The sequence below is a fragment of the Lepisosteus platostomus genome, chromosome 3, assembly GCF_059453375.1.
Source record: "Lepisosteus platostomus isolate fLepPlt1 chromosome 3, fLepPlt1.hap1, whole genome shotgun sequence".
In the NCBI taxonomy this organism is placed as follows: Eukaryota; Metazoa; Chordata; class Actinopteri; order Semionotiformes; family Lepisosteidae; genus Lepisosteus; species Lepisosteus platostomus.
In genome coordinates this window covers 12,102,261-12,224,156 of record NC_142613.1, presented here as the reverse complement: position 1 = coordinate 12,224,156, position 121,896 = coordinate 12,102,261, and the positions used below count along the sequence as shown (strand labels likewise).

Sequence of the window (121,896 nt, the reverse complement as noted above, 5' to 3'; positions counted from 1 at the left end):
ACAGACGTTGTATTACATAGACACTGTTAAAGTACTGTATATTACATCTCCCCACAATATACTGTAGAAATAAGCAGGACAAAAACACCAAATAAAAAATTAACCAGAAAAAGCAGGATCAGATTTCAGCATGGAATAAACCTTTACTTATTCCATAACAGTTGTATACTATATCCAATCTGTTACTAAACCGCCTTAGTCCAAATCTGAAAACATTTCATATTTATAGTCCAGACAATATTTTCCTATCCTGCCAAGGAACAGGCACAAGGCAGGATATACCCTGGATGGGATGTCAGTCCATTTCGGGGCACACATACTGTAGACACCAGGTTCAGAAGCCAATCAACCTACCACAGTCTTTGGACTGTGAGGGAACCAGACCGACATGCAAACATGGGCGTACACACAAACTCCACACAAATAGCACCCCAGGAATTGAACCCCGGGCGCCAACTCCTCAAGGCTGCAATGATAACCACTGTCCCACCCTGCTACTTAACAATTAGAGTTACTGAATGAATTTAAAAAAATGTGGTCAACAGAATTATATGTTAAAATCGACTGAAGAGTATTTGCCGTACTCAAAAAAGCGTTGATTACGAGATAGTACATTCTCGTGTACTTTACTGTACAGTATGTGATAATCACGCGGTAGCACACATGCAATAATTATCTAGAATTATCATTAATTGACTTTCAGTTTCAGTTTTTTTCCAGTTTTACGGTGGAATCGACTTCGTTCCATACAGTATATATTTTTTTGTATTCACATTAGGTATTGTAACGCAACGGGGGCTCAGGCGGGCGCCCTTGCCGCATCTGGTCGGCCCCATCCCGACTGGAGGCTCGAACCCGGGACTCCCGCGTCTCTCTGCAGCGACCCAGCCCCGTGAGCCAAAGAGAGATCTCTCTACAGCCCAGTAGCTGTGGTCCTGCTATCACAGGGAAGGGCGGTGACGTCACCCGCTCTGGTACGCCGGCTCTTACACAGTGCCTGTCGGCCGTAAGCGTTACAGTATAAATGGCAACATTTCGTTATAACTAAACCCCGGGCGAAAATAAGTCCGTGCATACTCTGCGTGTCACGAACACGAACCCCACAGTTCCTGCTGAGCTACCTGTAGTACAGTATGTACTGTAGGTGCTGTGTTGTGCACAATGTCATAGGCTGTTTATACACTCAAACGATCATTGCTGTCATAACTACCGTATGTACTATCGAATAATGTACTCATAATAATGAATAATGTACTCATAATCTCATAATAGCGACATACTGTAAGTGTCGTTTAATTACACGAGATGCACATGAAAATATTTTCTTCCTTGATGGCAGCAACACGCTTCCTTAAACGATCGATGATTTCTGCTAAATTTAAAAATTAGAAACGTGATTGAAAAGTGATTTCCTTCACAGGCGATTACTAGTGACTTTTCAAGATAAATTTCAGAGAGGTTTAATTTGAATTTTGCAATAAATGGGAAACGTGTTTTCATGAATCCATGAATGAATCTGTTATTCTTGCAGATTATAAAATTCGAATGTATTGATTTATTGCATTTTATAGCATGTTTTTATAAAACCGGATAAACAATTACAATGAAAATAAACATTGTGTACTCCGCGTGTATGTTAATTACTAAAGGAACATGAGCGGGGCTTATGAATCAAATTTGATATTCAAACAGTAAATGATGCCCTAAATATCTAGACACTACTATCGATTGTAAATTGTTTTTGACCGCTAATATGGAGGCAAGGTATTTAGGCAAGGGGCAACAAAGGTTGAATTTTTAAAGGAAGTTAAGGAGTTTTAGTGTAGAAAGCACAAGGCTGACACTTCTTTTATAAGAGTTTTATTCAGAGCATTCTAACGTTTTGTAATCAGAGCTGTGGAGGTGCCTTGTCCTTGTTTATACCTAATAACATTCAATTGCTGAACCATGAAAACATTGTTTGCAGGTAGGGATCTTGTTATTGCTGTTGTGTTAAAACGCTTTACAAGCTAATTGTCTTTTTTTAATCTTATAGTGCCAGAAGATGTCTGATCTGAGTAACGTTGCTTGAATGTTGTTTTGTGTCGGCGTATTGTACTGTTGTTGTCTTGTATTATGTTATATGTTTATGAGGTCTTGATGTACAAGACGAATTACTTTAATGGCACTAAAGGTTCATTCATACAAAGAAGGAAACGTTTTGACTCACAATATCATCAGTGCGCAATGTGGTTCTGAGTGTCTCCACATTTACTGTGCATGGGTGGGGTATTTTGGCAATACTCCCTTTTGACAGAGATCCAACTAATTTTCTTAGGAAAATATGTTTTTTTAGAACTGTATTTGTATGTGACAGCTGCTTCAGTAAGTACACCTTTCAAACACACATGTTCTGCATAAATGCTTCCTAATTGTTGGGCATTAAGGTATAGATTAATGCAGCTGTCCAGACTGTAATGTATTCACCGCCCACTGACATGCGTAGAGGAGTGCTAACTGAACATTGTGATGCAGCCCTGTTGTGCACTCTGCATACACACCTGTTGCAAGTTAATGCATTCTTGATACATTCCTTCCATTATATGCAGTTCACATCTCAACTATATGTGTTCTTTCAGGTTCCATCCACCTATTTTCTAATCAACTTATTCAGTACAGGGTCGCTGGGGCAGTTGGAGCCTAACCCGGCACACAATGTGCACAAGGCAGGATACACCTTGGATGGGATGACAGTCCATTACAGGGCACACACAGACACAAACGCACTCACACCAGGGCCAGTTTTCCTAGAAGCAAGTTAACCTACAAATATGCCTTTGGGCTTTGGAGGGGAAACTGGAGCACTCAGACGACGCCCACATGAACATGGGGAGAACATGAAAACTCCACACAGACAGCACCCCGTGAATTGAACCCAGGGCCCCAGGATTGCAAGACAGTAATGCCCAACACTGCAACACTGTGCCACCCTTTTTCTTCTTTTAGATTTAGTTTCTTAGGGAAGGATAGGCAACTACTCTAAAGTAGTGGCAGGAAGGGATTCTGCAAGGGAAACATAGTAACTTCAAACTTTGCTTTTTAGCTCGTAGCCCAAACATAATTCACTTATGACTGTGCAACCCTAATAAACATTTTTACCATATTTCCTGTTTATTAGCTCCATTCTGAAAATCTGCACTCATCACATAATGTAAAGTATTCTGCGTGCCTTTATGAGAAACCATTTGTAGGTTCAGTTTACATGGAATAGGTAATAGGCAATGATTGTAGCAGAATCAGCACTAGAGGAAGGTGCACTTATACTATGACTAGTAGCAAAAACTTTGTCTGAGACAAAAGTTTTTCTCAAACTTATTGCTACACCACAGCTAGTTTACCTAATCACAGTAATCAAATGCAAATCACAGTGCAATATGTACTGTATACACAATATTGTAGGACAAAATATAAGTTATTTCTATAATATCCTACAGAGGGAAAAAAACACACCTGAGAAAGCTTGCCTGACCACAAATATTGAGTTTTTCTTGTTTTCAGTTTGGAATTAACATCTACTTTCTCCTTTGCAGCTACAGTACCATTCAAATGACACTATTTTTGTCTTCCAGCCTCTTTGACTTGGCAGCATGAATTCTTCAAAGTTTGAGATGCCAGTCCTCGGACGTCCGTTCCAACTGGGAATGCTGTACGACTCCTACAAGGACGCTCCTATTCAAGGTAACACAAAGATGGCAAAAGCAATCCAGAAATATTTCTGAGGTTACTGAGAAGACCAGGGCATTAAAACCAATGTTTCAGCAAAGAATACCTTCATCACAGTACAGAAAAACTTCTGAGCATGTACATACCTGTATTTGAATTATCTATAATCTATGTATAATTGCTTGGTTGAAATATTTCTGAAATAATCGCTCACTGTTAGGATTCTAACAGTGTCTGCAATAATTAACTGAAATAAAAACGGACTAGCAAACATTATGAAAAAGGTGTTTTTTCATTAAACTTTTTATTGAGCTAATGTAAAAGAGATACAAATGGTATGTTCTCTACTGTAGATTCCTTAGGATTTATTCCAGATTACGCTCTTCTTGTGGCGTCAAATATGTCAAATATTATACAGATGCAGCCATTCAAAGTGCGCGGTACACACACGTACCGGAGGTAATTGGCTACGGCGTAGCACATTGTGACGCACGATGACGCGCGGTACCGCAGTACGTGATTGGTTGACCGACAGGGGCACTCGTGGTCCATTGGTCTGTGGTAGAAAGATTTACAGTAAATGTCTTTACTGTGCCCGTTGTAGTACACGAATATAATTATATCTTATTAATTTCTTTAGATACACGATTCTTTTAATACAGTCTTTGCTGTGCTCTAGAGGATCCTTGTGATATTTTGAGCTCTGGTTGAATGATAAGTGTCGCAGTTTAAATAAATTTCGTAGTTGGCAATTATGAAACGCTCTGTTAAAAGCAAGGGAGTTTTTATGTCCGTTCCAGTTTTTTTGTAACTGAACTTGTTTGAATTGACTGAGCTCCGTGCTGTACCACACAATGTCTGTTTTTTTTTTGTGCTGTCCTTTGACAAAACAAGGCTCACCAGATAATGTGAATCGAAACCTGTTTTTCTAGCTTTTAAAGTCGTGCGATGTGTAAGCGGGAACACATCATTATATCTTACATATGAAAAATACATAATATAGCTCCCAAACAAACGCAAATGTGTTTTTAATAAGATGCTTTTATTCATTCATAATCCGACGATCTCAGGAAGACTAATGGGGGTCTGGCTTTTTTTCTGGAAAACCATAACTCTGGTCTTGTCCAGATTGATTGTCAGGTCTGACGGTGCTGCTCCAGCAGCGTCAGGTTCTGCGGCAGCCTCTGTTCTGTGGGCGACAGCAGGACCAGGTCGTCTGCAAAGAGCAGGAACTCGATTTCTGTAATTAATGCAGATCAGTAAATCAAGAGACAAAACAGTTATTGCGCCCGGTTCCTCAATGGGCTTTGACGTGCTAATGCGTTGGTTTAACAGTCCGGTTGTGGCAATGTTTTTTATTATTGTTATAGAGAAACATGATCAGATTTTCCCCGGTTCAGAAAAAAAGATCTAAAGTACTGTACTGTATACTAGTTTGTCACTCTTCTCATCCCCTCTTTGCTAAATGGCTTTTGAATAGAGTCACATGAAGAGAGAGGTGAAACAGCCCTACACAGCCCTGTTGCAGTACACGAATATATTTATATCTTATTAATTTCTTTAGATACGCGATTCTTTTAATACAGTCTTTGCTGTGCTCTAGAGGATCCTTGTGATATTTCGAGCTCTGGTTGAATGATAAGTGTCGCAGTTTAACTAATTTTCGTAGTTAGAAATTACTCTGTTAAAAGCAAGGGAGTTTTTATGTCCGTTGCAGTTTTTTTGCAACATGAATATAATTATATCGTTATTAATTTCTTTAGATACGTGATTCCATATTATATTCCCTTTTAATCAAATTCTAAAAGTATGCTTGTTGACTCCGGTATCACGTTAGTTAAAGACTTCAATGCTTAAAATGTTTAGGGAGAAATGGAATACTGGTGTGTATGTTTTCTTTAAAGTACCGAGACCAGCCATATACTGTATGTTTAAGTTCCAAAATTAATATCGTTTATGGCCTTCACATGCGTTGCAGTATGCTCCTATTCTTTTTATGCTCAGGCACTAAGATTTCCCTTCAGTGGTAAAATTCTATATAAATATTCAATACTTAAACGGGCACAGTTAAGACATTAAATATACATACAGTATACATACTGTATACAGTACAGTTTGCATACGGTAATATGTTTATATTCCTAAATCAATCTCTTTTATGAGCATGTGAAAGGCATGGTGAATCGATTCTCAAAAATTACTGTACTTTGCATGATTGGAAACAAATGCGTGATTGCGAAATGCTGTGGTGTTACTTTTACAAAGACGGTCAATGAAAAAAAGAATGTGGACCAGGGCAATACCAAGCAATAGCTTACACTTACAGCTTGTCCAAGGTCATTCATTATTAATAATAATAGTAATATCTTCGTTAAAGACTTTATTTAGTTAGAATTTATTTATTTAATGGTATTTTTTTGGCCATTACAGGTACCTATTTTTGGGATAAAGATTCATTAGAGAAAAATTCACAGATGCAGCCCCTGAACACCACAGAGTACAATGTCATTGAGTCTGATTCCATTCAAGGGAAGGTCTCTGCACTGACATTAGGGTCTCAGCTTAAGGCGAGCCTTCTGAGTGGTTTGACTGAGACTCGAGGGGCTGCCAATTATTTTCACGACCGACGGAAATCTCAAAAACAAACTCGGTTTACTCTACAGTACCGTGCCACAAGTAGATTACTGCAGCTGCCTCTCCATGAACTGGGAGCCGACGCTGTGTCTCACCGCAGTGACATTGAGAAACACACAGCTACCCATGTGGTCACTGCCTTGCAGTACGGTGCCGATGCCTATTTCGTGTTTGATCTGGATACTTCGGAGAATGAGAACGAGCGGGATACCATGCACTCCCTGCTCACGAAGATACCCTATCTTTCAATGGAACAGGATGCCTTGACCAAACTGACACCAGATGAAGAAGCCATAGCTTCGAAGTGCAGCTGCACCCTTTTTGGCGATTTCTGCTGTCCAAGCAAACTGCTTGGTTTCCAAGATGTGATCGACACCTTCAGGAATCTTCCGAAAGCTCTGGGCCCAAGTGGAGAGCATGCCTTGCCAGTGAAGGCCTGGTTGTGTCCTTTATCAGAGCTTGAGCCTAAGGCTGCCCGACTGGTGCAGAACATCCCTGTTGACTTTATTGAACAGTATCAAGATGTTTTAGAAGAGTTTAACACCATTGAAATGAGATCCGATGACCTGATAAAAGACCCGGTTGCCAGACGGTTCCCCGAGATGCAGAAGAAGGCAGAGCAGCTGAAATGTGTCTGCCATCGGTACAAGTCTGCCTTCCAGGAAAAAACAGCCAAACTATTGCCAGCCTTTCGAGGAGGAAAGCAAGACGATGCTGCATTGATGGACCTTCTGAAAATGAATGAAAACTCCCCTTTCTATGTCAAGATGATATCAAAATGGCTGGACCACAAAGAACGAGAAACCTCCTTGGTGAGGTCTTTCCTTTCGAAATTTAAGGGCATCAAAGTGTTATCCTCCATGAAACAGCTGGATGATGCTGTACTAGATCCCGATGTAGACAGCGTCGTTTGCTTTACATTTACCCACTTACATCAGCCTGAACCCTACCTGTCAGATCTGCATGAATATCTGAGCTCTGATGCACACAAAAATGGTCCATAGACGACTGAAGACCTTTATAGGTACAAGCCAAGAGAGCCCAAGCAATGGATATGTTCAAATTCCATGCAACAGATGAGAGTCCTGGCCAAATATTTCTTGGAGTTAGCAAGCATCAACGCAAACAACAAAACAACAAGATTCTTTGTAGCTTCTAAGTACATCAAGGACATGCCTGCAGCAGCTATCCTTCTCTATGAAGATGGACTATTGGAAAGCACATATCTGGATCCACTACCAACACCAGATGCTCCAGAAATTTGTGAGATCACCCACAGCACTGTAATGTTAAAAGCAAGAACTCCAGAAAATAGCCAAATAGTTAATATTGGGATTGAGTTCAGGGCTAACAGTAGTGTCTGCTGGACACAGCTTCAATTTCCTGAAGGAGATGGAGAGGTGATTATATCAGACTTACTTCCCTACTATGAATATCAGTTTAGAAGCATCATAGAAGGCAAACTAGGATATGTTGTAAGGAGCCAAACTATTATCGATGCCATGACTCTTCCCACAAGCCCACCTTCAAGTCTTAAGGTATTGCAGGTAACAACAACTACCATAACCCTATCTTGGGAAAACCCATTGGCTATAGGAGAAGGTGTAAGCCTTAGAGGATATAAAATTGAATACAAAGAGGAACAAAAAGGCAATAACAGAGATAATCCAGAGGAGTGGACTGAAAAGCTCACAGGGAAAGAAGAATACCAGTACACGTTGAAGGGACTGAATCCAAACACAACCTACCTTCTTCGTGTTTCCTGTGATTGTGGAGATTATGCTAAGAGTGCTGCAAGTGATACTGTCTCCGTCACCACCTTAATTAAGAAAATAGCACAGGACATCATTGAGAAAAATCCTCAAAACATAATCCACAATGGGACACCTTGCATTTATAAACTTACCTTAAAGAAGGAAGTAATTGATCAGTATGGGTTTTGTCGACGATTTACATTTGGACGTCGGAGTGCACATCCTAAAAATAAAACCATCATGGTCCTTGGGGCCACAGGTTCAGGAAAGACCACCCTCATAAATGGGATGATCAACTACATACTGGGTGTAGACTGGGAAGATAATTTCAGATTCAAGCCGATTCTTGAGGAGAGCCAAAGAACGCAAGCCGAAAGCCAAACCTCAGAAATAACTGCATATGAAATCCATTACCAGAGGGGCTTCAGTGTTCCCTACTCTCTCACCATTGTGGACACCCCAGGATTTGGCGACACCAGGGGTATTGAGCAAGACAGGCAGCTCATCGAGAGGATCCGGGATTTCTTCTGTAACCCAAACGGCGCTACCCACATCGACGTTGTGTGCTTTGTAGTGCAGGCAGCTCTGGCGCGCCTCACCGCTGTCCAGAAATACATCTTTGACTCCATCCTTTCCATTTTTGGAAAAGACATCCAAGAGAACATTCAGCTGTTGGTCACCTTTGCTGATGCTCAGACCCCTCCGGTTTTAGAAGCCATCAATGCCTCTGAAGTGCCTTGTGCCAAAAGTAGCAGTGGGATGCCTGTGCATTTTAAATTCAATAACTCTGCCTTATTTGCATGCAACAAGGGAATGAATGAGACTGATGACCAGTCTGCTGAGAACTTTGATAAGATGTTTTGGAAAATGGGCATCAACAGCATGAAGATGTTCTTTGAGGACCTGGAAAGAATGGAACCAAGGAGTTTGCAGTTGACGAAGGAGGTACTTGAAGAAAGAAAACAGCTAGAGGTAACTGTAGAAGGCCTTCAGCCAATGATTAAAGCTGGATTGCATAAGCTGGAAGAAATCCGGCAAACACAACAGGCTCTTCAGCAGCACCAAAATTGCATTGATGCAAACAAGGACTTTGAGTACGAAGTGGAGATGACGGTCCCATTTAAACAAGATATTTCTGGCAGCTTCATCACCAATTGCAATCGTTGTCACTTCACTTGCCATTTCCCTTGTATGATTGCAGATGATGCAAAAAAGTCTTCATGCTATGCCATGGACAAAACTACAGGAACTTGTAAAGTTTGCCCTGGGAAATGTGAGTGGCAAGTCCACTTTAACCAGAAATATAAGTGGGAATACAAAACAAACAGAGAAAAAAGAACGTACAATACCCTTAAGAAAGAATATGAGAAAGCTGTAGGAGAAAAAATGAACGCTGAAAAGATACATGAAAAACTGGAAGAGGAACTTCAAGCTGTGGACTTACAAATCCTGGACCTTATTAAAACATTGAACCAAGGATTGGCACGACTCAGTGAAATTGCTCTTCGTCCAAATCCACTTGCCACTCCAGACTACATCGACCTCTTGATAGCTGCTGAAAGAGAAGAAGCTAAAGCAGGGTTCAAGGAACGTATCAAGTCACTGATGACAGTGAGGGAGAGCGCAGTCCTTCTCCACAAAGTCTCCACTGGCCAGGATGTGCGTCCAGAAGAAATGAGGGCCTATGAGAAAGGCAAAGCCGTAAAAAATGTTAAGGGGATTTTCACCAATGTAAAATCATGGTTGAAGTTTATAAAGTGAGACAATGTCATCGTTCTTTATTTTTTATATTATAAATTTTATATTCTAGCCGAACACTTCATTTTGTTTTAATAATATTAAATATTATTATAATATTATAATAATATTAATATTATAATAATATTATAATATAATAATATTGGACAGTTCTAAATATAGCAAACAGCTGTGTAACTCTTCTGGTTCTTTAAGAGTAGAATGTACGAAGACTGGACATGAGGAATACTGTTTTATTGAGGTGGTAGAATTACTTCTTATTTTGGTGGCTCCAGTTAATGGGATCTTGTCTGAAACGTTTCTTATTCTTTTTTATGTTCCTTATTCATTTATTTTTTAAGACAGTTTGATAACTCAAACCCAGTCATACTGTACACTTAATTTCTTTAAGTTTACAAAGCACAGTGGCAATACATTTTAATAAAATAATTTTAACATTGGTTTTCTGATTTTTAAGTTGAGTAATTATACTAGTAAAATTGACAGCATATAACAGTTTTACAAAAATCCAGCTGCTATCCTGTATTTTTTTAATGTTTTTTGTAGAGGGTGCTGTAGAAATTTCTCACACACTTCTGTTTCTGTATATCTATATTTTACATTTGCTATGAATCCGGTAAGAGTTGCATTTTTTGTTTATATTCCTATTCTTTTGAACTCTCACTTTATTCTTTTCATGATGCTGGGTATTGTAGGTATTAAAAGTCCCAAAAATCTCTGAGTTTCTTCATCTTTTTAAAAATTCAGCAGGACGTGTTTTTTTTCCTCTTATAAAAATCTTGATTGTACAATGATAAAGCACCTTTTTTCAATAAAGTTTTCATTTAAGAAACAACTGTTTCTGCACATGTTAAATGTATTCTAAGGGTTAAGTACACCAATACAGACCTGGTTTTAATCTGAGTTACATTGCACCATAAAAACGTTATTCAGAATTATTCACTCCTGGATTAGTGGACACCTCCTTGGACTTTCCTCGTTGCTGCCAAATTCAAATACTCTAACTTTCCCGATACAAGTATTCAAAATTTTCAAAGGCATTCCCAGTTCATCCCCGTGTACTTCTTCAGAAGCAACAGTGAAAAACAATGCAAGGGGAAACTCTGTGGGAGGGATTTTAAAGCTGGGACCTGGGGGCACTTTCTTTACCCAAAGATTTGTAGGAAAATATGAAACAAGCTACTCAGACTTGCTGGTAAAATCTGTTCATGTTGTGACACTGTGTAGTGGGAGGCGCCACGGTGAGCACCTGTAAAAAGTCAACCCCCCCCTGAGAACTTGTGGCAACCCCCCGGAGGTACCGGTGTGAGGTCAACAGGGAGCACAAATAACACAAAAAGAGTGAAAAATGACACAAAAAGGCCAAAAGAAAGGACTACCGCCGTGCCTTGTGATGTCCAGACTGGGCTTACCCCATTTAGCGGGGCACAGTCTGGTGAACAGGTAGTAAGGAAAGGAAAACAAAAAAAGAACTTGGTGCGTAAAAAACGTGTGTATATGCTCAGGTGAAAGTGCGTGATGATGGGACAGGCAAAAAAAAACCTTACGCGGGTGCAAACCTCTCCGGGACTGTCGGTGTAAACTCCCCCCCCCCCTTCTGGGAGTGGCCCTTCTCGTCCCGTTGGGGGGTGTCCAGTGTGTCTTTATACAACTGCAGAAGCCAGGACAGCTGGAACTACAAAGACTACACACTGAACCAAGCATAACAGGTATTTCAATCCTGCACGTTGAATAACTATAAGCTAGTGACAATCTAGCTATGAATTTGCTTCATTACTCTGCTCTCCTCCCCACTGATAGCTGATGTGTGGTGAGCATTCTGGCGCACTATGGCTGCCGTCGCATCATCCAGGTGGGGCTGCACGCTGGTGGTGGTGGAGGGGAGTCCCCATTACCTGTAAAGCGCTTTGAGTGGAGTGTCGAGAAAAGCGCTATATAAGTGTAAACAATTATTCATTATTCTTCTTCTTCAAGCAGTCCACATACTGTACACCAAATGAGTCACAGTCCCCTTTAAATATGGTTTATTAATAACATATACAATCTTTCAATGCACAGCAGAAAAAGCTTCCAGTTAAAAATGTACTCAAGAGTCATTTCTCAGGTCCCAAGTTAGATTGTTTCAGTGCATACTGTCTTAAGACACTCCCACATGATTCATACAAAACTAGGTATTTCATTAAATATAGATATTTCACAAACACAGCTAAACAATCGCTCCCTAGCAATTTCATTTATTTTTTTGGCCTCCTTGCTTTTACCTGGTGCAAATAATTGGAAATTTCTTGGTGCACAGGAACGTTAAAAAAGACATGTTTCTTTATAGTCTGTAAAATGTTTATGTTCTCTCACAGGTGTTCACATTGCCCCCTATTTCTTCATTTTAGTCAAATATTATTGGAACTCTAACTATTGCACCAATGGAATACCTTCTCTTCCACTAACCAAGTAACCAAGTCAAAATTTTCACACGATATCAAAAAATGTCCAACATACTCTAGATTTTATATAGAAATAGAATTTACCTTTCAACTGCACCCGCACTTTTAATTCAAAATACTGTATGTGATTACTGATGTATGGCCTATTGTATGAGCTACCAAAACTTGTGTCTGCCTCATGTATTATTTTCACCCTAAAGTGACTAATCTTGAATGTTAAGTTTCCAGTGTGAAAACAGTGATTTGGATTAAAAATACTCTGTAATTTCCAAACAGGACATGTATGTGGAATAGCATACTTGTGGATCTGAACCTAAAAAGGAAAATTTAACAAATTGCATTTCAAGTGCAAATCTGAGGTGAATAATAATATAGGAAAGCTCATGAGCTAATGTTTGCATAATGCAAGTTTGCAATTTATACTCAAAAAGATACTAGTGAAATTGTTTATTCTTCTTAAATCTAGAATTCTATTCTACAGTATGAACTAAACTTTTACCATCAGGTATTACTTGAATCATACTCATAACACAGCTACAGTTTTACCTAACAGAAAACACCTAATTTATTCAAGAAAATCTGTCAATTTTCAGCTATTGGTAGAGGTGAAGTAATGCAATCTGAAGACAAACTCTCATAACTCATAAATTTAACACATTGTCCCACACATTATGTCTATTTTGATTCTGTACTAACTGCAGTATCTACAGTACTTTCAGTATATTAGGAAATGCCTTTAAGCGTCACTAATTGGAAGTGTAATACAGCTGAATACAGTCCTTCCTATTTAAACACATCATGCTGTCCGGTATTTAGTTGGAGACAAATTTGGGATCTTTTGCCACCCTAAACAATTGCTTCAGTAATTTATCTATATACAGTATGTGCAAAGAAGGTGTGAAGGTTCATCACACTTGACCACGTTTTGACACATAATTCCTCTATGGGGTTTCAGGCATTGCACAGCAAATTCCTTTATTCACTGACACAAAGAATCAATAACTAGTAATTAAGAATAACCTGGAAATGAACTAAACTAATGATATTAATTACTCATTTAATTTTTAAAATAAAATCTTAGACTTTATACATCCAGCAATCTTGAGTGTTACTAAAATTTATTTGCCATCTTTCAGATGTTTAGTTATTAAATCATCAGAGGATTATTAACTCTACATATATTATGGTAGCAGTCAAATGTTATACTCCTCAGTCAAGTCTCAAAACCATCTTTAAAAACAAAAACTCAAATATCTGAATCTCAATCTCACTTAAGCATCAGAAAGGGAATATAGGACAATGATTTGCCTTAAATCAACAAAAAGCAGCTTTGCCCTACATGTTATTTTAATCTCAGTGCAAAATATTCCAGTTCCTTCATGGATCATTTTAAGAGCAAAATGGATAATCTGATACTATTATTGTCATGATTTAACATGTAAAATTAAGGAAATTTGTTAACTGGAATAAACAGAAACTTCTGCAACTAACGGGTTTAAGATAAGGTCTAAAAAGAGTGGTCTTTCCATATAGGTTTTAAGCAGACTCAGTTTAGACAAGAAGTGGTAGGAATAATGGAGTAATTTAAAAAACAAAAGCTACAGTATGTATCTGGAAACTGCTAGAGAGTGATTGTTTTTATATAGAGGCACCTAGAGATTTAGCACATTTTTAACAGATTTGTATTTACAAAACAATCATTTGTAGTGCAAAACAAGACAAAAACTACAATAAACTGCAATGAGCAAAGAAAAAAACCAAAAGCAGTAAAGTCACAGGTATGTCCAGAATCTTCTCCATCTCCTGACATAAAGCAGAAGTTCTCTTGCACTGGTAGTCTATGAAAAGTCAGGAGGTTTTATCATAATTACTGGTTCACAGTTAAAGACTAAATGACACCTGATATTCCAGACTTGAAAGTTATGAATTTGGGTAGACAAAGGCGACTGTGTTGCACTCCCATTGGCTGATCTGATCTAAGATACCAGAGAGAGATGGACGGTACATCAGAATGGATTTTGAAAGCAGACATCAGCCTCACTACAAGAAATGCAAACCTAGAAGCCAAATAACTGAACTGATACAAACTGCAGATTTGAACAACACGTAAATGAAAAATGGTAAACACCAGCGCTCAGCAGCAGGGACTTCTGGATGTTATTTTATCCATTTGGGATGACATTAAACCCCTTAAATCGATTAACTGGAAAACAGATAATTGGTTCAAGTCTTAAGTAGCTGATACTGGGAACACCTAGAATAGTGGTATTCCTCAAGAGCTATAGATGCAGAAGAGTCACAACATTATCACGTAAATATTCAGAATACCTTACAATTTCAAATTTGAGTATTCCAAAAATATTCTGAATAATGACTTTACAAGTACGTGGAATCAAAATAACTCAACATTATATGCAGACCACATTTACCCTTAATACTGTACCAACCTCAATACTGTACAGTAGAAATTAGCTACTGTATCCCCACATAAAAGTAAAAGCAACATTTAAAGACAAGATTATTTTATAATACTGTGGGAGATATTTATATACTAAATATACTGATGCTAATCAAGAAATAGCTAAATATATAGTGTCTTAGATTACAAGTAAGCCTTTTAAATTAACTCCTTGCTTGCTGATTAAAGCAAGTTTTTACTTGTAGCCCATTGTAGCTTTTTAGCAGTCAGATTGTGTTCAGTTTTTCAATGTATATGTCCAATTTAATATCTGCATATAAAGTATAGACGTAGAGTTATTTTTGTTACATAGACTAGTAATTTTTGTTGTTATTCTTATATTCAATATTTTGTATTCAGAATACTCATATTTGAAATAGTATTGATTATACTCCAAATAAGCTTTACAAATGTTCTTTGCAAGCTCTCTTGGAGTACACCAAAAGGACCAAAAATGTCAATCTACATTTAATTGTACTGCATATTTTTGTAGCTGCTAAAAAATACTACATTTCCCCAGTTAAATAATGCACTCAATTTAGCAAAGAGTACAAGTGGAATTAAACTTCAAACATCATGGCAAACACAAAACCTATTTGATATGTTGTAATACTGCACAGATTGTCCGAAGGATTTCATAATATTTGATTGTTCAATTAAGAAAGTATTGTCACCATAGCTCACACTTCATTGAATATACTTACAAACAGTCACAGACAAAAGTATCGACCCTTCATTTAAAACTATTTTCTCCAATTGACTATATTAAACATTACATTATATTTGTGTTTCACCTTGGTAAGCAGCAGTAAATATTCTAGGTAAATATTGGCCCAGAGATATGTCACTGACCATATATTCAACTCCGTAAATATCTATATCTTTACTAATACTTTACAGAAATTAATCAGTGTTTCATAAACTCTGAAGTATCTGAATAAACTATTAAATGGCTGAGGGAATACAATTGTTTCAAATTAATGGTGCCAATACTTCAGTCCACAAATATGCATACTGTACACACATAATCCATTTTGTAAGAAAAACAGACCACCACATTTGATAGAAACACCACAATGTAAGGGATGATCTCTAACCTCTTCACAGCTTACTTCAAGAATGTCGTACGCAATCATTTGTTTAAGTAACATGTACACAAAAGCTGGCGCTTCTGAAATGTCTTGTAAGGAAAATCTCATCAATATATTCTGCAGGAGATTACAAATACATACAAAATGAACAAAAAAGGCACAGAAACAAGTACAAGGAGGGGTAGGGCTTGTACAGCGTTTTGATTTTAATTCAGCAATTGACAGATCACTGCGAATGATCTGCCTTTTTCCACCAGCAATGATATGGAGGTTGTACAACAGCGGCTGAACTGGTGGGACACAGCCACAATTCAACAGTAGCTAGGTCCTGTCCCATTATGTAACCTGAGCTGTTACATTCCTGACTCCGCCCTCTCGCGAGTTTACTCCCACAGCCTGGCTCACAGTTTCTCCCCTTTCTGGTAAAGCCACACCCACATAATCCTTACTTTGCTTGACTCCGCCTTTATTTGCATATCTGCCTGCCTCTTTATTTCCGAATGCTCCATTTTTAGATACTGATCTGTCCTTTTCAAGTACTGTCCCACCTTCTTGCAAGTTTTCCACTTTGTGGAGGTCCATGGATTTGAACACCAGAGAGGGAGCAGTCACATTGTGGGTACCTTTTGAACTTGTGTCAAGGGGCTTCTTCTGTGGTTTTCGAGGGTCCTCCCCAATGTTGACTGACAAGTTAGTGTACAGTGGTTCCAGCTTCTTGGACAAGAGTTCATAGGTCAGGGAGTTCACACCATCTGAATTCCAGTTCCTTCTAGTGCGCATCAGCAAGTCAAACCTTAGACCACAAGACAGACAATTTGAAGAAATGTGACTGTGGATTACAAAATGGTGAAATTCATATGATTTAAACTGGTTTCAGGAACAAAGAATAGAACTGGAAGGATGGGAAGGAGTGGAATTTAGCAATTTGTAAGATTAGAAGATATCAAAACGTCTATCTTCAGTTACCTGACCTGACACCACAGAATTGTTACTGTAAACTTAAACCATTAAGGTGTTGGATTTAAAAAGAAGTCAATCTGCCATGAACACAGAATCACTCATTTACAATACAAATATTTGATCAAAAAGGCAAAGCTGGCATTACTGAGGTTTAGGAAAAACAATTTCCAAGCTTCAGTTCAACACATCAGCATATATACTATGAGGTATGAAAAATGCAAAATGTTATTGTTTCCATTACTCATTTGTTAAATTTCTTATGTCTCCCTGTGTATGTTTCAATCCATAGAAATGGGATACATGCAGGTCTGTCTGTAAAGTTATCTTTAATATGTAAAAAAAAGAAAAAATGTACTCTTTTAACAGAAATAGGAAATAACAGACACTCTGCATTAGATTTGTTGGATTGGGATTAGTTTTAAGGTCAGACTGGTTTCAATAACAGTTTAAAAATGACATTCGTACTGTACCTGCGGGGGTTTTCCTCATTCCCTTTGTCACTTCTGTGCTTTATCATCTTATAATGTCCCACTGATACTGAGGGCCTTATGATCTTCATTCCAGACAATCGCACTCTACAGAGTACAGATGGACAGCATCTTAAATAACAGAACTCTTTAGCAAGAAATATAGAAGATCATAAGATCAACACATTAGCCCCTTTATTTTAACCTGCAGTTCATAGCTAACAGAAAGGAGTCATGTGCATACTATATTACCTTATATAATATGACAAAAGGAGAAATTGGAGCATTTTGGTTGGAAATCAATGTGTCTTTCTGGACAGAAACATTAAATTGCTCATTAACCAAATATTTGGTGCTTGTATTTTATCTTAGGGGACCATGAGGAACTATTAATATACAGTACCTACTGTAGGTGCTTAAGAACTGTGAAAAGGGAAAAAGAAATGGATCTTAAAAAGTATTCTGGAATTTGATAATTCCAAAGATTTATATGTCAAATCTTTGGATGGTTTTTACATTTAAATGAGCAGAAAATTGTACGCCGATTACAACAGTTTATCAGAAAGAACAGATTCTCTTGAATACCCCTGTGCTAGAAGAAAAAGTCAAGTCTAGACTGTCTACAGGTATTGGTTGACACAGAACATGGCAAGAACCCTGTACCTCATTAAGGCTTCTAACACCAACAAAAGGAAGTAAAAAACTGTCTAATAGTCCAGTTAGATGACCTACCTGCTCTTCACAAACTGACTTCCCGGAAGCTAGGAATATGTTTTAAGAGAAGGGGGAGGAAATGATAACAAAATGGGAAAAGAAATGAGAAAAGAAGGTGGAATTCCAATGGAAAGATAGCAAAGACATATGTAATGGAAAGACCAAAATACAACTTGGAGAGTATCCTGTTCTTTTGAGGTTCTTGTTCTTTTACTATTTGCACTGATACAGGTATACTGTATGTCATTTATTCAGAAATCAATTCTTCTGAATGTAGATAAGGGTTTTCTTTACTTCTTAGTAGGCAATATGGGTAGTAATTTTAGAATGTTGAGAATTAACAGACACTATGACCCATATCTTTGGAAGTATAGTTCATTTGTGATTTTTTATTTACAGACGTAAGCCTAAAAAAGTTTGAAGTAATATGGAAATTACAGATGGCAACTGTAATCAGATTTGATGTTTACTTTAAAAACAAAGAAATTATGGTCTGAAAAAAAAAAACTATTCACCTACACTTTGAATAACCCTGATACTGACTGGGGACAGAAGCGTGCAAAATACCACTCTGCACAAATGCACCTTATGGAAACCTGAAGGAAAAAAAAAAAACTCCCCTTAGCACACTGAGAAGTTGTAGAAGTTAATTAAAATACAGACCCCGAGACTTGATTGTTCATTAATTTACACTTGAACCAGCTCATCCAGGACGCATTAGCTGATAAGGCATGAGCCAGATATAACAATCACAAGGAAAATGGATAAAACAACTTCCCAAAAGATTTTAAAAAACTAAGCAAATGCTCCTACTAACGTCATATTAAACAATTGATGTTTCAGTAGCTCTAAAAGAATATGAGACAATGAGAATGCTACATTTGCTTTTCCTGCTGCAATAAATTAATACATGGTCTCCAATCCTGGTCCATGTGAGGTAGTGTGCCTGTAGGGTTTCCGGGTCTTTTATAGCACCAGCACCTGAAAAGCTGCGAGAAGCTGTTAAACGTAAGCTTAAATTGAGCCAACAGTGAGCTGATTCAGATTAATAAGCCAGCAAGACCAAAAACCTGCAAACATAATAACTTTGCAGGACCGGGATTGGAGAACAAAGACTTAAAGATGAACATGAAAGCAAGTGAAAATGGATGGAAAAAGTAAAAAAACAGTTGCTTAATAAATATTACCAGGGGTGAGATCTGCAAATGAAGGGCTACAGGCAGTCGTATGATGCAGTGTTTTGGGGGACTTGTACTGTAAATCTTCATTCTCTCTCCATCTCACCTGGCAGCAATATCGTCATCCTCCCCACCCCAGCCCCAGTACTGGTTGGGAAACCCATTCATCTTCAAGTACTGGTCCGGTGTTACAGCTGACACCCCCCCAAAATACTGAGGATAGGGCAACCTTGTGGGAACAGAATGCCCAAAAATGAAAAATGAAAAATTAACTATTCAGACATTCGCTGACAAAAAAAGACCCAAATATCAAGCCACCCTCAGATCTCTGTAACTGCACAAACGGGTACCTGTATCTGAACTTATCCATGGCCACTGACACATGCTTGGGTGACTTGCGGTCACAAACATAGAGGTTGTGGTCATTTTCAGGGAGTAGGTCCACATCGTGAAGAAACAGACATTGCCACTCCTCATCCCTCAGTGCCTCCTTCACACCCACATTCAACAGCTTTGCCCGGTTGAAGGTGGCATTTCCTGCCTGTGAGAGATCTTTATTAAGTACAAGAATTGGCACAGTACATTTGAAAGATTAAAGCAGAGACACTGGCCTTCTGTGAACAGGGTTTTTCTCTTATACTCAGGTTTAGCCATTTCATAGGTTTTGCTCGTCACACAGTGATTAAATTTACAGTCCACGCCTGAAGCTGGTGTTTGGTTTAAAGTGCTAAAGATCAGCCCTAGAACAACTCAATCCTGGTATTCAAGGGATGATTTTATATAATACATCCCTCCAGGCACTAACTCAACCAGTAATAAGATTACTGATTACAAATACTGATTATGTTTCCATGCTTTATATAGTAGACACCTGAAAGAAAATAATATATTTGAAATCCCACACAAAGCAGAAGACTGTGTACTCCTCATAGAGTTAAAAGTAGAGAAATCTATGCACGTTATTAAAAAATTAGTGTAACAAAGTCATGTGGAGCACAGGCTTTCTAACTCTTCTGGCTCCGAGACTTCTTTTTAACAAGCTACTTTTAGTAGTAACCCCCGGTATGAAGTGAAGAAACAAAAGGTAGGAAAATAATCAGAGTAGTGCAATACAAATGGCAGCACTGCAGAACAATAGATTTAGTGCACAGCTGGTGATAAGAGAATATAGGGAGCAATTTACAGGGTTTTCTGAGACCCCCACCTTTCCAGTGGTAATAGATGAACTATGATGTCCTGCAACAGGGTGAGCGCCAAGGTGGACTGACCTGGTGTACGATGTAGATGCCGTAGTGCAGCTGTTGTCTCTGCAGGAAGGGGTGGATGTGGTACAGCAGAGCCCGCAGGTGGGCTTGTCTGTTGCGGTAGGGGATGATGACAGCGGTGTGGTGCCGAGGTTCGCAATCTGGAGGAAGGTAGCGGCCGCCTGGCAAAACCAGGGGGTTGCGCTCCTTTATCTGGGCAAGAGACAGCGATGACGACAGGACGACAGCAACTGGACCCACTGGTGCACACATACAAAGACATGGATAAGGAACAAGGTCAAGTGTGCATTACTAGTAAAGGGGAAAGCATTAAAACCTTTACGATTTTGTCTGTAGTATGAAGTATTATTAAATAAAACACAGAAATCCTTAAGATCAAGCTTCAAGCGATGAGACCATTGCTATGTACAATTACAGTGAAGTTATTATGAGCATCGCTACCAATAAGTCTTCAAGATATCTGACAGACAGACTGACCCAGTAGAGGAGAGGTTTCTGGGCAGTCCTTCAGGTGACCCCTGCCTGTTGCCACTGCGATTCCAGCGGTCTCTGCAGGATTTGGTGGAGGCACCAGCTGACTAAGATTGGTGTAGACGTCATGGGGTTTGGAGTAGTCAAACTCAGGGTCCGAAGAGCGAACCAGCACTGACACCAGGCCCTTGAACCCCCCCAGAGAGAAATAGACCACGAAGGCAAACTGAAAACCTACAAGTATGGCCAGAGTACAAGGAGAGTCCAGAGAGCGTCCCATGCAAAGCATCTTACTGAGAATGGGACAGAGAGACTGGGTAAATGAGAGAAGTTAAGGGGCGACAATTAGGTAGAGAATGAGAGAGCAGGGAAGGGAGAAAGATAAAAAGAGGATGGAGAATTTTATTTAGGCAAAGAATAAGGACGAAAGGGAGAAGGCCTGACACATGGGTAGCAGGAACACAATAAATTATTGTTTGTATAACACAAGAAATTGTAAGAGAAGTGAGAGGGCTTCAAGGTTTAGAAGGGTAGCAGTTTTTGAAAGCGAGAGTCGCAAGGAAACTGGGAGGGTGAAAAAAAGTGTATGGATGGGGTATGAAGAGAGAGATGAGGCTTGTAAAAAAAAACAAGAAAAAAAGGAAACAAAACAGGAAAGCTGTGACTAGCTGAAGTGAAAGGACTAGGGTTCAGCAAAAGAGAGAGAAAGGAGAAAGGTAATACATTTAGTTTGAAGGTACAGTGTGAGAGGTGAAGTAAAATTGGGAAACCAAAAAGCAGAGAAAGGGTGAAGATCACTAAAGGTTGGAAAAGAGAGTTTATAATGAACAAGGGGGATCAGGGAAAAATGTGAGGCAGAGGGATGGTGAAAGTAGAGGAGAAGCAGGGTGTAGCAACAGGAAAGCAGACTGATGTCTTCAATCCAATGGCAGAGGCATTTCCAGACGATAAAGCCAGGTAATTGGAGAAATGTAGTCTGTTCCTTGCAGATGTGCCTCACTAATAAGAGGTTTCAGATCTGAAGCTGGGGAAAGACAGAAAATATAAATGAAGTTAATTATTACATCAATTTAAGTTTTACTTTTGAAATTTTTGATATTGAGAGAATGAAAAACTAACGTGACTATCTTTTGAATAGAATATCTGAAAACGTTTCCTGTCTTTGGGAATTTTACATACTTAGAAAATGTTCATTAGTTAAATTATAAGATGTGGGATAATTCTAGAGCTCCCAAATATTAAGATTGTGTGAAGCTTTAAAGAAATGTACGACTGTTACTAAAGTGCATTGCTGAGTGCATATTTACCTGTTTTCTTGCTGTAAAGGCCATTTTTGTTTTCTGTTGAGCAATTACCGACTGTATCTCTATTTAAAATTATTTTCAAATATTTCTTTTGGAGAAGTTTTTTACGATAATGTGACTCTACCATATGTATGACAGTTGCCATAAGTGTCAGACATGCTTTACGTTCAGTTTTATTTTAGATTGACAAACGGCAGCAACAAAAGTGTTGAGAGGGTCTCTGTGAACTTTGTACGCACATTTCCTGCAGAAGATGCAATATTTATGGCCAGCAGCCATATCACCCTGCAACTCACAACTGGCAACCCACTGCAGCTAAGCAGGTGTGAGCCTGGTCAGTACCTGGATGGGAGACCTCCTGGGAAAAACTAAGGTTGCTGCTGGAAGAGGTGTAAGTGGGGCCAGCAGGGGGCGCTCACCCTGTGATCCATGTGGGTCCTCATGCCCCAGTATAGTGATGGGGACACTATACTGTAAACAGGCGCCGTCCTTCGGATGAGACGTAAAACCGAGGTCCTGACTCTCTGTGGTCATTAAAAATCCCAGGGCGCTTCTCGAAAAGAGTAGGGATGTTACCCCAGTGTCCTGGCCAGATTTCCCCTTGACCCTTACCAATCATGGCCTCCTAATAATATCCATCTATGAATTGGCTTCATTGCTCTGCTCTCCTCCCCACTGATAGCTGATGTGTGGTGAGCGTTCTGGTGCACTATGGCTGCCATCGCATCATCCAGGTGGGGCTGCGCATTGGTGGTGGTGTAGGGGAGTCCCCATTACCTGTAAAGTGCTTTGAGTGGAGTGTTCAGAAAAGCGCTATATAAGTGTTATTATTATTGTTATTAATTGAATAAGGTGGACATTCAGAACTGGTGTGAAATGGATTGGAGGAATGCTGGACACAAGGGCTACTATGTAATTCTATACCGTTACATAGGAATGCGTGCTACGAACCTAAGTAACCAATTGCATTAAAAGACGTTATCTTTTGCAAATAGGGAGGTAGAAAGATGTGTGTGATTTTGCAAAACTGTCAGTCTTGTAAGCACAGGGAAGCACAGGGAAGCATGACAAATAAAAGAAAAATATTTAAGGACTGTTCTAGTTAAATTACCTTGAGAAAAATACACAGAGCATCTTTGTGTGTTTCGCTCCCATCTGCATTAAATAAAAACCTCTTTTAACTTCTGAGACAGACTCCTGACTGTCTTTTAAGGGGAAGCAGGGAAACATTTCTCCAACAAAAGCATCATGTAATAAATTTGAAAAATATAATCTGAATTACAGAACATTCCACTGTATAAGACGGGGTTTAGTTCAATGCTCAGCAACATTTCCAAAATCCTTTATCCAAAAATAAGCATTTTTACACAGCACACATATACGCAAGTGTTTGAACATTTAAAAATGTTATTAATGTTATTAACTGATGTAATTCTCTCTTTACCCTTGACACCACATATAGGAGCTCACTGGTATTTTTACCTGTGAGAAGCAGACATCCCTTGCAGTCAGGGCATATTAATGTCAAAGACTCTTGTTCAACAGGCCCTCGTTCATCTTGGACTCTCGCACTGGGCCCATCTTTATTTCTAAGAATAAATGACGTAAGGAGATGTAAAGAAGCAATTTCTACTTCTTCCGATGTTGTATGTGAGCAAAACAAAATTTATAAATACTGGATTTGATCTTATAACAGTAATGACAAGATCTAAAATACACATTTTATTCACTCAGCTTTCCCATCGTTCTCTTCCTGCTTCAGTCGCAAAATGTACACTGAAAAAAAGGCGTTACTGGCTTTTTATGCAACTACAAAATAAGATACAGCAGAATTTGTTTTTAAGCAAATTAAAAGAGGCTTTCTCACTCCTCCACCTAGCACAGAATGGGGCCACACGTCACCCAGGTGGATGCTGCACTTCAGTGGTGATTTAAAGTTAGTCTCTTCTTATTTGTAAAGTGCTCTAGTATCCTTAAGGGTGATATTGCTATATACTATATACATTCGGCTACATACATTGCCTTGCAAAACTATTAAGGGTCCTTTCAAATTCTGAAAATAGTTTTCAAATTCTACTACAGTACTTTAAAGCTTCCAGTCTTTACTCTTAGAATTGCCTATTAAAGCTAGACAGTATATACACCTCTCTCACACCTGAAGAAGGCTCCACGGCCGAAACGTGTTTTCTCTCTTCTTTTTTTCAGCATGGAATAAACCTATTACTAGTTCCTTTGCAGCCTACACATGCTGACGCAGCTACCCACCTGAACTACTACAACCTACTATACTCATTCAAAGCAAAATACTATAATAAGTAAATAGATCATATGAAAGAAAAAAGGAAAAGTCATGATTGCATAATTATTCCAATCCTGTGCTGTTGCAAACCTAATTTAGATGCACAAAATGACCTTTGGAGATGCAAAGTCGGGATAGACAGCCACAAAAAGCACATGTCCTTCCACCAAATACTGATTTCATGGGTCTGAATACTTACTGTATGGAATAAACATATTTCAATTTAATTGTTGCTTACATTTAGTGTAACTTTTCTTACCCTTAGAAGTCTTTAATCTAGGCATTCAGATAAAAAAAAAACATTAAGTTTAAAAAAGTATATGCAGAATTTTGTCATTTCACAAAATGCGACACCATAGGAAGGTTTTGAATACTTTTGCAAGGCATGGTAAATGGAAGGAATTATTCATCATCAATACTAAATGATGCCACACAAACAATGCCAGTCAGTAATGGAAACATAAAGAGATAAAAGTGGAGAAACAATGTGGGAGAAAAATAAAGAATAATGTTTTGGGGGTGATTAGCAGCAATAGGAATGGAAACTGTTTCAGTTAATAGGTTTCTGCTACTTTACATGGTAACTTTCACTTTGTTGCACTGTTATTCAGTTATAAGCAGAATAAAACTGCATCTAGGAACGACTGAACTGCCCGCCTTAATCGTTTTGTGTTTCCAGTTTTGACAGTTTAATTGTGCGATTATAAAAATAAAAATCGATTAATATACGGAGGTCTTAAGCGATTCTTTGTATATGGAAGGCTGCATTTTAGTGCCTTAAGAAACATAAGACAAGGCTAAAGGTTTAAAAACTTTGTGAGAAGCAGTGAGCCTCAAAGGACCTTACAGAATGTCTGGACCATTTTTGGTCATCTAAAAGAGAATTGGTATATGTAACACATTGAAGGGGATAACTGAAAACTTGGATTTAAAAGTCTTTGCACCTGTTTGCTTAATAACCACCAGGCTAGAAGGCATACATACTGTACAATGACGTGAATTAAATGAAAATGCAGGTCACCTGCAAATACAGTAATTCTGAGTACTGCACCAAACTCAACATAGCTATATTGCCAAACTATCCCGGTGATGTACCTCTAAAATAAAACCACATACTGTATAGTAACGGACAGGCGTTTAAAGTGAACAATATACAGTACTAATTGCTACCTAAAATACAAGTGTCTGAACATAACTGTAACGTAAGTGTGTTATGGTTTAAAAATTGAACAAAACTTTGTTCATACACAAAGTGTGGGCAATTCTGATACAAATGATTAAATTAGACTACCTTCTGTAATAGCGTTACATTACATTTTGAGATGATGGTACCCATTTGGATATTTATTTTTTATTTGTTTTGCAAGGACATAAGAACTCTATACTTGGCAAACATGAAATCTCATATCATTGCCTATGTAATGCATCACATTTTTCAAAGTATTACAATACTGTTACGATACTGCGGTCTCAAATTTGAAACGTCCACTCTCCCCCCCGAAATATAAAACGAAAACATGTCGTTAAAGTGAAAGTGAAACACCCCCCAGGTATTGCAGCAACTCACCCACGGTTTCCACGGAGCGATTTCCAACTCGAGACCCAGGCTTCGCAAACAAGATGCTAGGCCGTCAGGTTTAAATCACTTAGGGGAAAAACAGGATGAAGTCTGTATGCTTCCTCTCATTCGCGGTTTAAAATTCACATTGTCTGAACGGTTTGAAAACGCCAGTAATTCCTGAAAAAACCACCTCTGATTAAACCATTCCGACAGCCCGCTTCACCGAGACCCCGCTCCATAGGAGCGCCATTGTGAGGGGCACACCGTGAAAGTGACGTTGTGAGGGGCAAAACAAAAACCAACAACAACCTGGATGTTCTTCTAAATAACTTCACATGCACACTGAAATGATGCGTACACTTACATGACTGAGTCGTATTGCTGGGACAAAAAAAAACAAAATAAACGTGGAAGCGCAGTGGTTAATGGTCAAAAGACAAAAATAACGTTTAAATTTCTATTGGAACGAACCATTTCAGCGTCAGTTTGAATTATAAACTGGTAAACATGACATTGACAGATGGATGTGAAATTTAAAAACAATAAGCCATTATTTGTTTGTATGTGTGAATAGCGCATTGCTCTTAATTTTTAATCTTCACATTTATGTTGCCTTTTCCCAAAATGAAACACAAGACAACATAAAGTAAGAATGGATGTCATTCAGGTTCAGAAACATGACAGTAAAATAAATACTTTGAGCATTTTCTTTTCAAAGCTCAGTTTTAAATGTTTTAAATGGCATTAGAGGTAATCCTTGTTCCATAGTCTAGCTGGAAGCCAAGCAAGGCTGGGCCTGGTCAGAACTGGGAAGAGTGATCTACAGAGAAAACACGGCTGTTGCTGCAAATGGTGCTTGTGGATCTTTTGGTGGCATTTTTCCCTCTGGACAGACGTTACAAGCCAACAGCAAGCTTGCTGTGCTGGAGAGACATTCTTTTCGATGAAACATTAAACCAAGGTTATTGATTACTGCAGCACTAAAGATGTCATGGCACTTTTCCAAAGACTAACCCTGTGAGCTTCTGTGATCTAGTGAATTTCCACTTTGGGCCTATACAATCCGGGCTTTTTAAAATTCCCCCTTAGTTGAATCGGTTAAATAATTTCTCACTCCTCACCCTGCTCTGCTGTGTAGTGGAACGGTCGTCACATAATGACTGCAGTGGATGCAGTGGGTTCCCTCCCATATCTAAATCATTTTGGGATCGAAACTGCTATATAAGTGAAAAGAATTGTTATTCTTACTATTATTAGACTTAGGATAGCCTGTTGTGTTGTAGCCTTAAAGAACAAGGATTTGGGACCGCTGACTTAAGAAACATAAAATGGTTTACATTTATCAAAGGTTTTTAGAATACATTGTTAAAGATTTCATCTACTCTTTACATTTTTATGGTATTGGATCTCCACCACACCCTGCATTCTATGTGTGAATTCTTAGTCCCCCCAGTTCACCACACTGAACTATATTAAGTAACAAGTAATAGGTTTATTCCATGCTGAAAAAAAGAAGAAAGAGAACACAACGTTTCGGCTGTGGAGCCTTCTTCAGGTGTGAGAGCAACTGTATTAAGCTCAATAGCAGATGGCCCTTTGAAACACCTGAAGCACTCTCTGCGTACTGTAAATCAGTGAAAGACGAGGACTAAAAGATCTCACAAACATGTTCCCGGCTTTTAAGATCCTGTACAATATCGGAGAAGTTGTTGGAATAGATGGTGCCTGGATCATTGCAGTACAGGAAAGTACTCTTCTCAGCTGTAGCAGTGCTGGTGTTGCTGTAGAGTTTATCAATGTCCTTGGCCGGTCTGGATACGTACGCTTGGAGAACAGCTAGAGAAAGGGACATAGAGAGGCTCATGTTATGATCCAACAGGCTATTTACCATGAACAATGTGTAAATCTCTTTTTAAATATCTGGTAGGATAAGCTGTACATAATGTAGTTTGTAGGGGATGTGTTCATTCATTTAAATATGAATACCAAAGAAGCAACCAGCTGTCACGATCGCTACTCCTTCTCTTAAGGGCGCTCCAACCCTTTCTAGTTCTGCCCCATTACCTGCACCTGCACAGTTGAACAGTTGATGTTAAAGCCACGTCCCCTTGTTGGTTCCCCAGACTGGACACCGAGGGAGATGGTGGGTCCATGTAGAACCACTACAGAAAGAACAGCCACAAACAACTTTTAGAAGTTTGAAGTTTGAGAAGAAGAATCCATTAAATGCTTGTGTCTCTAGTGATAAAAAAAAACAATTGTTAATCAGTGCAAAAGCTATGATAATGAATCCAAAAGATGGCCTAAGCAAAAAGGTTGTTGCTGCTCTGGAAAGACCCTTTGGTTACTGCTCAATTAGGAAATATAATGGGGGGGGGGGGGGGGGAATGACAGATAAATAGAAATAGTGCTTTGTCTTTTCAAATTGAGTACAGTGCATCAATCATAGCTTCCATAAGTATTTTTATGAAGATACCCAGACCTTTGTAGATCTAGTGTTCAGTCTTGCATGTCAGATTTCACTAGGCTGCTTTAGAACATAGCAGAATCTTGGTTGTGTAATGTGAGCTTCCTAAGAAACCACTGAGCAACACCTGATCTCTTTAATTAGAACTTCTCCCCCACTTACATTTCACAGTAACAGGGACTGGTTCGGAGTCAGGTGAGCAAAAAGCATGGCCAGATACTTGGACCTGATATCGGCAGCGGTAGGACCCCTCGTGAGCAAAGTCTACATTCTTTATGAAGAAGAAGGCCACATGGTAGGTGGCTGGCATTGACTGCATCTCTGATCCAGACAGGAGGAGGTGAAAGGAGCCGCCTGGATACTGGGGCGCAGTGGAGCAGGTGATGGAGAAGTTGTGGCTTCTGGTCACCTCTCCAGTAGGGACAGTAGAGGAGATCTTTGGTGTCTGTAGATCCACTGGAAAGAGAAAGGAGTTTCAGGGACTGAGATTCTAACCACTGTTTTATGCCCGCTGCCTATTAGTCATTGCAGAGCAGAGTGACTTCGACTCACCCACCTACATAAACTGAGTTACTCGGAGGGGAACTGAAGGTCTGTCTGCAGCCCTGGACTGTATACTGACAGCTGTAGCTTCAGTGCTGTGATGTGTCCATGTGAGACAGTCAGCTCCACCATGGTTTGTGGGGAACTGGCCCTCTCGGTTACAGTGGGGTTTTCATCACTGCCCTTGTACAGCTCAAAGCCACCGCTGGTGAGGAGGCTGGAGGGGGCCGTGCAGCTGAACTTGATAGACTCTCTGGGCAGAACTTGAAGGATAGTTGGACATCAGAAAAGTGTGGGCCTTGCAACAGTATTTGAAAAGGAGCAAACAAGTCAGCAGATGAAGTGCAATTCTTCCAATAAACTGATAGGCAGAGTCCAGGTTATTTTCTTAACCCACATTACTAGGTGTGTTACAAGTGGACAGTAAGGAAAAACAACAAATCTGTTTATAGCATCACATTCTTAAAACCAAAAATGATAAAATAAGTTATACAATTTTATGGTAGTTGGTTTATTTCCTTGTTTCATATCCCACTATCCTTAAGGAAAACATGCACGATAGATAATTAATTTAAAATGCGCTGTACATTACATGGAATCCATAATGTTATGTCTAGTGTCTTTGGCAGTTACAGAAAGATGTAATGCAGTGCTGACCTACCAGAACCATCACAGATAACGGATGCATCATCCTCATGGCTGCAGTTGTGATTCCTTCACCCTCTAGAAGGACACTGAGAGAGCACAGTCTCTCCCCCAGTGCACCCCACATCATCCAGTAAGATGGGTCTGCTGCCCTGCCCATAGACAGCCCCAGGAGGTGCAGACACAGCAGCCCCACACCCCAGCTGTCTGCACACCACATCTGCATCAGACAGGTCCCAGGAGTCATCACAGACAGTGTCCCACTCTCCTCTGTGATACACTTCCTCTTGCCCTGCACAGGAGCTGTGTCCTCTGATCCTCGCATCTGTAATTACGGAGACGAGAGTCTTGCAGTAAAGTTGCATTTATGTTGTGTTTTCAGTATCTGGATGCCCCCGGTTCCTGGCTAGGTTTGTGGGATTCAGAGCCTGTCTCATAAGCATAGGGTGCAAGCAACACTAGATCCTGGATAGCACACACCCACCGCCTTTCAGACCCCCCAGTGAATTCATGAGTCCAAAACATCTTGGGAGAAGTTGTGTGACTTGCAGATTAGAGTATGATAGAAATATCAGGTGTTTACTTTTATATCTTTGTAAAATATTGAAGGACAACAAGCAGATTAATTTCTGCTTCTTACCTGTAACAATGATCACAGCTGCATCACTGAGAGGAGACTCAAAGAGTTGTCCCTCAATCTCGGTCTGGTACTGACAAGTGTAGTTGTCCTCATGGGAATATTCCACTGCTGAAAAGGAGAAGGTGGCAGACTGATGGATAGCTGGTACTGATTGGTTCCTGGTTCCATTGATCCCATTGAGCTGGAGAAGGTGAAAGGTGCCACTCAGGTACTGTGGTACAGTGGAACACGTGATGGAGAAGTCATGCCCCTTGGGCACCTTCCCAGTAAGATCACTGAAGGAGATGTTGGGCTTTTGGAAGTCCACTGGCAAAAAAAAAGATGCCTGTGATTAGATCCAGTATAAGGTCTCTTGTAGATTATGTCCCAGTCATAGTGATTAACCCCTGAAGCAGCTACACTATACAGTGTCAAGTTGCAATGCAACCTTAGGTCATTCCACAAAAAAAAAAGGTTTATACGGAATGCATGTATAATGAAATGGCACCTAAAAGAAATCAACATAAAGTCAGAGCTTCTTAAGGCTGCTTGAAATACCTGGTGAAAGAAGCATAGCTCTGACCACAGAGTCACTCACCCACAGTAATGCAAATGGAATTAGATGGGTCCTCATCAAAACTGTAAAAAACTGAAATGATGACGTCTGTGAATTGTATTCCAACGCATGTATTGTGTTCATTAGTTGAAGACACTCAGCAGGATGGAGTCAGTATTGTAGAACTGAAAAATGAGTCTTGTTTCAGATAAGTAGATCTTGTGTTTTTCTGTAGACGGTAAGCAGCAAAACTAGTGGCAGTTTAAGGCACCAGAGTCATAGCACATTACAGATGCAATCTCAATGTGGTTGCCGTTGTGAATCCTCCATCCATTGGAATGACACTGAAAGACTGAGAGAGCACAGTCTGGGTACTGAGTACATACCTGGGTACTGTGGCACAGTGGAGCATGTGATACAGACTTTATACCCCCTGGGAACCTCTTTGGTAGATTTACTGAAATAAATATTAGGCGTATTGAAGTCTGTTGGGAAAGAAAACAGAAGTGTTTCATAAGATCTCATTTTATTTTTACAATATTTTTTACAATATTTACAATATTTTTACAGAAGAGAATGTGGTCATCCCTCCCTAACTTTCACTGACAACTCAGTTTATACTGTATATATTGTTATGCCATTAAGATACAACTCAGACAATTTAAGGCAGAACTCATGTTATAAAGATACCCATAGGCCTTAACACATCCTGAAACACATCAAGACACACCCAGTATAAGAACTGCACCATGCCTCCTAAGAAGATAATCTACAACAGCAAATAAAAAAGAAATGATAAGAATGTATGACAGATTAATTGTGTTTACCACTTTGAGCAGTACGTATCAACATCTATTCTGTTCTATAACTTCCTTTTGTACTTGTTGGTCATGAAACTTGGCTTGTATCTTTGGCTCCTGGGCTGTGCTGTTATTTAATTAAAGATTAAAGATTGAGAAATCTAAATCTTATTAAAGTCCGTGTCAGCCATTTCTTCATCAATGAATGCAGCCTTCTGATATCAGCCCATTGTTTGAGATCGTAGCCTGACCTCTGAGATATTGATCAGTTTCTCTTTCTTCCTTTGTTATGAGCCCAAATCGTACTCTATTGTAGTTTTGGGGGGTTAGTATGCAGTATACTAATTTAAGCCTGTGGTGATCTCAGCTTTACATTAATAACTATTTCATAAAACCACTTTTATACATAATTTAAGAGATCATTCACGCTCATTCAGCTCTTAATGAGTTAAACCACCTGGTAACTGGCTTAACTGGACTCCAGTTTCCAGTTTTAGGTGCTGCTGCCAAACATTTAAAGAGAAACTAAAAACAACACACAGGTTTCTCAGGAAGATTGGACACCTTGGTCTAAAGAGCTACCAAGCTATACAATGTATTAAAAGGGTTAGCTGGGTACATTGTGAAATGTCTTTATCCCAGTCAAAGCTAAGTCTTGGAGTTAGTGCTCAGTCTTTCTTATGGAAGTATCTCATTATAACTCTCAACCTTTCCTCACATTTGTAATGCACCATCTTGCTTTTCATTGCTTATAAAATAGATATTTTCCAGGAACATTTTATAACCATTTCGTTAAATATTTTGCAGTATACAGTCATTTGAACTGAGCCTGCAACTCTTCAATAGCTTCTGTTATTAAAGCAAAGCAAATAAACAAAAAAAATGAGTATGTGGTCAAAGGCAGTCTGCAACAGAAGACGTAAATTACATTAAATTAAATCAGATGAATGCATCTGAAAGGGAACTTCTTCCCTGTCCTTGAAAAACTCACACAGCAGAAGAAACATGGCGAATAGAGGCATGGTGATCAAATCAGTCTCTCTCTCCCCGAGGCAGCAAGGTCAGAGCCTTCTTCTATGTAACCAGAGACACAGATCCTCTTCTCTTCTATGAGAATTAATGTGATGGGAATGAAAAATATACTTCCTATGGCAAATTGGGTAGGAGGGGTGTGTAAGTTTTATTTAGTGTAGGACGTGAACTTTCTTTACCACAAGGGGTGGTTGCAGTTTTTATAAGATGTGATTTCACAACCCAATGTCCCAAAAAAGTTTTATTCCAGTTTATATTTGTCTTTTCCAACACACCCCTTTAATGCTTCTGAATATTCTTTTTTATAATTATTTTCAGCTGAGGCCTCTTGCCCCGTTGGCCTTCCCATGTCCTGATGAGCTTGTTCACCAAGCAACTGGAGGGCACAGACACGGCCCTTTCTCCTTTTCCAGAGTTTGCTGTTGTGTCAGCATCACTTCTCTGAAACAGTTGCTGATAGAAAAGGCTTGTTCCACAAGACTCAGGCACGGCTCTTTGTATTTGTGGTCAGCTGAAAATGACACTGAAGTTATAATAGATATTTACTTCTGGTTAGCCCACTCAACTTTGTCAAAGGCCCTTTTCTGCATCAGCTGAAATAGTAGATGTTGGATAACTAGCGGTCCCCGACACCTACATGTAGATCATATCTTACGTTTCTGATAAATGTTGACCTTTGATAAACCCAGACTAGTCAGGGTGAATCAGTTTAGACAATTTATATTTATGAGCAATATTTTATTTACAACTTCACATCATTATTGATTGTGCTGTGATGGACTGACGTTGCATCGAGAGCATACCCCAACTTGTGCCTGTTACTTCCCCTGAAACCCTGAATTAGATATTGCAGTTGATTATTATTGATTAAAGTAATGGCACAGAGGATGGGAAATTGCATCTTGTCCTTAGACAGTATATAGACACAGGGTGTCATAATTATGAAATTAATTAGATATCAGAGAAAGGTGTTTGTACACATTCATACATGGGTTTGTTTGAAATGCATATATACAGTAGTGTACATGTGCAACCCGTGAGTAAGGGTTGTTTTTATTTTTGGAAGATATTTATATTGTAAAAAAAAAGTTAAAAGAAAAAAAGTAAAGCCTCCTGGAAAAGTAAAGCCTACATGAGATGTTATTTTGTGTTTTCATATGTGAAGATCAAATTTAAAAGCACTAAATTGCATTAAGTTAAGGAATTTGCAAGAAGACTAATGACTTAATTGAAGGCTTCCTGTAACCTACAGTCTTACAGTATACTGTATACAGTATTTGTTGGGTTCTAAGGTGTAGACTGCTAGGATCTGTTTACTTTTTGCTACTGTTTTTTGAAAATGTTGAAATCATTCAACATTACTATTACTATTCAACATTATACTATTACTAAAAAAAATGAGTAGGATCTATTTCAACTCAGCACATTGAGCTGTTATACTAAATGTAATCTCATATCTCAAAATTAATCTGAAATGGTCTGGCTGTCATCAAACAGAATAGTGTTTACTGCAGATTTGCATTCTAAAAGCCATAAAAACACGGTGAAGAATCACATCTCTTGTGACTCCTGTTTCTTACAAGTGCCTAATGGCATGATTGTTTACACCAAAACAAGAATTGTTTCATGGTACGGTGGGTTTCTTGTTAACACTTCCAGAACAAAATAGGAGATTTGTGTAAACAGTACACAAAAAAGCAAATAATTTCTAAAAATAGACACTACCGAGTCTGATAAAGGCTTTGTGCATTAGGGGTGTCATAAAGTACAGCTTCCTGTAAAAAGTGAATAAAAGGAAGAATTTAAAACGAAATAGATTTTAGAACAGTTAAATAACATTTTTGTTTTTGTCTCAGCATAAAAGAAGAATTTTGTTTTAAAAAGTGATAGCAGTCAAAGGATGTTTTCTGTTTACTTTTGATCAGGTTCACCATTCACCACTACGTGAAGATAGTGTGGTAGCCTGCTGTTATTTTTCTTTATTTTTTTATGAGAAGTAATTTTGAAGAAAGTGAAGTGGATTTGCTGTGCATTTCTGAAAATATTTATATTTAACTAAAATTAATTACAAAAAGCTGCTTGCTTTCTGATTCTACTACTTACAGTATATATACTTTATATATATATATATTAAAAGTATAAACGGTTTCAAGCTGTTTATTTTTAGAATGAAATAAAGTACACATGTTTTAATGCATGGTGTTAAATGCATATAACTTGTATGTACAAAATCTAAATACCTGCAGCAGAGAAGTATTCATTTTCACTATGATCTCTGCTTTTCAAATTGTTTAAATAGCAGATTGCTGAAATGAGCAGTAAAATAGTGACCTCTAGTGAAAATCCCAGAAAAGGGTGGAATGACATACAGTATCAACTCAATCTATTCATGTCCGTATGAGATAGGTGTACATAAATTAAAGGTTTAATTAATTTAATTAAGATTGATTAGCTTAAGCCAATGAAGTCTGTCATGAATTCTATTTTCTATTAAATTAAAAAATGTTTTAAAAAAATAAAAAATGTATTTAAAATGTTAAACTTGGCATGCTTAGAAAAGCCACCAAATCCTTTTTTAAGATATTTTTTAAGAATATAAAGCCCTGTATTACCATAGACAATAGTGGAAAATGATAGTTCTCATTAAACAATGTCTGTGAAAATACTATACTAATTCAGAACTTTAACTTCTTTCTCTAGACCTTTAGTAACAGAGAACCTGTGCAGGCAACTGTCACGGCCTTCATGGGCGGCTCCTGACGCCCATACAAATAAATAAGCTGCACAGCACTGGGGGGAGGAAAAACCTCATTTAACTGAAAGGAAACCTCCGGGAGTCCACGGCTGAGAGCTACCCCCTCCTCCGGGGTATAAACCTTTATTGGGTGGAGGAAGGGGGGGTAGAGTAGAGCTCCGGAGACTTAAAACAAAAAAGTACACAAGCACAAACACAACAGACAAAAACCTGGGAAAGGCCAGGGAGACAAACCACAAAAAACATAGGAACCAAAAACAAGAAAAAAAATCAAAACAAAAGGCAAAAAACCACAAAAACCCCGGGGAAAAATACTGCAGACTGGGCAAATGGCACATTCACATTCTAACGCTGATATCGGAGTGGACAACATGAGGAAAGCCAGACCGAAGTCCGCTCACAGACACAGATGCCCGGAGTGATATCCAGCGAAAAGAATGGAGGAACGGCAAATGGGCACGTTCACATTCTAACGCTGATATCGGAGTGGACAACCTGAGGAAAGCCAGACCGAAGTCCGCTCACAGACACAGATGCCCGGAGTGATATCCAGCGAAAAGAATGGAGGAATGGCAGAAAGCTTACCATTCTATCACTGATATCGGAGAGAGCAAGACCAGGAAGAGCCAGGCACGAGAACCCGCTCCAGACACAGAAGATCAGAGTGATATCCAGTAATAAGAATAGGCAAGCCAGCTCAACATTCAATCACTGATATCGGAGTGATCTACCCGAGGAAAGCCAGGTACAGGACCCGCTCACAGGCACGGAAGATCGGAGTGATATCCAGTGATTAGAATAGAGGAACTGAAAAAAAAAACAGCCCAGAGAACAAGAAAAAAAAAAACTGCGGCAAGACAAAAAAAAGCGCCGCTCGCGGGGTCAGTAGGTGGCTCAGCATTCTGTCACGGACGTCCAAAGGGAGTAACCGTGGGGAGCAGGAGAGCGGAAAAAGACCCATATGCGTAGCGAGTGGAAAAAGGCCCGGGCTCATTAGTGCAAAGAGTTCAGGAATGCCGTATAGAAACCTACAGTATGCCCTCAGGGAGCGGACGTGGGGCGCCCTGGTGCTAGGCGGGTCTCAGGACATCCGAACGTCAATGCAAAGCGAGGACAGAGTGCAAGACCCGGAAATATATAGCCCAAGGGAAAGAGAGGGACCGGAAGGACAGCAGACTGGAAACTAGGGACAGGACAGAGAAGGAGCGCCCTCTGGCTGCAGAGGGCGTGACAGTAACAATGTAGCTAACTTTGTAGAAGGGCTGGAAGAGATTAGTCAGCTGCATGTTTTGTATATTTGGTGGATAATTTCATTGTGAACTGAAACTATTTTATAATTTATACCCATTCTCACTTGCTGCATATAAAAAGCTTCTAAAAATAGTTCTAAGTGGATTTCTTTACACCACAGTTTAGGTTTAAACCCAGCATTGCTTAAACACTGTGGCTAAGTAACCTTTCCTCCCTCTTTTCTGCAGGAACATAATATGTATGAATAAAAAAAATAAAGTTTTAGAAAACGCATCACTGTTACAATCATTAAGAAACTATTTAAGTATCATTTATATTGTGGGGGGAGAGAGTGGAAAACCCTAGCAAATGAAATTAATTTGAAATATCAATAATGAAATAACAGACTGGATGAAAATGCAAGGCTGAGATGTCAGTCTTCACATTGACATGATGCATTTAGCCATCTGTTTAGGCAGCTTTCACGCTGAGTGCTGCTGTGTATTAAATATATTTTGGTGATTCATGGCAACTCATTATGATTGAAGTACCGTCTATACACAAGGCCATATTCAATGTGTCAGCTAGGAGAAGGAACAGGGAATTACTTTTCGGTTCCTTTACCTTCTGGCCCAGTATGTGCTAAATAATGTGGCCTGTACCAGTGTTGTCAGCAATGATGGAGTGTTAAATCATTGGTCTTGAGGTCCACCGGCAAGGTGAAAGGTTAAAGGCCTTCAATGGAATGTCCTCTAGTAAATTCTACTCCCATTTCGTATCCTCTGATACTGCGCTTTTCAGATGCCCATCACACTTCATTAGTTTTCACTTGTCAAATTATACATACTGTACATTACAACAGAAGATAATTGAAACCTCTGTAGCTAGTATTCAAGGTTTCCGGGCACCTTTTTCAAATACTGACTCATAAGACAGCTTTATCTGCGTCTTTATGGTCAGCGTGTGTTTCAAGAGGTTGGGAATAGAATTGTAGCCACAATACAACGCACACCTATGTACTGTGTATACAGGGCACACAAGAAAAATGTGGTGGCGGACATGCTTCACTGTGACCTTTACACAAGAAAACATAGCCTTTAGGAATTCTAGTTGTTTATGACTGTATTCTTCTGTCCATTCAGAACCATATCCTAAGCCTTGTTTATCTTTCATTTTTTAAGTTCATTTTTTTCCTCTCTGCTGTCATGCTCAGGACATGACATTTCAGTGAAGCTGAGATTTCTCTTTCATTTTGATCAACCCCTTACTCAAAAGATACCTTACTTAGGGCACTGCCTGATAATAAAGACTGCAATGATGGCATTACTTCACATACTGTACAGTATGTACAGTACCTTACATTTTCACTGTAACTGAGCTGACCATGTTTTTACTATAAGGAATTCACAGGATCTCATTATATTTTTTCTCACATGCTGTTATGTTAAGGTATGATACATTTAAACTCTTTTCCTTTACTCTGTTGTCCAATTTTTCTGGATCAGGGCCCATTCAGGTCAGTTCCAATTCTCATATGAGAAAAGGTTTTGGAGTCCTGAGTTTTCACCATTATGCCACTTTTTAATATTTCTTTTCCTATGGAGACTTATGATGTGGAAATTGAAATGAGAAGCACATTAGGAGGGGATCAGCTTTAGACTTCAGTCAATCGTCTCCTTTGTAAATTTTTTGTACCTCTGAACAGTGATTTTGCAAAGCAGTTTTTCTGTATCTCCCAACTGCTATCTGATTTCTGCACTTGAAACAATAGACCTTGTAATAACTTTGCTGTTTCCCTCCCATAATACATTTTGAAGGGTAAATATGGATACATAATCATGTTTCATTTTCTTCCTTTGAACCACTTCAATTACCCAAAGTTCAAGATCAGCTGCTGGCTTGAGCCACACTTGTCCATGTCTCTCTTGTCTCAGTTAATTTAGACAGCTGTCTTCATACCCTTTGGCCGAGAAGGACGAAGACTGTATTTCATGTTTGATGAGGTCAATGGAGTTACAATGCCAGTAACACCTATCCACTTTTTTGAAGTGAACATTAAACATCTGTACAAAGCAATGGAGTAAATACATTTCCTCCTATTTCTCTAAAATAGATTTTAAATACTCATAAAGTATGTTTTTTACATGCTATGTGACGCAATGATCAAGAAATATCATTGACGTTATTGATTAGCAGTTTGAAGCTTTAGAAATGCATGTCATTCCCCAATCAGTATTAAAACGTCTTGCTAAGCCTAATCTTTTCATTTCTTCACTAGTCTGTGTCATTACCTTCAGGAAAATGACATACTGTATACCTTCTATTTACGAGACGATAAACCAAGATCCTGAAGACTTGCTCATTAAAGATCTCACAGTACACATTATAAGAGTAGGAGTCCAAAAGCATGAGAGTAGACTCCATGGATTGGCTAAATTTTATTCCCTGCGTCTTCAATCTGGCCTGCAAAAATGTTCCCTCCTGATATACAATTGGCAATATACAATTTCTTGTATTAGGAATTTGTCTTTTCGCATACCTCAGCTTGCTCTCCATGAGACACACAGGCACACAGACGGGGAGAGAGAATCTTGGGGTCAGAGCGCAGGGTCAGCCATTTATACACCGCCCCTGGAGCAGTTGGGGTTAAGGGCCTTGATCAGGGGCCCAACGGAGTAGGATTCCTCTGCTGGCCGCAGGATATAAACCAGCAACCTTCCAGTCAGAGGCGCAGATCCTTAGCCACAGAGGCACCGCCCCACCTGATAATCTATCAGTTCTCCACCTGATCTGCTGTACAGGGAGATTGATGGTACTGAGTAGTTGCTGTGTGTCACCCAGGTGGGGCTGCTGTTCAGTGGTAAGTTAAGTAGGCGATCTCCTACTCCAAATGAATGAAAATCTTTTTAGAAAAGCAAATTCTTATTATTTAGAGTTGCCACCTTTGTTTTTAGAATTGTGGAAATACAGTTACTTTACCAACTCTCTCATCCTTTGAAGATTAGTATATTCTTTTAAACTGACTACAATGCTTGTCAATTAATTGCTCTGACTGGCTTGCAAGGATTTGTCTTTCTAATGTAATAAATTGCAATCAGTTTGCTTTTTGTGTCTTTTGAATTAAGTGGTGCCTCTGTACTCTGAGAATAAAGATGGTTTAATGCAAATGCCAAAGTCAGAACTACTCTTGTTCGGATAATTAAAATGGCATATAGACATTTGAAAGTTTCTGTGGATCAATGTACTGTATGATTAAAACTTTTTGTTTTAAATTAAACTGAGTGGGTGTGCCACAGAAAAATGGCAGCTTGTTTATAAACAGATGGTAAAAAAAATATCTAAAGTGCATTAAAAACAGCCAGTTAATTCATTCTTTAGATGAAGAGACAGTAATGAGGTGAGACTGAACTCAAAGCTTTTACAAACAAAAATAGAAGCCAAGCTGAATTTTGACAGCTGTTTTTAACTGTGGGTAGCTATTCTGACAGGAAAGGCCATCGACTTTTTGGTTTTTTTTGTAATGATTTTAGTGTGAGTTTTACTCATTCATCACCATCGTTTCTGTTTTTCTGGAGCCTGAAAGAGTAATTTTTTTGTTTTTCTTTCCCTTAGTGGAATGAGGTTTCCTCCCTTGTGGTTTAAATGAAATTGGAATTACTTTGACTCCTCCACATCCTCGGTTCATGTCTTAAACCACTCCCGTGCCTTCGCATGCGTCTGGAATTTGTTGTGAAAGTGCAATAAAAAAGATTAAAAATATCAGAGCTTCCAAACAACACAAGCCTCACCTTGTCTCATAATTCACTATCCTTCTCCCCTCCCCAGTCATCTGTTTGAGCCACAATGACTTGACATTTGGCCTGCCCCCTGAAGCTTATAGTCTAAAAGACAAAGACAGGTGCTCAGCATGACAGTCAAGAGGTGAGAATAGCTATCCCCAGCCCCCTGCCTCAGTGCAAGCTAACAGCTGAAGGGATTGTGCAGGGAGCTCCATTTCCAGTCAAGGACACAGCGGATAAGAATAGCAGCAGTGTTCGTTTTCACACTGACATTCCCTTTAGAGAGCCACAATCGCTCCTACTTAGACTTGGAGAAACTAAGTAGCCACACACCCTACTGTACAGCCCCTGTTCAATTCTATTACATTTGAGCAGGTTCACCTTTCAGCTGAAGGTGACCTCATGGTTGTTTTTCTTTTTCTTTTTTTCTGATGTCTTTTAGAACAAATACTTCAAATGTTTGTTCCAAACAAGATACGACAGAAAAATCAAATGAGAAACAGACAAATTTAGGTCAAGATGATGCAGTTATCTGTGTTATGCACCTACAGGTTAGTGGATGGGGGGTGGGGGGGGAGTCGTACCACAGTGTTTGTTCAGACAATAGAAATGGAATGTCATTCTGCATCTGTTTTCATTTTACTCCTGGAGGACCACTGCCCTGATTCTGAAGGGCCACTGTATTTTCAGCTTTTCAATCCACTTTCTTCTCCTTACTACCTCCTTCACCCTGTAACTGGTTTAATTAGTCCAACTGAAAACACCTTCCAGTCTGTTCACTGGTTACATTTTAAAGTAAGACCCCCCCTTCCCCCCCAAAAAAAAACCAGAATCTGCTCTTTTACAGACTGTGTTTTAAAATAAACTTTTAAACTATAAACTTTTTACCTGTATTTTAATAATACCATTTTGACAAAGTTGGCCTTTTGCTTATAATTTATTAGATGTTCTGTCATCATATCAAGTACTTATTTCCATTTACAGTAGATACAAAGCTAGTGTTAGGGACAGACTGCTTCATCCACAAATCTAGCCTTTGTTGTTTTTATGTTTTGTCTGATAAAAATGATACCATTCAGATTGTGTTATCCTAGGATATTATACTGCTATAAGCGATTGAACAGTATCAACACATTTGTGTTTTCTCGAATTAACTACTGTAATGCTTTACTCGCTGGGGTATCTACATCTACTCTGAACAAACTGCAGTATGTCCAAAGTTCAGCAGCCAGAATCCTGACCAGTTCTAGTGCAAGTGTTCACATTACTCCTATCCTGGAGTCCTTGCACTGGCTTCCGGTCAAATTCTGTGTAGACTTTAAAATCCTCATGCTCACCTATAAGGCTCTGCACGGCTTGGCACCTCAGTACCTGTCTGAACTATTTTCGCCCTACTCCCCACCTCGCAACCCTAGCTCTTCTAATTCTGCTCTCCTTACTGTCCCCCAAGCCCGTCTACATTCTATGGGTGACAGGGCCTTCTCCTGTTATGCCCCCAAGCTCTGGAACTCTCTCCCCAAGGATATCAGAGAGTCACCTTCTCTGAACTCCTTCAAATCCAGACTCAAAACCCTCTTCTTCAGAAAAGCCTTTACTTAACTGGTTCCATTCTTCATCCCTCTGCTTTTCTTAGTACCACCATCCACGGTCTCCTCTATATATAGTAATTGTGTTTTCTCTTGTGTATTCTTCTTATTTATTGTTCTTGTCATCCTGTAAAGCACTTTGAGAAGCCACCTTTAAAGGCTCTATATAAAATAAAGCTTATTATTATTATTATTATTATTATTATTATTATATAACTTAGTCATCTTACTCAGCATCTCAAAACATAGCCGAAGTGTAGCAGTCCCTCATGTAATAAATGTGATTGAAACACAGTAGCTACTGTATATAAGGCATATCAAAACAAAAGAATTTGTGATGAGACTGAAAATTTATAGCCTGTATAACCAATAATTGTACACCCCCCACCCCTCAGAGAAACAATAACCATAAAGCTTAAACAAGAGAGTTTTCAGTATCCTTTTTGATGTAAGAGAAGGTACTGGTATTTATTTTTATTCAAAGTTTATTTAGAAATTTCTGGAAAAATTACAAAAGGTATTCATCCAAGGATTTATAGAGCTGATATAAGCATTTTCCTGCTTATCTGCCTCATTAGCATAAAAAGAAAGGCTGCTTGGATTTTGCCAACACACTGTTTTTTCCCCAATAGCTATTTACACATTTGTTTTAAGCGAAAGAGATCAATGTAATCAATATTTTTGTCCTTGCCATCATTTAACCTATAATATTATTTTAATAAGAAATTTCATAATAAATTACTATCATGATAATGTTAGAATTTCCAAACCACGTTCACTGACTTAGTAATGAAAACTCTGATACTCTGTTTTTTTTTCACGGCCATATTTTCTGTATGTTGTCCCCAGTGCTGAAAGAACCTATAATGGGTTCTTTGGCTATGCCAGACTTAGACGGCACTGTCTTAGACTGTAGATTGAACCATCAGCTGTTTCCAAAGGCACAAGAACTCCAAGATCAGCCTTTACCTATACCCCCTAACTATCATTCTGAGGAGCCCTTGTCTCCAGCTGGAGACCTCACACATGGCCATGACTGTTCCATCTTTAAATGCACACAGGGCTGCCAGAGCTTAGTCTCAGAATAGCCACCTAGTCACGACAATCTTCAGTGCTGTGCAGGGCAGGAGTGGCCACATTCCTCTCCAGAACAGGCAAGGGATTTTAAAAGCATACTAATGAGGTTTCACTTTTACGTCAAAACTTTTATTTCAAACTAAGGAAGTTAACATGTATCAGGAAAACAGGGGAATTTCACCTCTGATGCTCCATTTATCCTACTTCAGTGCTCCTATTGCAGCAAGCCTTTGAGGTCATATAGTTCCACAATGCCTTGAGTCAAATTGTCAATCACAGCAAAAAAGCCAATGACAGCAAGGAAGGCATTGTAGTGTTACATACTATGCCTTCAATAGGCAGCTGTGCCTTCAGAATTTAATATTAAGATTGAATGTAGAATGTTTTAGAGAGTTAGCTTAAGCTAGTTCAATGTAGAATGTAGGTAACCAGGGTTGTGAAACAGGCAAAACTGTCTCCATTTATAACATCCTGACATTCCCACTGGATTATGTAGTCAACCCCCACCCTTAGCCCTTTGTCTGGCTAGTTGTATTCTCTCCCTATTTATAGAGCTGCTGTCTCTAATGAGAACATAGTGACGCAGGGCCAGAATTTATACACCCTGTGCCTCAAAAGCCCTCACCAGGTGCTGCCCCTCGCCTTTGTTCTCTGCCTTTGCTGAGGGTGACTCTGTCTGTGTGAGGCTGCAGCCATGGATGATGTATACAAGGCAGCGGTAAGTCTACGGCTCTGCATTGAGGGGGTTCATTTCACATCAGTCAAGGTTTGAACGGGTTGTATTAGTGTCGGGCTGCACTGGAGGGCCTGGCGCATCTGTACAAAGAAACTGTATTTCCACCATAACAGCGCTCAGAAGCTGTAGGAGGATTAGGCATTGCAAAAATAGGCGAGGTGAAAGTTTAGGTGAAAGTTGATGGTTTTTGTGTGATTCTACAAAAGATGAGATGCTACAAAATGTTGTGTGTAGTGGTTCAGCTTGTTGGTTTGAGCCCCAGTTCTTTTCACCCACCCATTGTACTTTACCAGGCACAGTCTTTTCATGTGATTGCAAAAGCTGTTGTAAGTGAGTCCACAGATCATCAGCTCATCAGATCACACTGCGCTGGAAACAAGTCACTGTTGAATGAGATTATTTTTGTTCAAGTCAGACAACATGTCAGAAAGTAGGCAGGGACACACAAATTGAAGTATCTTTTATGATTTTAAATAATACAGTGTATACATGTAGTGCAATTGTAGAACTATCAATATCCACACAACACTTGAAAAGCAGTGAGAAAAACCACATTTGTTTATTCATCTACAAAGAAGCAACTTTTGATTCTGCACTTTTGAGAAAAACAAAATATTTGCAATGTTTGCATGCTCCATAAAATGTGTTATTGATTCTGGATTTGGCTAGCTAGACTGATTTATATTAAAATACCTTTGCAATTCTCCTGTACTGTAATATCAGGGATCTAAAATGCAATGTCTAGCATCACTGGATTTGATTTAGTTTATATGTGTTATTTGTATAATTTGTTTTGCCTTTGCTACGTTATGAATGAGAAAAGGAGGGTCCTTTCAAAAAAGGGAGTTTGTTGTCAGAACCAGTCCTCTATTCCACCCTGTTCCTGATTGGACAATTCCATGTTGCCTACTATGAATGGAACAGTGCCCCACTCAGTGGTTCACACTAAACTTGGTAACATAGAGGACTGGATAACCCCCTGATCCCTGCTTTAGGTGTCCATTCAGATATGCCTCTAGGCTGACGTAGCTGTTTATGATGGACCATCAAAATTGTTCCTTCAAACAAACCCTGCCCTCCCGGCGGAGTACAGGTAGATGTGTGGCTTTCAGACTGTTACTGACCCTACATTATTACAGACGGCAACATTTCTTTATAGTCTGTACATTTTTCCTTTGCAAGGACTACCACTAGGTGGAATAAAGTTAATTTTGCCCTGGAATGTTTGATGAAAAAAAACAAAAATCCTGGTTTACGCCGATCGTGCCACTGTTTCTTGTATCCATTCGCTTCCTCCATTCGCTTGGGTCATAACCCAAATAATTTACAACCTTCAATTAAGGCAGCCTGCAGGATAATAAAAATCGGTGCCCACTCTGTGGGTTAGCCCAGAAAGCAACATGGTTGGCATGTAACAATGGGCCAGTGCCAATGTGATGCAACCAGTGAAAATGTGCCCGTTCAGCAGATGTCCAGAGATTGTTGGTTCGGGTGACGGCTGTGTGAATAGCTGACTATTACTCAAGAAAGTGATGCAAGACTGTAGGATCCTTGTAAGGGAATCTACATTCTCAACTGGAGGGTTCGGCTGAGGTGTCTCTGGGAGGCTTTCTTCAGGGAGAATCCATTCCAGTGCTTGAAAAGGATCAGGTGCATGCACACAGGGAAATGGAAATCCACAGGCCTCAACTTCGTCTACTGGCAGGAATCTACAAAGGCTTGGCACTGCCATACAAGGAAGATAATGGGGTAGATTCTAAATTTAAAAAGCAAGCAGCCCATGAAAAGGACAGGACCTTATTCTTTAATGTGGGAATAAGGTAGGAACCTCGAAAAAATGTAAAATGGTGATCTTAAACTAGGACATGATAGCTTCCTGGATTATATAGCTATTACCACTTAAGAATCAAACTGCAAAGGAGAGCTTTGACAAAGCCAAAGCGATATAACTTCACAATGGTGGACAAAAATGTAACCTCTCTTCATGACCTGTTACCCTAATCTGAACAGGGGTTTCTAGAATGAAGGTTATCTTAATAAGCACAAGCCATCAATCAAATGCATAATAATGAAATATGTGCAGATTTTCTAAAATGGGGGGTTTTGCGATCTGAAAAAAGTGATGCTATAGAATAGAGCAAAAATATTAAAACTTTCCAATCACAGTTCTTGTCTGTGGAAGCGTACAGCCATTTTGTATTTGTGTAAGTAGACTGAAAGTTTTCATTGCTATTCTTATCAGGTAGATGTTTGTAACCTGATTAAGACATAAAGTCTGTAACATGAAGCGTTGCTGAAATAATGAGGGGGTAAGGTAATGACCTGACAATAGCCTGCCTGGGTAAGGGCTGGTGGAGACAGCTGTGGCAGCTGACAGTGGTGACAAATGGCTTTGAGCTCCCAGCCCACTTCCAAGAACAGCAGGACAAGTACACGCTGGTATGATAGCTATATGCAGCTTTGTCATACTTGCATTCACTTTAAGTTGCATACATCATGTGGTGTCACATTTTTCATGCTGGTTGGATTTGAACTTTGAAGTGCTAAAGACTGTCTCCCTGGACAATTGATGGATTTTGAAGGACTTCTGAGAAAGCATACTGTAGGTTTCCCTTTACATGTCAAAGAATAACCCTATAGCAGGTGACGTTGCTTTGCTTTGTACCTGCAGTATACTGTATGCTGGGTTCATGTGCCAGTGCTCAATGCCATCCTCTACGTCCAGCATGACTTCATATCTGTCTGATATGGTGTTGTAATTTGAGTGGGGAGCTGCATCAGCTTCTGTCAGCTGCAAATTACTCCAGAAAAATATTAGAAGCTAAGAATATCCTTAAGGCATTAAGATGCGTGGTTAGAACCTTGGCAAGAAAAAATCCCCTCAAAGGTTGGAGATTAAATGACTTGAAAACGCAATAGTGTAAAGACAACCTCCTAGATGAGAACAAAGGGCTAAAATCTAACCTATTATAAATCTATGACAGGTTCCGTTATTCCTACAAGAATCCAAAATATACTGAAGCTGAAGCTGAAGCTGAGCTTCACAATTATCAGAACTTGGTTTTAATGTCATTGTAAACTAGGGAACATATTTTTGTTTGCAATGTCTGCAGACTTTTTATATTAGTGTAGATATAGATAGAGAAATATAAAAGGCTGGAGTTGGACTTAAATAATGCATAACAGTATTTTATCTTACCTGCCAGAGTCAGCAAAACATAATAATTAAAAATACAAGTTTTTCTAATCACAAAGTTATTGATGAACCGCTATGACGAGTCATTCATTCACAAGACAGGTAAAGCCCTCCCAAGTACAAACCTGTCTTGTGTGTGTATTAATAACGAAGGATATTATCATAAAAGTAACCTTCCATTACTCTTGCACCATGTACATTCTGTAAGAATGTAATACTCTATAAACTGCTTCTGCTACAACAAGTCACTTAGATTAAAATGAATGAAAAAAAATAGTTAATCACATTGAAAATAAATGATTATTTTAATTTCAAATTAGAAACATCTCACTCATTGGTCTTCTATTAAACCCCTGCTGTCTTGGCTCATTTCTGTCCACTAAAATGCTTAACACATTAAAGCAAACGATTCTAATTAACATAAATGTATATATTTGTTATTTATATGATTTTCCATTTGCCATACTGTAGTTTAAATGATTTTCACAAACCATAAATCTACATTTTAATGCATTTGCATTTTTAGAGTATGCAAATGCATTACATATGATGTGCTAATAGAGCAGGTACAGTACCAATGTTTTTGAGTAAACAATTTTTAATTATTCTAAAATCTGATGTTCATCATACAACTGGGAATCAGGACAATTTTCAACTTTACACATCAATTTGCAGATTATCTCTCACTGTCCTGGAAAGTTATTGGATAGCTTGAGATTCTCTCAGATTTCCCATGACACATTCTCAATTGCTGCTTTGCTATTTGTCACCCTAGGTTGAAAACCTAACTGAAGAGCAGAAAAATGGTGAGTACACAATTGTGTTGAGAAAATAATTTCCTGAATTATCACTACCTGCTTTGTTATTTGAAGCAGAGAAAACAAGCAAATGAAACACTCATATTACATGAAGTTATCTTCAAAATGTTAAAAATAGTCTCGGCATTAATGATAAACCAAATCAAAAATCACTGACGTGATATTAACATATATTTATCAGACATATACTGTACAGTGTAGATCAGATCAGATATAACAAATATATCAGACAGATTATTTCCTCAATAGAGTGCTGTAAATACAACCCCCTTCACTTTTCATGACTTTGTTCTACTTAGAGCTCTTTGGTCCCATCAAAAGATGCATAAATGTACTTTATTTCATTATAACAATTTTCTAAAATGAATGTCTTGGAAAAGCACATAACCACACTTTCCTTCTCCAGTATCTCCACATCGATAGGCTGTACTGACATCGTTTATGGGTGGCAGTGCTGAATGTGGTAATACCACAACAAACACATTTTCCAGCCTTGTAAAATGATGACCACAGATGGTGTGGTGGTTAGTGTAGGTGCCTCCCAGTTCTAAGGTTCCTGGTCCAGCTCCAACCCATTCAACTTCTTTGCTTTCACCATGTGTGTATGGGGTTTCAGCAGAGGCTTTGATTTCTGCCCAAATCCCAAAGATAAGCAGGTTAGGTTGGTTGACTGGTTTAAACTGCCCCTCAATGACTCCATGGAAAAGGTGACTAGTCTGTCCACCTCATTATCAACCATGAGTGGAAAGACTATGGTCCATCACTCCCCTCTGCCTTAGAGGGCATGGGATGACACAGACAGACAGAAATGGATGCTTTACTTCTGCTTTGCATCCGGACCAAGTTCATAATTTCATATTTTGATCCTGATGCTTGTAGTGTTCGTGAATACTGAGGAAGAACATGACGATGTTTTCCCTTTTGTCACTCTCCCCTTGGTGCTGTAGAGTTCAGGGCTGCCTTTGACATCTTCGTCCAGGACGCTGAGGATGGCTGTATCAGCACCAAGGAGCTGGGGAAGGTCATGAGAATGCTGGGCCAGAACCCCACCCCAGAGGAGCTGCAAGAGATGATTGATGAGGTAGATGAGGATGGTAGGTCAGCTTCTGTATGGCGGATGCAGAAATATGCCACAGAATCTCTGTTAAATTCAGCTAACATCCTTGTACAACCCTTTTCAATGCATGTTACTAAAGAGAGACCTTCAACATTTATTGACAAATGTTTTAAAGCCATAACATAACATTTGTATGCTTTGAGTCGTGTAATACTCTTTTCTATTCCACCTTGAGCTTCAGATCATGCGATGTATCTAATTTTTCATTGATATTTGGTCAGTCTCCTTCGACAACTTTCTCAGGGCTAGAAGAAGAAAAGAAAACTTCAGGACCCACCTTGCAAAAACACAACAGGCATTTATATTCTTTAAACAATAAGAAGTAGCATTTGGAACTGAAGAACCACAGGAACTGTGAACGTCACTGTATTATTCGGAAGAGCACCTGGTGCTGATCTCCGCCCATGCTCTGCTGTGTTCTTCCATGCCTTGGTAAATGAGTGTATGCCCTGACAGGGAGCGGGACAGTGGACTTTGATGAGTTCTTGGTCATGATGGTGAGGTGCATGAAAGAAGAGAGCAAAGGAAAATCAGAAGAGGAGCTCGGAGAGATTTTCCGAATGTTTGACAAGTAAGGCACTCAGATAAATAGATTGGCACATGCTGTACATCTTCATGGTGTTCTAGTTTCGCATCTCTGAAAACACTACCTAAACGTTATGCTGAATTTTAAGTGCCAACTCTATTTCTCTGGTTCTCTTCTCATGTGCAGTCAAGAGCTGCTACTGAAATCATGTCAGTACTAGACTCAAAATCAGTAATAAAAATCACTTCTCCTTCAGATTCCTATTTGCTAGATTATGTTTGCGCATTAACCTTTGACATTGTACATTTCTGTTTTTACTGTATATGGAAGATATGGAAGTAAGCATAATGGCCAGACACCTTTGTTAAGGTATTGCCTTAGAGGATCCAACATAATATCCTGTACTGTGCTGTTATTTTCACTTTGGATAGTCAGTCTTTGTGATATTACCTAATAATTCCAAATGGTTCTGAAATGTTTATTTTGTTATTATTTAAGAACCTACAGTATTACTGAGAAACAATATCAGAAATGTTCTTTTTTTTTGCTTCTATTCTATTAAATCTTTAATTTTGAACATTTCTGCAGGATGGTTAGAATTATCCCCCATTACACAGGTCAGTAGATGATGCCATTCAGACTCACTTATCTGTAAGATTAACAGTGTTCAAAAGCCATTAAGAATTCCTCCATGGCTTCTTCCTTGGCAGGACACACAGCTGGGACCCCATGACACTTTGTTTGCCTTCTGTAGAAATGGAGACGGGTACATCGACTTGGACGAGCTGAAGCTCATGCTGGAGTCCACTGGGGAGGCCATCACAGAGGATGACATTGAGGAGCTGATGAGGGACGGAGACAAAAACAACGATGGGAAGATTGACTATGATGGTGAGCCTGACCGTCTCAGTTCACACGCACAGGGTTTAAAGAGTTTAAAGACAACAGGAAACAAGGAACCTGAAGTATGTTACAGTTCCAGACTGCCATGTGTAGTTTCAAAGGTAGAGTCCATACCATCTTGGTTTTATTGTTATTAATGGACTCCAGAGCACAGTACTTTCCTCTGGACTGGAGTCTATCACAGGAGAGATTCCCATAGTTTGTGGAGCAAACACAGCTGGGTACACTGGAGTAACATTACCTCCCTCATGGTCTACAGCAGGAACTTAAACCCACCACCTGTATGTACAGTATTAAGACAAAACTGTTATGTCTTAATTTGACATGACAGGAATTACACAGGATTTATTGTTTATGAAGACATAATTTCTCCAAAGAGAACAGTTGCTCTTCCCCAAAGTAAAGTACAAAGCACAATTTGATTTTTTTCTTGCGCATACAGTACGCATACAGTATATGTAACATTTTTATTTGGTTATCCCCAGAATTCCTGGAGTTCATGAAGGGAGTAGAATAAATATTCTGTCTCTTCAGTCTCAAGATCATCCTCAACATTTTGCCAGTACAAGAAAAAACAGCCCCTGCCCTTTCCTATCCCGAAGCTGAATTTCCTTGGTGACACCATCCACTGAGCAGCAATGCAACCATTAGCATATGGTCGCACACCACTGTTCTCTGTCCACTTAACATTCTGTGAACTTAAGCCTTTCATTAAGACCATTGCTTAAAATGTCAGGTATATGTCTATGACATTTTTTTATCTCTTGGTAATCTGTGTCAAACTACAGTTTAAATGCAAACCCACCCATTGATTTACCTATTGAATTTATGTAATGTTAGTTGTTTTAATCCCAGCTCACTGCTATAAACAGTGGTATCCTGTCTAAGTAATACCATACTAACAGTGGTACTCATAACATGTTTAGATCTATTTGATTTTTTAAAGTATATGGTATCGGATATTGCCCAAATTCTAGATTATTGGATATAACTCAACGGATAACAAGGCCTGAAATGTAATAACCTGTAAACTACACATTTGTAACATATATATGAAGTACAATCACATCACTGTATATTTTCAATAAAAAAATCATGAGTCCAATTACCTGTCTCAATCATTGACACGTTTATGCAATGGGCTACATTGTTTCCAATTCATCTGAATTTCTGTGTTGGTGAATGGACAGCTATCCTGTTACCCCACTGCTTGTGTGAAGGCGAGCACAGAAGTACACGAATTGAAAGCCCTCAGCAAACCTGGCATTACACCATCCCAATCAATACCAATTTTTTAATGTCCCATTGTTCCATAGATCCAGTCCTTGAGTAAAACAGGGCCTCCTGTTCTGAGAGGTTAAGACTTAAACCTGAGGTAGAAATATATTGGGTAGATTGAGTTAACTTTTACTAGTCAAGGAAACCATTAAAGAGTCCTAGGATGGGCTCTTAACTATGAAGATGGTTGAAGAGATAATGAAGAGAAATGGACACTTATGACTCAACGGTCACTGGTTTGAGCATGGGCACATCACTAGCTGTCATAACTGGAATTCCCCTGTGGCACCACACAACTGGCACAGAGTGTAAGGTCAAGTGAGCACTAGTCAGCCTGAGTTTGTTTTTGGTGAAACAGCAACATGCCTGCAGTAATTTTAGGAAGACCCACTTGTCTGGTTGGTGCTAACTCTCCTATAAACCACTTATATACACAAGACAGTATGTCAAAAGATGAACGTCTCTGTATGGGAGGAGCATGTCTGCCAATCCCTTTCCTTCTCATGTAGTTTATACTGTAATTTGGAGATGCACTGTATTTGGAGTCTTAAAACTATTGGCATTTCCAGAGTGGAAAGGTAAATACTAAAAGTGTTCCAGTCCCCATGTGAAAAAGAAAATAGAAAATAGAAATTGTTTGTGAAAAGAAAATCAGAGGCAAACAAAAGCTTGCAATCTGTTTACGTCTGTTATTTGAACTGTTATATGAACTGCTTGCATTTAATACTCTGTAGTTGTGTAGTTGTAGTAACTTTTCAGATTTAACATTTAAAGAAAAATATTAGAAAAAAATATATATGTATACGATAATTCAATACTTCTTTAGAATTTTCACTTTTATTAAACATTGTTTTCATAATATTGAAGAATGTTATATAGAAAAGTTATTCTTGTTTTTCTTATTAATAATAATAATAATAATAATAATAATAATAATAATAATAATAATAATTGCTGACACTTTCTGGACACTCCACTCAAAGCGCTTTACAGGTAATGGGGACTCCCCTCCACCACCACCAATGTGCAGCATCCACCTGCATTATTCTCTTTAGCATTTATTTACTTTCGGACTCCACATAAACAAATGAGGGTGACTGTGATGGTCTTAACCACTTTCTTAGTCTTCAAATGACAAATAATAAAAATGAAATTAACATTTTACTACAGCCTAGTGTACATTTGTAATAAACCTTCTATTTGCCCTTGTTCAAAAACTGGTCCTAAATTCAGAATATTCAGTTCCACAACTAGAGGGCGATGTTTTTAGGTTTCAATTTAAAAGCAGAAAAGGGCAAAGACAAATAAAAATTCTCCACAGACAACTTCTCTGTGAGTAAGATAAACATAATCATTTCCTGATCATCATTAACTTACCTTATTAAGATACTAGGTAAGAAGATACTAAAAAGATCCTTTTTACTAAGAGTAAAAGAAGGAAAAATGAGTTTATTAGAAATGTAATTTACAGTCAAACTGGGTTAAAACATAATATTCATGCATATGCTTAAATGAGCATGTTGCTGTTCATGCCCTTATGGTCTGTCTGCAGAGCTTAGGGTCAGCCTCATTTGTTCATTCTTAATTTGACAGAAACGGTATCGCACGGTCACATAAATAGACCAGGCTACACAGGGAAACCTGGAATAGGTGATAGGAGCAATATGAAGGAGTCGAGGCTAACAGTGACTGAAATTCCTTAGTGAGAAAAGGAGCAATATGAAGGAGTCGAGGCTAACAGTGACTGAAATATCTTAGAGAGAAAAGGAGCAATATGAAGGAGTCGAGGCTAACAGTGACTGAAATTCCTTAGAGAGAAATGGACGGTGAGAAGCCACCTATAATGTGAAGGGACTAGGCTCTCATGTGGCCTGTCAGGCATTGATTGGGTAGATTGGAATTTTTTGTAACGATTAAAAATGCATTTTCATTGCAACCAGTCATAAAATATTGTATTATATGCATTATATTTTATGTTTAGAATGATAATTTGTGTATACTAGAATGATTCGCCGTGTAACGTCAACAAGGGCCTTGCCAGTCTTTAGCTGTGCTTCCTTGCTTTAAAATTGAAGCTTGATGTAATATTATTAATTACTGCAGCCCTGTCCACTCTGGTATGTACTGTAATCATAGTCATCCGAGATCTTCTCTGGCTCCAGAGATACAGTACTCTGCACCTCTCCTCAGACAGCAGAGACCTCTATGCCCTCCAGAGTTCAAGGGGTTGACTTTGCTCAAATGCCAAATGAACCCTTTTACACTGAATAAGCCCTAAACACTTCTCAAAAATCCTAAAAAATAGCATGTTGTCGGAATCTGTACATTTTTACTCTACTGTGTTGTCTTTCAATGTTTTATCTCTCGCATAGAATGTGATTTTTCTATTTATTTATTCCTTTATTCAAGTATAATGCTTGTTATCCTTATATCAAATTCAGTATCTGTAATATATCCTTACCATGTTAGAATGTTGAAAGTAATTATTAAATACATGTATTTACAAAGTAAACAGACTACTTATTAAATTTTTAATAAGCAGTTTTTTACATTATCTTTTGAGACATTACCTGTGAGACAAATGCAGTATATAAGGAATAAGGGGACATTTTTTGAAAATCAACTGAATGACATCCTTATGCAGAGCCGATGTTACTGTATGTATATTTATTTCTGTTAGGATGTTTATTTTGCAACAGCATCATTTCCATGGTCAAGTGAAGCACCAGCAGGAATGCACACTCACGACTTCCTGTGGCCAGGTCTGACAATCAGTACAGTGCACTCTCCTCCACTTTCCTGGTCATGTGTTCAGTAGGCCACATGGAGGGCGTTCAGTTTTCATTTCCTGTTTAGCTGCCATTGCCTCACAAGATCAACAAACAGTCAAGTCAGACATGACACAGTTGAGCTGCCCTCCCCACGTTTATTTATGTGACCGTGCAATACCACTTCCGACAAAACAAGAAGGAACAAATAAGGCCGACCCTAGGTTCTGCAAACAGAACATAAGGGCATAAATGGCAACAAGTTCAAATTAAATTCCGCCCTTAAACTGAACTGAACACCATTTTTATTCCGAGATTTTTTTTTCTGTGCTTAGAATAAACTGTTAACCACATTGTTGAGGCTGCTATGTTGGGGTCACTGAAAATTCAGCTTGACACACCGAAGGCATCACTCAGAATATAGTCAAGTTTTAGCTTTACTTAGCCTGTTCTTCTTACTGTTTGTGATTATTTTGCATTCTTACTTATGGTTTTGTATCCCAAATTGTGATTTTGTTCAAAAGGTGCAAGCCTCAAAGAACCTCTAAACACAGAATGAAAAAAAAAAACAATCACAATTATCAATATCAATATCACAATATTGAATTAATGATAGAATTGAGTAAAAAAGGTGTAAAAAACAGTCATTGTTCATGGCTTTGTTGTTCACCAGATAGTATTGTATCTTTTATCTACAGTGATCAATAGCCTAGAACAGGAAATCAATCATTTTTACCTGTTCAGCAGCTACCAGTTTGTTTTTTTATTAACTGTTTACAGAAAAAGAAAATGAGAGATGCGTTTTGGCGTCATCTAGTGGCAAACTAGCTGTCATTCCATTCCTACAAGGTCCGGCCTGGTAAAACTAAGTTCTATCTGCGGAATAACACACAGCACCCGGTTGAATGATGTCCTAAAGTCCACCTAGCCTTTCTCATTTGATAGACCAATTTAAGATGACAAATTTTGTTAGTATTGTCCTAGTCCTGGTACTTCATTTTGTTGTCCCTGCAACTAGATAAGGCCAGTTTTCTTCATCAACCAGTTTCAGTTGGTAAGAGAACTTGTAGTTTTACGATATAGTCTTATTGATCAATGTTGTGTGGACAACATATTATGATTACTTCTAGTAATATCTTATCAGAAAACGTATTCTATGGGAATACGTAAAGTTTTAGTCGACACTGAAAGAAAAAGAAAATAGACACAATGTAACTTCTTCATAGGCGAAACATGTCACTTTCTTTTCCTTTCAGCATGGAATAAATAATTAATTCCAAACCTGTTCTTTTGTAGCCTATGCATGCTGACGCAACTTATTCAACATTTTGTTACGTATCCATACTACTGTATATGAACATTCATAATATCGTAAAAGGATTGTATGGTGAGAATTGTGTGTCTCTCATTTGTTTAGGTTCACGTTTAGGTTTCTAGTCACTTCTGAGTGGAGAGAACAATTACTGTACATAAAAAAGCAAATCATTATGTTTTGCTAGTTTTTAAAATAGTTATTGCTGTTTGATCTCTTTAAATGACTCAGAGGTTACTGTAGTGCTGGGAGCGTAGTGTTTCACACAAAGTTTAAGTTTTTCACACAGTCTTAAAAACAGATCCACCAGGTGAAGAGAGGTATTGAGATGAGGGTATTGTTTATTTCTTTATTGTCTTGTTTCAGACTGTTTCCATTTTGGAGATACCTTTTTGTGCTCTGTCTTCTACTGCCATTCATACAGTACAAAGAAATGAACCTCAGAGCTCAGTTATAACACAGGTTCTCTGACTCCCCTTTTCTCTCAAACACTGTTGAAGACGTGAATGTAAGGGCTTAAAGCCAGCTTTTTGTAACCGATTAATCCCTTCACTCACACCAGAAAAAAGAAAAATACCAAAAATGGACTTTTTACAAAGTTAAATTAGTCCTAACTATAATGTACCCATTCATGCACCAAATGCACTGCTTTTTGTTATTATGTCAAATACATACAAAAAACCAAATTATTTGAGAAAGAAAAAAATATTAGATAGGTCGATTAATCAAAAACCTGTTAAATTACTGCAAAAAACAAAACAAACTTCTATGGCGTTTTGAATTGCACTGAGAATGTGAATCTTATTTTATTATATCTTATTTTCTGCCTTTGTGCTTTCTAGGGATTCTGAAATGGGCACCAAACATGCCTACAGTGTTGTGAAAAAATAGGCATTTTTATGCTTTTATTTGGGAGGGCTCTGTATGGTACATGTCTTTGTACTTCTCGGTAGTGTGTTATTTCAAAATACTGTAAATTGTGGCTCAAAAGGTCTTTCAAAGCAGAACTTTAGTAAATGACATCAGAGAACATGTGTCAGTGTGTCTTTACAAAAGGCTAAAAAGGATTGAACTGTTTTTTTATATTTATGTATTTCAGAGATGGCTTTATTAAGCACGATAATATTTATAACAATTTTATTATGTATTATGGAACATTACAATCACATTTGCAGTTGAAGAACCTGCAGAGAGCAGTACTAAGTAATGCAGATTAACAGCCGGAAGGACACCACAGGCAACCACAGCACACATGATGTACAGTAGTATCATGACAGAATACACTAGAATCTGAACCCTTGCTTTGTCACTGGTTTAAACACCAGATCAGTAACCACAAGAAAATCAGAAAGGTATTTTCTTATAAACAATTAAAAAGTAATTGTGTTATGAGTAATGAGAAACAATATTGTCTTTTGGTATGCTTTTCTCAGGTGGCTGCAATCCTTTTTTGCAAGTCGCTCACTATACCAGTTCGCAATGAGACCCACAGCATGACAAGCAGAATTATATTGATTTGTACACACAGCTCATCCAAATAGAGTGAATCACTGTGTCTTACTTTGACTGCACAAAGCACAGGACAAAAAATTAAAAACCCACTTTTTGGAAGGTAAAAATGTGAAACTGTTGAAACAGGACTTACATTTCAAAGAAAACTTTGAGTGCTTTCAGATATGCTTGGCTGCTTATTTTATAGTTTGAGCTGCGCTGACCAGACCATACAGCAATGGCTAGGCCTTTGGTGTCAGGGGCACAAAGCACCTTTTCATTCCCCTAGGCCTCAAAAACTGCCCTCTCCTGCTTTTCAAAATATACATTTCCAGTGGCGTGTGGCCAGGCTGGGATGTCTCCAAATGTCTGTTTGGTTTCTTTTATCAGAAAAGATTGACTTCCACCAATCTTATTAAAAGATGTGACACACATTTTTAGGTGGGATGTTGAGGGTAAATTTGTCCACTTTCTGGGCTAATCATTTTTTACATGATTATTTTTATGACATCATCCTCCACTGAAACCTAACTTTCCTGCTTGTTTATTTAAAAGGGTGGGAAGAGGTAGGTACTTTTTTAAAGGAATGAAAGAGGGGCTTTGTTTAAAGTGTTTTTCTTTTTTTCCCTCCTCCATATTCTTCGTTCCTCCCTCTCACTCCCCCTCATACCTTCTCTCTTTATCTCCTGTGTGGAAAAAAACTTCTAGAGAGCATTTAAGAACCATTCCAGTCCTTAGTCTGCTTGTTTAGGACACAGAGAAGAGACACGCATACAGAGTAAAAGATGGGGACAGTTCTGTTTGGCATTTGGGTTTGCGTTGTCATGTTTCTTGACAAGAGCTGGGCTGAGGGAAAACAGCAGGCCCAGAACTCACAAAGGATCTCGGCCAATCCAGCAAGGGTTGCCATGGCTACAGCACCATCAACCATCATGCCTGGGCAACACCTGAACATCTTTTCTGGTGAGTGTATATCATTTGTAGGAAGACAATTTATGACGTTTGAGAAGAGATAAAATTGTTTTTTTGTTGTGTGGTGTATTTAATCTTTGCATTATTTATTTGGGGCATAATTGGCACTTAGTTTAATGCAGAGAGAGGCTGTTCACTGTGAAATACTGTATATTTCATGGATTCTACCTTGTAGCTTAAATGGATCCCATTTTTGTTGGTAATGCATTTACCTCAGATGACTGTTTTACTTGCTTTTAGATTCCAAAATAGGTAACGCAATTGTGATATTTTATTCTTATGCAGTTATGAATTTTCCTAATAATATGAAACTTACATTAGGTTAAATTATAAAATACTAGCCCCAATGCATACTGTATATTATTGACTTATCTCATAGACAAAAGTATATCAACATTTACCTAAAAACCGTTAATTAAATAACCATTAATTCATTCAAGTAAAAGTGTTATAATTAGTGGACATTAAGAATAAATACAACAGGTGAGAAACGTCTGTACACAAACAATTCTGTCAATTGTATGCAGTCAAGAATAACCATATTGTTAAAACAATATTTCTGGAATCTGTCCCTAAACAATGAGACCCATTAAAATTGCTCAAATTCTATAAACCCAAATGGCAGTGCCAGGCACCTGAGCATCATTCTTATTTTTAATATTGCTCAGGTGTTCAAAGCATAACAACTTACTGTATCTTCAAAAGTTCCTGTTTACATTAAATACCTTTAACTACCTACTGTACAGTAACTGCTGTGCCAGTGGTGGGATCTGCAAAGACTTGTTATATCTTTCTTGGTCTTATAGGCACCAGCCACTGCCTGGTCAATGGAATGGCCATGTTTGAGGGGGCAGTGTGGAGTCCCGTCCCCTGCTCCATCTGCTTCTGTGAAAGAGGGAGAGTCACCTGTAACAGCATCCCCTGCAGAACTACAGGTAGGCCTGCCTACGACATCTGCTGATCGACACAACTCTGTAGAAAGCCTCACTGATCAAGCATTATGTCATGGTGGGAAAGATCAAAATGAAAACATTCTCTGTGTTGTTTGTGTTTTCAGTGGCCTTTTACTATACATAACTGTCTTCTCTTTTATAATCTGGCAGTCCAGTATGTCCTTATTTTACTAGGAAATATATACAGCTGCAAGGCTGGGCTTGTTACATGAGCTGACTTTTAACCATTTGGTGTTAGTGTTCAATAATGTAAATATATTAATGATCTATTACATATATAATGATCTATATTATATATAGAAATATTTAATCTAGGAACTAATGTTTATAGTGAATAATAGAGAAAAGAGTGAATAATATTGTTCTCTCCCCCACCCTTTCTGCACAGGAAAAATAGAAAATACTTTAAGGCAGTCAATGATAAAGGTGCATTCCATGCAAAAAGATAAAGAAAAGAAACACAACTTTGGCTGCTTCAGATGCTTCAGATGTGAAGAAGCAACAGAGTTTTAGAAATGGTTCAGAGAAAGTAATGCCTCATTCTTGTATAGAACATAATATTGATCATCTTCACAGTCTACTCTAAACTGATAATACTAAAAATGCTGATAGTAGGCCAGAAATTGGACTTTAAAAAATTAGAAGTTTCTCAGACGTACAAGAATTTAACCTCTTTTGTCACAGCAATTCTGAAAGCTTGAAAATCTGAAATGGTAGTCATCTTAAATCTCATATAGGATATACTGCAGACATGTGGCAGAAGGTATGATGGTCAGACTAAACATAAACCTTTGTCTCTGGTGCAAGACTGTTGTAGCACACCGCCCACTATCCTGTCAAGCATGGTGGAGCATGTTATTAGGATCCTTCTGATCAGCAGGGAGTGATGAGAAGCATCTGGAACTGAGTGATGATTGAGCAGAGCACAACTGAATCCTAGAGAAAAACCTGCATGATTCACTCAGGAATCTAAAACTGGATGGAACATTTCCATTTAAGTTAAACAATGACATGAAGCACAAGGTCAAAGCCACACTGGGATGGTTTGACAAAAAGAAAGAGAATGTCCTTGAATGGCTCAGTCAATGTCCTGAATTCATTGAATCCAAAAGAAAAGCTACAGTAATATTTAAAGACTATAGTCCATCAACAATCATCAACACACTTGTCAGAACTGGAACAGCTGTGAAAAGTTGATAGAGACCTATACAAAAAGACTGACAGCAATAATAGCTTCCACCAAGTGTTATCTTAGGAAGCTGAATAATTATGCATTCACTTAGTGTATGTCCTTCACAGTTTTTTATTTACTGTACAACAGTGTTCTATTTGATCTTTACAGTTTTAAATAAAAAAGTTTATACTGACATTAAATGTGATGTCATTGAGTAGAATATTCTTGTAAGGTACAGTACTGTAAATTCACTGTGGCATAATCTTAGAGCTCTCAAAATACTTTAACATATAGAAGAGCTTGAACTGTATTGTTAATTTCTGCTATGTCAAGTCATTTCACTCACACTTACACCAAAGTGCTACCAAAAGAAGTATTTGTACGTCCATGCTGACCATGTATTAATGATCACTACAATCCAACTTTAAGATGTTGGATTGTAATTTTTCTTTTTGCTTACACATCTGAAAATTAACAAGTCACTTCTTGGTATGACTGAAAGAAGAAATTTGGTGCAGACGCTTAATTCAACCCTTTTACAGACCCTCAGGACCCTCTGGTTCCTGCACAGAAAGTAAAAATCCCCGGAGAAGTAGCAAAGCAAACATCCAAGCCGGAGGAGGCCAAGGCGAAGACCAGGAGAAAAATGTACAAGAATGGCAAACTGCTGCAAGTCATCAGTTCACCCAAACCAGACACCACCAAGAAAAGCCAAGATGCCAAGACAAAGAGGCAAGAAGCCACTTCCACTCAAGGGAAAGAGGTCAGTCAGGGTCAATCTAACCAGAATATGTTATTTGCATTTGAAAATTAGGAGTAGAGTTCCTAAGTGGCCAACTTCACCTTCACAATTATTGCATTTGTATTAAGTTCCAGATCAAGAGTGACACGAGTAAAACACTCTTCTATATGTAAGCATGTAGTCTGCTTTATATGAGTTTCTGTGAATTGCATGTCATAATTCAATGCTTTTAATTGGTCACAGACATTCTGTAATGGTTGCCAGGTCAGGCTCCCGCGGAAAGAGTATTTTAAGACCTTATGCGAGGCAGCAAAAAAAGAATAGGAAACAGAGTTGAGGGAAGACACACACAAGGTTTATTGGTGCTCACAGTGATGATAGGGAAGTCCGTGCAGAAGTGAAGGGTAGGTATCCATAGCAACAAATCCAGGGAGGTCCACAGGAGAATCTGGAAACAGTCCATATGTCCATTATCTGGAAACCCATCCGGAGACAAAACAGGAACAGACACATGAAAAACAAAAACCAGGATTATGGGGCTTCGTCCCAGGCCCCAGGCTCAGAAGGTTAGGTTGACTATTACTGGACTGTGCCCTCAAACGTCCCTGTGAAGTCTGGTGGTATGCGGGCCATGAGACAACCATTTTCCAAAGCTGAGCCCCGAAGGCTGGAGGGGAAGAAAACTTAAATAAGAGACTTAACTAGACACACCAGGAAGTAATAATTAAAAGGACTATCTAGAGAGGATTAGAGCGCCTCCTGGAAGAGGGGATGTCGACCGTGACACATTCGTTTTGGCCAATTTGTTCGAAAGGTACATACTGTAGATATATAAAGCCACTCATGAGATACTACACCTTTGCTTTTCATAGAACAGGAAGTGTTTAAAAACAAATGCTATTCCAGAAGTGAAGCCCGAAGTACTGTAATTGCACCATCCCTTAAAGTTTTTAAAAAAAGAGATTGGAATGCAGCGGTACTAAGTATCTCAGGATTTGGAATGTCATTTTTCAAATATGCTTCCTGTTCTAAAAGATCAGAAAAGATTGACTAAATAGCTTGCAAGAATTTATAAAATGATGAATTGATGGATGGATGGAAGTAAGGGCAAGGGCAATTTAACAGAGACAGTGAAACAAGAGGATTTCAGTGAACAAGACTTTAATTTAACTTAAATGGTACTGTTAATTTAAATAAAATGATCTCTGTAGTTCAAGAGAAGAGCTGGAAAATGCTAACTGCAGTTTCAGAGCTTCCAGGATGTCCACATTACCATTTTCACATTCCTGCTCGTGACAGGTGGGGAAACAGGAGATGGGAAAGAAACCGGAAACAGGGAAGATTCAAGAGGGGAAGGGGGTGAGACCCGCCCCAGAGAAGAGAAAAGGAAGTAGCAGGGGGATGACAGATGCCAAAAGGGCTCTTGACAGGTCGACTGTTACCCAGGAGGTCCGTCTCGGAAGCCGGCGCCGGCTAGTTGACTTAGATGACATTGATGATAACTTCGATGAGGTCTACGATAAGCTGGATGACTGGTTCCTTGGGCGCCCACTCCCCGGTGACCCTTGGCACCCCAGTACCAGGACCAGCATCATGGAGTCACTGCCCATAGGCTGCCTGCTGTCAGATACTACCATTGCCTGCAGCAACTCAAGGATGACCCATGTGCCCATTCTGAAAGACCCTGGCATCAAGATTCTCTACCTGGCAGGTGAGGGGACGTGCCTGAATTCTGGAACTTCATTTATGTTACACCACAGAGGTGCCTAGTACTCAGGATCTTATGTAAGTTAATACACAAGATGGAAACATCAGACTGCTTATAGCCCATGATTAATCTTTAATACTGTGTGTATTATTTAATAATGTCATATTTCAAAAAGTATTCAATAATGAGCATGGGACAATCAAAAACAAATTTTTGTTTAACCTACATCTGCAGATTACTATACATACTGTGTCTCACTGCTTTAAATAAAATAAGCAAGAAAACATCAAATAATACCACAGGAGTTAAGAATCAGTGTGTGCACTGATCTAAACCTGTACATTCTTGTTTGTTGTCAGAGAACGCAATATCCAAGATTCCGGCGCGGGCGTTTGCAGGACTGCCAAACTTGGAGTGGCTGGATCTCAGCAAGAACAAGCTGAATGACTCCTCTCTGCATCCTGACCTGTTTCGGGTAAGCCTGTACTCAGATATGACACCATTTCTCTTATACTGTACATGCTGCACTAGGCCACTGAGAACCCCCCACAGAAAATGTTATAGGTTGTAGCCAAACCATTTGTTGAAACTTTGTTAATTGTAATTACAATTCATGCATTTTGTAAACTGCAATCTTGTAGATTTACAAAAAACCTACTGCTGTCTTAGCTCTCTTGTTTCATCGCTTACTTAGTGTTGGTTTTCCATTGTTCCACATGCTGAAGTGCAGCTTTTTAATGGCATAACCTTAATTTTACCTTGGTGATGTATGCTCTTAATTTTTAAAAGGGTCTTTTTGTGAATGAACTGCTGTCAAGCAAATGAGAGCTAAACTGTACCCGTGTCACTTGCTTGTTCTCACCATGACAAATCTACAGGAAATTAAAAAAAAAATCATTGATCCTTCTATTTATAAACTTTTTAACTTTGTCTTGCATAATTTATTTTCAATTGAGCTTACCTGCACATTACTTGCTGTATTTTACTTTACTGATATGATCAAATCCAAATATTGTAATTATAGTTCCACAGTGAAGACTGTGCAGTATGTGCAAAGATGAACTTTACAATGTATTACTGTATGTGTGTTAATGTACAGTATGTGCAACGAATGGACTGGTGGTTGTGGTTTTATATTTCTAACTAAGAAGGCTGTGGATTCAAATTCCAGATGGGGTACTGTTGAGCATGTTACTTTGCTCCTGTCCTGGACAAAGGCCTTGCTGTATTAATGTTTTTATTCTAAGCCATTATTGTCAGTTGAAAATTTGCTTTCAATGACTAATCTAGTTAGATAACATTACATACAGTAGGTACTTATTGTGTAACTAACCATTGTCTTTCATATTACTTAATGTGGTACGGTAAGTGACAATAAGTAACTCACACTCCATACCAGTAAGAATATTTATAATTTGTTGGCTATAGAATCTAACTAAGCTGAAGAGGTTGAACCTGGATGGGAATCGAATAACAAAAATCCCTCAGCTGCCGGCATCGTTGGAGGAGCTGAAGATGAATGACAACAAGATAAATGACTTGACTCCACAGAGCTTCAAAGGTATCTTTTGTGAAACAGAGGAAGCCTCTGTATAATAAAGTAGAATAGTAATAATGCATAGCGTATGTAGTACAACAGGGCAATTGTGTGAACAAAATGTTATTGTATTTATCTAATTATTCTTTATTTGTATTTAAATGTACTGTATTTTAACCCCTTCCCCATTGCAAGCACAGAAGCAATTACAGAACAAAACTGATCCCATACACTTCTTTTAGAGATACACAATGTATACTTTTTTAGTAATATGAATGAAAAAAAGAAAAACAGGGAGATACACATTTTGACAAGGAAAATTCATCCCTTTCCTATGTGAAGCGTAGTTCAGGACCCTATGCAGACGGTATAATCCGGAAGTAAGTGGAGAAGGACTACAGGGAAAAGACAAAGAGGATCAGGACAGGTTGACAGACAGAAGGACGTGACAGCGGTGATCCGGTGCTCGGGGGGCATGGCACAAGCAAACAAATGCCAAGGGGGAAAGGTCAGAGCGCCCTTAAGAGGAGGGACGACGATCCTAACCGCATTATCCAATACAGGGTAGCGGGGCAGCAGGAGCCTATGGACAAGAAATACAACACATTTAGTCATTTGAGTTACTTTATCAATAGCAGTGTCACTGATAGTTGAGAAAATATCGTGTTAATCTCCCCACCAAACACAAAGCAATAAGCGTTCTTCTCCTTCTGCAGAGGGCCAGTTGCTTAACTTTCAGACAGTGCACCCCAGTAGTTCTGAAACTCTGAAATTGGTAATGGGTTGAAACCAAAGACAAGTCCAGGCAAATTTACAAATATGTCCCAAACAGAAAACTGAAATCAAATCAATAGTCTGTGATTTGATTCCCCGAACTTGAATTCCCCAAACTGGACCCAGTGTTCATCTAGGACCAGTGCTGGGAACCACTGCTCTGGATAGAGACCCCCTTGAGTACAGTATGTGGGAGAAAGAATAGCTGATTGCTCTGTCATACCCTTTGTTAATGAAGTGGGTGTGTTTTGCAGGTGTCTCAAGGCTGTTGACATTGGAGCTTGAGGGGAATGACTTACATGATGGTAACGTGTCTCCTCTGGCCTTCCGACCACTGAAGAAGCTCATCTACCTGAGATTAGATGAGAACAGGTTCAGGACTATCCCTCCTGGTCTTCCTGCCTCCCTGCAGGTTTGTCTGCCACCTTTATTGAGGAAATAATAAAAGCATAACCCCTTATGAAGGTGGGGAAAGTAGTAATGTTTCAAGTAGACTATGAAGAGACTGTACAGTTTAATCCAAGGATAAAATTAAGCTCTAACGATTAAGATATACAGTATATGTATGTCCATATTAGGGATTATAGTTCTGTTTTATTGTGGTTTTGTCCTCAATTAATTTAAATCTAATCGTTAGATTACATTTATTTTAATATAGAGCTCTTCCCATCAGAGCATCACAGAATACTGTGCAGTTAAAACCAAGAAAACATGCACACAGAAGAAAGTTCAGCCTTGATTAAAAACACATTTGTATAAAACAAATTTAAACTTAGAATGTTTCATCTTGCTGAAAGTGTATGGGATTGCATTCATTTAGACAGTGATTGTAACACCAGAGTAACTGTTTTCAGCTGGTTTTGTGTACAATCAGAGAGTTAGAACTTGAAGAGAGACTGGGACATATGGAATAGGTAGATCATGAAGAAATGAAAGACTTTGATTATGAAGAGCTTAGTATGTTAGAAAAGCCCTTTTAAAGTTAATTGATGATTGTAATGATTTTAAAACCGGTTGTAATATAACGCCTAGTGTGAAATAATAGCCGCAGTTTGAACAAGCTGGAGCCTTCTTATTTTAGCAGAGGACCTTGTAATTGCAGTAGTAATTGCCAAACTCAAGCTGCAAAAATCCATGAAGAGATCATATATCAAGCACAGGTTTCAATCTAACTATATTTCTGAGATGGTAAAATTATTTTTTTCTTTTAGCAGATGGCACAAGAAGCCATCAAATAATGTGACCGTCCCAAAAAAAAAAGATGAATGAGTAGTCCGTTATGATAAAGAAATGAGCTGTGGATTCTGAATTGTTTACCATGTGAGGTCAGATTTGAAACCTTCATCTGGTACTGCAGGAGCTGCACATGGATGAAAACCACATTGAGGAGATCCAGGAGGGAGTTCTGAACAAAACTCTCAACCTGAAGGTTCTCGTGCTGAGCAACAATTACATCCAAGAGAACCGCATTGCTCCTAGAGCATGGATTCACCTGCCGTGAGTACCAGCTTCATTTAGAGCTCATAACTGGGTGTGCTCTCAGCTCTCTGTCTGGAATCCTCAACTCAAGTTAGTTTGGTCTTATTATTATTCCACTGGTCTGCTCTGTGTATGAGTTATGACTCTCCTTTAAAAACACAGACACAGTGTGTAGAGAGTCTGAAGCACAGTTAAAAGTAAAAATCTATGCTGATCTAAGGTGCAGTAGACACTGATTTTGAAGCTGTGTGTGTGGAGCTGATGTCTTGGTTGGAGGAAATTCATTGGTAAAACACAAAATCCACAAGTGCCCAGACAACAACATGGAAAAAACAGGATTCCTATTGTATGGCAGAACAAGAAGAACAGACACAACACAAATGTTATGGGCACAATGGCCCTCTCTCATCTGTAATTTTAATGGTCTTGTAGCTGGTATAATGAAAGATAATAGACAAAAGGAGGTCATGAAAGTCAAAGCTTTTAGTAGTTTTTTGGACTATAGACTTATATCCAAAGATTATATCCAAGGGCAGAACAATTTTACAGGGGTTAGCATTGGTGGTTTGCAGCACTGGAGTCCTGGGTTCAGTTCCTGGGTGTTATGTTCACAAAGTTTGTATGTTTTCCTGTTGTTTGCGTGGGTTTCCTCTGGGTGCTCCAGTTTCCTCTCAGAGCCCAGAGACATGCTGGTAGGTAAATTGGAATATTGGACCTCGTGTGAGTGTGTGTGGTTGTGTCTGTGTCTCTGCCCTGCAATGACCTGGCGTCCTGTCCAGGTTTATCCTGCCTTGTGCCTGTTGCTTACCAGTACAGGCTCCAGCTCCCCCATGACCCTAAATGGGAAAAAGAAGTTAGAATATGGATGGATGACTGGACCTTTAGGTTGCCTTTGTTAACGTGTTTCATTATTTTAATTACTTGGCCATGCAATATTGTCTGATGAAGATTGAACTGAATCACCTCTTTCATCTGGATTTTGTATGTGACATTTGTAGTGTGCTCTCTGAAGGCACCAGTTCTGTAGGGTTTGGGCATTTACTGGGACAATTATTAATTGTAGCAGTAAATCACAAAATTGATTCTTTTGAAGGCTTTAGAATCCAACCATGCGATATAACTCAAACAACGCACACACACAGGTACTAATACACGAGGATACATTTATTAATACATAGAATATGCATGTAAACCTAACAGATCTTATCGAGAGGGTTATCAGAATACAAAAGATATACTGTATATTCAATCAGTTACAAAGTGTTACACATATCAAGAGGACATACGTTCAGTATATCATTCATTTAGACCGTTTCGTAAATGAACTTGGTTACAACTTCTACATTGGATACTCAAAACAAGTACATAACTCTTAGGAATTAAATTGATATCAACTGGTTGGGATAACAATTGAATTCTCGAGCTGTAATGCATTGAAGTTGAATACTCATCCAATCTCTGGTGATTCAGAAACAGTTGCAGGCTGTTGCTGTCCAATCCGCGCTCTCTGGCTCAGTGCCAGGCTGTGCTGTGCGGCTTGCGACGGTGCGCTGCTGATGCTCACTGACCAGCTAGTTAGTGTTGACTTTAACTAGCAAAGTTTGCGCACAGGAGAAAAGATGACTGTGGGTCCCAGCAAGTCAGGAAGAGGACTGGTTCGTTCCTGATGAAGAGCTAGTTCTGAATAGTGATTCAGCTGTCCACAGTTCTGACCTGTTCACGAGCCTTGCTGCTGATGCTAACCTCGGGTGGATCCTCTGGTTACTCTCTGGCAACCTCCGCTCTCGACTCTTAGAACAAAGGAAAGTTCTGGCACTTGGACACACTGGCCATTCCGTGGTTGTCCGGGCTGAGTCTCAGGATGGTCAGGAGGCGCGCTGCGAGAATGTCCTGCCCTTGGGAGCCTTCTGCTCCTGGGCCGTCCTGCCCTGGAATTCTCCTTTGAATTCCCTTTAGAAAAGTCCACAATAGTCTCTCAGGCCCTCTGTGTTGCCTGTTTTTACCTGGAGGAACTTCAGCTCGTTCATTGGCTGAAAGTTTCATGGGCATCAGAGTCCCACGTGGGTTACTCGGCCCTACCAGTCCCTGATTGGTTGATCAAGGTGAGATATGAGTCACTTACTCCTGACACTTAGGAATGCAGTCCAGATGTCCATCTGGCACTCCCTAGACAGATAGGCGCCAATGGATGACCATTGATCATGATAGCCAGGCTTAGCTTAGTGCATACCCATTTGGGAGCTGTCCCTTATCAAAAGAAAACATCTTTAAATCAGCCTGGATGAATAGTTTCTCTGTGGCTGCACCACAGAGATGAACAGAGAGATGAGGCCTCATTTGGGAAAGCACAGCAACACTTAATTCTGTCTTATTAATAAGCATTGCCGCTACACATTCATTTTATAAACAAATCCCTTTGGTTAACAACAGATGCTATCAAGTCATTTATTGTCCTGTTCCTTGAGACTTTCCTGTACAGTCCAGATTCAAATCAGCAGTCTCCAAGCTGTGAGATCTATTCCAAATTTCCTGATGACAAACTTCACGCAGGGGCCTTGTTTAATACTTCTGAAAGTTTATTTGTGTCTTGTAATTGTACAATATACTGTAAATATCGAAATAAGTCTCATGTCAAAATATTCATCACAGATTCAAGAATTAGTTGTTGCGCACATTGCTGGCAGTGCAAATTGTGATTAAAGCAAATTATCAGCTTTAGTTTTCACTACTCAAATGTCAGACAAATATTTTAAATAGAATTAGTTATGAAAACAGAAACCTGTACATTTATCCAGTTTCATGTTTGTCAGGCTTCAGAGCTGTAAAAGAGATGCACCAACTTTTTGATCAGATGTGAACTGAAGTATTGTAGGGAAGAATTATTAGGAAATTATTGAAGGGCGGAGAAATAACAAGATAAAAAGAAGCCGTTTAACCCTAAGGTACTGTACTTAGCCAACCAGGAGGGGGAGACATTCACTGGAACAAATCTGCATCCTTTCATAGCCACAGTGGTCCACGCACTGTAAAAGAAATAGAGACTGATTGCAATTTATGACTGAGATCTGTCTTGTCAAGCACTTCATATTAGTGTAGGAATCACTGAGATTACTTTAGTGTCGAATTTTAAAATGAGGTCTGACACCCTCAAGATCACAGAAAAGAATCAAATACTAGAACATGAAGAGATGTTTTCAATTCAGCCTGTGGTCAGAGAATGTCCGCTGGAGGGGAATGTTTCTGAGTTGTTTATGCGAGTGTGAGGGCTGGCTGTAGAGCCAAAAATATACAACAACCAAGAGAATGAATCCTCATGTGGCAAGAAAACTTGTGTAGCTTACTATGGTGTTTTTGCAGTTTTACCTTTGAAGTACAGCATATACTACAAAAATACACTGCCTGTAATTCCATCATCCAGCAAGCTACAGTGAATGCATGTGTATCAGCATCATTTGCTTATAGCATTGTTTTAGAACAGCTGGATCTGCACTTGACTGGTAATAGCATCCAGCGAAGTATTTGCAGTAGCTTCCTTCTGTCATTGCAGTGTTGGTACCTGCTACTGCTCTACCAGCCCTGTAGATGTTCTGCAGTATTCTCTAACATTTTCACCAGCAATACAAGATCTGTAGGTAATCTCTACGCTTAAGGTATTCTACATTTCAGAAAGTAATGTGAGTGCTAGAATGTGAATATGCCATCTGTTAAATTACAGAAATATTTAATTTGGACTGGAGAGAAAGATTCATTTTTATTCTCCCCCCACCCCCTCCCCTACTTAAGTGGAGAAGTGGTGCTTGATGCAAGCTACCACTGCAGTTTTTTAAAGTAATAAGCACGCCTTGAATTAAAAGGCATTTCGGCTGTGGCTAAGATGACAGTTAACTCTTTTTAACATTCTGGACTGTGGCTTTCTCAACACTGCCTGCAAAATCTACCAAAGCATGAAAAACAAAACTGTTTCTCCACAGTAGACTGCTACTGACACCAAATGGCATTTTGAACAGTCTCATGAATGGAATCTTAACCTTAAGTGTACTATTACAGTGATGTTCTACCATGGTCGATGAGGCACTGTCAGGATCTTCTCATGGCAACATTAGCCAAAGGAGTATTCACAGTGACCTACTCCATGACTGGTGAGGGAGTACAGTAGTATAGTAAGTCTCCTGACTGCTCAGATGTCTGGCTAACTCCACAGAGAGCCTATCCTAACAGCTCTTCTCCCTTCAAGACCTCTAGCTGTGTCTCATTCTGCAGCAATGTCCAATCACCAGGTGACTATCTTGGCTGATGACCCCCAGTAATGAGCCTGGATCAAGATGGTGGCTTCCTTTAAATGAAAGGCCATAGAGGCATTCTGGCAAACTATTTTATACCTTAGGATGAAGTGTCTTTGTTTTCAGATATGGCATTAAAATATTGACCTGAGACTAATGAAATGTGGATTTCCTTAACCAAGTAGACTGGATGTGGAATCAGATGTGGACTGAACCTATAAATGTTGTGGTGGTATAGTGCCTTTGCAGTGGTTAGGCAGGAGGGATGGAAAAGATTTGCCCAAAGATGTTGAAACAGCTGGACAAATCTGGGGTGTCATGCTTACCATGTCTCTTCACTGTTACATGGAAGATGGGTATAGTACCTCTGGAATGTCAAACCATTTTTATGAAAGGGGAACTGAAGGTGTGTTCCAACTATGGGGCCTCCCTGGAAAAGCCTAGCCATAGTCCTGGAGAGGAGACTTCATCCACGAGTTGATCCTCAGATTCAGGAGGAACAATGAGAATTCAGTCCTGGCCTGTCCTGAAACAATGGACCAGCTCTCTGCTCTTCTGCAGATATTTGAGGGCTCATGGGAGTTTGGCAGTCCAGTCTACCAGGACACAGTGTTGGAAACACATGCTGTGGAAAATTCACCCTGGCAGGAGACCATGATGTAGAGTTACTATGGCTAGGCTGTTTTATTTTCATTTCATTTGGCTGCTAGAAACCAGTGTTTATGACTGCCTTGGCTGCTCTGAATTCAGGAACAGTACAATTAGACCGCTCTAGTTACACACTGTCTTTGTCCAGCTCTGTCATATTCTGCCAATATAAATTCTGTCTTTTGACAAAGGTCTCCAGGGAAGGCGGGGCTCACCGCAGACATGGCTTGGTGTCTTTTAACTAAAAAGTGACAATTTAGAAGTGTGCTGCACTTCATTTCAAAAGGCTTGGCCCTTTGTTCAGAGTTCTAATATGCTCTGTGAGTAGAATCAAACTACTGTTAATGGATGTAACACAATAGGCAAAAAATTAATTATCTTGTTTTATGGAGTTTCTACATACAACACATTTCTGTTTTTACATTTATTGCTTTTACTTAATTACATTTCATAATGTAGGCAACAAGACCACTGTACTGATATTAGACACACCTGTAAGAGGTTTTGTTTTCATTCTAAATGCCTGTATTACGGGATCATTGATTTTAAAGGAGAAACAACTTTGTATATAAGACTTAACATTTTTCTACTTTACTAAGTACCATTTTGAAGGCATTCCAGTTTTTATTAGCTGTGTGATATACATCAGGAAGACATTCTATCCTTCCTAATTTTGTAATGGTTCATCAGCCTAACATTGTGTTGACAGTTTCAGCAATGCACCTGGCATGCCTTGAAAGTTTATTATCCCATCATTATTTTCAATTCAGCAAAACAGTTAGCATACACTGCAAGATTTTTCTTATTTTCTTTTGAAGAGTTCCTGCTTTAATTGAGCCCTTATAGCCTCAAGTGCTCAGTCATGCGTGCAGTGCAAGATAAAAGGAAGCAGATGTCAAAAAGCTTTTTGACTTGCCTTTTTCTGACCTAAACAATCTGTAATGGCAGGAACATCTCCATCTTGTAGACCAGTCTTTTCAAATGTCTGACGCTACTCAAGGCTTGGCTTTGTCAGTACTGGAGGTTAATGGTTCAAGTACCTGTGGCAGACCAGTAGGTGGCGCTCTTCCATTTGGATTCGAGTTCCTGAACCCAGTTGCCTGGTGACTGTGTGCTGTAGCTCCTAATAAAACTTTAAAGCAAAGTTTTAACTAATTAAAGATTCCATGTCACTTTTCAAAAGCATGAGGATGTTATTCCCGGTGTCCCGACTAACATTCAGTAATTGTGGGCTTAATTGTGGGCCTTTTCTCTCTTCTCCTCCAGATACACTGTGTAGAGGGGTTATTGGCACTTCATGGCATGATGACCATGCATGATCCTGGTGGATGAAATGGGTTTTCATCCTACATGTAAAAGATCAGACAGTACGATGGCACAGTGCCTCACAGCACTGGGGACCCGAGTTCAGTTGTTCCTGGGGTGCTGGCTGCTTGGAATTTGTATGTTTGTGTGGGTTTCCTCTAGGTTTCCTCCCACAGTCCAGATACATACTGGAGGGATAATTGGCTTCTTGGAAGTTTGATGCTGGTGTGAGTGTTTACATTGTCTGTGTTTGTGTCCAGCTCCCCTGCAACCTTGGAAGAAATGGTTAGAAAATGGATGGATGGATACAGTATGTAAAGATCTTTGTGATCCTGTGGGATGGAAGGGACTATATAATAACACCATTTATATGCTAACTGTTTGGTTGCAGTACATTTCTTTTTAGATTATGGTATCTGTGAAAAAAATGAGGATAAAAGTAGGATTATGGAACTAGAGAGTGCTACTGAGTGATGTGGTCTTTTCTGGTTCCAGACATCTACAGTAACGTATGCCAGCATCCTGTGCTTAGCTGTTAGATGGGATTAGCTCAGCTACTAGTAATACTTCAGCTTCTTTCCTCTTACTATAAAACTACTACTCACTATAAAATGTACCATCAAATGAATGATTCAGCAGTCCTGGTTCTGGGCTTATGGAGGCAGGCTGTGATCTGGAAGCTACTACAGACTATTAAATAGCCCTGTTTTGCCAGAATATGTTTTCTAAATTCCCTGCGATCTACTTCTGATACGGCATGAATCACAAATGTGCTGCCTTTACGGGTCCTGGTGGGATAAAAACTAGACTTTGATTTAGGGCTTCTCCTTTCAATCTGGTGCAGGATCTGAGAAACATAACATATACTGTATCACCCAGGGAATCTGAGCACTGAATAGCACTTTTGTAAGAGATTCTGGATTGTTGTGTTTTCCTAAGGAATGCTGCTGTTCTCAGACTGTATTGATTAATACAAATTTAAATCAAAAGTTCATCCATTCCCTATAGTGTTACCTTTAGTTTTGTGCATCTAATGTCATAATAATTGATTGACTTATGGATGGATAAATGTGCACCTTTTTTAGCTGGATTCTGACCTAATGATACCCTATTTCCATATAAGTATGTACCTAGGGGTTATATTTGAATGTCTAGCAGGCAATATTTCAAACTAACTGACAGTATGATTTTCAAAGCTCTTAAAGAATGGAGGTTTTGAGCAGGGGAATGAGAAAAGTTACATTTTCTTCACACAATCATACAGTAGTTTGAGAAAATCAGCTTCATTATATCGGTATAAAAAATGTAATACTCTTAATTAGAAATTGGATCAGATTTTGAACAGAATCAAAAGAAACTTCTAAAGTCATCCTGTAAAGTTGGATGCTCATATTTACTGTTATTATTTCCAAGAGGTGTAATTAAATGTAAATAGACAGGGATGATTGCAATCAGATAAAATATATCTCTCTACAAGTTTTGTTCTGAATATGTAGAACATTTTTGCAAGCCTTTCAGTAATTCTGACCAAAACACTTTTAATATCTAACAACATGTAGCGAAAATAAATTTGAACAAAAATGTCCTGTTTTCTCGAAAAACACCCATCCCATTATTCCCAGCGCTGCTGTTTTATTAAAGGAAATGCCAGTGGATTAGGCTGGTCCTGTGGTGTGAGAAAGTCCCAGAGCGTTTTGCCTGCATTTGATTTTAATTAGAAATCATCTTGTTGGGGATGAAGAGCCAGTGGGATAGAATATGTGTTTCTGGGTGTGGGGAGGGAGATCCTTGCTGAACTTCAAACCACAGCCATCTTCTGCCTGACCCATGTCTCAGACTGGTCCAGGCTAATCCCTTCATGTAGGGGGGAATTTAAGTGCAAATACTTTTCAAGGTGAAATCCATCCTTCATAGAAGTTCAAGTTCTTGGAAGCGTTAAACAATGCTCGGAACATTCACAGGAGTGAAAATAAAATATGTAGGATGATTCCTAGCAAACGCGATTAATTACAGAATCGTCAGCAGCATTTTTCACACATTATTCAAGGGACTGTTTGTGTCTTTTTGTTGACTTCTGGTAGGTTCCATAATTGTTAGTGATTGTCTGCTGCATTTAAATCTTTTCCTGTAATACTTCCATAAAGCTGCACAGGAAGTAGTGTTTCAGTGTTCTGAAAAGCTGCAGTATTCAACGGCTGTGTCCTAGACAGAAGTCTTGCAATTTTGTTCCCATCTCCCCTCACACTTCGCTCCTTACCGTCTCACTTACTGTAAATAAAATAGGCTAACTGCCTGAAGGGTGAAAGCTTCCAGATCAGATACAGTTCAGTGTCAAAATATTTCTATTCCACTGGAAAGTAAAGGGTTGCATTACCTTTTTAAACTTTTCACATACCAGCTAATTCATAAGTGTAATTGTTTTCAATTGTTTTCATGGCTACAGCAGGAGAGTCACAAAGAAGAAGTAGCCAGCATATCAGCAGAGAGGATATCAGCAGAGTGACTGTAGCTAACCTTCTGCTTAAAATGATCTGCTTGGAGTCTGTTCAGGGTTAAAGTTGAAAGTTTAAAGGTGAAATCATTGTCTACTGTGGATAAGAGAACATCTGAGGTGACAGTAAGGAGAGTGGGGGAGAGGTTTGCTCCCTGACCCTGCTGTTTTGTCTTTCAAAGACCTAAAGGAAGACATGTGTGTGCAGACATCATGGTGAGTGTAAGAGGAGGGCAGCTGAAATGTGGTGATGTGGTGAGACATCTGTTTCAAGAGAAGAACGACTTTGTTGCAAATTGAGGACAAGCTCCCCACTCAGCAGTACATTGACAAAAATTGAAGCATTTCCACTCCTGTGAGCCAAGGAAAGTGTTGATTTTCCAACAGGACAACAACAAGACCGCTACAATTACAATTGGCCTAACATGCTCACTAGCTTGCTCACCAGTGCCAAAATACCATAGGAAGAACAAGTTCAGAAATGTCTTAAGGGTCCAAAGGACTCAGTTTTAGCTGAAGGCTTTATGCCAGACACACAGCACATAAAAAAAAAGACAGAACCACTTTTGTTGTGGATGAAAGAAGCTACATTTTTACTGGATTTGGGCAGTGAAAAGTTTAGATGATACTGACACAGTCAATATGCGTGTCAATACTAATACTTCAAGAGGAGCAATACAATGGGGCACAGAGAACCAAACAGTGAAATCCTGATTTCCTCGTTGTCATGAACTGCACACGAGCACTAAGACGTCACCTCATACTCATGAGCACTTCTCACTGTAAACCTCCACGCACTAATTAATCAATTTTCAATTTTCATTTCACATGCTTTTCCCTATTTATACCCTCTCACTCGACTCAGTCTCTGCTCACTATTGAGGTACCCTCTCCCAAGCTCTTTCCTAGCTTTTCCCTTCGGATTAATACTCTAAACCTGATCGTCTTTCTTGGCTCTTGAAATCCTTGCTCTATCCCTGGACTACGGCATCGCTTTACGTTTTTTGGATTTGGTAACTAATTTGGAACTTTACGTAACCTTTCCCATAATTACTCTGCTACAGCCTCGCATAGGGTCCAAACCAGCTGCCCTGCGGTTACCCCTTGACACCTGTGGCCCTTCAAAAAACATGTTATTTTCAGATTAGTATGATACGAGTAAACAAACAAATAGGATCAGTTGAATGACCTCCTCTCAGCTGTAACTTTTTACTGCATGTGATCTTTTGTTCCAGCTGTGTTATGTCATACTGAGTTGTATGACAGCTTAAAGTTCATATCTCTTTAAAGCAATAAATGACAAAGGTCATTTACAGACAGGACAGAATCCTACTGCGGGACCTCTGGCTAATCTTTCTTAAATTTAGGCCTGGTCATAGTTCAGTTTTAGAATAGGTTACATAAAACCTCGCTCTCACCCTCAAGGGACAACGGCTGACCATCTGCAGCGTTAAACAGATGTGTACTGTAGCTCTCATGCTCTTCAAAAACAAGCCTCCCAACTGATTTTTAATAGTTGGAGAATTAATGCTATAATGGAAGAGCACAGCCCAATTCATATTTAGCCAGAACAGAAAACCCTGATGAGATTGGATTCCGACTGGCCTATTTTTTCCCCATCTACAGCATTTAAAATATAGTGGGCTTTACAATGAAAGTTCAGGAGGGATAACAGCACGTTTTCTTTCACCTCCGCTGCCCAAAATCATTATCATTTCTCACATCATTTCCTAAAAAAAACTATAAATACCGTACAGAAGCCTCTTCTCCTTCACATTCATCTTTTGCATCCCTCCCCCACCTTTGCAGGTTACCTCCTCTCTGTGTGTTAAGGTCCCATTCCCATTCCCAAACTGGTCGTGGTAGGCTAATAACCTAGTCTGAACCAGTGATCTTTAGAAAGGATTTAACTTGAGTTTGGAGAAATTTCAAAGCCATTAATATTTTGAGCATCTTTATACCTCTTCTTTTTCTTCTTAAAACTGAAAATTTTCTCCATCTTTTAACCTGTATATTCTACACTTCAGAAGGCATCTAGCTGTAGCTCTGCTAATTAGCAGTCATTGGCACTGCTTCACCTGTGTTTACCACTGATATGGCTGGGTGTGTATGTCCTGTTGAAGTCTTATGCTGCTGATGTCTGTGTTGAGGTCTTCTTTGGCCACTTTGTAAAACATAGGATTGTAAAATGTTTGATTCTTGCAGATCCTGGCTTATTTCATTTGACCGTGTTGCCCACTACTTTGAGATGTCTCACCGCGATAAGGCACTACACTAATCTGAGATTTATTCTGTTGTAGAAGAGCTTCACAAATCTTGAAGCTGCCATTGTTTTTGCCCACTGCTGTTTTGCATTAATGATCAATGCCCTACAGGCCCTTGTTAATCATAGCTGGATCCTGACTGAGAATGTGGTGCCAATATCATCTGACCATGACAGAGCATGATAGCGTTTTGGATGTCCTTGCAAATCTAGGATCAGAAATGATTTTGCGTTGTACCATTATATTGCATTGATTGTCACGGCTTGATTGAGTTTAAAACTCCCCGGGCTTTTTGAGTCCTGTTCGAGTGGCGTGACAGATTGTGTTTATTTTACGCTGTTACAAACAAGAAAGAAAAAATCTAGTATATTTTGTATTGGCTACAGTCCAGTTTATTTTCTCCTATAATCAAAACATGATTTTAAACCTAGTGTTTGAGAAATGTAAAGTAATCTTATGGCAAAGGATGTTTCACAGGGAGTATTGTATTCCTTGCTCAAAACCAAAGGAACCATTGTATGAGGTACATCCGTATGCTGTTTGTACTGCTGTTTGTTACTTGGGATCTTTGGTGTCATTGTCTTCAAAGTAAAGAGTACTGTATTTCAAGTTATAACCATAAAGGATTGACATTAAGATTAGAAATAAGTCTTTAGACTTTTAGTCATTCCTTATTTCCAACTTTGTCTATATAGAGTCTCAAAAGTACCAAAAACATTAAATTAGTCAAAAAAGGTTTTCTGTTTCTTCCATGCATACATCAGCCAAAATGAAAATAAAGTTTCTGTTATGGTTTCTGAAAGAAACACTCCAGTTAATTACTGTAATGCAAAATCCTCAGTATGTTGTCTATATTACAACATTTCAATCAATGGCAAATACTTCAGTAAGCTGAAAGTGTACCTGGAGTAACTGTATAGATGAAGCAATGACACAACTTTGCTGTCCATAACTTTTAAAACATTTTTTTTTAAAGCAGTTGCTGCTGCTTTCTGTTGTACTTCTCTATGCTCTTTTTAAATAGACTTAGGAATACCCAGTTATTGTTCCTTACGTTATCATTTTATATTAACAGAAGTTTAGAAAAAATATATTTATATATAATACAGCAATTTCGTGGGCAGCAATGGTGATAGTTGCCTCACAGCGCTTGAACTCTTGGTTCAATTCTCAACCTCGTATGCTATCTGTGTGGAGTTTGTATGTTCTCCCCGTGAGGTTTCTCTGGGGTTTCCTCCCATCATCCAAAAACATACTGACAGGTTAATTGGCTTTTGGGAAAATTGGCCTTGGTGTGAGTGTGTGCATGTTTGCCCTGCAACTGACTGGCATCTCATCCGGCCTTGAGCCTGTTACCTGTCTCTTGTTGTTAGTCTTTCAACACCCTTAATTGGACGAAGCAGTTAGAAAATGGATGGATGATAATTTCTCATTGAGAACAGGAGAGACTTCTTTACCTAACGGTTTATCGGAGTATTTAACAGGCTGACCAGCTTTTTTCAACTGGCTGGATCAGATTCTTGGATCCAGATTGGTACAGTACTAACTACCAAACAGGCTAAGTGGGACAAAAAATAATTCATTTTCTTTTCATTTGTAACCTTTCTTATGTTCTTAGTTTATAGACAGAGTTGAGTCTTTGGGATCATAGCTGCATTCCAGAGATGCCACACAACATTCTTAATCTATTTCTGAGATCCAATGGAACAATATTTACTGATTCAAAGTGTTGTCCTGTATTCAGGAGAGAGGTGACAGATTGATTCATCAAGAAAAGGAAAATGTCCAGGTGTAGTCCCCTGCCCTCATTGTCTGCAGGCACATTAAACAAACTACAAAATGCAATATGACACATGTACTTTAAACGAAATGTGCTTTAAACAAAATTCACTCTGGTGTAAGCTATAAATCATGAGTTTGAAATCTATTGGAAAGCTTCCTAGTAGCCAGTGTGTTGCATGCCAATTGGTATATTTGGATTATGCCACCAGAGAGGTTTGTGCCTGAAACAAAACCCGTAATGTGCTCTCCTACATGCAGATTCTTTCCATTGTGGATGCTTGTGATGGAAACGAAATCATCACACACACAACATGCAAAGGTTTGGATCATGTTTCAGCAGAAAAGTGACAAATTACCATTCAGGTTGTGCAGTTGCTTGCTTGGTAAAGATAGGATGAACTCCATCCCAGGTAAACTTCATAAAGAAAAGTGAAGTGTTACAGAAAAAAGCCTCTACTGCAACTAAAATCCACAAATCCACTTGTTACGACTCTGCCAGATGGAAGTTTTAAGCTGCCTAGGCCTCCAGGAAGCAAGACACCACTGAAAAATACTGTAGATCTTTCAGATTGGAACAGAGCGAGGCTCAAAAAGGAAGCCCTGAGGAATGGTACTGAGGGGACTAAATATGGTGCAGATCATGGTTAACAGGCGGCAGTTGGCTAGCAGAGCCTGCCAAACCTTCCCAGTGAAGCACCGGGTGGGGTCGAATGCGACTGGTCTCCAAGGAGACCAAGGGTTGAAAGCTCAGACCCGCCCAGGCATAACACCAATAACATAAAATTAGAGGTGCAGTGTGTGCAAGCACCACTCATACAACACAAACACAAAAACACACACCTCAGCACAGCCAAGAGACTCTTAAAGGCTTCAATATTCATCCATCCACCTGCTGTCAGAAAGCTGTTTATTCCCAGTAGGGGTCATACCTAGATGGATCCTATCCCAGCAGTTGAAGACACATGACAGGACCATTCCCTGCACGGATGTCTATCCATCAGAGCTACATTATTAAATTGGCCTTATTATTTCAACAATGTATTTTCACAATGTCAGTTTTCTTTCTCCAAGTCAAACTGAGTTCCACCTGTCTTCCATCCTCACTTTCCATTGTCTCCTCTGTCCTTATCCCAGAATGGCCATGTCTTACACACAATCTCAGAAAGGACACATGTTCTCAGGTCTACTTCAAATGTACATATTTCCATAATTCAAATCTTTATCCAAGTCAGATAAAAGCCTAGGCTTTCAATAACCACTTGACAGGAACTGAACAGAGCAGCTATTTATAAAATCAAGTTACAAAATAAGACACAGAACAAAAGTAGTAAAAATAAACATACTGTGCTTCACCCTGTAATACGTACAAATTTATCTGAATGCCTCCAATATGTTATGAATTACATTTATTAACAGCCATTTTTCAAAAATCAATAGCATTCAAACTGAGTATTTAATGATGTTAAATTCTTATGATGTTAAAAAGAATGTATAGGCTACAGAACTACTGTACAAAACATTATTTCATCTTATACTGTAGCTCTGGGATACATGCTACACCACACTAGATTTGATGTAGTATTTTACTACAGTGTACTGAAATCCACACATGGATTTACACAATTCCAGCTAAGTTTATATATTTGAATGGAAAGTTGTTTTTCGGGGTTGGGGGGAATCAGATGGATGCCAAACATAAGGACTGTCTTTCCAGTGATGGAGAGCATAAACAGTCTCTCAGACGCGGACAGATTGGCCAGTCTGTGGAACACCCAGCTCTGCAGTGGTCTCAGCAGTATTTCCAGGCCAAACTGGAAAAGGCTGGGGGTTTTGAGTATGGCATTTCAGTTTGAACTCTCCCTTCTTAAATAAAGCATATACAGTATTGGGACTGCTCTTCCAGGAATACGTACTGTATTTGCCAGATTGGCTTCACAAGAGCACCAGACATTTTACAGGTTTTCAGTCTCTCCATTGAGCTCAGGTTATTTCTACCTGATTTGAATACTTCTTGCTTCCATACACATAAACTGTGCAAGCTGGCAACATTTCTGGTTAGACTATAATGGCATACCTGTATCACACATTTATCTGTTAGCATTGCTGGAAAAAATATATTGAAACATAGATGTGAAATGTATTTTAAATATATATTTCAGTCTCTGATTATATTTTACATATATCTAGTTATGAGTATTATATGATGTATCCCAATACATATAGTATTTGAAATATATCTTCAAACAGGGCTCTCTATCTATTTTTTATAAGTGGGTTAGTGCAAGGGAAGAAATCTTTTCTTTTCAATCCTGTTTTGGGATTCTGTTAAGCTTCCTGTGGTGTTGATGATAGCAGTATTCAAAGTGGGAATACTGCCTACAAGCTAATAAGGCTCTGGTTTCTTTTATAAGAGGTCATGCTGTGCTGTGTATGAAGGAAAAGAAACATTTCTTCAACATTATAGCCATTTCAGCACCTTCTCTTCTTAATTTTTGCACCCTGCTACTGAGCTTTGATGAGCTGGAAATCAAAGTTAAGAGCAGTCTCTTACAGGAGAGGAAGGAAATAACTTGGAACATCTGTTTCTGAAGTAAAACTGACCAAGCTACACCGTATTTCTGACAGCTGAATCGGGGGCAATATTATGTACCCATACAGCACTGTCAGAAGCTTGTTGTAGGGATCATTTTGCATTTGTTTTGACTATGTTTGCTAAGAAAGACTCATTTGAAACCCAGGGAACAAAAAAATCACTTTGGTTTGGAAATGCTGGGCTGCATTGACATTTGAAGATGAGAGCAGAGGCCATAGAGTAGTGATACTACTCACTACTCACTGGCCTCTGCCTCTGAGCTGTAGAGTTTGACTGTAATGGGAAATGGGTTCCACAGTGAAATCACCCATTCTGTCCTACTGTATGTCAGAAGAGGCTATGGGGTATGTGAATGAGAAGAGTAACCATGATTTAAGATTGAGATTTAAAAAAAATATGGTTTCAGATTTCCTGAACTTTTACTGGAAAGGCGTTTTACAGACCACAAGCACACAAGTTGAAGGCTTCAGCTGATTTAAGACCATGTTTAGCAATACTCAACAAATTTGTGTTTTATAACTTTATGAGTAAGTATCTCTCTGAAAGTAGGAAAACCTCAATCCATAAAGGTTATGGATTTACAGTAGTGAGTTTCAAATCTATTTGAAAGCTTCCTAGTAGCCAGTGTGTTACATGCCAATTGGCATATTTGGTTTTACAAAAGTAATAAAGAAAATGGTCATGTCGATATCTGTAGCAAAACTGCAACTCAATGTGGTTTGGAAACAGCCTGTGCTTTAACTCAGCAGTTCAGCGTCACTGTTAATTAAATCAATCTGCTCAGCAATATTTCAATATTGCAGAAAGTTGAACTCATTTTGATTCAAAGTTGTACACAGCGATTTGTCATTTGTCAATTTGTCTTTTTTTCTGTAAGGCTAAAATGGTCACCTTCAAAGGTATCTCATAATGGTCGCTGCCATGTTTATATCTGTTTGTCTCTAAGATGTGCAGAGGATGAGACATTGCAGCGATCACATCTTTACCACAGACGCATTATTCAGTTCTGCAACAGTTTCTTACTTTTGAACTCCATCATGCTGCAATGCCTCCATGTACTTTCAATAAAGCTCATTCAACAACAAATGCAACATTTGCTTTAAGAGAGACAGAGATAAGGGGGGTATACAGGTGAGTAGTTCCCAAGCCCCATTCACCATTGTGAAGCCTTGGTGGGCTCTAAGCTTTGGTCCTGTGAAAATACAGATCATTATCCTGGTTGCCACATTAAAATAATTATTTCCCAAAGCTACTATTACGTTCAGGTCAGTGTTAACCCCCGTGCTGGTATGGTCTTGCTTGCCTTGCTCTGTTCCAGGTGTTTGCTGGAATCAAGTCCTAATTGCCATCAGCTGTGGACCTCCAGCATACCAGTATAAACAGAGGGGATAGAGATCTAGAGAAAGAGCAGAAAAACCTAGGAAAGACCTCGGAAACTGGAGACTTGCACAAGCTCTTGAACGAGACTTTTTGTTGCACTTTTTGTTTATTGTGTCTCTCCTTATCTTTTGTACTTTACATTTAGACAGGCACTTTGTTTTGTTGTTGTTGTTGTTAGCTAAGCTAAGATGGGGAGATAGCTAGTTCCCGGAAGACGTTTTTTTTTGTATTTGTTGTTTTTACAGGTCTGTTGCTAGCTCACTGTTTTTTTAGGTACAGGCCCCTGCATTTATGTAGGAATGGCTATTTTTAGGTGCATTGCAAACACTGTACTTGTGTGGCTTATTGTTAGCCACAATGGACACACCATCCTGTGTTTGACTAATATGGGAGGGCTAGTAGGTGGTGTAACACTGCTTGGCTCCACAACCAGGTTAAGACTTTTCTGATTACTATTATTTTATGTAATGTGTTACAATTAACAGGTCAGTCTTATCCATAATATCCACCTATTTTCCTTGTCACTTTGGACAAAGTCACCAGAGGTAGCAGTACAAGCAGTGTACAGTGAAGTCTGTAAGGTGAGTGGGGTAACAGCTTAAAACCAAGCTCTTCAGTGCACTGAGCTGTATCCCCTATATAGTCGCCTCTCAGCCTTTTAGCTAAGATCAAGTGTAGTATCCCCTTACGCAGCACACATCATCACATTGTAGAATGAAGAGCCTTATTCATGAGGGTACAAACCATATGGGCAGGGCAGTTGTCGAAAGCTGTAACTTCAGTGATGACCACAAAGTGGGTGAAGGGTTGTCTCATCACTGACCAACCAACATCACTCTATAATAAGGATATTTTTACATTTGCAAAACAGTTGTAGGAGTGTTTGGAGCACGCAAATAATACTAGACTTCTGATTTTGATTAGCCTATTTAATTTATCTTATTTTTCTCCTTTTTTTCTGCTTTTTCCCACAGGTTACTGGAAACCATTGACCTTTCCTGCAACAAACTGGTCCATGTGCCTTCCTTCCTGCCCATCGGACTCAGACAACTCATTCTGCACCACAACCAGATAGAGAGGATCCCTGGTTATGTCTTTGCCCATATGCGTCCAGGCCTGGAGTTCCTGCACCTCTCCCACAATCATCTGCAGGATGATGGGATCCATGGAGTTTCCTTCCTGGGGTTGTACCGCTCCCTCACTGAACTGTTGCTGGACAACAACCACCTGAGGGCTATACCACGTGGGCTGCTCAACCTCAAATCCCTGCAGGTCCTGCGTCTCAATGACAACTACATCAGGTACCTCCTTTAGATGGCATTGCTGGAAATGAGATGCTGCTGCACTGGTGATATCTGTCTTTCAAAGGGAAAGCCAATCAGAACTTAGTGTCGCTCATTCTGAAGTATTGGGAGAATATGAGTGATTTACAAATGTATCATTTTCAGATACAAAACAAAGTATAAAATCCTAGGTGAATAAACATAATTGGGACACATGGTGTCTTTTATATTACTGGAAGACTTAGAGTGCAGCTCTGTGTGCACACCAGGCGTGGGTTTAGACATTAACATATAAGGTAAGGATTGTCAGCTGGACTGTGCATGTATATGTACAAAGCAGTATGTTTGCAAAGGCTTGTGTTTCTCCTCAAACACGTTCTGGGGAGAAACCATGTAAGAAAGTGTATCCATGTCATAGCACAGTATATTACCAATATCAAACAAAAACATTGGCTTGGTGCAAATTAATCGTGTGCAATTTTTGACCATCAGATTCAAGAAATATTTTCAGAAGCCCCTTTTCTGAGGATGATCCAATGAGAAATGCAAGCAGAGCATTTAAGAATTTGTACCCATCTACCTATACAGTACATACACATGCACAGACTATTTTCTCTGCTTTACTTTCCTCCTGATGTGCCATTCCTCCATACACATGCACAGACTATTTTCTCTGCTTTACTTTCCTCCTGATGTGCCAGCTGCTAGGCACCAGGAGATCAAATGGCTTGGAAGTAATCAGGAATTCATGTTCACTGTCACGAAGAGGCTTGGCCAGGCTTGCTTCTTGTCAGGTGGGGCACACCAAGACCAAATTAAAACAAGAGTTTTAATACAAAAAGATCTATACCTCCTCCTTCTAGCACCAAATGTTCCTTTAAAATATATTGCATTCTGCAGTATCATCTTTAAATTTAATTAATCTTGCAGTTCATACTGTACATGCGGACAGATAGCTATTTGTCTAATGCAGTTCTTTCTTCTGTTTTATCCCTAATCTGTTGCTTGTACCTTTATCCCTGATCAGTCTTTTTCTTGCTAACTGTTTTGTCTTTGCTCAGAGCCAGTAATCCATCCAGAAAAAAAAGTTAACAGGGTTCTCAAAGGGTGGAAACGCACTGCACAAGGAAAGGCACTGCTCCCTAGTGTAATGCATAATTTAAAACTGAGTTATGTGCAACACTGATATTTTTCCTCCCAGAAAAGAACACTTCCTCTTGATTTGGAGGGGCCGCATAAGAGATAATGTGAATAAAGCAGACAGATTTAGGTGACTTTAATTATACATATTGCTAGCTGCTGGTTTGCTTGTGTTGTAAAGCATAATGATTAATGAGCTTGGTTGACAAGTCATGTGTATTTTAGAAACCTAGCTCTGCTTTCCACAATAAGTGCAACAAAGGCAAGCTTGAATGCACCATGATAAGAATCTGAAAACATAACGGTTCCAAAATGTGTTTTTTTGTTTTAATCTTTTCTAAAAAAAGTAATGTTACACACCATTGACTCATAATAAAGAAGAAGCAATAACTGAGCCTTAGAACAAAACTACAGTGCAACTTTCAAAGGTTGGTACTGTAGTTGTTTTCCTTTTGTCTGTTCTGCAAACAACCATTTAAGTTTAGAGTTTAGAATGAAAGTTTGGTAGGGGTGTCCTGTAATTCTGTGTAATTTTTCCAAAAGCTATAAATACTGTACATACATTCAATTCATGGCTCACTTGTCCACCCCATCCCACCTCTGCAGCTTCCCATGATTATATCTTTAAACTGCAGTGGTATCCCAAACTCCTTGACCTACAGTATGGCCAGAGTCAGATCTTACCATAACTAAGCACTCAATAAACATTTCCAATGCATTTAATTCTTGGGTCTTGTTATACCTTCTGCAGTAAAAACAACAACATAGTGCCTCCAAAACTCATTTGTTGTCTCTTAGATCTTGTTAGAGCTCCACCTTTATAAAGTTTACACTTACTTAGACAAAAATGAGATCACGTTTTTGCTACAGAGCAAAGGAATATTCTACTTTCCAGCTCTGATGACATAGACCTGCCAGTCAGAGTAGAATAAAATAAAGGTTTTCTTATGATCAAGAAAGTTTTAAGAAGTAGATTTTATATGTATAGTTATAAAAATACATAATTTCAGGACACCCTACTCCCTGGATGGAATGCCAGCCCATCACAGGGCACACACAGACACAATGACAGTCAATTAACCTGTCAGTACGTCTTTAGACTGTGGGAGGAAACTAGAGCACCCAGAGGAAACCCACTAAACACAGGGAGAACATACAAACTCCACGCAGATAGCACCCAGAGAATTGAACAAAGGCCCCCAGTGCTGCGCTGTAGCAATGCGAACCACTGCACAACCAAGCTGCCCATAGTTAATTTCATTATATTAATTGTGCTTCAGATATACTTGGTATCCTTTGTGTCTTACCTTGCTTTGTGGTTATACTTACTCCAGCACTGAAAATGTCTTCCTTAGGTATGTGCCACTCAACTCCATCTGTGACATCAGGGTCAGTGAAGACTCTCTTCTCATCTCTGTGCATCTGGAAAATAACCTTATTGACCGCCGTCTCATCCCCCCTACCGCCTTCTCCTGTATCAAGACCTACCACAGCATCGTCCTGCGCCCCCAGAGCTACGAAGACTAGCCCTCACACCCTTCTCGTCCCCGCCTCTGCCTCTGGCCTTAATAGTGCAGCCTCAGTGGTCTCAACATCAAATTGTCGCCGCCATTAGATATAAACAGGCAGTCAGCAAATGTACAGCTGACTTTGTCCGTCATGACAACAGTTTCACTTCTCATTGCCCCTCCTAACCTAAGATAGTAGTCCATAACTGACATAATGACAAACAAGCCGAGGTATTCGTTACCAAAGAAAAAGATTTTCAGTCTATTGACACAGCTAATACAGTGCTTTACTGTGCTCCTGGCACAAAATGGCTGCCAGTCAACAGCATTGGTTGACCCACATTGGTGATGGATAAAGTGAGTGTGCACCAGCTACATGGATATCAAGTTATTCTGATTATTCTTATTCAAGACAAGACCACAATTAGTATTGTATCTGTCTGTTAGCAAAAGCTTTTCAGTATCTCTTAAATCTAGACAGGACCTGTAGCACAAGGAACAGATAGTTCCCATGTGCAGTTTTAAATATAAACCTCCTATTTTGTGACAAGGAAAATCTAGGTATTTTTTGCCTGCTTTTTCTATTATATTCTCTTTTATGCGAGTCTAACCTATGTCCATTTGTGTGGTTTATCATTTGTTTGTCAATGTGAATTGATCTTATGTTTTTTCTTTCCTAATGCCCTTGTTATGTGTGTCAGGTCTGCTCGGTGATTGTACTGTACTCAACACACTTGCCTGCTGTGCCTTTTCCAAATATTAGCCATGTGTTTGTCTTGTGTGTTGTTGCATAGTGTTGTAGCATTGATGTGTAATGCATAGTGCTCTGGGGCCCATTGGTGAATCATTGTGCACACAAAAGGCTTATTTCTATCATCTGAGGCAGAAGATGAAATACACTGTGATTAGAGCTGTTTTTTGGTGCTAATTTCCTAATAGCCCTTCTGCATAGAGCCATGATGGACATAATTTAGCTTTACATGTCTAATGCAGCATTGTCGTGTGTCAGTGAAAGAAGCCCCATTATTTTCTAAGGTGATATACAGTATAAGAACATATTTAAGGATTATTTATCCCTTTAAGGATATTTTAGGAACATTTATTCCTTGTATGATGTCTTTCTAATACATGTAAAAAGAACAGACTCCATTTTTAAGCAGGCAAAAGTAAATAAATAATATTAATGTCTTTTAAAATTGGTCTATTGCAAATTTGTGTAATTGCCCAAATGGTTTTAATTAAGCTTGGCATAAGAAGTGGGTTCATGCTTATCACTATTAACTCAAGATTCACGGAAAAAGCAATTAAATTAATTAGTCATTAACAGCTCTCACTTACATAATAATTTGGAAGCTTCACCAGATAAATACTTTAAAAAGGACAGAGAACATATATTATAAACATGTTCCTTTAAGTCAAGTTTAGGGATTGTATTTTGCGCCTTTTGAGGTTGAATTTCTTTTAAAATTTATTTTCCCAGAATTTCATATGAAACAATAGTATCCAGAAAAGCAAGACACCTTTTGAAATTGCTTGCATCCTCAATTCTCAATTGCGAATTAGCAGCTCTATACAGTATACAGTTTATCTATGCCTTCCTATTTGTTTTGACTCCAGTTACATTGTCTTAATAAATGTGAAATAATCTTTGGTTAAAGTTCTGGGACTACCTGTTGCTGTTCCTTTTTTTTTTCCTGTACGTTAACAATATTGTCCAGTTTTCTAAATATGCGAAGTACTGAAATTGCTCTTGAAAGATGTAATAATGATATAGTGTTGACCTTGGACAGTGGATCTCAAATAATTCTTGATCTCTTGGATTTAATTGTTGAATTTGGTGAAGGTGATCATATACTGTAAAATTTCTCAGAAACCATATTGAGCTAGTCTGAGTGTTATTTATCTCAACATCCATTCTGAGTGGGCATTAATGGGCTGAGTTGCCAGACTTGATCTAAGTATCATCTTATAATCCTTCAGGAGAATCTCAGGGCTCTGTTCTTGGACTAAGGATGTTTAACATTTGCATGTTATAGGTATGGGCTGTGGTGGAGTGCCGTTATGATGATTTTTAACAGATTGGTCTCAGGGAAAAATAGACCAATACAGCCGTAAAAGTAAAATAAACAGTGCTTATTATTGAAAGTGAGAAAAAAAATAACAACACAAATCAAACCTTTAACTCCTCTTTGAGCTCCCACTACGCTTCTTCTTGTGTCCATCTCTATAAACAGCTGGACATCTAAGCTGTTTACCAGTTCCAGAACCCAAAGTGTCTTTTTGCCAATTAAAAAATAATCATGAGGTTCCTAAAATTCATTCAACCGCAAGATTTATGAGTTCCAAGGGTGGAAGCTGAAGTGCGACAGTGTCTCGACTAAGCTGTTATTTTTTTGGAGGGGCCACTAGTGTCTTTTGTGACATTCTGCACTGATACAGACCTATTTTGATGGAATTAGGATGGGACTACAGCTTCTCCCTCTGCACTGGAAACTACTGACTGTATGTTCTCCAGAAGGAATAGATAAGCAACATAAACTCTATTAAATCTAATGTGAACAACTGACTCGTTACTCTAATGGTTCTTCGAAAACTTCAAGCTATTCAGTTTTGCTACAGTACATCAGTACATTAGAGATCCTTCTGTGAAGGTACAGTATGCAGGACACTTTGATCAATGTATTAAATATGACAAATAGTAGTACATTTGAGAACCCGAGTAGACTTAAATCGCTTGTTCAAAAGAATAAGGACCTGTGGGAATTTAACAAGTGGGCGGCGTCAGTTTGGATCCTGATTTGTGTTGCAGGCTTCTTTTTATTTTATTTTCGTTCTTGAGAAGATGACAAGATAGAACATGTAAATTAATTAGAAAGAAATTTCAGGCATGTAATAAAATGCAATGTGCTTTCAAGCATAGAGTTTTCTAAGTAGAGTGGAGATTATTTTGAATAGCGGCTTTTATCAGATCACAAGAAATTAAACTCATTTTTCCTAATCCTGTGTACGCGCAAAGTCCTTCTGGAGAAAACCAGTGGAGTCGTTTTATCCCACAGGTTTATCCCAATGGATCAATTTGCTAAATATACTGCATGCAGGATATGTACTTCCATATTCCAGTCTTTGGAACTAAAATAGATTGAAAAAAATAGATAAAACTACATTGAAAAATAGATTGAACAAATGTTAAAAATAATCATAGTAACCTGCATGGCTTTAAGAGTGAAATGCAGTATTTCTCATCCACTGCAGTCATAACATTCAAAGTAATGCTGATCCTTGCAAGGTCTTTAAAGTCATTCTTTACAAAACATCATGCTATATTTTTCTAAATGCTAGACAGAAACAGTTACATTTAAAATATGTTATTTGCAGCTGGAGAAAAAAATATACTGATGGTTCAACCAAGAACTTGCTTTGTGTATCAGCACAAGGAGGAAAGACAAGATTCAGTTCCTTCTGCCATGCACATTATAATAAGTACTGTAACACTGAAATAGACTTCATATTTATGCAACATAATTCCAAAGTACAGAGAACATAAATGGTATATACAGTGTAGTTCTTTTTAAATTAATCAACTTTTTCTCCAAGGCAAGTCATTTTTGCCATGGACACAGTCCTTTATACAGATCTGGCATGACATGAGGTCTGTTTGCCTCAAAGGAAAGCAAAAACACACTTAAGGAGATAATACTGTTTGACAACAATATCCCAAATATGCACTGATACATGGATGCACTGTATAATACAGTACATGAATGCTCATGATCATGAAGAAAGCACATGAACATCCTGATATCACAAGGCCCAGAGGTGCTATGGAAAAATGGAATAGCTTTGCATTATTTAGGAGCACCTAATGTGGCAGGACTGCAAGCTTAGAGAAACGCAGGGCACATATGCCAGGTAATCCAGAATAAAACCTGCTTTAAACAAATATAATTCTGGGGTTTTAAGTTACTCTCTTCTTGGGGTCTCAAACAACAGATACAGCCAGACTGAAGTCTGTTCTGGCATCATTACACTGAGCTCTTTTTGTTTCTGTGAATTTATATGCACGGCTGCACAAACCCAATGTCCTGCCAGTTGTTGAAACCCTGTGACCCCATTGCTATGGCTTGTCTTGTTCCTTTAACCACAGTATATTGCCCCGTAATGTAAGTGAGAATGACAAGGACTGTTTTCTATTGCAAACTCAGACTCAAAAACAGACTTTATGGTGCTGACCCACAAGTCATCATGCTGGAATAATTGCTGGAGTAAGTAATAGAGAAATAATAGGACACAATCCATAACTGACATCGGATTTACTTAGCAGAGAAAAAAAAATCTTCTTTCATTGAAAAAAGCTGTACATCACAAAACCACCTGTATAATACTGTAGTATGCAAATATCTGGAGCAGTGAGTTAGGAGCAGACAAGGCAACAAAAAGCTTCTTTAGTAAACACAAAGCCTGGTCTGACAGTCCAATAAAGCAAACTATACAGTAGCAGTCTTTTACTACATTCTGAGTAATTAACCTTTTGGGCTTGCAAGCCTCATTTATATAGGCATCAAATTGCTACTTTAATGCAAATACAACACAAGAAAATAAACCAAGGAAAGGAAATCTCCTCATTCTGCACAACACAATGTATAGGCACAAACCACAGGTCTCTGACTGGCACTTGTAGAGTCAGTGCCCAGGCACACAGAAGCATTGGTTCAGAGCCCAGATTGTATTGGGCAGCCATTCAATAGTTCAACAGGCATATAGACAGCTAAAGAGTCACATACAGCCTCTTCATCACAATCTGCGACTTATCATTCCCATAGAGGAAATAAAAAAACACAGAGTTTAATTTGTAGTAATTCTTCTACAAATTACCTGTGTTCAAGCATGGTACAACTTAACAATATTTTAAAAAATATATAGTATTGCCTTATAGGAGGATTTGAATCTACCATTGCTATTGGAATGCTATATAAGAAAATTACATTCCTATCAATTTACTGTACATACTGTATCTTAAGCTTACAATTTGTTCAAAGGTCCCGAAACGCAAACACTATTACTCATTGTATTCCTAACAGACTACCGAATTGTCAAAATAAGACCACTAGTCAAAGAGTATTACTAAAAGAAAGTACTGCAAGAGACTGAGATAGAGAGGAAATCACGCTTACATTTGCTGATGTTCAGCTTCAAGCATATCTCTTAAAAAGTAGGCCACTATTTATACCAAAATAATCTAATGAGGTGGTAAATCTTGAGTGAAGGTCACATAACTAAAGAAAACCTTCACCTCTTTTTGTGGCAATTCTAGCTGACTTTTTCATTTCATCAACCAGAGGACACAACTGGTTCTAATGGGAAAGGCATTTATTTCTGAGGTGAAGAGAGATGCTTATGTTCAAAGGGTTCTAGGAGTCTGGAACTACTGTACTGTATGTCACAATCGTAAGTCCCTGATTTTTTAACCTGCCCCCTGTTCTAGCCCCTCCCTATAAAAGCCAGATGCTCCCACCAATCTGGGCTCAGCTTTGGAAGATTGACGCCCGGAAGCCCGCCTACCAGCGGGTCCAGGAGTGGCCCGACAGCATAGGCTTCACAACGGCGTCCTGACCATCTGGGTCCGGGGCTGGGAGCGGCTGGTCCCGTTACCCCTTTTTATTTCCCCGACCCTTTGCCGGATCCCGCTCCGGCTTTTAACTATTGTCTCGTCAGTCATGAATGGATTACCCTGCTCTGGACCTTTTGCTCACCCTGGCTTCTTCTAAGGACTCCCTTTGGACTTGTTTGCCTTGGCCACACCCCCCTGAGCATCAGTGCACTGTCGACACGCCCCCCTGTTCGTCTACCAGCCCCGTTCCTAGTCCTCTTTCCCCATGTTTGTTGCACTCCCTTCTGGATTCTGCCGTCTGTATAGGGTCCTGAAAAATGCTTCATGACACTGTAGCTGCCAAGTCACATCTGTAACGCTGATACCCTTGTGGCATTGCAGAAGCAGCTGGACGAAATCCCAGGATCAATCACTGACCGGCAAAAACAGTCATTAGCAAGATGGCTTCCTCTCCTTTATAACCCTACTCATGTTTTGCAATTCAGAACCTAATAGCCGCCTCCTGTTTGACTTTTTTTCTTTATTTTGCTTCTACCCAGAGGAAAGCTGGCATCTAGTGCTGGGTTTGTAATAGTCAGTTGGAGGGCAGGTTGATATTTTATCCTGGCCTTAACCTCTAGAACATCAAAGTTACAATGACCCTAAACAAAACACTAACAACATGCCAAAGGAGGAGCAGAGTGTTTTCTTATGAAATGAAAGTTATTTTTTGTTTCAAAGTTATGCCTGGGTAGAATTTCAATTTGTGTGAATCATAATAAACTGATACACTATATGAGAGGTATCTCTTTGATGAGATGTAATTTCCCATAGTCTGCACAGCTGGAACTTCTCAGATTTGTGTTTGCTTTCTTATTAGTTTACGTATATGGCAGAACCCAGCTCATAGTTGTTTTTTTTTAGCAACAGAAGTAACTCAATGATGCCATTTTGCCATTCCAAAACACATGCTACAAATATAAAACGGTGATAAAGTCCAACATAATAGAAACATTAGCTGCCGTTTTTTACAGTTACTTAACAGTCTGTGCTGAGTAGAATCAAGTCACGACAGGCTAGATTGTTCAGTTCTTTGTTCATGTTTGGACTTTGCAAGTTGATCATAATGAATCCTGAAAATCAAGTTCCATGCTGTTTTTACACAATTGACATTAGAGGAGACTGAACCAGTGGGAATTTGCAGTTCTTTGCCACCAAATAAGTAGCATAGCACTTTGGGAACTTTAAGTTCTCTTGGAGTGAAATTTGACTGCCTGATTGTTTGATTGATCAATTGCTTGATTGACTGATGTTGGTAGGTGTTGCTGTAAGCATGCTTGCAGTGTGGACAGAGCAAGCATTGGCTATAAAGCATCTGGGTTACATTCAGCGCCCCTGGGTGACAGACAAGTCACCACATGGTGTATATATGTATTACCAAACATTTATTTTTGTAGATGTTCAAACTATTGTTTTTTTTTGTCTTGAAAGGTGTCTCTCACAACTCCTTTTACGCTCTTCGAAAACTCTAAACAAGAAAAAGACCAAAAATCAAAATACCAAAACACTTAAAGACAGTAAATCATCACTGAACCATCTTGACCTTTAAATGTGAAAAATTTTGGGTTGTGCAAGAATTGAAATCCTTGTGTTTTTGGGACGGCAGCAATGCTCAGAATCCCTTCCAGCCCTCAGCTGCTATTGGGTGTGATCTGGACACCTCCCTACGGACACTTACATAAGTCTACAGGCTTGGCATGGATTGGGTCCACCAGGCCTGTCCAGCTCCTTTCTTTTTTCATTCCTCTTTCTCTCTCCCAGAGAGTTGACACACTGGCAAATGGAAACAATTCAAACTTAATGAGACTAGGAACAAAGCTCCCTTATTTTAGAGGTCGTACTTTTGGTATCCACTCCTCAGCATGTTCATTCGATTTGGTTGCTTTGTGCAGCTGTCCATAAGTCCTTGTCTTATGCTGTCATTTTTGTTTTTCCTCTTTTACTATTATTAATTTACTTGCCAAATACTTTGATCCAAAACAACATTTTGCAATCATCTAGAGGCTTTCCACATTTTTGCTGGTCTGTATGACGGTCGTCCTCTGTATTTTGTCCTTTGTGTAAATTAGCTAAGCTTAAAATCATGTGGTTAGCATTGCTGCCTTGTATTTCTGGAGCCCTGGCTTCAATTCCAGACCTGGGGTGGTATCTGTGTGGAGATTGTATGTTCTCCCTGTGTTTGCATGGATTTCCGTCAGCTGCTCCAGTTTCCTTCCACAGTCCAAAAACATACTGGTAGGTTAATCGGCTTTTGGAAAAATTGGCTCTGATGTGTGTTTGTGCCTGTGTGACTGCTCTGCGATGGACTGGCATCCCATTCAGGGTGTATTCTGCCTTATGCCTATTGCTTGCCAGGATAGGTGCTGGCTCCCTCAAGACCCCGAAGTTGTAAAATTGATGGAAAATCAAACGCGTGCACTTGGCATTTGGCATGTTAGTTGTCTTTGATAAATGTAAAGCTGTCAAGCACCAATACTTAGAGAGAAATACTTAGAAAAATGATATGTGTTACTAGCCTTTTCAATCAAATCTCTGCATTTTTTACTACTAGTTACAACTTTCCATCTTATTGTGGAACAATCAGAATTAAACAGAAGAGGGAGTGCCAATGATTCTATTGAATAAAATTGAAAATGTATCCTTTCTACCAGAACAAGTATGAAAACAAAAGTACCATAACTCATCTACCAAACCAAGTACACATGTGGTATACATATACATGTTCACTTCTCATACAAGCCCTTAACGACTTCTACAAGACATTCAAACCAATCTCATTACTAACATACTGTACACATCTACCTGCTCCTACCTCAGAGTAAGAGTGAGCTTGCTAACGGAAATCACTGATTTATTTAAACAAAGTAACATGTTTGCAAACTCTTCATTAATTAATAAATGTTTTTTACCTGGCAATGATGTAAGATGTTTTTAAAAATGGCGAAGTCAAATATTAACTGGTGTTTTGGCAGATGTGACATGGATAATTGGTAGCAGCAGAAGAGAAAGAGAAGACAAGCAAGACATCTAGCTTATTAATTGAAATACTGTACAAATGACAATTATTGTCTTTGTCATCAACCGCATTCTGGAATTAAGGTCAACCCAGATGTACGCTGTCCAACATTCAATTGTATTTTAAGTACATTCCACGAAGAAAATACAATTTCTTTTGCTTATGTGCCCCAAAACCACTTAAATTACCAGACCTTTCTTGCAATATTTGTCTTGGGAAATCCTGGGAATAGACAGGAAAGAACCAACCCATTGCTGTGGTTATCTCTTGACATAGCTGAGAGGCAGCCATAACTCACATTGCCCAAGCCAGAAATGATACTTGCCTGAGAAAAAGCTTGTTTTTAAACATTGCCAAAATTCAGGTAAAGCATGGTCTATTTCTTCTTACAGTAGATACACTGTAAAAAGATAAAGGAATTGTGACATCCTTGTATTCACATACAGTAAGTTTAAATACATGACAAGAAGAGATACCAATTCCTTCTAAATGATCATTTAGTGGAGATTTCATTCTTATGTGCATTCTTCTAAATGATAATCTAGTGGAGATTTTATCCTTATGTGCTACTGGATATTATGCTATTTTTATCCTCATTTTCATGACATTTCATACTTCCTAATTCTCTCAATTCAGGTTCTAAATGCCACCCACACCAGACCAGCTCAAAGGGAACTCATACACATATGCTGCTACATCCAAGGTAGTGGGCATTGCACACTGACCTGTGATTGGTCCATATAATGGTATCTGTATCAATTATTGCTATTCATGCTGACCTTATCAATTCCACAAGTAAAGAAAAGAAGCAAGTAAAGAAAAGAGCCCAAAAGACAGTGGTACAATATGAGACCATGACATTTCATCAACGTGGTCAGCATCAGTGGGTTGACACACATTCCTTCTTTTTGTCTTTCTACATCCCTGCTATGCCTGTTTCATAATTTTATCCTACTGAAGATGTGAAGAATATGTACAGGTTTCAGCTGTCCAGCCCATAGTCCCAGCATGTGATGATACTGAGGTAGAAACCTTTAGAAAGGAAATATCACACCCATTTTCTTTCTAATCAGGTGCATTGTGAGAGAACAATTTCTATGATGTGCATCAAGAGCTTTACACAAAGAGAGATGGTGTACTCACTGGAGATAGACTCATACCTTGAGAGTAAATTCAATGATGTGGTACTGTATGTATAGTGTTTCAGGCAAGTCTGAAATGTATGACAACAGCAAGTATCACATTTTGCAAGTATCAAGCTACTTTATTGACATCAGGTAATGAAAAGGATGAAGTCTCCAACACAGCACTCCTGGTGCTCTTGGTGACAAAGATGTATTATTGTGTGAGAGCCAGGGTATTAAACAATTTTATGCCTCCCCATAATTTATTAATCTATTAAACAGCCGTTTCTAACGTTCCACACTGAATACCTAAGTAGTTTAGTAGAACTTCTACTCCCAGGCAGAATTTGAGGATATAAGGAGAGTAAGGAGATGCTGTGACCTACGGTCTATAGACTAAGTCCACAGTATGTAGTCTCATGGCAGCTGTTTTCATCGGTGTAGTCTGTCAGCTTATCAAGTGCTGTAGCCATGGCACAAAAGCTGCAAGAGAACAATGAAGAATACGTGCAAAAGAAAGCCAGTGTTAAACAAGAAAAGTCATTACAGGAAATCAAAAAGTTAGGCATTTATACATTTAAAGAAAACACTGAGAGCCCAGAAAATCAAATAATGTTGTGGCCACATAAAAAAATGCAACTTTATACAAACACTTGTGGTGATGCAGATTTGCAGATTGCAGCCAATGCTGTCAAAACACTCTACACAATGTTGTCATGGTCAAATTATACTGTTAACACACTGCTGCAATGTTTACTTGTCAGCCTGGGATTTTGCAACATTGTGACAACTAAATAATGTGTACAAAACATCCCCATGTAAAGTCTTCTAAACACATATACACAACAGACAGTAAATGTCTAAAGTTTGTGTAATGCGGCAATGGTGTTATGTCTGAATGTCTAACTTAACAGAGTTCACTCTTTCGCTAATGTTGTAAAACCCTTGCTAAAATGTTTTGTCAGTCATAACCAACTAGTTTGTTTCTTTTGTTTTAAATGGATTTTGGTTAAAACTTTAGAAAACATCGGTGTTACTGAATGCTTATGGCAAATATCCAAAGTCAGGAAGTGAGGTGGTATTGGCACTCATGAACTTAAAAATAAAACGTATTGTGTTAATTTAGACAATGAAGAGACAGAAACCTAAAAGAGGCCAACTAAATGACTGGCAATGTAATGAAAAGCATAGCATTTAAATTAAGTGAGGTAATCCTTAAATAAAAAAAGGTACATTGCACAATTACAGAATATTATCTATAATTTTCACTGTGTCACAAAAAGGTCTTAAAATGCTTTGGAAAGATTTCAAAGAAGAGGATCAAGAACACAGCTTGGTTTAAAAACAATTTATATGCAAAACATTAGGGGAGTGATTCTCTACAGTTTCAGGCAGCATTCAAAACCTGGTAAGTTTTCCAAAGTCCAACCAAAGGACTGCTTCCATGTTCATCAGTGAAGAGCTGCTCAGACTGAAAATGCAAAGCAATTCTTTGTTGATCGTGTCTGTCTTGGGTTTCTGAACAAACTACTTGGGTTTCTGAGCTCCTCTCAGGGGTATTTCATAAATGAATAGACAAGATTTTTTAATTCTTAGTTGATTTCATTTCAATTTTAAACACTGATTCTTGAATCACTTAGCAACTAACAAGCAAATACCAACGGGGGCCAAATGAGTCTCTTGCCAGCATCCTTTACCACTGCATATTCCCACATACTGTAAGTGGCTAATGCAGGAGTGGAGGAAAATGACATAAAGCCCAGAGCTGTCTGGGAATGCTGTAAAACTAGGAAGCAGGGTGGTAACTATGACATAGAGGGTAGACTGGTACATATTAGGCTAGGACACAGCAGCCTGCCTGGGAAATGACATACTTCCTGTTGTGCAAACAATGTTCATTTTGTCAGCACAGCAAGTAAGAGCCCACACTTCACTGCAGTCCTCAGCTTGGTGGATGTCAATTATAGCTTCTAATCAGGTTTCCTCCTTTACTTTCTGAATGTTTGCTTTGGGTCAAGTTCTCTGAATGTCAAGATTACAGAAAACATTTGAACACTGATGTGGACTTATTATGTTCCTGATCATTTAAGAAGATGGCTCTTGAAGCCTAAATGTGTGTTGATCTGATACAGCTGTTCCCCCTTCCTACAAAACTGTTATTAAAATACAGTTCTAAAACAACATAAAATTCTGGTATTTGTTTCACCATCTCCTTAATTAGGTGTTTAAACTACTGAATTACTTTAGTTTATACTGTACCTGTATTACACACGGGACAGAATATATTTCAATGGCATTTTATTAGGAACAATAGACCATACAAATTCAATCCTTTTGTAACCATCATTATAAGAAATGTCACAAAGGAAAGGGGGCCATTCACTTTACTTATTTTGTTTTGGCTGCTGGGGCTCACTGATCCAAAACCTAACCTCCTGCATAACATTCAATCACCTTCCATGACATGGCTTAGATTTTTGTTCCAATATTTTCGGTCCTTAAAACATTTTCACCTACTATAGCTTTCCTTTGCGTCCAGTTTGTTCTACTTGCTTGCTTGTTCTATTCGTCTTCTTGTTCTTCTAAGAAAACATCTTTAAAATTAGACTTCAGGGAAGGCAAAAACACTTATTTAGCAGTTAAGAGGTTTTATCCACCTCTTTTCCAGTTTAAGTGACACACCAACTTCAGTCCTGCAAGGTGCCTATGCAGTAGGTTTTAAAGGTCTTGCTAAATCAGCAGCAAGTTGGGGAAAGGTAGTAAACTTCTCCATCTAATCCAACAATTAGTTCAATTAGGTTATTGAGACCTGAGCTGCAATTAAATCCTGTAAACACAAAGGCCCTTGAGAACTGTTATTGGGCCCCTCAACATACCGAGTAACTCATTGTTAACAGAGATTAAGGGATTTTTATGTTTTCACCTACATACTGGCAATGGTGAGATAAAAGGTTTTCCATGTAACGGTTAAGACTCCTTTGTGTAAAATACAAGAACAAGGTCTTTATTATCAAGAGCAATGGTTTAGCTGTAATTCTCTGGTAGATGAAGTTTGCCAGCTCCAGCTGTGGATGTAGCCTCTAGGGAGGATTACAACCCAAGAGATTGAAAATTGAATTTCTTTTATATGGCTTCATTTGCTGTTTTCTTCCGGGTGGGGACAGAGGACTTGAAATCAGTCATTGTTAAGCGTATTAAAGGAGGGAAAGGGTGGGGGTGAAAGATGGTTCTTATTATGAGAGGCTTTTTGTAACTGTGGTCTTCTTAAGGGGACTCGTTTGCCTTTGCCAAAACACGAAAGAAAGGTTATGCTGGCATCACTGAGTTCCCCAGATGCCCTAAAAGTCTCATTACATCTAAGTAAAGCTGAAAGCTCCAGCAATGTGGCATTTAAGTGTTGATGAGAGAAAAAAACAAAATAATATTCATGTGAGTGAACCAAAAAAGTAAGAGGAAACAGAGTGGATGTTTGAAATTTGAAGAGATATTTACAAAGATGGAAATGAATCTTTCTATTTGTAGCAGATGGTGCAACTTACATTTCAACAGCCTGCAGGTTTTGGTCCTTAGGACCCACTCCTGCTTTTTCCTGATGTAAAACTCCTTTTTACTCACATCGAACTGTTGCTGTTTTGCTCTCTCTGTTTTGCAGTTTGTACTAGAGCTTGCAAATCTTTGGCATGTAGACATCAGTAGTTACATAGACACAATGCTTTGCTCATTAGAAAACTTCACTAATTATGTCAGTTTTCTAATGGAAGACAATAAAGAAAATAAAACTTTTATCTCAACTATTGGTCAATAGTGTATAGTGTCATCTGTTTAAAATATTCAGACGTTGAGAGAAAACTAAGCCCAATTAAATTAAATCTTCCTTGATTTTTTTCTTCTTTGAACTATAGTACTTACTATAGTTGTGCTGTTCCTAGTACTGTAGTTCACCACACATGTGGAAAAGTAGCCCTTGTAGATCACCAGACAAGCTGGATTTGTGGTTTGGATATTACTGTATTAATTTCACCAAGCTAAAAGATACAGAGAATCTGACAGCAGTCACAACATTTAAGAAGACTCTCACAGATGGTCTCAAAAACTTCACAGACTTGTTGAAAAAACAAAAATACGTACAGTATTTAACTACTCAGTTTCCTTAACTTTACCATTTTTTAAAAAATAATTTGGTATTCTGACTTGAGTTACCCATATTATTTCTTAAAAGCTAAATTTCAAATGCAAATTGAGTCTGAATATCTACAGTACTTTGTATTCCATAACAGCTAAATTACTTCACACATATTAGAGGCTCTGTAATGTGCCTTTACTAAATTATATACTATCTGCAGCTATAAATCAAAGACTGACTGTCCAGTACCTGTTGCCCTAAGGCTTTTGAACATCATCCATTCGTTGATGGAATTTTTAAAGTGCAGTTGGAGAAAGAAAAATCACCATTTATGATTTTCATTGGAAGCCCTTAATCTGTGATGAACCCTAATGAGTAATGTGGCCTTTAAATAATCAGCCCAGCACAGTTACAAAAATAGTAAACCTAGAGGTTCTTCCTTTGCCTATTTCAGAATGGGACACACTTTATTAAAGGGAAGCTGAAGGGTGTGGACTTAATAATACATACCACAGACCAAACATTGGTTCAAAGAAAAAGTGATTTGGACAAAGCTGTATAAAGGATGCTGGGCACAGCTCAGAAACAGCAGTGAGAACGTGCAAGTAGCTAGTCTGGGAAAACACTTTGCCCAGAATTCTCCAGTCTTCGTGAGATTACAGGTCCCAAACCGTGCAGAGACACTCACCAACTCTCTGTGGCTGAGAATCTCCACCGGATGTGTAAAGAATTCCCCACCCAGTTTTGAGTGGGAATTCCCCTAGATTTCCTGAGGTGAGTTTGATCCCTTTCATGTTCAAAGGCACAATACAGAAAGAATGGTGCATTGAAGATGAGAATATAAACTCTTCGGGATATCCACAAGAATGTCTTCAGTGTCACATGGTTATTGTAGTTTATGAACCCTGAGCAAAAATAAAACAATACATATTCCTTGATAATGTCAATAATGTAAACTAATCATTTAACCTCAGAAAGCTTAATCCTATTACCTCTTATGTACTGTATGTACATAATAGTAGCTGAACCAATCATGATCCCTTCAAATGTAATGCAGTGCTTCATCAAGATGCCCAAACCCCTTTAGGTAACACAAAGGTGAGGTTAGTAGATGGGGAAAAAAATTTGAAGAGCTACTGTACGTTAGATTTGTGAATGAAATGAATTTGGCCTTGATGCCAGGATTCTCAAACCCATACACAGTAGCTCGAAACTCATTTGAACAATCTTTTACAACGACTTGAAACTGTGCGACTGTCGCAGTTCCACACAGGCTTGTGCCCTCGCCACTCCATCACGCTGGTTCGTCCCGCAACACCCGGGGTGCGAACCCGGGTGTCCAGCGTAATGCAACAGGGAACCGGCCGAGTGAGCTAAAGGAGACCTCCCCCAGACCAGGAGGCTGAGGTCCCTGCTACGCGCAGGGAGGGCGATGACGTCACCGTGTCAGAACTAGCTCCGCTACATGGTGCTCTGTAACTGTACTCCTTTCCCTGCGTGATGGGGAATAGCATTGACAATAATACATTCTTATACCTTTGTGAAACAGGAGTCTTTCGAGATTCCTGAAAGACAAAGGACTGGACACATGACTGAATCACTGGAGATGCAATACATTATTGGCCTCTTTAATTGAAACAGTGTGAATCCAGGACATAGAGGTCAGGAGCAAATGATTGAAGGCTCCATCCTGTTACAATGTTGGCAGTGAGAGCTGAGACTTCTTAGGCTGTATGCCAAACTCAACAGTGCACGCACACATACTGCTAAAGAATGTAGGCAGCCCCACTCACAAAAACACAGAATGATTATGACGAGATTTTGTTCTGTGACCATAGGCACCTGCATGTTAAGGAGAATAGAGGCAGAAGAGCCAATTAAATGCATAAACTGTTCCATTACAGAATGATTCAAACAGTGCCAGAAAGTCTTGGTCCTGGAGTCTTAAAGTTGTGTAGGTGTTTTTGAATCTTGGTTAGAAAAAACTGAAAACAATGGTAACTTTTATTTTCCATAGCTAACTCATTACAACTAAGTGATCTGGATCTGGGGTAAAAGATGAATTAAGCTACAGTGCCAAGCAGGACCAAAGCTGGCTATCTCAGTTATAATGTGAAACAGTGACTGTCTCTGTTTTTTGTTCTTTCACAGAACTTGACCTGCCTTTTCTTTTGAGATGCACCCAGCATGACTTGAACACAATAACAGAATTAGTGACCTGTTTTTTTTTACTTTTTGAAAAATTGCCTTTGAATGCTTCTGTCTGCCTGAATATGAAATGAATTGTGCACAAAATGTAAAATATATAATTTTCCTAGGACATTATCTGAAAGTGATTTGACTTGTAAAGTCAGCTGAATCAATGATCAAATTTCAGTGAAACGTAGAATTGAGAATCCATTTAGACTTAACAGATTTGAGTAATTTAACCATGTTTGCTATCAAAGCACACAAGACAGGGGTTCTGTTATACACCCGTTTCAAGTTAAGGATGCATATCTTTATTGACGCTTTTTAAAAAAAAATAATGGTGGATGTGATAATATCACACTTTCTAAAGGTTCTTTTTTTACTAAAACAACATATATTCCCTGAGTTCAGCCTATCATTCAACATTTTCCTTTTATTTATCCATTCCTGTTAATTAATACAATAATTATTTTTTTAAACATCTCCAGTTCTCCCACATTGCAGCCCTGTACCAAAAACAACTCTATAATATATTCTAGTTTCTCTAGTTCTGTACCACCTATTGTACAATTTGTTGTTTGTTCTACAGCATGTTGTGCGTGATGGTTGACTAAGATATCCCTCATGTCACCTTGTTTAAGGATTAGGCTAAACATCTGACGTATAACATAATGTTTAAGTTTCTTGATATGCACTTTTCACTGTTCTTGTTCACTAATCCATGCATGAAAAGACGGTTTTGCTTACAGTGACAATCAAGTTGTGTTCCTTCTACTACATGTCTTAAATGAGATTAAATGACAGACAGTTTTCCAAAAGAAGTGATAAACAAGTAAAGCCCATTACAGGCCTAATATCTAAAGCCTAAATTAAAGTGTCAGATTTATTAAACAAAAATATAAAGACATGGAGAGTTCGGGTAAATTAAAACAAGAGACCTGTTGTAATTTTAAACAGGTGATAAAGAGGCACATGCCTGCTAGACATCTGATCCTGGCCACTGATGTGGTATTTGCGAGCCATGTTTTGATTACAGTGTCAAGAAGTTTTGTGTTGGGGTTGTTCAGGATCAGCTGTTCAGGGGCAGCTGAAATGTTCAGGATAATCAAAATCAAAAGGTGGAAAATTTGGACGTTGTGGAGAGAAATAAGAAAAGACTGCAGGGAAAACTGAAGACATAATTCATTAAATGTATTTGTGTAATGGGGCTCATTTGGTCCTTGATCTCATTAGGGAGCCATAATCCTCCTGAATTCTCCCACAGGGGGAGGCCAACCTGTTGGCAGAGGGAAGCTCACCGCTGACTGAGGAAGAGCTGTGTGGCCCTGAACTGGAAGATGCCTAGAAGACAAGGATTCATTCCTGGGAAGGAGCAAGTTGTGCTCCCACAAAGCAGAAATACAGTCAAGAGGTAAAACTATTTCGGTTTTAAATACTTCCGGTGTTTCTGAAAACCTTTAAAGGCACTGTGTGTTTCAATCTTAAACAAAAGAGTCACGGGTTTCACACGATATCTGATCTGTTTTTTTTCTAAGCAGCCTGAAAATTTGGCAGCAAGGAGCAGGTTTTCTTTTTTTATATACTGTATACAAAAGCAGAAAAAAGGCTTTCATCTACAATACAAACATAAAAGTAATGGCTAGCACAGCTCTTGTGACTGGTAAGACATGTCCAATAACAGAAATTTTTGGTGTAAAATATCACAAAGATAATGTGTCCTGTGTTATGTACAGTACAGTATTTGTTCTGTGTTCTTTACATGTTGCATTCACAAATAAAAATGTCTTCAATGCATACTGTTTACAAATGTCAATTAATAATACATTGATTTTGTACAATATTTCTTAGCCCAAAAGATACTAAAATACTTTGCATGTATTTCATTCAATTCATGTCACTAACACAGAAGTACAGCACCCACCTAAGTGATATGTGACATCCATTCTACACCAGCAGCCCCTCTGTCAGATCAGGTGGAGAAATTATTAAACTTCACCAATTTCAGGGAGGCCAGGTTAAAACCCTACTTTTGCTGAACATGGGATTCTTAAAGAACCAACATTACAGTATTTTGTTCACTCTTGGTCACAGAACTACATACTTCAACAGTTTGTAATGTAATACCATCTGACAAAATGTTAAATATAATTAAAACTATAGGGAGGGAACTGTGACATTGTGAGGCAGCATAATTACTGTTGCGGAACTAAATCAACATCCTAACATAATTGTATCGTATTACCTAAGCAATTGGCCTAATAAACTTAAACTTCCATTAATCCATCCAGCAAACATGACTGCAAAAATTAGCATAACTATTAATGCTTTTAGCATTTATTTAAAGATTATGTAAAAATAAAGATAAAAACAATTTTAGCATGCTCTATTGTTCCTTTGCTAAACTATTACGTAGAATTTCCCCACACTTACACTGTCCAAAACCAGTAACCTGATATGATCTTCACATTTTCTTTCTCTTCCACTCAGTCAATCAATTTCACACCCATCTACTGCTAGAAGACATAATTCGTTCCAGATAGATCCTGGTACCTGTGGGTTGATATATAAAAGTAAAAAATACCAACTATTGAGAAAGTTGAGAAACTTCTGATAGTTTTCCTATAGTAGTATGCCTAAATTCCATGTTAAATCAAATCCAGTATAACAACTTTTCATCAGCAGTATAACAAAACCATGTAGATCAAGCAGATCTATCAAATGTAATTTGAGTTCATTTAAAATGATTGAACAATTGTAACGAACAGTTCTTTCCGGACCCTATGCGGACGACACAATCCGAAGAAGTGGGGAAACACTAGAAAACGTCATGCAGGAATACGGGGCTGAAAAAAGGGGGGGCACGAGGGAGGTGTGGCCGAGGCAAACAATCCAAAAATAATCCATAGAGGGAATCCAAAACACAAGAATAAGTCCATTGCCAGGTGATCCATCCAAACAAGGAATTAAAACCATGAACCGGGTTGGAACCGGCGGACAGGGAACGGGAACAGAGATTAAAACCTTAACGGGACCAGGCGCTTCCAGGTCACGGACCCACACAGTGTGGAAACCAGATGCAGAGCCAGGATGAGCGTCAGCGCCTGGCTTTTAAGGTGGGCTGGGAAAAGGGATCAGGTGCACAGAATTAAGTCTAAAGTGAAAGGGCTGGAGCACCCTTAAGGAGGGGGGACTATAATCGTGACAACAATAAAAACAGACATTCATCACGGCTAAAAAACAGTCTATAATTATATATAATATAAATCTATAATATTAATGTAAATCTATAATATTAATATGCAATCAATATTTAATCAGCTCAGCTAGACCCTAATAAGTGCAACAGAGGGAAGAAATATGTAGAGAGTATTTGGTTTGACTTGTCTAGCTAAGCCGATAGCAGTTTAGGTGGGTAGCTGTGTCAACATGCGTAGGCTGCAAAGGAACAAGTAATAGGTTTATTCCATGCTGAAAAGAGAAGAAAGAAAACACAATGTTTCGGCCATGGAGCCTTCTTCAGGTGTGAGCAGCTGAGCCTATGGCAGCCTATCTGTGAGGACACTGCCCAAACCCCCTCATCACTGTGAGGATTGAGTTAGGGAGCTGCTGCAGGGGTGTAGATGGGGTGGGGTCTATGCAAAAGCTTAGAGACTTACTATATATACTTGGTGAGTTGAAGTGTGCAAAAGTATGATCTAACCTTGATCCTGAACTTCTGTTAGAAACCATACCATCAAAATCAAAGAGCTACAGTATAAAGCTTTCTTTCATGAAAAAAAAGCTTTGTTTTTCCCCTGTTTCACTTAGCTCATCCAGAATACTGACTGAAACAATTTTCAGGAGGTCAGCACCCATTTTCATTTGTTTATTGTGAAAAGATAATGAAGCCTTTTCTCATATAAGCTTTGGGAGGTCCTTAAAATAAATATTTACACTATTCATATGTATTACACCACTATTTGTCTGTATGTATTGCATAACATGCTGGCATCCAGTGTCTCAAAAACACAGTGATATATTAGTGGCTGTATTTGTTACGTGTAATCCAAGTATGGATCAATAGACTCAAGGATTTCAACAGAGATCAAATTTTCTGAGGGGATTCTCATTTCCTACAACATACTAAGGCACGCTATTGAGAGTGTGCTCACGTGTGGTTTTACAGTGCATTTTGGCAGGAGCTCTTTGTGATTGGAGGTTTTGCACATTACTGTGTGCATTTTACTGTCTTTGTGGTTTGAAATGTGCTCAGCAATGCTGATTTTTTCTAACCCTGAAATATAAAAATAATGTTGCAGTTCCCCTTCAAGCGGGCCAATCAGGCTTAATCAATCAGTCATGTCAAATCCACCATTTCATCCATACAATACATCCATTATGCAAAACAGGGATGCAGGGGAGCCAGTGCTTATCCTGGCAAGTAGGAAGGGAGGGAACTGGAACAGCTGGAGGAACCCACACAAAACAAAAGAGAACACACAAGTTCCACACAGATAGCATCCCAGGTCCAAGATTGAACGCAGGACCCCAGCACTGCAAGGCAGCAATGGTAACCATTGTGCTATCTTTCCACTTCAGCGACATGTAAAAGGAGCTGCTGAGGCCAATCTGTTTTTGTCCATTTGTTTCTTTTGTCAAAGAAATAAAATATTAAAAACAAGTCTCACAAGAGAATTCGGAGGTAGTTGTAGTACAATAAGCTGGCAGCCACATTATAGTAAAACCTCCACCCACCACTCACGTTTTGACACACACCCGTATTCACAGTTTTCTTTTCTCATACCAGCCAGCATGGACAGGGTCCCAGTCAAGGGCTGAAAGATAAGGAGACTGCTTTTGGAGTCATTTCCTAAATATTTCCTTTTTTTTTTGTTCCCTGTCCCTTTCTCTTCAGGGTGTTTATCTCCGCCTGCCTTATTCAGCTTCCAAAAGCAAAGGCAGGAAGCTTTGGTAGTTCAGCCGAGACAAGAAACAAAACACAGCATGCCTTTGATGTGAACTGCGACCCTCCAATGAAATGCTGTCTGGTCATCAGGGCCACAAAAGGAATGGGTTTGATTTCACCCTGTTTGTTGTTTCGTTTCCCAGTTTCTGGTGACTCACAACACTAGTAGTCTGGCTTGCCTGCCCTGCCCTAAGTTTGGGAAAACTGTGGAAAAGCAATGGCTTCTTCTACATGCTTCTGCTGTGGGCTAACTCAAAGAGACCCGAGTCTTCTGATTGAGGATTCACATTTTCACACAGTCTCCTCTTCCCCCGTTCCACCTTGAAGCAATATTATTGTAAATTGATAGTTGTGATTCTACGTTCAGCACTGAAACACCAACAGCAGTATTATAGGGCAACAGGTCTTCAGCAAACACAGTCAAAGCTGAGTCCCATAAACACGAGTTAAACTGATGATAGGGTGAAGAGTGTCTTGGGATGACGTGTTGCCAGGCATTTTTAGGGAACCCTCTGGACTCTGTCTGAGGACAACAGAGTGGGAGATTCAGCATTCGTTTCATCAAGGTTTCTGAGGTTGCCAGTATGACCAGTCTTGAATATTTCATTCAGTCATGTTAAGTAAATTGTAACTTTTGGAAATAAAAACAATTGCCCGCCTTACATCAATCTCTGAGCAGTCAGTTCTTGCTTAGTGCTTGGCTTTGAAATGTTGGCTGCTGCTGCGTCAATGATTCAATTACTGTATTTCACTTTTGGAAGTGAATGTATTTCATTTGTGGCTGGACTTCAAATCAATTTATTCATTCGTTTACTGGAGAGGATATTAATCTGTTCAAACAAGGTTAAGCCAATGTGATTTTTATATGTTCCATGGGAAATGTATTGACAACAGATGTTAAATTTGAAAAAAATGGTATAAAGCAACTGTTTTTCCTCTGTTATTTACTACTGCATACAAGTACCTACATTGTGATCAAGAACGCTATATTTTGACATTTCTATTATATGACAGTTCTATTAAAAAGACTCTAAAAGCTCTGAGCTGAATATGAAGACTGACAATAAATCCAAAATGGAGAATAGTATAATCAGATAGAAATTAGGTAAATTAATATGAAGATGTTACTGAAATATTTGCCAAGGACAATACAGCACAGAACAGCCGTAGGCTACGTGCAAAGCTGGATTTTGTCACTTTCTGTTCAAAACAACACAGGCCTCATGGATTGACAGGTGATAACTTTCCCAAGCCCACACTTGACAATAAAGCAGTGTTTCAGCTTCTGGGAAAGATTGTGAGCTGTGTGTAAACTCCAGAAAATCAAAAATGCTGCCAGTGAAGTCCATTGTTTGAAAGTGTTGTACAGTACATTCCCTCACTGAGAAGACCTTCATCTCTAACCCAGTAGGGTCGTCTGTGAACAGTTACTGTATGTATGCATATTTAATACAATATTATTACAGAAGATGGCCGTATTACTCTTCCAAGATGTGTGGACAGTTCGCAAGAGACTGTGGAGCACACATTTTATGATTTATTGATGTCTTTTATGCTTTTTTCAAGTTTCCTTGCTAACTAACATACAATATCTAAAAAAATAATCTGTATTGCTACTGAAAAAACGTTATTCTGTATCTATAAAAAGCAATGTTCTTTAGGATCTTTATGCAACATTCACACCCCATTCCCAATGAAATTAAAGGTTTTATATCCTTTTGGGCTTGACCTCAGTGTTGTTCATTTCATTGCTAACTGATCGTGGAAGGGGCATCTGTTTTGTTCCTGTCCTTTTTTCTCACCCATTCAAGCACTTACAGTACCTGTTCAGACAACAGCTGGGCTCCTCCCAGAGTTTCTGGGTCTTCTTCCACTGCACATGCCTGCCTATTGTTCTTAATTCTCATTGATAGGTTCAGTTCACACTGGCATTGTATTGGTAATTGATTAGATTTTGTATTTTGATTTGTATATTTAATTTACATTATTGTACTTTTATTGCATCTACCTGTCCTGCATCATTATTGCATTTATCTGTATTCCATATTTTTAGCCCTATAAGTTAGTCTGGTGCAGTGGTACAGTGGTTAGCATTGCTACCTCACAACACTGAAGCCCTGCGCTCAATTCTGGCTGTTGGGTGTCACTTATGTGGAATTTGAATGTTCCCTCCATATTCATGTGTTTTTTTTTCCTTCGGGTGTTCTGGTTTCCTAACAAAGTCCAAAATATGCTGGCAGGTTAATTCACTTCTGGGAAAATGGGTCTTGGTGTGAATGTATATGTGTTTGTGTCTGTGTGTCCCTTCCAGAGTGTAGTCTGCCTTGCGCCCGTTGCCTGCTGGGATAGGCTCCTGCTCCCCTGTGACCCTGTACTGGATGCTGGTAGAAAATGAATGGATAGATAGCCCGTATTTTAACAATACTGTACATTTTGAAGAGTACTTTGGGGTTCACCACTTGAAGGAGGCAGCATGCAATAAAAATGGGTTGTCTATTAGACTCGCTGGAGCGCCTTCTTTTACATAATGATCCAGTCAACAGATGTCACTGGTGTTGGGTGCCAGTTGTGTGCCTGTATGTCTCTGTGGCAATGGGTTTCTTTCCAGAGAAAACAGGCACCAGATGTCTATTGGATTGTATATGCCCGGGAGGGTAAATCTTCTTCGGCCAGAAAGGATATGAAACGAAGTCTTTTTCCTGAATACTAAGACTGCTGTTTTAGTGTTTTCATTACATCATGTTCAATACTGATTAGACATTTTTTCATACATGGGCTCAGCAGGGGTTCCAGTCAGTAATTCAGCTAATGATGATGTTTTTCACTTAATCCCTGGGGTGATCTCAGATTATTTTGGTATGAATTTCACATTAATATTTTGCTCTTTGCAGTCCCCCCTACACAAACAGGGAGATTGCTGCTTGTGGTGTGCAATCAGGAAACTAATGAACTCAGATCTTTAAGAGACATAAAAAACAATTTAATGTCACAAGGATTACAGAATTAAATCCACATGCGATTTCCAAGCTGCCAAATCCATTATGATGACTAGAATCATATTAGAGGATGTCTTGGAAATGAACCCCAAAGACTGCTGGCTCATCACACTGTTAAAACATTGCCTTCTTTTACCAACACCACTTTTTTTAATATGACCGTAGCCTTTTCTGATCATCTGCTGCTTCTATAGCAGAAAAAATCATATCTAAAGATTCCTCCTTCAGCTATCTTTGAAAACTAAGGAGATTGAAGAGCTTGAAACAAAACAATATACAGTGTACTGTTCACATGAACACATGAAGTACCCAGAATATGTCCTTATCTAATCAATGGTCTTCTGCTTAAGACACTGTATCCCTATGCACTTACAGAAATTTAGAAATGACACTTTTAGAAATGACTTGTATCTGAACACATTCCAAGGTAGCCACATTTTCTAAATGGTTCTCCTAAATAAATGCGTAGATATTCTTATTTCTTTTATGTAGAAGAATAGTTAGCAGCATGTAAATGTCAGATCTTTATCATTTGTATACAAAGATGGCTTTCTATAATATGATAATTTATTCTCAATTATATATTTCTCCAAGATGTACATACTGGTTAGAAGTAAGGCATGAGAAAATGGCTTTCATTTAAATTATACGATGTCATCATACATTGTGAAAGAAATATAACTAAACTCTGTGCAAGACAAGATTTTCATTATTTTAATGAGAGTCTTGGGCAGTTTTAAATAGATTCTCCAAAGTGCCACATCAGTGGCCAATCTTACACGCTATTCTTTTTCTCCCATGTTTATAAGCAGCAGATGGAGTGCCTTGAAGGTATACTTTTTTACATTTGTTTTTTTGAAAATACTGGTATACTACTATACTTTTCCATCTTTCCAAAGCAAAAAAAATTAAAAGGTTTTGCTTCTTATTATTCTGATTTGAATAAAGAGTTCTGTTTCTCAAGATTGGTTCAACACAATGATGAAATACAAAAGAATGCTTGCAGTATGAAAATAATGAACATTTGACCACCAGCCTACTTTGCCTGAAGGTCCAGATCCTTACTGATTGGACAAAAGAGGATGTCAGCAGGGAGTCATTTAGATTATCTGCGTCTGATCAGAAATATCATTGAGCATCAACTGCAATTCCACATTTGTCTCTTTGTTATTGCCAAAGCTCTGTGACGAGCTTCAAGATGAAATCTTTCCTGCAGATGTTTATCCCAGTGAATTACTTTTGAAGGCTGCCATGTCAGGTGCACAGCAACAGCAATTGGCCATTGGCAGGAATCGACTATCAATGAGAACCTGTAACAAACAGTTCTTTCTGGATCCTATGCGGATGACACAATCCGAAGTGGTGAGGAAACACTGGGGGAAAAGGTCATGCAGGAATACGGGGATGAAAACAAGGGGGTAGTCCAAAGTGCGCTGGTGCATGGGGGAGGTGTGGCCGAGACGAACAATCCAAAGGTAATCCAGACGGGGAATCCAAGAAACGGGCAAAAGTCCATAGCCAGGTGATCCATCCACGACGAATGATTAAAACCAGAAACCGGGTCGGAACCGGCAGGGGGAACAGAGACAGAGACAGAGACAGCGACAGAGACAGAGACTTAAAAACATGACGGAGCCAGACTCATCAGGACCTGGGCTCGCATGATATGGAAATCAGATGCAGAGCCCGGCACTGACTGAGTGTCTGGCTTTTAAGGGGAACGGGAAGGAGGCTGGAACAAGGGGCAGGTGCACAGAATTAAGTCCAAAGTGAAAAGAGCCAGACTTAAAGTCTTAAGGAGGAGGGACTACAATCGTGACAGAACCATGCCATGGGCTCAACAACATCCACTGCATGACATTGTCGGAGCCCACAGCCATCATCATTGTTCTCGTCAGCCATCCCAGCAGAAACGTCCACATGAAGAGTGCTGGGAATACAAATCTTCTTCCTCTACTTTCACTTGTAAACAGTTAGCATTGCGCAGTCTTTCAAAACGGTGGTGGAGTACAGCTGTGGCTGTGTGTTATTGTGCAGATGGTGGAAGCTCTCTCCTTACTTTGATCATTGTGCCAATTGGGGTGTTTATTTCCCACAACTTTTTTGCCAATGCCAGTGAAGTAGAAAATATCAGTACTTACTTTCCCCCTTTTCATAAGTCTGATGCAATCACCCTAAGAACCACACTGTGACCCAACCTCTAACCAGCTGAATACATTTCATCTTTGTAATTCAGCATGTATTTTGGGTTAAGGTCCATTGTCAACTGAATCCACATTTGTCCCCTTTGCCATGTTTTCAGCTCAGCGACACCACATGTGGAAGGGAGCAGCTGCTCATTCATTGTAGTATTTTGCCCTGGGTTGTTGCAGGCAATGGTGCTTTAAGTGTAGCTATTTCTAATTTATGATGCCAGGGAAACGTCTCTGCCTGCAGCCATCAGACAGTTATCATTTCTCTGAAATAAAACCACAAAAATCTCAATCTTGTGGTAATGGTATCTTGATATCAATTCCATCACATTATCCCTGTGATAAAAAGGATTTCTCCATTTTCAGATCAAAAGCTTTCCTTTTAGGAAGGAAATTAAGTTATCATATTCTCTACAAAAAATACCAGATTGCAACAGAAGTATGGAACTCCTCCAGCATCATTTACCAGGAATCATTCTTTTGTATTGTGTGTGCTTCTTCTACAGTACATTGATGAATGTGATGTAGAAATCACAATTTAATATGCAAAATAACTTTCCTATTACATTTTGCATATATCGAAGGACCTGAGTCTTCAGTAAAAACTGGGATTGATCATCCCAAATAATGCCAATATTCTTAATCATCTGATGAAGATGCTGCTGCAGTTACTATCCTTGGTTCTCTTGTCTGTGAAAAACTTTTAGCCATACAGTATCTGACATGCTTGCAGCTGCTGCAGGAGATGATACTGACAATGCCATTGTCACTCCAGATGTTTCCCATGTCTTCCGCTTCTGCCAAGACCTTATCTGCACCTGGGGAAGCCTTTTTGTGGTACCAGCACTGTGTTGCTTTCAGAAGTACAACTGTTTGTTCTTTCATGAGAACTCCCATTCCCTGCATCCAGATCATTTTCCAATTAAGCTGAGAGCATCTTAATCACTTTTTGAGAGGCCATGTATTTTCTTTCAGCCATTTTATGTCTCCGGTTGGTTTCTGTCAGTGATTCTGTCTCTATATATGCTCGTGTCATGACAGACAAGTAGTTACAAGTAGATACAGTATGCACAGTGACGGCAAGCAGAAGCTGGTTCTTAAGGACTTCAAAGACCAAACTAAAATAAAAGTACATAACATAAAATAAAAGAGTTGTGTACTCAACATGATTAGTGATTACAACTGACTGCCATTCTGTAACTATATGCTAGCTGTATTTTTTTTAATAAAATACCATACAGCATGTATTGTATTTTATAAGTACTGTAGTTCAGGTGGGTGACACTTCGAAGAAGGCTCCACAGCTAAAACCTTGTGTTTTCTTTCTTCTCTTTTCCGCATGGAATAAACCTATTACTTGTTCCCATGTATTTTATAAGGTAGAAGGGAATAGAATATATCTACCCTGTCTTTCAGAAAGTATCAGGGAATTTAATACATGCTTGTGGGGAAAACCAAGAATGGGGACTCATATTTCCCCCGCATACAGAGTAATTAAAAAAATAAAACTGGAAAAATGACGATGTAGGCCTTTTTAGTGTTAAAAAATCCTGCAAATTCAGCTTTAACAATAAAGCCAAGCAATCTGTTTTTTGTCATGATTTTAAGATAGACTGGTAAATTGAACTGGAATCAATGCATTCTTTATGGTATCTACAGTATGCTACCGTGGATAATTGTGTTTGGCATTTCATTAGATTTTATTTTAAAAAGGTGAATCTGCAAACAGACATTATATTCCTGGGTACACTAACATCAAAGACATTACCAGCAATTCTAAACAAACTTCTCTTGAAACTTGAAAAAATCTTATCTTAATTTTGTAATTAATGGTTATTTTGAATTTAATTGTGAAAAAGGCAGAGCTCCATACTAACATTTCTCTTTTGAGTTATCTGCTTCTAGCCAGAATTTTTCAGCAGCCAAATTAAGGCTTTGGCTGCCATATTTCCAGCAAACTTTGAAATCTGAAACACAACAATCAGAGGCCTTAAAATCTGAAATGGTTTTATACTACTTAAGAGCAATGTACTTAAACCCTTAAATACGGCTGTCTTAAATAATACTTGGGAGCCATGCAACCAAAATATGCTGTTTCTGTTTTTATTTCACTCTCAGAAACACCATTTCTAACTGAAGCCTGAAGATTTTGTTTAAACTATTTCCCTGTATATCACTAAACTTTTCAAATAGGATTTTGCTTTGCATGTCTATAAATACTCCCTTCCAGAATTACCACCAATAGCTGGAACCAGACTAACAAGTAAACCTCAAGATATTCTCTGCTTTGCAAGGTCATAATGTACAGAAAACACCCAGAATTTAGAGAAATAGATGCCTAAAACCAAACTCAAATTGTCCAGTTTTCTCTGTTGCAATGCATAATGCCCTACTGCTCCTTTCTTTTACTTAGTAAATGCAATCCTGAACACCTTCATTCAAATCTATAGTCATCCAAACAGTGTGAGAAAGTTCAGTGTGATGGCTTGCTCTAACCTTGCTTCATCCAAGAGGATAGATACTGTAGGCTGCTACTTCATCTAGTGCGTAAGCTGAAGTACACTAAGAGCTTTACCTTTGCACTTTAACCCTTGAATTTTGGGTTGGCAAATGCTAGCTCAAGCGCATCATCATCCTGGTCAATTAGTGCTTCTTGTTTCTAAAGACATGTCTAGCTAATTGAGTCAGAGGACTTCTAACACCCTAGCTGGACTTTCATGGATGAGAGCTGGCCAGTACTCAACTAGATGAACACATTACTTGATACTGTATATTACAAAAAATACCTTGGACTTTTGAAACTGATTCTAGATGATTTCATGCTCTCTGGGATCAGGGCTGGCCAAACCAGGTTTAAGTATCTCAAGCTAGAGAAGAAGAGATTTTTTAGACAGAACTAGTGAACATATAATAAGATCAGCTACAATAAAGTTTACTTACCCTTATCTACCAGTTTAATTGCAGCTTGAAAATGGTTTTGATCCTCATAATAATAAAGGCTTCAGCCATTTCCTTTGGACTCCACAACTCCATTTTACATCTTGTTCATCTTTGGACTATACTTCGAAACCAGCAAACTTTTATTGCCACTAATATTTGCAAGAACAGCTTACAGTAGTTATTGAATTTGCCTTTAGACGCCTTCCTAGCACCTCCGGAAGCCTTTTAAGTTTTATCAAAACTATTAGTTAAACGGCAGGCCTATTGCCCCATTTAATACATGTCCACATATGTACAAAATGCTGTATAGTGCCCCTAAATTAAACTTAAATTAAACTTCTGCAGCAAAAACTAAGGCAATGCCAAAAGAATCATTTTTCTCTCTCATGCAGTAATATTCAATGCAATATTCAATGCAGGTCAATTTACCCTGAACAATTACAATTCTTTCAACACCCGGCATGTGTTGTTTTTATTTTCATTCTTAAGCATTTTACTGGAACTGCTTAGCTACTCATTAGTGATTTCTCTGGAGCACTGCCCAATGCTGAGGAAGCAAAATCCCTCGCTTGTGTCCTTTCTGAGTCCAAAGCATGGTTTCTGTGGCTGAGGAAAGAGCCATATCCTTAAAGAACATGCCAACAGCAAGAGACACTGAATATAAAAGTAAATGTTACCCACTAGAGTACTGGCAAGAGCAGTCCTGTGGCCTATGGCCTATCATACAACACCAGTTGTGCTTCAAGAGGAGGCTACTTGGACCACCAGGCTCATCTGGTTCCATTTAGCTTCCTGATCCCTGAATCCTGTTAGGCACTTTCTTTAACGATCACAGGGAATCAGCATCCAGGATATGACTTGGGGGGGATGTGGTTTTCTATTTTTCCACCACTCCTCAATTACAAAAAGCATCCTCTGTGCTCCACTATGAATCTAGCAGCTTGCTGAAATGACTTACAACAGATGATTGTGCAGATTAGGGAACAAAAATTAGCTGTGATTATAATTGTTTGACGATACGTCAAGCAGAGGTAGGAAAACCCCTTTTACAGAGCTCTTGCATACTTGTTGACAAACATTACGTCCAAAATACAGAGTTCAACTATGAGTTAGAGCCCTTCATCAGATAAGATACATAGTGTAGTGATATGTATAATGAATGTATATGTAAGGATATTAGTTGGTGCATGAGCACAGGAATAAGAAAATGTGTAAGCTGTGTAACTAACACAATATTTAATAATAATTTTCCACTCAAGTGTCATTATTTCCCTTTCAAATCTTGTAGAGTGACGTCTAATCAAACCCAGAATATAAACAGAACGCATAACATTCAGCTCTTGTTTCCCTTATGCGACCATAATATGATGCATTAACAGATCCTTGGTACATAATCAATTAAACAAGTAACAAGTATTACAGCTCCGGCTGGTTTCAAGGAGAAATACATACAAGATGCATTCTTTTTGTATCACAAGTAGAGCTCGAAGTATATGAGAATGAACTGAGAAACTCTTCAGCAGATGGGCTGAGACCATATGTAGTTTTATAAGCAGTAAAATGTTAAAACCACTGTGAAACTTTACAAGCAATTCACACAAAAATGTGAGAACTAGAGCAGAATGAAAATGTCACTTATATCATGTATAGTAATTTTAACTTGCTTTGTAGAACATGGTGACCGTATCTCACCCATGAATTGAGATATGTTTTAATGTTTTTACTTCAGCGGCTTGCTGTGTAATGCTATCAGATACAGTAATTCATAGCAACGATTCTAAAATGTCACTTTACAAGTCAGGCACATGGGGGACAACATTATAAATGAAAGCTGGGAGTACAAAAAGACTCTTGTAGGCTCTAAACAATTCTTTATGTGAAACACAAAAGCTACAGCCTTTCTGAATTTTGCATCTTCCTTTTTCAGTCACATGCTTTTTGTCCCCAATCTCCAGGGAATACCTAATAGAAAAAACATGTTAAGTTGGCAAAAGTACTTTTTTAAAAGTAGCAGGTTTTTTAAAAGATTCCAATTTTTTTCCAACTTTATCAATCTAATTTTATTCTACAAGATAAGACAATTTATATTTGGCAGATATCAGATATACACTGATATCTGATGTTAGTGGGGCACCTGGACGTCTAACGGGTTTTCTATAGACAGCAAAAAATATACCTAAGGTATACCATGTCAAACTTAAATATGTAGTTTTTGAAAATTCGATATTCTAATGTCATTGTTATCCCTTATAATAGATTGCATATTTCTCTCTGTCTTCTTAAAGAAACCTTTTAGGACTAATCCACAAATAAAAAAGTAGATGAAAATCCTGATAGCAACAAACCAATAGGCTGAGAAAACAGCTACTTGTTCCTTCAGACAAGTAACCTAAATGAAAACAGAGATGCAGTTGACATCAATGGAGTTAGCATGACAATACCGACAATAATATATGAGTACCAAGAATACATAATTAAAATTAACAAGAATTTTCTTGGAAGACAATTGCATTTTAACCAAGATTCTGCAAGATGAAATACAGACTACTATCAGTTGATACAGTAAAACTAGTAGCTATACAGAGATCAGAAAACAGGAAGCAAAATGGAGCATAAATCATTAAATAAAGAAACAAGAAACAGCTGGATGAGGTCATTGGATCAATTAGCTACTACCAAATGGGTTAAATGGGTCAAATAGCCTCCCCTCGTTAGTAAGTGTTTATATGTGCTACCTTCAAAGCCATGTGCATGCAGTTGTGAGCAAAAAGAGTGTAGCCTATGAGAAACAGAAAATTGATTGAGACATTGATTCATATCTAGGACATTACCTCCACCATGTTTTAGAATTTGTTCAGAACTACAAAAATGAGGGCCAGGAGAGTTCTGCAACAAAAGTTAATAAACAGATAAGACCAGGATGAACGTTCACGTGATGGAAATGTTATAAGGAGGAGATAGAGAAGAACTACAGATGGTACAAATAGATATCCATGAAGCATGGCCTGGGAATGCTCTGTTGCCTCTGGACCTGGCTCCCTTGGGTTTATTGATGATGCAACAGCAGAATTCATTCTGAAGTAACATTTTGCCTGCTTATGTAGAAGAAAAGACTTCCATACTGTATATTGGCAGTTTCACCATGCAGCATGAAGGTGCCCTAAAATATAGGGAAAATGCATTAGCAGAATAAAAGCAGAAAATCTTAGAAAAGTAGAACAGTTCACCAAGTCAATCCCCAGATTGAAAACCTCTTGAGTGTGCCCTTAAAATGCTTAGTAAAAATTAAAAAATAAATTGACCTCAGAAAACCCCGAGAACAGATACATTGGGTACTCCCAGTGGCTGCAGCAAGGAAACTCAAATGATTATAGAAAGAGTTTGATGACTTGAGTGTATTACATACTTCCTTCAAACTAATACTGGGTACAACATAAAGTAGGTTTTTGTTCTGTTATGATCAAGTCTCTGCATGGAATTGCCTAATAATAAAATGTATATTACAGTATGTTGCAATTATAAGTCACATTAATCTCAATTTCACAAACATGAACTGTTTGCAAATCAGCAAATAAAAGTTTTGATTTACAGTAGCTGTCCAAATGCTTTCTGAGGGCACCTTATGGTCTCTCTAATTTCTGGCATCCCTCCATTTACATTCTAAGATCTCTGTCAAGGCACAAGATACTATCATACACCGTTCTTTGGTGGAGATGAAGACTGGATAAAAAGATATTCAAGTTACTGCTGTAGGCTTTGTTCTGCCCATGTTTGTTTTCAAGCCTTTCTCGGGCAGATCCTAACTTGCTTTCCCAAAGATGCCGCAGGATTTAGTCTGGGTAAATAATGCAGAAGAATGGCAATGGCACTCAGATATGCCCCCCCTCAACACAGACACACTTTCCTCCAGCAATCTCAGCCTTGTAGGCCTGTGTTGTACAAAAGCACACATTGCCCAGTATGTGATAGTGAGATGCAGGTGCGTCACCCAGACATTTGACATGATGGCATGAAATGAGAATTAAGAGAAAACAGATAGACCAGCACTATATTGAAATGAAGTATTCAATACACATGCAGTGACTTCCACTGAGTAGTGCTCTAACAAGCGTACGTACAGTATGTTAACTGGAACCACTTTATTACATACAGTACTGTAGACACTTCTTTTAGAAGTCAATGACGAGTGTCAATCTGCCAGCAGTTTTTGTGAGCTATTTGGAATTTAAAGTGACACTTGGCACTTGAACAACTGTTTTCTAACCTAACATTTGGAGTTACCTGTACCGTGAAGTGATTTTCCAGTAATGTGGCAACTCTTTATGTGAAAGAGTTCAGACTCTGGAATAAATCTAGCAATAGTCAGGTGATTAAAACCGAGGGCACTATACTGGACATTTCTTTCATATTTAGAATTGTCTTTTTTTTTCTTATTCGTAAATTATAACTAGAGGTATTTAGGAACGTTCAGGCTGCAAATAAAGGAAGGCATCACGGTGACACACTAACTGAAGTAAAGTACTACAGCTGCAAAACACCTGAGGAGTCATTTTAACCAATATCAACTGCTCTTAAAATATTGTGATAAGAAATTCCTCTGGTTGGCCTGCTTGCCACTAAAGATATGAAAGGAGCATACTTACTGAGATAGGAATCTTGCAGGAAGCCAGGTTTTTCTTTAGACTTTAATTTGAAGACAAAGAGAGAGGACTGAGGGCACCATGGAGGCACAGTGCTTAGCATTGCTGCCTCATGGCACTGGGGCCCTGGATTCAGTTCCAAACCTGGTGTGCTATCTGCATGGAGTTTGTATGTTCTCACCGTGTTCATGTGGGTTTCCATCGGGTACAGTACTCTGGTTTCCTCACACAGTCTGAAGGCAGGCTAGTGAGTTAGTCGGCTTCTCTGAAATTTGCTCTGGCATGACTGTATGTGTGTATGTGTTTATGTGTTCCCTGCAATGGACTAGTGTCCCATCCAGTGTGTATCCAACCTTACCCCCATTACTTGCCGAGACAGGAGCTGGCTCCCCCGTGACCCTAAATTGGATAAACAGGTTAGAAATTGGATTGATAGATGGACGATAGGTGCAGGTTTCATGATAAATCTTAAACGTTCAGATTTTTGTAATTTAAGAGCTTATGTGATGACTGCAGCTTCACCCCTGCTGAGATTCAGCCAGTGCCTATCACAGTCACCTCCAGCTTCAAAGCCACACAGCTGCTGCCCAGACACCAGTGAAATCGGCTGTGCTAAAAGGCTGGGCTTCCTGCCGCTGGAGAATTCAGTGAGTTAGCAGCTGACATGGGATGACACCAGCTTCTGTAACTGGTGCAGGGACACTGAATCAGTATCTTCATATTTTAAAAGAAAATTAACATTCAGGCAGAGTCCAGTTTTTGCTTTTTCTAGTTTGTAC

The 121,896-nt window shown here is 38.8% G+C and overlaps 6 protein-coding genes across 11 annotated transcripts; 4 read left to right on the top strand and 2 right to left on the bottom strand.

Annotated features, from left to right (window-relative positions):
- The first annotated feature begins 3,580 nt into the window (after window positions 1-3,580).
- LOC148674399 (stonustoxin subunit alpha-like) lies at window positions 3,581-7,340 on the top strand. Its single transcript, XM_088627103.1, has 2 exons — window positions 3,581-3,717; window positions 6,133-7,340. The coding sequence occupies exons 1-2, from the start codon at window positions 3,627-3,629 to the stop codon at window positions 7,338-7,340; spliced, it is 1,299 nt and encodes a 432-aa protein (XP_088483229.1). The 5' UTR covers window positions 3,581-3,626.
- Window positions 7,341-7,403: 63 nt separating this feature from the next.
- On the top strand, window positions 7,404-10,683 carry LOC148674398 (uncharacterized). The gene has a single exon (XM_088627069.1). The coding sequence runs from the start codon at window positions 7,404-7,406 to the stop codon at window positions 9,849-9,851; it is 2,448 nt and encodes an 815-aa protein (XP_088483195.1). The 3' UTR covers window positions 9,852-10,683.
- Window positions 10,684-11,855: 1,172 nt separating this feature from the next.
- b4galt3 (beta-1,4-galactosyltransferase 3) lies at window positions 11,856-26,398 on the bottom strand. Of its 4 annotated transcripts, XM_088627092.1 has the most exons (8): window positions 26,064-26,394; window positions 23,680-23,786; window positions 20,900-21,917; window positions 20,426-20,661; window positions 19,508-19,698; window positions 19,264-19,386; window positions 17,269-17,373; window positions 11,856-16,631 (listed from the first exon to the last, which is right to left on the bottom strand). In XM_088627092.1, exons 3-8 carry the CDS (start codon window positions 21,180-21,182, stop codon window positions 16,175-16,177), a joined length of 1,395 nt encoding a protein of 464 aa, XP_088483218.1. In that variant the 5' UTR covers window positions 21,183-21,917; window positions 23,680-23,786; window positions 26,064-26,394; the 3' UTR covers window positions 11,856-16,174. The 4 variants fall into 4 exon arrangements, with proteins under 4 accessions (XP_088483218.1, XP_088483221.1, XP_088483219.1 ...); XM_088627095.1 differs by lacking the exon at window positions 19,264-19,386 and having other exon boundaries at window positions 26,064-26,398; XM_088627093.1 differs by lacking the exon at window positions 23,680-23,786.
- Window positions 26,399-28,818: 2,420 nt separating this feature from the next.
- LOC148674396 (uncharacterized) lies at window positions 28,819-32,784 on the bottom strand. Of its 3 annotated transcripts, none has more exons than XR_015935564.1 (5): window positions 32,679-32,784; window positions 31,274-31,372; window positions 30,353-30,658; window positions 29,729-30,037; window positions 28,819-28,980 (listed from the first exon to the last, which is right to left on the bottom strand). XR_015935564.1 is itself a non-coding variant. In XM_088627134.1 (4 exons), exons 1-4 carry the CDS (start codon window positions 32,707-32,709, stop codon window positions 29,784-29,786), a joined length of 690 nt encoding a protein of 229 aa, XP_088483260.1. In that variant the 5' UTR covers window positions 32,710-32,784; the 3' UTR covers window positions 29,405-29,783. The 3 variants fall into 3 exon arrangements, 1 of the variants encoding a protein (XP_088483260.1); XR_015935563.1 differs by lacking the exon at window positions 28,819-28,980 and adding an exon at window positions 29,042-29,330; XM_088627134.1 differs by lacking the exon at window positions 28,819-28,980 and having other exon boundaries at window positions 29,405-30,037.
- Window positions 32,785-43,710: 10,926 nt separating this feature from the next.
- Window positions 43,711-51,547, top strand: tnnc1b (troponin C type 1b (slow)). The gene is made up of 6 exons (XM_088627139.1): window positions 43,711-43,864; window positions 47,854-47,884; window positions 48,844-48,990; window positions 49,470-49,584; window positions 50,294-50,430; window positions 50,928-51,547. Exons 1-6 carry the CDS (start codon window positions 43,841-43,843, stop codon window positions 50,957-50,959), a joined length of 486 nt encoding a protein of 161 aa, XP_088483265.1. The 5' UTR covers window positions 43,711-43,840; the 3' UTR covers window positions 50,960-51,547.
- A 6,409-nt stretch (window positions 51,548-57,956) lies between these two features.
- LOC148674394 (extracellular matrix protein 2-like) lies at window positions 57,957-88,961 on the top strand. The gene is made up of 10 exons (XM_088627074.1): window positions 57,957-58,254; window positions 59,070-59,198; window positions 60,933-61,153; window positions 62,432-62,843; window positions 63,200-63,315; window positions 64,269-64,401; window positions 65,406-65,563; window positions 66,509-66,648; window positions 84,348-84,674; window positions 87,152-88,961. Exons 1-10 carry the CDS (start codon window positions 58,077-58,079, stop codon window positions 87,321-87,323), a joined length of 1,986 nt encoding a protein of 661 aa, XP_088483200.1. The 5' UTR covers window positions 57,957-58,076; the 3' UTR covers window positions 87,324-88,961.
- Window positions 88,962-121,896: the final 32,935 nt, after the last annotated feature.

Coding starts and splice junctions, on each gene's coding strand:
- tnnc1b (XM_088627139.1), top strand. CDS start 43,841: ATGGATGATGTATACAAGGCAGCG. Junction 43,865..47,853: donor ATGATGTATACAAGGCAGCG/GTAAGTCTACGG, acceptor TTGTCACCCTAG/GTTGAAAACCTAACTGAAGA. Junction 49,585..50,293: donor ATTTTCCGAATGTTTGACAA/GTAAGGCACTCA, acceptor TGCCTTCTGTAG/AAATGGAGACGGGTACATCG.
- LOC148674399 (XM_088627103.1), top strand. CDS start 3,627: ATGAATTCTTCAAAGTTTGAGATGCCAGTCCTCGGACGTCCGTTCCAA. Junction 3,718..6,132: donor CAAGGACGCTCCTATTCAAG/GTAACACAAAGA, acceptor TGGCCATTACAG/GTACCTATTTTTGGGATAAA.
- LOC148674394 (XM_088627074.1), top strand. CDS start 58,077: ATGGGGACAGTTCTGTTTGGCATTTGGGTTTGCGTTGTCATGTTTCTT. Junction 64,402..65,405: donor GACTCCACAGAGCTTCAAAG/GTATCTTTTGTG, acceptor TGTGTTTTGCAG/GTGTCTCAAGGCTGTTGACA. Junction 66,649..84,347: donor AGAGCATGGATTCACCTGCC/GTGAGTACCAGC, acceptor TTTTTCCCACAG/GTTACTGGAAACCATTGACC.
- b4galt3 (XM_088627092.1), bottom strand. CDS start 21,182: ATGCTTTGCATGGGACGCTCTCTGGACTCTCCTTGTACTCTGGCCATA. Junction 20,662..20,899: donor AGAAACCTCTCCTCTACTGG/GTCAGTCTGTCT, acceptor TGTGTGCACCAG/TGGGTCCAGTTGCTGTCGTC. Junction 19,699..20,425: donor GCATCTACATCGTACACCAG/GTCAGTCCACCT, acceptor GATCTCTCACAG/GCAGGAAATGCCACCTTCAA.
- LOC148674398 (XM_088627069.1), top strand. CDS start 7,404: ATGCAACAGATGAGAGTCCTGGCCAAATATTTCTTGGAGTTAGCAAGC.
- LOC148674396 (XM_088627134.1), bottom strand. CDS start 32,709: ATGCCTCTATTCGCCATGTTTCTTCTGCTGT. Junction 30,659..31,273: donor CACTGTGCCACAGTACCCAG/GTATGTACTCAG, acceptor TTTTTTTGCCAG/TGGACTTCCAAAAGCCCAAC. Junction 30,038..30,352: donor AGCTGTGATCATTGTTACAG/GTAAGAAGCAGA, acceptor CCGTAATTACAG/ATGCGAGGATCAGAGGACAC.